At 39.3% G+C, this 113,152-nt stretch overlaps 4 protein-coding genes across 8 annotated transcripts; 2 read left to right on the top strand and 2 right to left on the bottom strand.

The window, feature by feature from the left end:
• Positions 1–228: 228 nt before the first annotated feature.
• Positions 229–19,996, bottom strand: cabp1b (calcium binding protein 1b). Of its 5 annotated transcripts, none has more exons than XM_088070976.1 (8): positions 19,187–19,996; positions 7,292–7,459; positions 6,386–6,416; positions 5,566–5,709; positions 4,791–4,900; positions 4,170–4,244; positions 3,959–4,031; positions 229–1,741 (listed from the first exon to the last, which is right to left on the bottom strand). In XM_088070976.1, the coding sequence occupies exons 1-8, from the start codon at positions 19,844–19,846 to the stop codon at positions 1,716–1,718; spliced, it is 1,287 nt and encodes a 428-aa protein (XP_087927102.1). In that variant the 5' UTR covers positions 19,847–19,996; the 3' UTR covers positions 229–1,715. The 5 variants fall into 5 exon arrangements, with proteins under 5 accessions (XP_087927102.1, XP_087927105.1, XP_087927104.1 ...); XM_088070979.1 differs by having other exon boundaries at positions 7,288–7,459; positions 19,187–19,324; XM_088070978.1 differs by lacking the exon at positions 19,187–19,996 and adding an exon at positions 11,056–11,594 and having other exon boundaries at positions 7,288–7,459.
• A 13,124-nt stretch (positions 19,997–33,120) lies between these two features.
• Positions 33,121–44,102, top strand: ggt5b (gamma-glutamyltransferase 5b). The gene is given in 12 exon segments (XM_088070775.1): positions 33,121–33,459; positions 36,230–36,357; positions 36,440–36,535; positions 37,686–37,881; positions 38,622–38,782; positions 38,926–39,072; positions 39,215–39,360; positions 41,292–41,470; positions 41,574–41,665; positions 41,771–41,880; positions 41,969–42,079; positions 42,308–44,102. Coding segments are annotated over 12 exon segments (1,698 nt in total). The 5' UTR covers positions 33,121–33,274; the 3' UTR covers positions 42,455–44,102.
• Positions 44,103–45,745: 1,643 nt separating this feature from the next.
• Positions 45,746–61,301, bottom strand: ggt1b (gamma-glutamyltransferase 1b). The gene is made up of 13 exons (XM_042509330.2): positions 61,068–61,301; positions 57,390–57,594; positions 57,031–57,164; positions 56,833–56,922; positions 56,368–56,560; positions 56,123–56,283; positions 54,334–54,483; positions 52,692–52,828; positions 51,680–51,867; positions 51,463–51,590; positions 50,398–50,510; positions 50,138–50,251; positions 45,746–48,898 (listed from the first exon to the last, which is right to left on the bottom strand). Exons 2-13 carry the CDS (start codon positions 57,554–57,556, stop codon positions 48,752–48,754), a joined length of 1,722 nt encoding a protein of 573 aa, XP_042365264.1. The 5' UTR covers positions 57,557–57,594; positions 61,068–61,301; the 3' UTR covers positions 45,746–48,751.
• Positions 61,302–67,531: 6,230 nt separating this feature from the next.
• lrrc75bb (leucine rich repeat containing 75Bb) lies at positions 67,532–104,283 on the top strand. Its single transcript, XM_042509860.2, has 4 exons — positions 67,532–68,060; positions 76,623–76,751; positions 82,052–82,164; positions 101,191–104,283. The coding sequence occupies exons 1-4, from the start codon at positions 67,770–67,772 to the stop codon at positions 101,792–101,794; spliced, it is 1,137 nt and encodes a 378-aa protein (XP_042365794.1). The 5' UTR covers positions 67,532–67,769; the 3' UTR covers positions 101,795–104,283.
• Positions 104,284–113,152: the final 8,869 nt, after the last annotated feature.

Genomic DNA, 113,152 nt, shown 5'->3' with positions numbered 1-113,152 from the left:
TTTTTTAAGAACAGAGAATTCTCTGTGGCATAAGCCCTACTTTAAAAAATATTAACCTTGAAATTTTGAGGATTTGGTTGACATTTTAGAGACCAACCTTTGTTTTTCTTCCGAAATGTCCCCACAGGCAAAGACAGGAGTACCCACAAAGTGACTGTCTGGATAGATTCATGTCCTGACAACACTGAGACAACACACACTTTTTTTTACAGATATTCATTTGTGTGCTCAAGTTCCAATAAAAACCTTTATTTTTATATATTCTGCTACAAATGTCAGTTGTTTCTTGCATGCATAGTTTCACACAGTTAAGACAAGAAGTAAAATCACAAAGTAAGATTTCCCTTTGGAAGAATATCTTGACCTTTTAGCATGCATATACTGAGCCCCCACGTCCATCCATGAACAGTCGACCAGTAACTTAGCTGCCCCAGGAAGTTTAATGGGCATCTCAAACAGCCATGTTGAAAACATAATCCAATGGATCATATTTCTAAAACACAAGGCAAACACTTACTACACTGACTCAAATAATATTTTTGTAAACTCTCTTTGGCTTTTTTTTCCCATAGAGGAGCTGCTTCCTTACAAATACAGAAAACGACGAGGATGAATAAACTGGTATTAGAGCTTATTCTAGGGGCAGTTTATGGATGATTGATTGTTCAATTCATCTTGAGGTATTGAAGTTAAACATGTAAATGTTGCACCGAAGTAAAATCACCTCAGAACTCACAAAACCCCAATAAACATTTATCGAAGCTCTTTGATAAAAAATTAAAGCATTAAAAGAATCTCTCTTTCATGTGTACGCTCCGTTGATCACCTATCACTTTGATGACTTGTGTGTATTCATGCAAAGTAATATTCAGAGATAATAAAACATACATGTAATTAAAAAAAAAAAGGCTTATTGCAGTATTCAAGATTTGCAACTCACTGTAAGGAAAATTCCTTCAATGTTGTTTGCAGTTGAAGGAGTCTTATGCACGCTGTAGATAACATATATATCACAGTAAGACAGGCATAATGTTATTTTAAGTCAGCAGATCAGTGCTACATTACACATAATTACAAAACAAATACCGGTTTGCCTTATCCACGGTTTAACAAGAGCCTTAAGGGACGTTATAAACTTACATTAGAGGGTGGAGGGAAACAGTACAGTACACAAACACACAGCTTTGACAGGATCACATTGAATAATTTTATATTGCCATATTATAATTGTGCTTAAGCTGTCCTCAGCTTTAGAGGAATATACTGTTTGGGTGTTTGCTGTCATTGAGATTGTGTCTTCTTCAATGCTACAGTTATTAACATAGTGTTTGAGCAAACTAACTCAAACTTAATCAACAGCCTCATCAGCATTAGAAATGTTATTGACTTGTTATTGTGAATTCTACTGTTAAGGAAAATATGCTTTTTCAAAAAATATACTTTGTAAAAGTCAGAAATGCAGCTGTTGGTTTTGTTTACGCTCTAAGAAACAGCAGCAGCATATAATCAACAGTGTTGCTCCCGGCTGTCGTCGGCAGCCTTTGTGCTTCAGCGTGGCAGTTTCAGGGCAGGGTTGATATGTTTTTGTTTTCTTGTTCATTGACAGTTCAGAAGTTCAAAATCCATCTGTACTCTGTGCCGGTCTCTCTCGTCTTCCTCCCATAGCAACAGAGCATCCATGCCATTTCTTAACATGTCGACTCTCTGTCAGGAGCTCATCGAGACATCATCCGCACAAACTCTGGTAATTAAGAAAAGGATAGATTGTTTTGCAGTTAAAAACTATATTTAGTGAAATATACAATGCTGCATAAGTGAGCACAACTGTTTCTTTGAATGAATGGAATGGCTCGAATGGATATTTCGTCGTGTGATTTGCAGGTTTGTACCTCTGCTTTTGAGGTTTTGGTGGGTTGTAAAGATGCAAGATGGAGCACCTACTGAACCTGCTGTTCTTGCTGAGCAGCGGCAATATCTCAGACATGTAGTAGCCTGTTTGTCTGTCATGTGTTCTGCTCCTAGTTTTTCAATGTCAAATACCCACAAATTACTAGGCTGATAGTGAAATGCAGGCCTCAGAGTGGAAACGCAATGTAACACATGGAGTGTGAAGTGTTGTGAAGTGGTTCCTGGACAGGTTTAGGCAACAAAACTTCTTGGTCAGGATATAGAAAAAAAATATTTTGGGTAAAAATAAGTATGTTTATTACGTGATGTAACATAAATGAATCATGTGAGTGATGTCAGTGCATGACATTACATTAAAACAACACTGACTGGTTTCAAACTAAACACAAACTGTGGTCTTCTGGCTGAAAGTCCTGTTTTGTTTGGCTGCCCCATATGGACTCTCTCGCTCAGTTCCTCTCAGAGTCAAGCCAGGTGCGTCTTTTAAATGTGCTTAAAGCTGTCTTTTGTGTCAATATTGTATGCAAAGGGGCATGACAAAGCAGTGACATATGATGCCCTGGGAATGAGAGCGAATGGACAAAATAATGTGTAATGTAAAAAAAGCGGTCACTCATAGTGACAAAACTAAAGGGAATCATCACTCGACTCCACAGTTACTCTCCACTACTGAGCATTTTAGTATCTTTTAACTCATTGTTTTGGTTTTACAGCTTGTAACTTTTAACTGTTTTGGTTCTCTCTTACTGTTTTTATGGTATCATTTTTATTTCAGTAAAAAAATCTCCCACTATACTCTGCCTAGCACCAAACAGCAGACAGACATGGTTAGCAACGAGCTGTTGTACATAGTGTAGCATTTAGCAGCTAAAGAGTCAGATATTTCCCTATAAGGAGTTAGATGGAGAGCAAAAACTGAGTTGTGTAAAATGAGTCAGGTGCACATAAACAAAACCAAAATCAAAATCACAAATCTGCATGACAGAATGCTATTAAGTATGTTTTAATGCAAGAAAATTAAACATTTGTATCTTTTTTTCCTCACTGTATTGCTTAGTAAAATTAAATCCAATTATAGATCCAAACAGAATTCCTGTGTTATGCATTAATTTATACACACTTTTTAACAGTGGACAAGACTTGGTCCTTTTCTGCCACACATCACATCTCAAAAATCACAATAATTATGATCACAATGATCTGCATGAGTTCTAGGAATCCAAGGGTACACTTTCTTTTTTGGTCTTGTGAGATCAAATGTTGCTTGGACATCATTGGTGATGGATTGAATGTAAAATGCAGGAAAAAGTGAAATTATGTTGAAGTATTAAGCTACTGAAAACAGCAGCCCTTTCTGATATTTTCATCGCTGACAGCCTGTTTGCATCTTTTTCTCTGTGGGTTATCTGTGAGGTGCCATAATCCTGTGGGGAGATTATCTGATAGACAGACCTACAGCCTTCATCTCCTCCTCACTGAAATATCAGCACACATGTTGGGATTTTACTCTAAGAGAAGGCAATGACCAACTTGCAACTTAACAACACATGGCAAAAAAAATCAGTAAGAAATTTGTCAGAAACTTTGCAAGAAAATGGTCAGAAAATAGGTAAAAAAAGAAGAGAAGAAGAGAAGACATACAAAAATGCAATCCAAGGAAGGGCTAAAATGTATTTTAACATAAGTCTGAAATAAAAATTGTAGTGATTTTAAATATTAAATATATTTTACTACAAATTTTAAGGTCATTTTCTTGTCTCATAGGACATTTCTTGTTGGTCATTGCCTTTTTCCCATGTTTTTTTTTCCAATAAATCAAACTAAATTGCTCAGATTTTAAGGGGTTACATTGCTTGTGACAGGTGTCTGAGGACAGCCCAAGAAAACTGATGTCGATCCAGGTTTCAAAGGTTTAGAGAGACAAAATGATGGCAATAGAAAGACACCAGTAGACACAGGTGTAGTGTGCGCATGTTTGACTGCCAGCCTCTGCACACAGTGAAATGCTGTATGAATTGCATAGTGTTGAACACTGCATGAGATTCTTTACCTTCAAAGTCTACATGCCCGTCTCCGTTAAGGTCGATGTCTCGTAGGATGTCCTCCAGGTCTCTGTGTCCAACCTGAAAAAGTCAGGATGTGGGGAAGGTGTGAATGTCCTCAGCACAGTCTCAGACAAGATGCAAGACAAGTAAACAGATTAGATTCAGACAGACACCATGATTGACGTAGAGCTACAGAGAGGGGGACAGACTCTGTACCTGCTGTCCTAAAAGTTTTTTCATTGCTTCTCTAAGTTCCGCTGTGCTGATCTGGCCGTCACCGTTTGTGTCAAACTGAGGAAAAGACACAAATAAACAAAAGACAATGAGAACAGAATCATAAAATTCTATAAGAATATCTCTTTTTTTCCCGTTTTCTTCCATATATCCCTCTCAGCATCACTAAATTACCAAAACACTGGCTGACTCAATATTTTTGCCTCTTTTATCTGACCTAAAGTCTCTTGGTTTGTTTTTCCAATGGTGTGTGTGTTTCTGTAATTTCTGTAATTTCTGCATTTCTGTAATTTCCTATATTCTCTCTTTAAGGTGTCGGTGTCACTCGAAGATAACCTTTACACCAGTTGTTCCCAACTGATGGGTTGTGGTACAAAAGTAGGTCATGGATCCATTCTGAATGGATCACAAGTGACTTATGAACATCTCAAGTTTGTAAAAAAAACTTTATTTTGAAGTATAGACCTTACCAATATGTTTCATTTCACTGTGTTGTAAACTGATGACTAAGGAGTAATCTGGACTGATGGCTGGACCAGTTGGGAACCACTGCTCTACGCAATGCTGTCAACTCGCCGGGTTTGCAATTTTGTCTCTCCTCACCTCCTTGAATGCATCTCTCAGCTCTTTCACCCCAATCATGTCTGCAGTTTCGGCCAGAAGTTTGGGCCCCATGAGTTCAACAAAGTCCTCAAAGTCAACATGTCCTCCCACTGTTGGACAGATTGAAAAGAGGAACCTGGGTTAAACTTCAGGGACAAAAATGACAAGACTTACTGCTTTATTTCTTCTATTTAAAGGTCCAGTGTGTAGGATTTAGGGAGATATTTTGGCATAAATGGTATTTATTATTCATAATTGTATTTTCATTAGTTTATAAATATAAGAATGATTGGGTTTTAGAGTGAGTCATTTTCAGCTACATACGGAGCAATTCCTCCTCCACAGAGTCCAACATGTTTTTAACAGTAGCCCAGAATGGACATACCAAAGACTGGCTCTTGATACAGCAATTTGTGTATTCAGGTTTTTGCGTTGATCTCTGTAGTTAACAGCCTCTGTCCATTTACCCAAACAGCATCAGAAAAACAAAATACTCTATTCAGTGTTTTTACCAGTTTATATCATTAGGTTGTTTTGGAGAGGAGGAGCCCACTGCAGATACTTTAGCTACTGGTAAAAACCTCCTGAACAATGGACACTTAAGGAATCTTAAATTCTCATGACTAGATGCCACTAAATCCTACACACTGCTCCTTTAAAGTGGCTGAATAATACTGAACTCAAACATTCTGCAGTGATGATAAATAAGCATTTGAAATAGGAAAAATCATGCATAGGCATGCCCGCATATACACACACAGACAGTTTTACTTACAATTCATGTTGATCTGCTGGCTCAGTTCTATCAGCTCCATCTCTGTTGGCATATAGCCCATAGTTCTCATGCAGTTCCCCAAGTCTTTACAGCCAATGAACCCATCTTTGTCTTTGTCGAACTCCTTGAATGCCTCACGCAGCTCTGAAAACGAAAGAGACAGGGTTCAAATGTCAGAAACATATTTGAAAATTTTGTGAAAATTTTGCTGCACTGTAAAATCTGACAAGTTGATTTACAAAAAAAATCTAGAAAACCAATCACCTTAAAAAATGTAAGTAAATATGTGTATTAATCTTAATTTGTTTACTTTATTGCTAATGGTTAAGCTATTTTAATAAATATAGTTATATTTAACTGGTTTTGTAAAGTTGTTTCAACTTAAAAATGACAAGTTTAATTAAATAAATCTTTCCAAGCTTTAGCAACTTAAGTAAACTGTTTACTGTGCTATGTATCAATATTCTGCCCATTGCATACCAGTCAATAATATGTGTATATTCTTAAACATATTGAGAAAACAGAACTCAAAGATCTCCTAACTACATAATTGGCAAAATCCTCTTTGTCATGTTCAAGTTAAGGCAGACTAACTTGGTTTACTGAAGTTCCAAACACAACGCAGAACAAAGCCATTTTACTTCTTAAGTAAATACAACAAAATTTCAAGTAAACCTAACAATTAAAGAGTAAGCATAAACTAGGATTTATAGTATTATTTAATTTCATTTTCAAGGCAAGTGGTTTCTAAGATTACTTTCAGTAAGATCAACTTGTCAGATTTTACAGTGAGTCTTTATTTCTCTGAAATGTGACATACCATCCATTTCTTCGGGCCTCAGCTCTCGGTCCTGTGAAGGATCACAGCGCAAAGTTAGGATCCAAACAGTGCTATTTTTAAAAACTATGCCAAAACGCAGCACAATATGATGCTGTTAAAAAAATAAGAAACTGCAGGTATATGTGCCGCAGAGTGCCAAGAGTCTGCAGGTTTCCTTCCAGACAGACAGGAAGAGATTATTGCCTGCTGAAGAAATCATGCAGACTCTTGGCACTCTGTGACACCCTGATGAAAAATAATGAATTAGGTGTTGGGATGAACATAAAATAGACAAGATAAAGATGAGGATGCAGAAAAAAATAAGAAAGATGCAAAATCATAACAGTTCCTTTATTTTTTGGACTATTGGATTAAAATGACTCAATCTGAACCCCTGCATCCATTATGAACAGCCATGGAAGAGCCTGTCATCAGAGCAGTCAGTAAAACAGCGGCCGTTTACACCGAGGATTTCAGCAGCACTGTTTTCTTTAATAATAAGACCCTGACTCATGTTGTCACTGCTGCAAACACACGAAGATAGATAAAAGTCATGTAGGGAGCATTTCTGCCATCACAACAACCCGGCTTTAATAATCCTCCGACCTGCTTAAAATGTCCACCAGTGTTTATGAGTAATGCAGCCTCATGCATAAACAACCAGACACACGCACACCCTTTCATTCAGCATTTTAGTTATTAAGAGGACTTGAAGACTAAAAAAGATCTCATATTCTAAAAATACCATCTTCTCGTTTCCATCACGCTCATTTCCATGCTGTAAGTGCTGACGTTCCAATGAGAGGTGATCAATACACACATTCATCACATGTTTTGTTATTTGGCATACACTGTGTTGCTAAACTCTCGGCATGCATGCACATGTTATTGTCTGGACTTACGTACAGCCTGCCGGCTCTCAGCGAAGCCCTTGCGTAGAAAGATGCACGCAGGCCCCAGTACATTGTGCATGTTGGCTCCGTTCTGGGCCAGGGCCACTAGCGGCTCAAGATAGGCCCCCCCAGAGCCCCCCTCCTCACAGGACTGCACTGCTTTGTAGTTCTTCTTTTGGTCCTGGACCATGGGGCATGGGGGCAGAGGCAAAGACAGGGGTAGAGACCGTGACTCAGATTGTCGCAGCATGGAGTCAACAAGGAGTCAACACGGAGGTGGGATGGAGGGTGTGACAGACATATGTCTGTCAGTCATAGAGAGGTGTGGAGTCAGGGCAGTCATGATGGAGGAGAGCACCTCAGTCAGAGGGAAAAGGTTGTAATTTGTCATGACAAGAGCAACCGATGCCATTCATGAATCTGTCCTGCAGGTCACAACTCTGCACAACAAAACACTACCAAGCCTCTGTATCATGTATTAATGTCAAAAGTGGAGTCTAATGCGCAGAAAAAAAAGATGCGCCCAAGCCTGGCATAAGTGCTCTTTAAAGTCTGGATAAAGCAGAAATAAAAATGCGTTCTAAGTTTGTCCCATCTCAGAAAAGTTTGTTTTAAACCCCCAATCCTAATTTTAAGGATTTAAAAAATCATTAGGACTGTCAGACAATTAATTTTAGAAATCACAGTTAATCACAGAATTTCCATAGTTTATTGTGATTAATCACATTTTTTAAATCATGTTTTCAATTCCTTTATTTTGCATTTAAAACCTGTTTTGAAGTCCATATTGACAAGTTGAAGCAATTCTTTCTTGATCAGAAATCCTATGACTGCAAAAACGTGCATGGGAGTAGCACAAAGCCGACGTATCTTTAAAGGGGAGACTCGTGGATACACATACAACCCATTTTCATTCAGATATCTTGAAGTCAGAGGTCGAGGGACCCCTGTGAGAATGGCCATGCCATTTTCCATCCTCGAAATTTAGCCTAACTTTGGAGCATCATTTAGCCCCCTTCCTGACAAGCTAGCATGACATGTTGGGTACCTGGATTCCTTAAGTCTTCTACTTTCAGATGATATCAGTATCATCACTGTAGTTTTAAAACTCAGCCCAGTACAGCCTCTTAAAGACAGGAACATCGGTTGTCGGCTGTATATGAACTTCAGTCACATCGCGATTAATGCATTTACGCTGACAGCCATAAAAATTATGTTTTAAAATGTTAAAAAAACATAAGCAGTATTCTCTGAGGAGCTGAAACGAAGACATACTCTCAATCAGCAGCTAATAGCAGCTAACATTAGCATAGCATACACACCGAAAGCACTGAGCAGTGGTCTATCCGCAATTTAGTGCTATGTAGTTCCCAGTCTTTTCACGTTTTCAACAAACATTTCCTGACATAATGATAGAAATCTCTGATTTTACTTTACCCAGACTTTAATCTTTTTTTTTTCTTTTTTACAGTCTTCAATTCTCTTTCCTTAAGGGATAATAACAGTAGGCTATATTAAAAAAAAAGTTCTCCTAGTTTTGCACTACTGACCATCCTCTCTTAAAAGTATGATAACATTTACTCACCAAAGTCATTGTAGAGATAGGGGGAAAACAACAACATCCCTACAATAACACTTTTTAAAGAAAGCCCAAGATTAGCTGTACTTATTCGGAAGAGAACATTGAGGTAAAGAGTAAAATATTAACCAAACTGTATGTTGTAACTTAATTTGCAGACCAATCCATCTGTTGTAGCAATGTTGCCGTGGTCCAAAATCTTAACACTGATATTGGGTACAACATTATAATAACTGATAGCAACAATGGCCAAGCTACAATAATAGGACGCAAGTTGAAAAATGCAGAAAAATCATCTAAGACAAAACTTGTCGAAAGTAAGAAACAGCAGAGTCCACATGAGTACACATCTGACAGCATCATGACTCCAAGTAATAACACAGTCTAAATGTGTTAGTAGTAATAGTGGTAGTACAGCATCTGCTGGGTAGGAGTTTAAAGGGTTGATGACACAGTGAATCATGCTGGGATAATAAGACTTTTTTGTGCATATTACAAAATAACTATGTTGTCCAGAAGACGAGGCTAAAGTTTAGCCAGCCATTCCATTATAATCACCCATTAGCCAACCATCCAAGGGGCAAAACAGCAGTCATCCCAATTACAGACAGCTACAGGTTAATTAAAAATGGGCAATCGCTGCCTGCTACTGAACAAAAATAACTTTGTCTAAATAAATTCAAATGCGGTCCAACCATTGCTGAGTAATATTTAAATTAGAGGAGCTAGCAGCCTAATCTGATGCTAAAAACGAGCCTATCAGAAAAAGGACTCTGATTTCTACTGCACATTTTTATCATGCAAAAGCAGTTACATCTCCTCTCACTCATAAAACACAATAATGTCGGTCAAGTCCTCAATTACCGCCATGTAATATCCAACTCAGTGGAGGAAGATCCAGATAAAAGCGAGTGGATTCACTGTCACAGCGAATTACCAAGGGACTGTTTTTGCTGCTGCTTTTAATCTCTCAGACACGAACGACTCCTCGTCTCCAGCTGCTTTTTACAGTAAGACATCTACATGCATATGCCATGAATAATATATACGCATACATAAACTACAAGCAAATATACAGGGTATTATATTCTCTACAAATGACCTTCACACTCCATCTGTTACCATGCTCGTCCTAATGCTAGTTCATGCATTCCTACAGTCTCCACTGCAGGAACGGATGCCCACTGGGTAATCTGACCAAGTGATGCATGGAGCAGGGCTGTCTGTGGGTATATCGTGCCAGAAAAGTACTATGAAGCCACGCGCTCACAGTTATATAACTAAACAGAAAGAAAAAAAGAAAAGTCAAGCAAGAAGTTCTCCAGCACTCTAACCCATTTTGCACAGATGGCATCAACAGTTGCATGTCATATTGTGCTTCCTCAAGGATGTGCAGCTGCTGATATGAAGGAAAAATCTATTTGTGGGGTCGTCTGCCTGCTACACTGAGAGTCTATTCAAGCTGACACGAAGAGGACAGCAGATGTAAGAGATGTATTGTACAAGCAAAGGTTATCTTCTTGAGCTTTTACAAAAACGCTCCTGAGTGTTCTTCATCCGTTGCGCACTTATGTTGTCATCTAAAAAGCCTCTACACCAGAGCTAAAAGAATCAGATACAGCTCAGAGAGCACACCTGTTCGCAACATTTCCACTGACTGGTCCCGCAGGTGCAGGTTCAACAGGGTAGAAATCCTCTGCTGGCTGGTAAGGTGGCATCACTGTGTTTGACTGACTCTAATGTTCGGTGACATGATCCAAATTCAACGACTTCACCTCAGCCAACAGGTTGAGCACAAGCAGCACCAACCAGCTCCTCTGACCTCTTGTCTAAAAGGCGAAAATGGGTTTCTAGGGAATGCAGCATGCACTATTGAGCACCGATGGAACTTGTAAACAGAAAGATGCAAATGTCACATTAGATTACAGTAGCGCCGTGCTAAGCTCAATTCATAAAGTACATGCAGAATTAGTTTTAAAGGAAGTCAGCGAAGTCTGAATCAATGCTATAAGCTCCTGAAACTACACAAGCTTTATTCTCCCAACATAAAACACAGGGAAACAGTTCAAGACAGCCTGTTAGTGAATAGCCAGTCAGACAGTACAGGGTCCAGTCACTAGCCTTTGGTCAGGTCGGGGTCACACCATGAGACAAACATGCAGGGGGATTCAAGGAGACCACAGCAGAGCGGACCTTACCTTCTTGGTGAAAATTTTAAGCGACTTTACAGAGTTGCCCATTGCAAAGAAAAATCCTCCTTGCTTTATGTTTTCTCTCTAACTGTGTGTGTATTAGTGTGGCTGTATGTGAGTGTATGCATGTGTGTTTGCATATGTTTCTGGGCATGCATGGGAATAGGAGTGATTAGAAAGGGAAAGAGGGTTCAGTGGGTCACTGGCTAACGTAAGAGGACATTTGGGAAAAAAGGCAGGGAGAGGAGCAAAAATATCATGAGGAGGTAGAGGAGGGAGAGGACAAAGGAGTGTACGGACAGGGAGGACCTAGAGGCAAGGACGCTGGGAGGTATGAGGGGAGGGACACTGAGACAAAGGAGGAAATATGTAAACAAGGACGAAGGACAGATCAGAACAACACAAAGATAAGCGAGGGAGAGGGAGCATGCATGTGATCAGAGCGAGATGCAAGTGCTAGGAGTAGAAAAAGCAAGATTGCTTATTCATTCCATCCTCTCTCCTACAGTGTCTTTCCTCCCTCCCTCCCCTCCTCTCTCTCTCTCTCTCTCTCTCTGTCCGTCTGTCTGTCTCTTGCTCTTTTCCCCCTGCTCTCTCCCCTACTCTCGCTCACTCCACAGTTTTAAACCATCTATGCGAATGTGACAGAAGAAGCTCGTTCGGACAAGCATATTACCTTCCCCTGAGCAAGACGCTGGAGACACTAATCCAAACATGCACACAGACACACACGCACACACACACAAACACACACTCGATTAAACACACATGGATGTGGGGCTATAGAGCTAAAAATATAACACACGCTCTCTCTTCACCCCCTACTCTCCCACATTTCTCCCCACTCTTCCCTCACCATCCAACCATCGCTCTCTCTCTCTCTCTCTCTCACACACACACTCACACACACACACACACACACACAGGAGCATCACAATGTCATGTTAGCTTGAAGGGCACAGATTCAGATCAAAGCCAAAATATGCACACACAAAAAATGACACAATGATTGTGAGCCACCACAGATGCAAACCAACATGTGCAAATGCAAACACACAGTCAGGCAAACAAATGATCCCTGTATCAGCCTCGCTCTCTCTCTCCCTCTCTCTCTCTTACACACACACACACACACACACACACACACACACAAGTAATCTTGCCGTAAGTGTATTTAGCTGGTAATATCTTCTGAATTCAGTCCATTTTCTTGCAATTTTTACATTGTAGTATTTTGACTTTCACTTCAAGGGTCAGTTCACCCCAAAATCAAAAATACACACCTTTCCTTTTACCTGTAATGCCATTTATCAATCTTAATTATTTCTGTGCAAGTTGTCAAGTGTTGGAGATATTGGCAGTAGAGATGTCTGCCTTCTCTAAAATATATTAGTGGATTTAGATGGCACTCAGCTTGTGGTGCCCAAAAAGGGGGAAAAACTCAACAGCAATGTCTCTTTCCATCATGATCCAGGTACTCAAACTAGACCCATCGTCTGTATCACCACGCAGAATGAAGCGTGCATCTACTCATTATTGAGTGGCTAGAGCTTGTGACCATGCATGATGTAAACATTAATGGCGTCTACTTTGTTCTGAACTGTAATGTCAGCTTGCTCAGTTGTGCTAAGTCAGCTAGCAGTAGATACACGCTAGTTCCATCCACTGAGTTTCATTATAGGCTGTTTTCATGCACTGTTTACATTTCTTTATTTTCTACATAATTAATGCACCAAAATCTAGACATGTCTCACACAACACTGAGCTGTTAATTCATGCAGACACCAAACCACATATTTTAGAAGACAGCCATCAAGTGACATATGGGTTAATGGGAGTAAAGAAAGAAGCGGTCCTGAGCAGTCCTGTTTGGAGGCAGGTTGGGGTGGGAAGGGGGGAGAGTGGAGTCATAAAATACAGGACACCCCAGAAGACTGGTGTTCAGAACCATGTGAAATTTTAATGAACTCTGAGTCATTCTGAAGCATGTTGTCACAGTATTTCTTTTACTAAACCTAACAACACTAACTTTACTTGCCTGAACCTCACCTCTGTAACTTAACGTTAACTGTGTAACTTTATATTGAGGACCTAACGTCATTTGTGGGGTGCTTATTTATGGGACGTCATACAAACAATTGTAGGAGGATATATTGCTCTAAAATTCAACCAAAACAATCCAGATTGGCAAACAGCACTATTCAGTGGCCATCAAGGTCAAAACACTACAACACTTCAGAAAACACTTCAGCATTTCAGAAAACACTTCAGCATTTCAGAAAACACTTCAGCATTTGGTGAGACTCAAACCAGAACAGGTAGGTACCACCGGAAGTACTTCATCTTCTGGTGGTTTCCGACTGTTTTGAGTCTCACCATTTTGTGAAATTTGAATAGTGTTTTGGGAAATGTTTTGTTTTGTGAAAAGTTATTTGTTTTCTGAAATGCTGTTTTGTTTTAGGAAATGCTGTTTTGTTTTGGGAAATGCTGTATCATTTTGTGAAATGTTGTGGTGTTTCGGGAAATGTTGAAGTGTTTTTGGAAATGTTGCAGTTCTTTTCCGAAATGGTGAATTGTTTTCTGAAATGTTGCAGTGTTTTAGGAAATGTTGAAGTGTTTTTGGCAATGTTATTGTGTTTTCTGAAATGTAGTGTTTTGACCCTTAGGGCCACTGTAACAAGTGTATTTTTGATTAGGGGTGAACTGTCCTTTTAAACTCCATGCTTTGCATAATATCTTCTATTCTCAGTGTGTGTGCGCTGGAGGCCAAAAATTGCTACATCACGCTTATGTAAGTTGCATATTGAACTGGCTTCCAAACAAATTGTGATGACACCAATTCATGCTGGTACTCGTCTTAAGTTTAACAAAGAGAAACTTTGTCCCTCAAGGAGATGCATTTCAAAACAGCCTTTTAGTGTAACACTCTGCACACACATCATTCTGCAAAGTGAAGGTCAAACATCCAAGAGGACTAACAATAAGCACAACTGATGCTGATCTGAGTGCTTTGCCCACCACTGTCCGAATCCACAAACCACAGCACACAGTATGAAATCCTCATTGCAGGTTTTTACCATCAGCATTCACTCCTGAGGTAACTTCAGCAACCGTTGCAACCCTGATAAACATCCTTATTTCCCTCTGCTGTTCGACCTTGCCTATTCTCTGCTATTTCAATAAACACATTCACGCCGAAGTCGCTTCAGATCTCGCTCCCATTCAATATCTCTGCGGCTCCTCTGTGTTGTTTTGCGGATGATTCACCCAGCCTCTCACCGGAGGCTCATTGTGAACTTCAGAACACATCAGACGTCAGACACAGGAGCCGTCAGCTCTCATAATGTCAGACCATACATAGTGTGCACGGGCATGAGATCCATTTCTCCCATCTCTCTCTCTGTTCGGCTGTATCCTTCTCCCTCAATCCTTCTCACTCACACACAATTTACTTTACATAACTACATATACACGTCATACCGACAACTTTACACCAACATCTGGAGAAAATTCATCTGAATATCTACAGTTTTCCAAGAATCATATACAGATGTACAATGATTTTTGCAAAATATCCACAATGCAAAGACATCTATATGCATGTACTAGACATGAAGCCCATTCCAAGAGTAAATATGACTAACTTATTTTGCTTTTTCATTGAGGTCAAATATAATCCTGTTTCATCCACAGCCATCAAGTGAGTTCAATGAGCTGAAAGATGTAGGACAGGGAGGAAAGGGTTGATGTTATATCAAGCACTCATGCGTTTATCATCAACCTTAAGATCATTCTTTTGCTATTATAAGGCAAAATTCTGATTTATTTGCAAAGTGGAATTAAATGTAGTCACGTCAATGGTTTCTCAAAAGCTACTAAGTTTAAATCACAGTATTTTCTGATGCAACGATAAAGGGATAAAGAGGGTGACCATGAGATTTTTCTGTGCGTGTCTGTTTGTCGTCATCAAAGGACATCTAGGGCGGTGGAAAAACATACAATGCACACTTGCGTCATCTTGTGCTTGGGCTGAGACGTCACAGTTTTATCCTGCGGTTAATTAATCCATTCAAATCAGGAAGGCTAAATTCGCTGAGCAGATTATTCTGGTTTTTTGGTTTCATTCTGGTGTTATTTCTCATGTTCAGTTAGTCAGGTTTAATGTTTAGTGCGTCAGCAGGACACAAAATATTGACATATTTTATTTTAGTCAATTAAATCTCTGTTGTTTCTCCTCTGACTCATTTATCCCGTCCTGTGTCCCTCACCGGATTTCTCCTCTCAGCCTCAGGTCTGCAGTAATATTTAGCATCACACGCATGTGCTTAAAATTGCAGCACGTGCAGTTGTGCACACAGCCTTTTTACATTTCACCGCCTAATCCTCATCTCAAAAAAGGGATTTAACCAAAGAGTGAATTTTCTACCTCCTTCTCTGCCAGCACAGATATAAAAATATCCCTCTGCATCTAAAAATAGCCTGTTATACTCTAGACGTACTGGAGGCATATGCTGTGGTGAATGCGATCATCTCTTGCATTTCCACACAGCTCTTTTTCCTTATTCTACTAATTTTTGCCTTTTGTTGTAATTCATTTCTTTTCACTCCCTCTCAGACATAGTCAAGGTCAGTGTGACCCCAGCAGAAAAAAGGGGGAGATTTCGTAAGAGTGAAGACGAAGAGGAAAGGCAGACAGGAAGTGTCAGAATGGGAGCAGGAAAACCAAGTGAGGATGTGAAGGGCTAATCTACGCTGTAAGACCTTTCCTCACATTGTCTCCGTCGCTGTCAGGTGGGAGCAGGGAAGTGAGAGTTGATGAGCCTTTTGTCTTATATAACAATCATCAGGTCTGCCAGCACTTTCAAATTTATCCTCTGTCCTCCTCCAACTCCTGATTTATCTGATTGTCTCGCTTCCTTCACTTTCTTCTCCTGCCCTTTCACTTCTCCTGTCTCACTGATGTGACACACAGTTAATCTCTCGCTCACACACTCTCTGAGTTCAGAGCCATTAGTGCAAGCAGTGCGCGCTCCCTCTGCTGGTTAATACGCAGACTCTTTTATCTAAATTTGAAAAGAAAACCATCTCTGCAATAATAAGTCTCTCAGGGGCAGATAACAGATGTCTTTAAATAAGAGGTCTGTGACGCATTAGATTCCCAGTGAGGGTTTTTTAGAGCAAGGTCACTAAAGGTGACAAAAGCTGAGGGATGTGGTGATTATTAGATAATCATAAAATAGAAACTGAAATTCTGCGAGGACAAAATGCTCTGTCCTTGATCAACTTGTCTGGCACAACCTGGATACTTTAAGTCCTTGAAACCTGGATTGACATCCAGTTCCTTGTACTGCATTAAGATGCCTTTCACAAGCTTACATTGTCTTGCTTTGTTTGTTTTTTTTGTTTTTTTTAAACTTTTCTCCTTTTGCCTATTTTAAGGTATTTTTTCTTGTGTCTTTTTTTTCTGGCTAATTTTTGCACCTTGTTAAGTTGTTCTTTGCCTTCTCTTCTTATTTAAACATATACATTTTCACATTAAATATATATTTTACCAAACAAATCATTGTATCATGACATATCTGTATCCATCAGGCTGCAAAACACATTAACACATCTCACATTTGTCCTTAGTCTAACCCCCACACTAGCCTTTTTTGCAATCATGATTCATCTTATGAATATGAAAGCGTGGATTATAAATTGGTAGCTCAGAGAAACATGACAGCACATGCCGGAAACTTGCTCTTTTATTCTCAAATTTGCCCTGTCAGGAAGCATGTTTGCCAAAAGAGCTGATTTTTTTTTTAACCAAGACAACAACAAAAAAACACTCTGCCCTCCTCCAGTCTCTCGTAATCAGGTCTTGATGGTCTATTTTTAGCTTCCTTCACTGGCAGAGTTCTGTTGGGATTGTATGCAGATCTTGATGTTACGTAAGAAAATGTGAAATGGAAGACTTTGCAGTGTGTAATATCTCACCCTGCATTCAGTGTTGTGCTGCCACAGCTATTCAAGAAGCATTAAAGGCATGTGCGGTCACTTGAATGAAATAGCTTGGGTAAGATACTGAGAAGGTGCAAAAAAAAAATGCCTCTACCATCATTTTTTTTCAGTCTCACACATACATTTTTCATCCTTTCACACTGATGTGCACCGGCGTCAGCTCAGAAATCGTCTTTGACTATTGACAGATGATGACTTCACAGTGACAACACAGAAAACAAACTTGTCCTCTTTAAAAAACGTGATGATTTAGTCACAATATAAACATTGATCATCGCTGAGTGGCTGAACTTTTTGATGTGATGTTTTTAATGTAAGCTGATATCTGAGTAATCCTGATATTTGTTCTAATTCCTCTCCACAAAACACATCCAGAGCTGCAACATTTGCCACAATAGCTATTCAAATATAAATCAACACCATAAAAATGCTCACTGTTGCCAAAAAAACTCTATGAATTTCATGTGAAATACATAAGAGATTATTTATATGACAAAACATCTGCTATTTCCACACACGTCAGCAGCTCCAGAGACTTTTTTATAGCACACCGCTGCATGGATTTTGCCTCACTGGAACCCCTAAGACTGATTGAAGCTCTGGCCTGGATTGAGAGGAGTTATTTCTGGAACACATTAGTGTTCGGGGAGGTAATTGTCTCCTCTTGAGCTTTTTATCATCAACGCAGAGAAAAGGATTTCAATGAAACAAGAAAAGAAGGGAACAGACAGCTTGCTATGCTGTACAACTGCACAATGTGTTGAAGTCACAGGAGAAGAAGTGTAGCAAATGTATTAGTAGGTGAATGGGTGATGCAGGGAAGAAGAGATACACCCTTTATTTGCTGTTGATGCATAGAAAAACTCACCTCAGTGTGTATCAGCATACTTACCTATGTGTGCGTGTGTGCATGTGTGAGTGACAAGCTCTCATCATTGACAAGTTTTCCACACAGCGGGAAAGTTGATCCCCTTGCTGTTGCTCAGGTGACAGGCACAATGAAAGCGGCTGTATTCATATTGGGATGCATGACAGACTACAGCCCCCCCTATCATCAAACTGATGGATACCAGATACATAGAGGGGCCAGATTTGGACTGAATGTGTGCATCCATTTTTTATCTGCTCAATTTTATCTCCTCGGGTGACTGGAGGGCACCTGCATTTCACCCATGAACCTCCACCTGCTGTCGACCAATTGGCTCTGCAGCTGGGATACGCTTAGTGTAAGCATTCACAGCTAAATGTGGCAATAAAGAAGCAGAATATCAAACTTTTGCTTTGTTTAAAATTTAGACATGATGTTATCTTATGTTATACTGAAATTAGAGTAAAGATTAGATAATGCACTGGGTTATTTTTGTCCTGTGGATTTACACCCTTATTGGTGGACTTTTTAAAATTGCTTTCTTATTTCCAAATGCTTTTTTCACCACCTATGGCTCCAACTGCTCCCCCAGCTGTCCGCGGAGGTAGATCTCTTTTTAGGGTTGCAATGGTATGAGATTTTCATGGTACAATAATTGTCTCAGGAAATACTGTTGTTTTATAGTATTACATAATTATTATTATAATCAGTCAGAATGACCCATAAAGGAATGAAAACAGAAGGGTCAGTTTTGGTTGATCATATATTATATAACTACAATTTAGACTTAAAACCATTTTTTTTCAATGGAAGTATGTGTTAAAAGTCTCCCTTTTCACAATAACTGAAGTAAAAGTGAGATTTTCCGTTGCATTTTTTCAAAACTGCAAATGCACAAATGTACAGGATATAGGATAATCATCAACTTTCATATGGAATACCTTAAAACCAGTATTTCACTGCAACCCTATCTCTCTTCGAATTGTCTTTTCCAATATTCCTAAAAGTTTTGCCCTGTGTTATCAAAAAGCAAATTGAAATATTTTTACAGGAAATACTGAAAACTGCATTTGATTTCAAATTTAGTTATATTTATATTGCAATTTTCTTTCAACTCCCACCAAGTGGTCTGAATCTAGATTCTCACAAGACAAAACTCTGCTTTAGACAGCGCTGTTTAAATCGTCTTTTTGTTCCATTTCAACAAACAAACTTACATGTGAACAACTGTTTCAAAAGTTTAATGACCTCTCCATGCCCCCTTACCTGCCCAAACACTGACTTCACTATGGGATGCAGACTAGAGTCATATTCAGACGCGGTTGCGCTCAGTCTTTTGGATGTGCGGCTGGATGCGGGCTTGACAGGTGCGCTGGTCGCAAGTGGGTCGGAGCTGAGGCTGGAGGAGGACCCGGTGATGACTCTTTCTCTGGGCTCGAAGAAGAAAGCCGCATCGTCCGGTTGTTTTGGATAAGACGGGGTTGGAGAGGTCCTCCTGTCCTGCTGGGCGCCGCTCTGGTGATGCCCTGCAGGAGGCGGCTCGCCTCGAGAGGAGTCGTGGTGATGATGAGAGTGTTTGGACCTAGTGGACTTGCTGCGCTCTTTCTGATGCCGACTCGTCCTGTGTCTCACATCCTCCTGAGCGTAACCGTCATCCGGGACGCTCGCCTGCCGGTGAGAGTGGCTCTTCTGCACGCGGTGATCACCTCGAGAGTCTGCATGTCTTGGTTGACAGAGAGGTCTCCGCGCGCTCGTCTCGCAGTCCTCGGGCCAGTGTGCATCATCGCTGCCTCCGGTGGGATGATGGTGAGCGCGGTGGCTCCGGTGATCGCGTGGACCGCTACTCGGGTGCGCGGACCTGCGGTTGAGCCCCGAGGATCTGAGCAGAGAAGTAGTGGAGTCGCTTTTAGGGAGAGAGGAGCTCATCGTGTCGCTTGACAGGCAGAGTGAGAGCTGCTGGAGGCTGGAGGTCGAGTAAAGGAAAAGAAGGCAGTCCTCCGCCACGTGCAGGTGTTCAGCATCAGCCAGTTGGTCTCTCTAATAATCCACATCCACGCGCTCGACCATCACTGCTCACTCCGCAGGGGTTAACTTGGAGCAGCAGCCACCTGATCGAGCATTTGCAGTGGGAGTGAAGTGCAGCCTGATCTGCCAGCCCGGCGCTCCGTCTGACGCTTCACGGGGGGCTCCGCTAACTTTGGATGACAGCACTGTGTTGCGCTGCCGCGTGTCTGTCACACGCAATCCACGCGCAAAGTTCATTAAGACTCACGTCACTGCTGATCGCAAAATGAGAGTCTTCTTTAACGTCCCATTTTCTTTTGCCACGGCCGAAGCCCCCTATGAGAGTTTCTGTTACTAAAGAAAAAACACCCTTTAACATTTCACAAGTACCAGTGGACAAATGATGTCAGACAGATTCACCAAAAAGTCAACAAGTGGCTGCGATGAGATTCATGCTAGTGGACAGAGGTCTTTTTTTAAGAAAGTAGGCTTGTGTCCCAGAGCCGTATTTCTGCAACCTCCAGGGGGGATCCGGGGGGGATTTCCTCCCAGAGAGGTTTCCAGATACTAAATAGCTAAACTTATCATTTTAGAGCATTTTGAAACAAACATTTCTGTTATCAGAAATTTGAATACTCCTGATCTGAGTGAACGCAGTTTCGAGAAAAACAATTGTCTAAACCAGTATTTTAATTCAATGTTCCAGTGGACCTTTATCAGGCAAATAAAGGTAATTAACATTACATTTAAATAATGATTTTTGCAAGTAAGACGGTATGCGGGAGTTTTTCTGTACGTTGTGTTCTGCTTGATGCTTTTATTATTATCGCAGGAAAAGTAGAAACGCTGACTTTTTCATGACATATTGCAATACAATCATCCAATTTGTGCAATATTGCAGCTTGGTCAGTGCTATTCATGCCTACATACGACGCATTAGGCATCCTGTTGACATTGTGTGTTTTCAAAAAAAAACCAAAAACATTTCTGTTTTCACAGGAAATGTCCTGCTCCTTAGGTGTGCACAATCTTTTTAAAAATGAACTTACAACACCAGTAACACATCTCGTTTACTTCCTTGTGCATGACTGTGGAATGAAAAAAAAAAAAAAACGCCCCAGGGTTTGGCTCAACCTTCATATGGGAAGCAAACAGCTGGCTCCCTGATGAAAGTCCGAGGTTTGTTTGACAAGTCACGCTCGCCCTACAGGGACTTTCCAACTCCTTATATGAAGTTCTTACTGGCAGTGTTTCAAACTGACACCATCCAGTGGCGTATCATACTTCTGCGAGTACTGTTTGGAGGCATTATAAACAGATGCATCCAGCTGCCTTTTTCAAAAAGGGGCTTTCGGTATTGGTGTCTGAAGTCGAAATTACTAACCAAGAGGTGGTATCTGAAGAGTTGTAGATGAGAATGACTGCATATTATACTATGACATTTTTAGTGACTTATTTTTAGAAAATATTATACTTATACTTTTTAGGACCTTTTTAGGACATACTAACACTTTTTAATACACCTGAAAGTCATGAAATAGAGACAGCACAGTGTTTTTACCCACAGCAGCTGAGCGACAGCTTCTGCTGGGGTACTGAAACACTTGCACAAACCACTCACAGCATGGTTGCTTTTTTTCTTTTCTTTTTTCTTGATATTTTTTTAATCATGTATTGCTGGGAACATTTTGAACATATCTGAATTTCAGGTAATAGTATGTATTAAAATTACTGCCAAGCTGTGTCCTAATTGTAGTGTAACTATATGTTAAAGACTCATAGACTCACATCAAGGTCACAATAATAAAGAAAAACATTAAAAAGGATTACAAAAAAATGATGACAAAGTGAAGTCATTTTACAAACTTCAGCTGTTTTGAGCTATAAATAGTAACATAACCTTTTTAGAATTAACACAGAGGCGGCACTTATTCATTAGTCAGCACGGGGATAAACAAACAACTGCAATGTGACATACTAAACAGAACTATAGGCTATAAGACAAGAACATTGTAAAATAAAACAAGATTATTTTATCACGCCCTGCTAAATGTTGGGAAAAAATACTGTGTCCATGTTGGACATTAACATTTTTTTTGCAGTAAATGACTTGTTAGAAATAAAAAAATAAAAATAAAAACTCACAATTTATCAGATCATCTATTCTCTTATATTCAAACAAATTCCCTTTTTTTCAGCCACGGTTGTCTAATCTTCATATACACAAATATCTCACTGTGATGGGTACATTTGATATATATTTATTATTATTATTACACTGTTTAAAATGCATAAATTAAAATAACTGACAAATAGCATTTCAATTAAATTGTATTTATATGAGTTCATATGACAATTAAGTTAATTAAATTGAACTGAATTGCATTTTTACTCCAAACCTATGGGGTCCAAACCTATGGAAAAAATGTTTCTTGTTTCGTTAAAATTAAATTACAAACATAATAAACTTAGCAAATAAAACCTCTGTTTATTTTCTTTTAAAAGCTTTCAATATTTTTGACAATACTTTATATATCTCTGAATATAATATATAATATAATAATATTGAATTTTTGATCATAACTCAAATTAAAATTCAATTTTCTTTTCAACTTTTGTGAGTCACAAATATTTTTATTTTGTGCACACAATGTTGTTGCATAATATGGGTATAATATTGGTGCCAATGTGTGAACATAGCGGAATATTTTACTGTTGGTTACTCAAAATAGAAACAGCAATATTCAAAAGGGGAAAAAAATGCACTGAAAATAAAAGCGTGACAATCCATCAGCTTCACCCCATCTGCACACCTACGGTCATAATTCTCACAGCAGATGTCCGGGGATGCAGGGCAAAAGTGTGTAATGATGTTAATACACGGAGCCAATTAGACACTGCAGCTCTCACGAACTGTGTTTCATAGTGCAAAGCTGAGAAATGAGCAGATTTTTGCCCTCCTCTCTCTGGGGAATTTTTGTTCTCTGACATCTGTGTCTCTGTCTCCTCTGCTCCAGGGAGACAAATATCTTCACTCCATCGCTCCCGTCCTCCCCCCTCTTCAGCATGCTTGCTTTAACTCCTCTTCTACCTTTTTATCCTCTGCATCTCATCCAGTGCAAGCAAGTGTCACCAATGCTGAACCATTGTTACTCTGCACCATCACAATCAGGTGCAGTTACACTCTGCATACTATCAACATCTCCTCCTCATCTGAGATAATCGGTGGAAATTCTGATGTTTTGGTCTTGAATTAAGACGTGAATTTTGTTTATTATCATTTTATCTTTTTCTATCTGTATGACTTTCTCTTTATTTGTCCTTCCATCCCTCACTTGCTCTCTCCCCTTTTGCAGACACTGGGATGCAGCAGGGGACGCACAAGCCTCAGGGTGCAATATGGCCCATTTCATGTCCACAGAGATGGCGAGAGTAAAAAAACAACGGTGTAGTAATCAACAAAATAAACACCTATGTTAAAAAGACCAAACACAGAGAAAAAAATTAATAAAAGAAATAACTAAAAAAGACAGCACTGCTCGTTGCTCAAAAAATCTGACCAAAAATCAAGTTACGTGTTGTTTTTTTTACTCTTTAGGGGGCCATGTCACATTCTATTTTTGCACTTATCCCCCAATCCACCCCAACATCACCCGCTCCAACTCTCAGGGTCAGATGGCCAAACAAACTTTCATGGCGAGTGCTGTGATGCACACAGCTGCTGCTTTGCACTCACACAACACAAGTGTTAGGAATATTCTGTAATATTTTGTCAAGTCTTTGATTAAATAAAACTAGAATTACCACCTAATGGTTGCATACATCCGTGAACCAGTAAAGTTTTCATACATGTCTGTCCAGACTCATATGTAGCCATGACAGTTGATAATGCTTCAATTAGGCAATGAAAGATGCTACAAAAAAGCTATATATTCTGAAACATGGAAGCTTCACACACATCTTCAACCCGGCAGCACAGCAGATCTGTACAATCAGCACAGTTTCAAGGTGGACACCCAAGATTAGTGTCATCAATTCAATATCTGAACAAATGACTCCATTTCTGTGAGCGTTATGAAGTTGAATAATATCCAGAAAAGTGTTTTTGCAGAACATTATGATGTCACAGTGACCTTTGACCTTTTGAATTTAAAATGTCATCACTTCATCATCTTGTTCTAGTGGACATTTGTGTTTTTGTCATGATTAGGATTAGGATTTTGAAATGTCTGTGAGGTCACAGTGATAAACTTGACATTTGACCACGAAATTCGAACAAGTTCATCCTTGAATCCAAGTGGATGTTTCTGCTAAATTTGAAGGCATTTTGTCACTTGAGATATTGCTCTCAAAAGACTTAAACAAACGAGGACACAGTGACCTCTGACCACCAAATTCTAATCTCTTCATTATTAAATCCAAGTGGACATTTATGCCAAATTTGAAGAAATTCCCTCAAGACATTCTTGAGATATCATTGAAAACATAATGCCTCCAACCACGTCTGTTTCCAGCATGGAAGCAAAAGAAGTATGAAGACACAGAGAAACATATAGGGTCAAACTTTTCTTGCAGTAATTTTTGGAAACCTTTCAAAAACCTGAGTTATATTCTCAGAGAAAGGACACAAACAAATATATTAACTTGGCTTTTTAAGTGGGAGCGATATTAACATGGATTAAATGAGGATATATCATATGTTCTTTGACAAATAAACCCCCAAATTAGTAAAACTGAATTATGTACATTTTTGTGGCAATTTATATTTAATGCCAATAAGGCACATTTAAGGTAGAAATGCAAACAAAGCCAACTTTTACGCCCTGGACTGTTCTCGTTACAGTGACACAGGACCGTTTTTTCTTTTAATCCTTAAGAGATCCTTCTCGCTGACTCTCACTGTGTCTCTGATCACACCTTGCATCCCTATTAACCCCGTCCCCTGGTGCAGTTTGGTGTCACTGAAAGATTAATCAGCGGGGTGAATAATTAACCACATAGCAGCTTGGGGCTTACAAGGTGAAGAAAGAGCCCCCTCATCTGAAACATCAAAACATTTTGCCCACTCATCTAATGAGCACTTTCTGTAGGATGTAATGTCAACACTACAATAACACATTCAGGATCACATGGAAGCAGGGCGAACCTGATACCTTGACAAAGTTCAGATGAAAGCCCTGCTGTCATCAACAGACTGATATGATAATTAACTGCACACTCCAATGAACCAAAGCACAACTCATTATCATAATAATCAAATATTTATTCATAAGGACAGTCAGTTGCTCTTAATCTTAACTCTCTAACCTCTTCAAAGTTTACATTTCTGTGATCAATAATGTCTCACAGCTATGCAATGTCGCTCCTAGACCATAATGTGACAGATGCTTAAACTATCCAAAGTAAAGCACCAAACTTTATTAATGTATAATGGAAATAATTATAACAATGCAAATTCATGATGGGTTTACCTCACTTTACACAAAACTTCATAGTGATTCTGTCCAGTTAAGTATTTCTGTCCTGATTCTCACGAAATTTAAAAAGTGGCCTGAAATATGGGGATAAAAATAAAACACCAATAAAAAAAATAGCACTAAGATTAAAGGAACAGTTCAACCTAAAATCAAAATACAAATTTTCCCCTGTAGTACTATTTATCAGTCTAGATTATTTAGGTGTGAGTTGCTGAATGATGAAGGTATCAGCTGTAGAGATTTCTGCCTTCTCAAATATAATGGAACTAGATGACACACTGCTTGTGGTGTTTTGAAAAACTCAACAGCAATATTTCTTTCCACAGACCATGACTCAGTTACTTGAAATATTCTGCAGGCCTTTTTATGAGCAGTTTCATATAGGAACTTCTTTCTTTCTATTAAACCACACCTGCAAACCATATCACTGTGCAGAAGGAGGTGTGCATCTACTCATGGACAAGAGGCATGAATGGCATCCTCCTCATCTGAGCTGCAATGTTAGCTCAGTGTTGCTAAAGATGCAAGCTTCTCTCTCTGCACTGATATGCCAAAAAAACACCCGATGGCAAACTCGGCTCATATACATGTAATCAGAACTACATCACTTTGGAAATATTAGTATATTTATAAAAAAGTACAAAAATAATGCATCCATGGTTTTTCAAAAGTATAAAATGGCAACATTTTCTTCTGGCTATACTGGGCTATTTAAAGATGAAAATAACTTATTTATAAACTTATTTTGGAAGATTTAGCATTGGTCGCAGGGTTGAAATGTAATAATAGTTGCCAAACTGGTTTGAAATTTTGAAGTAAATAAAACACTTGATAGCTAGCTGGGCAAGTTGGACTAACAAAACGTCAAAAACAAAGCAGCCATATTCTTGAAAAGACTCTCTGAATGAGTGGGTATAAGGACCTGATGACGTGTTAAAGTGCTTATTTCCAATCAGCCACAGCTGTAGGAGGGAGGTATTAATTCCTTTGAGCTTAAACTGCTTAATTTCCACCCACTCCAATAATGGTTTCATCACCGTAAATGGAGGGCTGTTGCAGGTTCAGTCAGTGTTGCTGTTACCAGACACAGCAGGTGTGTTTCACTTTGAATGTGGAGAGTAAACGAGTGAAATAAAGACTATGGTAACTTAGAACTGAATTTTTCCTCATGAAGAACAAATATGCTAAATACAGCTGTTATTGAGGTAATTTCAAAGAGTCTGCTATATTTATGTTAAGACCCCTAATATATTCACATCAGGAAAAAATATGCATAAAAAAATATTCATTTGTAAAGAGTAACAAATTGTGGAATAACATTTCTGCTTTGCATGAAACGTATGTAGTTCATAATATTACTCATATTAATTTTAGTCTGTTTTCTTTAGCGTTTGTTGTAAATGTGCTGCTAAAAAACATAGCTGCCTAAATGTACTGCACTAAAGTGAAAAGAGAGTGTTTTTGAAATGATGCATTATCTATGAAATCAGTATCAGTATCATCTATACTCCAAATTATCTTAAATGTACTCGTAATTATCTTATATTTACCCGGCTGCTCTACTCCAACTCTTCAGTGTGACTCATCCTGATGAAAATTGTTTTGGAACTAGTTATGCCTCAGAGAGAGATAAAAAAAGGTCACTCATCTGTCCATCAGCTTCAGAGTGTATTGTAATGATTGTTAGCAATTATATAATCCAAACTTCTTGTTAACAAAGACAAGACAAGTGAGTGTTTTGGATCGTGTATCCTGAAAAATTTAAAAGGTCACAGACTGCAAAAAGAAGGAAAAATGCAAGTGACTGGAAGACTTAGAGCCAAAAAGGTGCAGTGCACACAGGATGGTGGATGTGAGTGAATAGGGGATGGCATGGGTGGGTGGGGGGTGATTTGACGCTGGGAGGGTAGAATAATAACTATGCACTATTTATAGGAACGCAATGACCTACAGTGGCATCGTTGCAAAATATGCTCCTGCACCATCTCTGTGTGCTGCTCAGCCGTGAAGATATTAAGGATGACACATTATTGTATTTTATTGAAATAAATTGGCTTCATAATTGAAAATAAAGTAAATGATACACCTCCTGGTGATTACAATAAATACCTTTAGGCATTCATTCATAAAAAGAATAGGTCATGTGGCTGTGACATTAAACTAATGCAACAACAATTAACATCTAACAACATATAACATGTATGTGTTTTCTGGCTAGCTTTTCTATTTGCAGGTGTGATCATAAAGGTCATTAGTTACTCTGTGTAACTTTGTGTGTACAAATTCTACACAGATGCACAGATGCAATACACTTGAGCAGCAGACTATTATCTCTGTCAGTTAATACACGGTAAAATGTGTCAAAACATCATTGAGTATTTCTGTGGAACTCCAGTACTGAATTTTGTCCCTTGATTTGTCTCAAGGAAAATGGTATCAAAATGAAGTTGCGTGTGATTGTAACCCTGCATTCATGTTATTGGAAAAATCTGAAAAATTAGTTCCTGATGAGAAAAATTAACATGAACATTCCCTCAAGTCAGGAAAACTTAGGAACATGCCGAAAATTTTGGTACATGACTTGCCGACGTCACTCAAATCAGGGCGGACAGAAGTAAATATCGAGTTTATAGTAAGAACTTTTTTCAGTTCACATACTGCATATCATCATTACCATATCATTAACAACATCGTCTGCAGCATCGTTGTTGTTTCCACATTAAAGCTGAACATGTCAAAGTCAGAGGAACGACTTTCTGCCTCAGAGAATGGGACCATCTGAGGGTCACGTGAAATCAACATTAGAGTGCAGGCAGGTCTAAAGGGTCACCAGGTGGGCACCCTTGAGTTGGGGCCCACAACAGCAAGACGGCTGTGGTGTAGACACACCATGTCAAGCTAGCAAGAATGCTGCTAAACCCACCAAGCAACAGCTAGATAGTCACCCTCAGCTATCCCGTTTCAGCAAGCAAAACATCACACACTCCGATGTCAGACAGAGTAGCATGCCCACTGAGCCACACATGAGCCCAAACAACCTGTGATCTAGCATTGCAAGTATCATGTCATACCAAGGAGCATGCTGCCTGAGTCACTGTATGACAAAACAATGCTCTAAAGCTCCCTCACCTCTGCAGTCAACAAAGCTAACACTTCTGTTTTACACCATTAACCAACAACATGCAGCTAGATATTGATCAAAGAGCAGTCAGACTGTCTACCTGTAGATGACTAGCAGCATGCTGCTGAATCCACCAAACAAATCAGGCCAGACGCTTCAGCTACAACATTCCAGCAAGCAACACATCTTACGCCACTGTCTTAGCATTACAATAAGTTTTGGACTTACCGATCTTTGCTCCGGTGACTTTGCTTTCTTCTAACTCACAGCCACTGACTGGATTTGGCAGCAGTGTCAGTCATGTTGTTCACTGCCAGCTTTAAGCTCTGCCCTCTCATTCCCAAGGAAATACACATCTGCAAACTATGTCAGCTATTGAAACAATTTTTCTTTCAGTGCTTTCTGTCAAATAAAGTAAATAAGTAAAATAAATAAAATAAAATGTAATAAAAAAATGGTTTGGGCTCAAATTGAAACATTTTGCCAGGAGCCCTAAGGCTAAAGACTAGGACAGAACTCCAATTCAACTTTTGATATTGCCACAGGGATGTTTCAACTAAGATGCCCTTCTTCAGTGAGTATCTGGCAATGTCACAAAAACATACACAGCTGGGGTTAATTTTAGATGATCAGTATAACAAGTAGATCTCAGCAGGGGGAGCCAAAACCTTTCCTAGCACAGAATCTCATGGAGTGGAGTAATGTAAGAAATAATGAGAAAACAACACAAAAAGAAAAACCCTGTAAAACATCCACCACTGGACAGACCTTAGGTGTCCAACTTCTGCTCCAAATGCTTAATACTGAATGTTTTTAGGTCATTTTTATCCACCCCCCTTTTGGGTTTTACTTCCTCCCAGCTGAGGATGTTGGCGGGGTGCTGCTATATCACCGGACTCGAACAGCAACTTATTTTGCATTTTGCACATAAAAATCATCTGGTAAACTAGATAAAGGTGGCAGTTTCCTGCTGAAAATGTACACCCCCCCCCCCTTGTTGACGTTTTAACCAGCCATAGGCAGCACTGGACAGAAAGCAGTATCAGCAGGCTCTCCCTCAGCATTGAAATGTTATCTTACAAAATGTATGTATCATTCAATTGCACCATAAAGACAAATTTGAAACCAGTGGTGTTGTTAAGCATTGGCGTTCAAGGCTTCAGCCTCAAATGTTTTATTAATGGCCCTGGACATCTAAAATAGGCCTAGAAATATATTCTGTTCATGCATTAAAGCCCTGAAAAAAGGTGGAGCTCATTTAAGTGTTTTGTGTACTGCTGGGTAGTTCTACGATAAAAATCATCATTTAGAAATTGATTAGAATTTGTATTATTATTCTGAGTCTTCAAAGAGACTAATACGAATATAGAGCAGTAAAAAGTACAATATTTCTCTCTGAGATGTGGAGGAGTGTAAGTATGAAGTAGCATAAATTGAAAATACTCAATTGCAAGTATGCTACCTAAAAATCCTTTAATGATAGCAGTTGCAAAGTGTTCTGTTTCTACTGAATACTAATCACTAACAACTACTAATATATCTAACACCCCAATTCAAAATTAATCTGGAGAGTAAAAAACTGTTTAATGGATAAATAAGATGCCAAAGTGCATAAAAAATCATCAGATCCTAGAAATGCCCCAGTCTGAAACACGCTGCATATAGTTGTGTCTGGCCAGTTACTATACATATGCTGCTATGTAATCTGCATTTTAGATAGGGATGAAGATAAAAATCAAAATTTAACAATTTATTCTAGAAAAAAAACTACTTAAAATCCTGCTAAGTGTTGGTGTTAATATTGGTTAGTTAAAACAATTCATTTTTAATTAAGATTTGATTCAGTATCATGAGAAGCAATGGCAAAACAGCTGACTGTCACTGCACTGGACTCTTATGGTTCCTAAGGATTGTGCCCCAGCTGAGGGTCAGCACCCTGGACAGCGACAGTCAATGCCACCTGTGCCACAGCACATTCAGCACCTCGGTCAGCAACTGCCACTGAGGACTACCAGGGACAGTCAAGCAGAGCTTCATGTAGAGGCCGTCAGGATCTGTCAGGGCCTGTAAGTTTGCATCTTGCCTGCTGCTTGTGCTCTGCTGGAGATAACATTATTGCATCTGTTCAATCCATCCAGAATGAATTTAGGAACCACATAATTTAGGAACTAAGTGAAGAGACTTCCAGCACAAAAAGTGATACATCAAGGCAAATCAAGATATAGCAGCACCTATACCAGATCATTCAATTGCAAAGTGGTATTTACCATTCCTCTAAAAAGGCTAACCATGTGTGATCATGTGCAATTAGCTCATGGATTATCAGATCTGCTTTTGTACATCCTAGCTGGCAGATCTGGCAGTCTCCCTGTTGCATGCCCAGTCTTGTTGCGTGTTGCTGCATTCACCTACAGGGCTGAAATTCAATGTGTTTGGGTGGAGCTTTGTGGTGTTATTGTTAACTTTACTGAATCAACTTTCACCTGAAGTTAAAATGAGTCAAGTTGGAGATAGATTGTATGAAGTGTTTGGAGCTGTGTTTTGCTCAAGGGAGCAGTGTTCCTAGTATGGGCTTGTGCTACTGTACACAGCTTAAGGGTAGACTGGCCATCTGGAGATTTTGGGGATTGTCAATATGTGCTGCAATATCAAAACCACACAGACATTTTATTCTGTGTGGTATCCCCTGAGTAGTCTGGGGGGTCATTTGAGCACAGGTGAGTGAGAGGTTACAAGTATGTATCAGCTGTACAATAATGTGAACTTTTACATCATGTTATGGCTATCCATCCCATGATTTTTGAGATATTTCAGTCTGGACCAAAGTGGCGGACCAACCAAAACTTAACCCCCCAAACTAAGATCAACGAACTAGTGGCAATAAAGAATAACTGTTGTTTCACCTCACATTGTCTATGTCTTAGCCAAAAAGTTGCACTTGGACTACAGCCAATGGCCAATCAGCACATTCATTCTGTGCCTGTGTGACAAGAAACAACTCTCTGCACCAGCATGGGTGGTCGTCTGTATTCGTCATTCAAAAAAGGAAACCAAAACACAGAGGGTTCAAGACACTAGTTAGCCAGTTAGCACATTAACAACACAACCTGATGTTGAAAGGACAAAGGATATTTATCATGTGGTAGTGAGAAATCACACAAACATTTATGACCCATTTCTGTTAAATTGGGTAAAAAAATTATATGATATAACAAGTTTGTTTTCATCTCTCACTTTCTTGGCGTTCCTCATTTCTAAAGCACTGAGCTGGACTGCCAATCACAGTGATTTCATTTACTGGCATGCTCGGCTGGTTCTGGGGCTGATTCAATATGATCACTTGGCCAAAAAAAACAGGGGACAAAAGGCCAACTAGTCCCAATGGAGCAGGACAAACAACAAAAACAAGGGCGGCAAACTCTCACCAACAGCCTGACATTGACATAAGGCACACCAAAGGAGATGGTAATTGACTTCAGAAGAACCAAGAAGAAAATCCAACACACCCTCACATACATGGAAAAGCAGTGAAACAGGCCCAGCTCTCACAGAAAGTGCTGTTACATTTCTACAGAAGCATCATCAAGAGCATCCTGACTAACTGCTCCACTGTGCTGTATTTCAGCTGCAACCTCTGAGTTAAAAGACCTGCACCGTGTGGTGAAGGCAGCCCAGCACATTGTTAGGATGGAGTTCTCAGACCTGGACTCTATCTATCATCTGACTGAGAAAAGCAGCTAGCAGCATTATCAAGGACACCACACACTTCCTGTTTTAACACCGGCCCTCTTGCAAACAGCTCAAGACAATCAAATCCCACACCAATAGACCGAAGAGAAGCTTTTTCCCCACACATATCTGCACGGTACAAATAACACAACTTGAAACTGGACCTCAGAACTGTGTCTGCTATCACCAAACATAACAGATTACAGGAACACAAACACACACACACACACGCACACGCACACACACACACACACACACACACACACACACACACACACACACACACACACACACACACACACACACACACACAGATGAGCCTAGCAAACATTTGCCAGAATATGATGAGAACAAAGATCTTCTATCTCCTTCAGTGCAGGGGCATAGGTTTCTTTTCAACATACATGAAACAGGGATTTGTTGGTTACTGGGGGAAGATTTTGTGCATCAAATACTTAATTTACTTATTTTTTAAGTTTTTTACACAGTCCTTTCTGTATCAATTTATGGTGTTAATGTCTTAAATTTGTTAAAATAAATGTCCTCTGCTACTTTGAAATATTGAGGGAGGACGTGTCATACCCCCCCAAATATTACACCTATGATTCAGTGTGATAAAATGGTAGAGAAGGGGATTAGGGGAAATGGAGCTGCTGGAGAAGAAAGACAAAAGGTTGCAAACTCTGCCAAGTTTTCTGGAATTGATAAAACACTGAAATCATTTACGACATTTCAGATTATCATTAAACTTCTGGGAATTAGCGTGGAGTCATGGATATTCCCCCAGTTCTGGAGGGTGGCAGTGGGATATTAAAAACAGACTTGCTCGCTGTGGTCATTGTGGTAGTGATGCTCTATCTCCGTCCCTCTGCTCCCCACTTTCACTTCAACACAGTAGACACAGAGAGTTGATATAGGGAGGGGTAAACCCACCTTCGGGGCTAGGCAGTGTTCATATGCGCGCGCCGAGCGGCAGCAGCAACAGTTTCCCTGCAACACAAAGTTTTCTGCACAGCAGTTTAAATGGCTCATAAAAGAAAGCCGTGGATGGTGTGCTGCTTCATCTTGGCTGGTTTACTTTGCGCGGTTGCTGTCGTCTGTTTGTGCATCGTCTGGCTCGTGGACAGTGGTGTCCACAAGTGTCCAAGCGGGAGCTTTACGCACGCGGCTGTGTCTGCAGACTCGCAACGGTGCTCGGAGATCGGCAGGTAAGTCACTTTCTGCACACTTTTTCCTCAGTCTAAAGAAATCAGCGCTGAATTTGACCTGTTTAGCTCGACACACTTTATCTAAAACTTTCACATTAGAGCTTGAATTATGTTTTTTTTTTCTTTTTGGGGGGAATTTGGAGGCGAATAAAGTTGTGGTAGAATTACAGTCCTCCTATCATATACTTCTTTATTCACAGAGATGACTTTACTTTAAAGCTCTGTGTGCTATCAGGCTGCACCTCCCCCTGCTCTGTGGCTGAGATAAAAAGCTGAACTGAGCAATGGGATAAGCAGTTTAAGAGATTTGATAGGCTCTGTTTGAAGAATAGAGATAATGCCTGCAGAACTGTGTGCAGACAGGCCCTGATTCTCTTCACTTCTTGTTGATTTATTTCAAAACTACCCTTGCTGGATGTGACTGTAAGAAAGAAACAGGTTTCCAAACCCTCACACTGATGTTAATCTATCTGATATGGAGGCAATAGATTTATTTGATGCATTTATTTGTTCAGCGGTGAGCCACAACGGGGACTTCATTAATCTGTCATCATAGTAACTCCAAGTATAGAAAAAAAGGTGATGTGTTTTTTTTTCCAACACTGGAATGTGCATGAAAGACTTCCTGCTTTTGTGTTCAGTTGCAGAGTTGTTTTGGGGGTTTTTTCTGTGCACATATTCATTTCCCAGTTCACAGCAGAGACAATGCATATGAGCTCCACGAATGATGCATTGGAAACACATTCATCTAATGAGAAAAACTTTCAAGGACAGACTTTTTCCCTATTGAACTGTATCATCTCCATCACACATTCTTCAAAATTTTGGAAGCTAAAGTCTGATACCAGTCTGATAATATATATATATAAGATAAGATAAGATAAGATAAGATAAGATAAGATAAGATAAGATAAGATAAGATAATTTTATTTATCCTTGCAGCAGTTGCAGTCTAAAGTATGAAAGACTCTCTGATCTACAGTTTTTCCAAAGTCACTTTCAATTCTAAGCCAGTGGTTCCCAACTGGTAACATGGGGTCCAGATTTCTCCTTATTCATTACACTGTCAAATCTGGCAACTTAATCTTACTTGAAAAAAAAAATCAGGAAACGGGTTGCCTTGGAAAAAGTTAGTAAATATTTCTTTTAATATTAAGTTATGTTAGTTTATCTAAATGTTACATTTACGTAAAATTTTGTTGTATTTCCGTAATTTTGTAAAGTTGTTGCAATTTAAAAATGACAAGTAAAAGTATTCTGTTCTTTCTAACCATGAGCATCTTTAGTAAATCAAGTTAATCTGACTCAGTTTGGGTATGACATACAAGATTTAATTAAGACTAGTGACTAATGATGAAGTCAGGAGATCTGCAAGTTCTGTTTTTTTAACATATTTAAAAAGACACAAATATGACTGACTAGTTTGCAACCAGCAGAATGCTCAAATATATAGCACAGTGAACTTTTACTGAAGTTGCTAAAACTTAGAAAGATTAAGTTAATGCCACTTCACTTCATCTTCATAAAATTAAGCAAATAAAATTAAATTTTATGTTAACAATTTCATATAAAGTAAACACAACATTACGGTTTTCTAGATTTTTTTTTTACAGTAAAAATCAATTTATCAGTTTCACAGTGGAGTTCAAGGTCCACACATTAGATCCACTTCAATTTCATTTCACAAAAAATGTATGTAAACAACACGTGGGCTTAGAACCCACCCAAGAAATAAAACATACTCCAAGAATAAACAGAGATAGCACTTCAAAATAAAAGCTCTTTGCCAAAACTCACCGTACTTCAAAATACAGTGTGGTTTTATACAAACTTGACACATTCATGAGTCACTTTGCAGTTCCTCAGAGTGGACCCACTTTTGGACTGCCACCCACCAGTTGGGAACCATTGCTCTACTCTAGCTCCTGTTCCAGATATGGAGGGAAAAAATGCAGTAAATCACAGCAAATACAGGTTAGATCACCAAATTAACATTGCTAATCCATTATACACAAAATATTCAATCTGTCTTTCTGTAGACAGTAAATTATTTTTTTTTAAAAAAATCAGTTTATGTTGATTTAAAGACATAAACCAGTATCAACTAATTGTTCATGAGACTCCTCAGGTTACACTCTTCCGATTAGATTTGAGTCCATCATTCTATCTCCTGAGATATTTTCCTCTGTCAAACCTTTCAAACTTCAAGGCCCGAGTCGGCCTGACCATGACAGAGCCCAAACATTCCCAACACTGCTTTCTCCTGTCGCTGAGTGAACACATCTGACCCCATGCCAACCTCTTGGTGAAAGGACCCATTCAGAGCTCTGGGAGACGATTCAGACTAAATCTTACAAGCTCCGGTGTGTTGTTTAATTAAGTTGGATGAGCCTTATTAAACAAATGAGTTGCCATTTTTATGACAGTTTAGTATAGCCAAGTTAAAAAATAAAAAAGCACCACCATGGCCAGCATCTTCCTGGCATTTTGCCCAAGGCTTACCTCACGCATCAAAACATGGTTTAAACTTGCCTCTTGGCAGCACTCTGGTACTCTGACACCCTGAAACACTGAACCCCGAGGTCTGCAGTGATGCATGCAAACATAAAAAATGTGCCTGTGTGTGTGTGTGCGTGTGCGTGTGTGTGTGTGTGTGTGTGTGTGTGTGTGGGTGGGCAAATATGCAGCAAGGAGTCAGAGTTAGTGACTGACTGTGTGTTCACACATTTCCCATAAACCTTATGAACATGACCGGGAATGTGTTTTCCAGGAACATCCTCAAGCAGGGAGGCTCAGCAGTAGATGGCGCCATTGCAGCTCTTCTCTGCACATCTGTGGTCAATCCTCAGAGTATGGGCATCGGAGGAGGCTCTTTCTTTACCATAAGAGATAGAACAGGTGGGTATTCTCATTCATTTGTGCGACTTCATATGGTAATGATTGATTAGCCTGGTTAATCTGATTGTTGATCTCTTCCCAGGCAAAGTTAAAGTCTACAACTTCAGAGAGACCGCCCCGCTACATGTCAATCGTAACCTGTTAAATTACTGTCCCAAATTTTTTGGACAGATCACAGGTAGGCAGATCTGAGAAAGTCTCAGTGGAGACTAAGTGCTAAGGTTAGAAGGTGCTTTATAGTATAAAACATTTTACAAATGTAATTACATTTGTTGATCTGAGGCATGGATGGATTACTGAACAGGCATAATCTCACCCATCTGACACGTACCAACCAGGAAAAGCCATAAAAAGACCACAAAGAGATGCAAAGGAACAGCGAAGAGATATAAAATAACCAAACAAGGGGCAAAACGACCACAAGGAGACACAAAATGACAACTAAGTTGCAAAATGACCAAAAGAGACACAAAATTACCCTAAAGAGACACAAAATTGCCACATTAAGACACAAAATTGCCTCAGAGAACCAAAGGGCTATAAAACAACAGAACACAACCCCAAGAAGACATAAAATGGCTAAAAGATACATCAAATTACTTCAAAGAGATACAAAACAACCGCAAGAAGCCACAAAATGACAAAAAAGCAACACAAAAGACCAAAAGGAGACACAAAATTACCTCAATAATACAAAAAGATATCCAAAGAGGCCCAAACGACTACAAAACGACACAAAATAACCAGATCAAGGATCAAGGATCAAGGATGTCTTTATGTCTATATTTATGCCTGAGGGGCAATTTGCTTCACAACTAGCAGTAGCAACACACAATCTCACAGACCACAGCAATAACTAAAAAACACGGTACAAAAATAAACAATTATCACAAACAAATATCACATGGAACTATTCAGCAGGCTAATGGCAGTTGGAACAAAAGAGCTTTTCAGCCTATTAGTCCTGCATGAAGGAAGGGCGTATTTGGGCCAGACGAGAGCAACAAGGACTCCCTAAAAAGGGGGTGGTTAGATTCATCCAGGATTGCCTGGGCCTTTTTCAGATTCCCGAGTTTGAATAATTACCTCAAAGAGACACTTAACAACCACAGGGAGACACTAACCACACGTGGTGGGCCCTTCACATATCTGTGCCCAGGGGACCATTGTCTCATAATCCTCCCATGCCCGGAAATAGCCAAAAACACAGTCTCTGGTGAATTGCTCCCTTTTCCTTTCCATGTACATTCAGTTTACCTATAGTTTTGATCATTGGTTTCCATCATTTGTTTAAAGCAGCTTCACTGTTTCCCACTTGTACTTTACAGGCAGCCAGTGGATCGGCGTTCCTGGAGAGTTGCGGGGCTATGAGGCAGTTCACCGAGAGTATGGCAAGCTGCCTTGGGCCAAGCTGTTCGAGCCAACAATTAAACTGGCCAGGGAGGGCATCCCTATGCCAGTGTTTCTGGGAAAGCTTTTGAAGTACAAAATGGTGAAAGATCACGTGGAAAACTCATCTCTCTGGTATGGCACCTCACCAACTGCTTGTGACTGAGAGGTATTAAAGGTCTCAAAAAAGGATCACTGTTGGCAAAAATTTTGCGTCAAGAATATCTACTTTTGAGCAATAATAAATTGAGGGCACTGATAAAGTAGCACTGGAGTCTTTTCTCGTGTGTCACTACAGAGGTCCTTGAGCAAAGGGCTGGTTTAACTGTTTTCATGCTTATTTTACATAACCCCTGGGTTAACAATTGACTCGGAGTATTAAACTTTCAGGTTTTCATGTTGTGTAACAGTTTCACCCAGCTGACATGCTCGTTTGAACACTTTTTCGGATTAGTGAAAATGATTGTTTTACTTTAATAGCCGAAGGGTGCGCACTATTAACAGTTCAGGGGTAGGGGTTTACTGACCCAGAGATTAAAGCACCTCCTTTCAGAAATGTTTGAGTGAAATGTTGCTCTTCCACAAATGCACTATTTTAAAAGCTGGGAGTTAAGTGTGTTGAGAAAAGCCTCGAGGCCTGTGTTTGCTTCTTGTCTGCCTCTGCAAAAGTTTATATACAGAAACAAATTTCTGCAGGACATTTGATTGAACATGAAAGAAGCATGTCGTATATTATAATTTGCATGAAACTATCACTCTTTGTTAACAAAGTAACCCAAAGAGGTTACAGTTCCCACAAGTGATAACGTGCAGCATGAGCATCTCTCAGCGTATTGTGTTCTAACATGTTTTCTTACATGAATGCTCTTTTTCAGTGAAGTGTTGTGCTACAAGAACAAAACTGTCCTGGGCACAGGAGCCACCCTAAAGTTTTCTAAACTAGCTGAAACTATGGAAACAATTGCAAAGCAAGGGGCCGATGCCTTCTACACTGGCGAGATTGGACATGACTTAATCAAAGACATAAAAGCTGCAGGTTGGTGCAATTTCAGCATATTGTGCAAGCTTAAAGTATATGTCTGATTAGAAACTTGTATGCAGTGTAAAAAAGAAAAAGTAGAAAAGTGAGGGGAATTAAAGATTCACAAGTTGTTGATATATCCCTCGTGTTTCTCTTAGGTGGCACTTTAAAAATGGAAGATCTGAAGGCCTTCAAGGTGCAGGTGGGCGAAGCGTGGACAGTCAATTTGGGAAATACAAAGATGCACATCCCTCCACCACCTTCCGGGGGCCCCCTGCTTGCTTTCATTCTCAGTCTGATGAAAGGTTTAATATAACATAACCCTTAAAGTGACCTACTGCAGCAGCTGAACTAAATTCCAGCATATTTGGCCTTCACTCTAAGTTGTGAATTCACAGTAGAGCATAATAGGTTAAAGTTGGCTGCTGTTGTTTTTTTTCCCCGCAGGGTTCTCCCTGACTCCACACTCCCTGGATGGTGACCAGAAAATTCAGACGTACCATCGTTACATAGAGGCACTTAAATTCGCTAATGGACAAAGGGGAAGTGTTTGTGATCCTAAATTTGATGACATAAAGGTTAGAATCTAAGATGTTTTTTTCATTATTGTTTATAATATAAATATATAAAATATTCTAAAAGGAAAACAAGTTCAAAAGGCCAAGAGAGTATCTCACTGAATAATAGCTGTTAAAGTTGTACTAAACATATTAATATTAAAAAATTAGATAAGCTTTTCTCAGTAACGAACCTGCAAAGCAACAAAGTGCAGATTTCTGCCAGGTGGTGAGAGCTAGTGGAAGTGGAGTGGTAGATATATTTTGGAGCTGATGAGGGCATGAGGGACAGGTGAGTGATGATTAGCAAGTGGTGTGAACACACTGATGGGAGCAGGCAGTGGGAGTGGCAGGGTATGAAATGACAGCAGAGTTAGAACATAACACACAAACAAACCAAGTCAGTAAATGAATAATGAAGTGTAACTGCAATCCATGACAAGCAGACATGTTTCAGAAGCTAAGAAAAATATGTGCTACAGCCCTGTGCACGAAGCTGTTTTCTAAATCTGGCTCCTGGATAAGCTGAATTGATTTAAATCAAGTTGTCCTTTCAGCTTCCTTACAATCAAGATGGCAGCAAAGATTATACCTTTGGGAGTGAAATATCTCCTATCATGTTGTTCTGTGATGGTGGTGATCCTGTCAGAGTCAGGCTGTTGAAATATCAGTTCTGCCAACCAAACACACAACAAGACACTTATGTCATGTCAAAGACAACCCTGGTTGCTATCAACACTCTTCTAGGGCTCCCAGGATTTAGCTGCCTGTACACAAATTACCAGAGAGTGAGTATCCAGCTGCCAGGCTAAAGATGAGGGATGTGGGTCTACCTGTTGCCCGGCGCTGAGCCGTCCTCCGTCTCTCGGTCAGCTTGCTCTCCATGATCCAACATAGTCTCAGTTCAGCACGCCACTGAGAGTTTATTTGTGGACAACATAGAAAACACCTGGACAATAATGGAAAACAAAAAACTAAACTAACAAAACTTTATGGTGAAAGGAGGAAACTCCACAGTCTTTCTTCCTCACAACACTCAGAAAACATCTCTTCTGAACCACAGCTCCACATCTGCTCTGAATCATTACTTAATTACTTCTGCCCGACCCCTTTCAGACTCACACCTCTCTAACTGTAGGTGAGCCTGTCCCACCAGGACAGTGTGCTGTGACACTGGTAACGGTCTAAATTCACTGCTTAAAACTTACTAGCTGGTCTGGATGGCTGGGGCAAACCACCACCTCCATTGCCAACATGGACAAGCATATTTTTGATGCTGTCAGCTGTAAAAGGGTCTGTTATATCCAGTGGTGGAATGTACCCAAGTACATCTACTCAAGTACTGCACTTACGTTTAAATTTGAGGTAGTTTTTTCTTACTTGACTAGTTTCTTTCCATGCCACTTTGTACTTTTGCTCCACAATGTCTCAGAGGGAAATATTGTAGTTTTTACGTCACTGCATCACTGCATACAAGAGTTATTAAATATGATGTTTTGTTATAAACTAAATAACCAAATAATTCATACAAGTACAGCTGAAATGAACAGTTAATCAATTGGCTGGCAACTATTTTGATAAACTTTTTTTTTCTGAGATTTTGGGGTGTTTTGTTTTGATTATTTCCTAATAATTTCGGGGGGTAAGGTTATGTTTTCTCTGTTTTTTATTGATGGACTTTGTTTTTTTTTTTTTTTTGTTTGTGTCTATTTTCTTTCAGATAAATGTTTTTTGTTTTTTTATAATTTAAAATACATTTTCTGTGTGATTTTTATTATTATTATTTCTCTTTGTTGGATACTTAAACTTTTTATACTGTGAGTACTTTTTCCTGATTATACTTACTTACCTTTTCTTACTTTTACTATTTTTACAGTGTGGCATTAGTACTTCTACTTAATTAAAGGAACTGGATACTTCTTCCTCCACTGCTTATATCCATTTTTCTCATCATGCCCTTTTTTCAGATTTTGATCGATCCCTCCTTCACTGACCGCATCAGGGACATGATTTCTTCAGATGGCACCTATGACAAATCCTACTACAACAATCTTAAGCCCTCCAATGACCACATTGGGACTACACATGTGTCCGTCCTGGATGAAGACGGACTGGCTGTCTCTGCCACCAGCACCATAAACCATTTGTGAGCAGGATGCCTCTTCAAGCAGAATACTTATGTATTTACTTGGAATTATATCAAATATACTGTGATATAATATTTATCAGTCTGCTGTTTTATTTTACAGTTTCGGAGGAGGCATTTACTCTCCACGAACAGGCATCATCCTCAACAACGAGCTGTCTGATTTCTGTGGCAGAGCAGACAACGTGACGGCAGGTGAAGCACAGACACAAACATGCACTTTCAACCTCAGACAACTGAATTAAAGTCATTACTTAAAGTCTCTTTTCCGTCTGATATGGGGTGTAACTGTGGTCACAGGTGAACAGCCTCCTTCCTCTATGACCCCGGTGATACTAGAGACAAAGTCTGGAGGACTCCTTGTGATCGGTGGATCAGGAGGAAGCCAAATCATAACAGCAGTAGCTTTGGTAACTTCATTGAACTCTTTTTGCATATTCTTTGTCGTTTGTCGCTTCCTTATTTGTTTTCTTACATGATTCCCTTTTATTCTTGCAGTCTATAATAAATCGCCTGTGGCTTGGGATGAATCTGACAGAAGCCATTGCTGCGCCTATACTGTTAGTTGACTCCAATAACACTGTGAAATTTGAGCGTGGTTTTGACAAGGTGAGAAACTCGTGTTCTCGTCTTCACTGTCCATTAATGACTTTCAAATTCACTAGACTGTGATCGTCTATCTAATGAATAACATTTCTATTTATGTTAATGAGTTCTGACAGAGATTACCAGGGCGTAATCTGACTACGTCCGCTTCAATTTACCTGTAATCACATTTGAAATCTGAAGTGGGAAGGACAAGTGGTATTAATTTGTGTGTGCTCTGTGTGCCCTCAGGCTGTTATAAATGGCCTCACAGCTCTTGGACACAAATCTAAGGACTGGATATACTTCTTCAATGTAGTCAATGCTGTTGAAAAGGAAAATGGATGCATCGTGGCTGTATCGGACAACAGGAAGATGGGGGTGTCAGCTGGATACTGACCATAGAGACCATGAGGAAGCATCACGTTCCCAACAAAATCTGCCCAAAAGACTGACTGAACCCTCAGCCTTAAGCACAATGAATGTGCCAACAACAAAATGTGAGGGGCTCACAATCTTTTCTAATAAGCAACATAATCAATCAAGACATTCCTAGACTTTAAGGCCCAGTGTTTGGGGTTAAAGGGCAACTATTGAAAGAAATGGTAAACTATGTTTTCATTGTAATCACCTAAAATTAAGTAAGAAGAATCATTGTGTTTTCATTACCTTAGAATAAGCTGTTTATATCTCCATACGAAGTTGGTTCTCCTCCATGGGGTTCTACAGTGGCCTAGGACAGACAAAACACACTGACTCCAGAAAGAACCGTAAATGTTTAGCTACCGTAGTTCATTTACACATTTGGCAGTAAGGAGATGTTTCAGTTCTACAACTTCAGCACTTGATGCTAGCATATTGGGTCTTTTTTCTGTTTTGGTTAGACAATACTGAACTCACTATAATCATTGCGGAGAACTGGAAACGTGTAACTCTGCTCAAAAGAGGTCAAATTTAGCAAGAAACACACGTGTTCTGATTATGGGATTATCTTAATCTCTTTATTTGGAGGCGAACTGAGAGTAGACATTTCTGTCCAAAGTTAGAACAAATTTTGCTTATTCTTTGTCATGTTTTGACTTTTTGTTAATGTGCAGCATTTCAACTTTTAAGTGCACCAAAGAAGTAGATGATAATCTCACTTTGCACAAGAAAACTGTGTGCATGTGCAACTATGGCAAGTGCATAGGGTCATTACAAAAATGGAGTTTACTAGGGACCATAACCAATATTTGGCTAACATTCACCCCAATTATTAGATAATTAGAAAAGTAAATTTGAGTAACCTAAAGAACTTAACAATGTTGTGCTGTTCCCAGATCTCAGCAATTAACTTGGTAGTTGTGACCAAAATAAAATAAAATAAAACATATGAAAATAAGACCCAAGTTGTGATAATAAACCAGACTCCTCCTGTGCGCTGACTGAACTGTTCCATATATGTACATTTGAAACCAGCCAGTCGTCTCGCACACGCACACACTCTTTTATCATATAATTTAAATTATGTAGATTAACACACAGTAGAAGCACCATGAGGCTACCAAGAGCTGCTTTCATGTGCTGTAGTATTACACACTCCTGACCAAAGTGTATTTTTGCAACAGCGAGCCATAAATCTAATCTGCGGCAGTTCAGCAAAACAAAATAAACCGCTGTGTCATGAATGTTTTATTTTTCTGACTGAACTTCTGTGAAAGAATTGCATTGTAAATGAGCCATGTGACCCTTTTAAAGTGAAATCCTGACTGACATGTGAGTTAAAGGCCCAAATTGGGCACTTTTACTGTGACCTTATAGATTTTACTGTATGTTAAACAACCCTGAGCATGCTGTTATCTTTATTTAAAGATTAAGAAATGCTGTTGAATTTCATATAAAAAAAATAATTCACAATGAACACAATTTTCTTAAAAAATGTAAGTGTATTTTCACACCATTAACATGTGATTTTGTATTTTCTGTTTAAATATGTCAAAAACGTTTTGTAAAATTATTACACATTTTTACAACAACACACAATAAAACCCAAAAGTCCAAGCAAAAATGAGTCTCTGTTCTTTAATTGACGTACTTTTCAACTACAGTATTTCTTGAGCTCATACCAGCTCATATATTTGTTCAACCCAAAAACCTTTAATATTTTTTTTCACTGTAAACTTCAGCTCTTTAAACATTTATCCTTTGTTGTTAGTATAGTACGATCAGCAATAATCTGCCTCATGTTTTCCTGTTTGCCTTGTTTCAGAGCAGCACTTTTGCACTGAGACAAAGGAAGCAGTAATGAGATACATTTCAGTAGAGAGACTTATGAATTAGTAATGATTTCTTAAGTGGATTCTGCTCCGTTTTCCTTTGAGGCACTGGCTGTGAGTTATGAGAACATGCAAATTTCAGTCTGTGTGAAGCACCGCTGTCTTTGTTGTATGACAAACGAGTTAATCTGGCTAAGTTGTGACTTCATAGCTCCTATGATATGACCGCCTTTGTGTGAATAACGGCAATTTAAAGCATCATTTTACACTTTGCAGAAAAAGTCTTTCACTCAAAGCAGAAGCAGTAAAATAATCCAGTGATGACTCTGACTTCTACTGTTAGCACATTTTTTTGCCACAAAGTCCCCTGATGAAGTAGAATCGCGTTAGTTATCTGACGTCATTATAGATGCATTCTGTGCCTGTTCGTCATAGTTTGTAATTGTCATAATACCGTGCAATGCGGTGGGTCACATTAAAACCACATTTACATTGATATACATATTTTTTTAATGCCTGAAGGGTGAGTAAATTGTCTTAGTTGCATAACTCTGGAGTTCATTATAACTTTGTGGAAGTGAGATTGTGTTTAATTGGGCCTTAAAGGAAAATTCTAATGTGACTCGCTCATTTCTGCATTCATCGTCTCCTTGAAGATAACTGTAGCCACACCAGGTAATGCAGCTGAAAATACTTTGATATTTTTTACAGGGTGCCCTTATAGGCTACTGAGCTGAGGCGCATATCATGTAATTTTGATGTACCTTATTTAAATCTGGCTGGGGACATTTGTTGTATGTCCCCCTTTTCTCCAAACATTTTCTGTCACTCTCTGCTAGCTGTCAATAAACATAAACAGTACATCATACTGACAAATTTTAAATTTGGCCAATAAATTTGATTCATCACTAGATATGAAGTCAGCAAACAAAATATGCAAATCTAGCTTAAAATTGTAATCATATTAAGAACATTTGCAAAGTCAGAGACACTTGCATCAAGATATTTACCTTAGTAGATATTTATTATTCTTATTCTTATCCTTATCATTATTAGCCTCAGCCATGCTTTATGCTAAATTCTAATATGGCAAACGTTAACATGCTAATATGCTAAACAAACAACAACAACAAAAAAAAAAAACATTATCCCTTCTTAGCTTCTACATTGTCTTTGTCAGCATTTTAGCCAGCTAACAGTAGCATTTACCTCAAAGCACAGAGCTATATAGTACATACAGTACCATCTCACAGAGGTGATAATATGGCTGTAAACTTCCAGACGCTTGTTAACCATTAGCGCAGACATCCCACAACTGTCAATCAAAACACAGATAAGACAAGACAACCAATAACTGATACGTTTCTGACAGCTAATCATTTCAATTATTAATGTCAATATTATCACAACAAACAAAAGACTTTTATACAGCAAGTGTGTTTCTAATAATTACATTTTATTCATTTCAAGTGTTTATGGAGTAAATAAACTACTAATAGAACTTCAATTTGATAAAAGCAATAAAAACTTTGATATCAGAAATTTCCAAATAATACATTTTAAATAAATATGTATCTTGTTAATGTTAAACCACTTAGTATTACAACACAAAATCTATTAAATATGAACCAGTCATCTGTACCAAAAAGTTGATAAAGGCAGGATCATTTTACACATTTAAGTTATTATGTAACACATTTACATTCCAGCTGAGAAAAGACGAGCTCTGAATCCCGGCGGTGACAGTGAGCAGAAACAGCTGTAATGTTGTTTTTGGATCATTGCAGGCCATTGCACTCTGGGTTGTGGGGAATTTCTGTAAGTCATTTAGTGAGACTGATTGTCCCCAGAGTGTTACAAGTCCTTTATTTTAACAACAGCTAATGCCTGCTCTCCCTCTGCTTGTGTCACTTCAAATAAACAGTCCTGGTGAAATATTAATAAGAAAACTAATGAGTTTTAAAAGGGACAGTTCACCCCCAAATCAAAAATAAATACTTCTTAGTGCCATTTTTTTAAATCTACACTTTTTGGATCAAGTTGCAGAGTGTTGGAGATATCAGCCTTCTATCTGATATAATGGAAGTTGATGGCATTCGGTCTGTAGTGCTCAAAGCACAAAAAAAATACATTTGACAGCAATATCTCCTACCAGAGATTGTGACCTGGTTACTCCAAATAATCCACAGAGGCGAAAGTTATGGAAAAGTTTTCCAAAAGTCATAGAATTATGTTGTATGTAATAAGTTGCTGCAATAGTCTCCATGGATAACATTACAAGCGATGTAGCATATTGGCAAATTTATTTTTTGAAGTTGTCGACATGACATCGCTCTAATATGCTTTGATTTGTGACATTTGTTCATGTACGTTTCTTCATTTCATGTTCTTTCTCTGCATAGCTGAATTCAACTAAAACACAAGACATTTGTGCACCAGAAAAGGATAAGCACTCAATGAGGATCATAGGGTCACTGATCAGCAATTATGACTTAAATATGAATGCCAGAGAGCAGTGAAGACTAACACATCTTTGGGGTCATCAGGTGGGAACCTCCTTCCATCAGTGTTTCACCTATTTGGTCCCACAACACCTCCAGGAGGCTAGGCAGTGAACTTTAGCATCCCAAAGCCACTCCTCTAGTGCTAACCCTCACTGCTCCTATACAGCCCAAACAGCCCTGCCACCTTCAACAGACCCAGGCTGCGTTTATGCGAGCTCCAGGTAGTGGCAGTACCACCTGGCTATCACAGATACAACGCTAAGCAAAACTACTACAAAGCTCTCACAGATGCAAGCTAAAGTACTATAAAGCTATCACAGTTACAAGGCTAAGCTACACTATAACATGGCTATCACAGATACAAGGCTAAGGCTAAGCTAAGCTAGCCATGCTAGCTAGGCTAGTTATCACATGGCTATCACAGCCTACAGACAGATACCACAGGCTAACAAAGATACAAAGCTAACTAAGCTAAGCTAACACATGGCTATCCCCCAGGAGGCTAAACTGAGCTAACTGAACTAGCTAGGCTGGCTATCACATGGCTATCACAGCCCAAACAGCAATACCACCTTCAACAGACCCAGGCTCTATTTATGCAGACTCCAGGTAGTGACTGTGCTGATGCTACCTTTCCTAGCACATGCATCACAATTGCCAATATACTACAACTTACATACAAGACTCAAGCTAAGGGAAATAAGGGTGAATTGGATCAACCAACACACTTACTTGGATGGCAGCATGGTCTCACACAAAGAAACTCAAACAGGCCATTCCCACTCTTAAATACCCTCACACTTCCTGGATTTTCTCCTGAGAGGACTGATTGGTGGATCTCTCCACCTGATCTCAAGGAGTTGTCCGTTCAGTGGATCCCCCTGCTGGAAATTACAATTATGGGTAAGAAAAAAATAATGAGTCTTTTAAAGTCATGGAAAAATTTGAAATTTTGTCCTGAATATTTCTTCTGTGCAGTGATACAGTTGCTGGATATAGTTCGGTAGAAAGAAAATAGCTCCTGAAACGCGCCATTGAGTTTTTCAAATACATTTTTCGGGCATTTTGGAGCAACACAAGCCGAGTGCCATCTAGTTCCATTATAAAATAAAGTGAAGGCAGACATTTCTACAGCCAATATCTCCAACACTTAACAACGCACATCAAAAGAATCCAGACTGATAAATAGCACTACAAACAAGAACAAAAATAATTGCTTTTATTTCGGGGTGTACTGTTGCTGCTGCTTATTTAAAAGGTCAGACGTTAACGATTACTGTAGACATCACATATATTTTTAAAGAACAACAGGAAACAGCTTTACACTACTAATGATTTACAAAGTGCTTCATAAATAGGGGAATTGTACACATGTGACTGACAGTGTGAAAAAAACACTGAGTGTAAAGCTGTCTTTGAAACAACATCTAATGTCTTCTACTTACATGAAATGATAGGTCTTTCTCACAGCAGACATTTTGACTTGTCTCAGTGGGAAAAGCACCGGTGTTACTAACGACACTAACGATGGCTCTGTTCTCGTCAGGTGCTGCAGTAAGAGTGAGAATGCAGAAATCAAAGCAGCTAAATTGAACTCAGCCATCATGCATTTTATTATCCACACCTGTGTTGTTCCTGCTGTGACATGCCAAAATGTCCCCTGTGAAAAAGGACTACGATGGGACATAGATGCATTGGACATAAGTCTCAATATTAAGAATTCATTTCAGACTGAGGCACATTGTTTTTAAGGTCATGACAAACAATAAGTCAATGTTCTGTTATCTGAGTAGCATGCTATGAAGCACATGAACTTTATTCTAACTTCATTGTTGCCGACGGTGGCTCTTTATTAAGTCTCTAATCTCTCAGCTCGTACCACAGGTGTCAAGGTTCACACGGCTGCAGTCTGCATAATCACAGGTGTGTTTATGACCTCAATACCCAGCTGCGTACGCCCACTTGCGAGGATCTGACTTAGCGTGGAGTCCGTCATCATAGCGAACCACCGCCTGCACCACAGCTCCTGTCGATTTGAGGAACTCTGTCTCATGGTTCTTTGATGCCAAACCATCCAGGATGTTCTGGAAGCAGGAGCATACAGTATATTAAGACATCCTGAATAGGTGCAACATGTTGTTTATGTCACACAGCAGGGATCAAACACCCTGTGTTTGCTTCGGAAAGTTTATATCTGCATGTTGGTGTGTTCACCATTTTGATGAAGAGGAGTGACACCAATTGAAAGGTTCAGTGTGTAGGATTAAGGGGGATATATTGGCAGAAATTGAATATAATATAATCAGTATGTTTGCCTAAGTGTATAATCACCTGAAAATAAGATGTTGTGTTTTCATTACCTTATACTGAGCCTTTTATATCCACAGAGGGAGTGGGTCCTCATCTATAGAGATCTGCATGTTTCACTGCCATGTTTTTACAGAAGCCCAGAATTAACCAACCAACCTGTTCATGTTTGCCAATATAATCAGCAGCCTCCCGAGGACATTTTTTTTTATGTTAAACTGCTTTATTGAGTATCTTTGCTGTTATAACCCTCTGAAACTGAAGCAAACTGGCTCGATTTCTTTTTTAAAAAAATTAGAAAGACATCAGTAGAAAGTAAAAGGAATTTACAAAATTAAGAAAAATAAGTAGATGATCTGGGAAAAGTTCTTAAACAGTTCTAATAAATCTCTAACCTTATAGAGAAACTAAGAAAATTATATATATATATTCTTTTTTCCCTAGACTTTTTCCCCACCTTTTTAGTACTACTAATTTCTTGCTATTTGTGGAACATTTCTTACAAAGTTGCTTATTGCCTTTTCTTCCATATTTAAGAAACAAAAGTGCACCAATTTGCTCAGGATTAAAGGGTTAAAAACTAGTGAAAGGCATCTGAAACCAGCACTAGAAAAGTTATGATGCTCCACGTTTCAAAGGGTTAAATCACTTATTCCATGAGAAAACAATGAAGTTGTTGAAGATGTGCTGCCCATCACACAACTCAGCAGCAACAGCAGCAAATGAGTTTATATCCCAGTGAAAATGTCAAATCAAAGGTTTGTTCTCCAGTTTCTGTTTTGCTATTTTCAACCACATATTAGATTATTGCCACACCAGCACATAGTTTCCTCCCTGTAACATCAGCAAATCCCTGCAGCTAGACAAAATGAACAGGGTCCCAGGTGCGAGACATGACTGAGGTATGAGGGCTCAGTGTTAGCTGGGCATTCAGTTGAAGGATCGTCTCCCAACACACCAGACCACCCTGCCATTAGTCACATATATCAGTATTGTTTGCTGTTGGTGACACTCACTTTGTCAAAGTCAGGCTCAGCCACGGTGGTGTTGGGGCTCAGCTGGTTGTGGAGTCTTGGATCTGACACGGCTTTGTTCAGATCGTAACCGAAGAACAGTGCATTCAGAATCACCTACACAGAGGATACATTTCAGCCAATGCTGACTTAACAGCCAAGGAGTAATTAAATACTATGATAAGATATACTTTATTAATTTATATGCTACTTTAAATGTTTACAACAGCTGTATCAACCTCTGACTGCAGCTTGTATCTTACCTGAGCAATAGAAGTAGTAATTTTCGTTCCTCCTGAGCCTCCGACCACCATCTTGACTCTGTTGTTTTTGTCAAAGAGGATGGTTGGACACATTGACGACATCGGCCTTTTTCCTTTTAACAGAATTCGAAAGTTGTTTAAGTAAAGAAGTTTTAAATGAAACAAGTGCATGAATTTTGCACCAATAGAAATAGATCTTTTTTAATTGCCTCACAGCAATGAATCAAACAGCCTTGTCTCACTCTCGGGGTGTCAAAATGTGCCGCTTGGGCTGTTTAACATCTGGATGAGACGCACTGGGCTTTCCAGCAACTCCAATGTAAACCCTGCTGTGTCACTAATTGAAACAGAGAGGAATGGACATAGCTTAAAGAGTGTGAAAATCCACTCAGTGTGGGTGGTGGATTGGTACAACAAACACCGGACTTTGACCCAGTAGACCAGTGTTTGAGACCAACAAATAACATTGGTTGTGGTGTTTGTGCCACACACAGCTGGATGTTCTTTTAGTAACATCCAAGATCTTTTCTGAACCTTGACGAGGTAGTTTTGTTGCCTAAACCTCACCCTGTCTTTTCGCCAACTGCGTAGGTCAAGATGCGACACAAAAGGCTGCCTGCAGCGACATTAACATTGTGGCAATTTATGTTCAGTAGGGATAAAATCAAAGTATATGTTTAGCCATTTGTGTGTACAGTAGATACTTAAAGACCCGTCAACACAAGTATAGTGTACATTAAAGTTGTGATAAATCACTTTTGTTTGACATTCCATTGTTTTTTCTTCCCGTTGATCACTTAAAAAAATTTACATTAAATCTATCTTGACTCAATAAAAGATTAAATTGTCCAAATGGGGTCTGAATCCCCCCTGTATTTTTAGTGTTAATGTACAAAAATCATTATTCAGAAGCCAAAAACATAATAATTAGTGTCAGGCAGGGCAGGTTGACTTCTGCATGACCTTCAATCAGCCTACTGTTTAATTCTCGTGTTTTTGAGAACCCTTATGTGGGTTTCAATGAATGTGTGTGTGTGTGTGTGTGTGTGTGTGTGTTAATCTAACCTGGTCTGATGAAATTGTTGGGTGAAGGAGGCACTCCAAAGCTGTTAACGATGAGCGGAGAGCTGAAGTCATCCATCTCATTGTTGAGAAGTATCCCTGTTGATCTTGACATGACTTTGGAGCCCAAACTGCAGGAGAACAACAACCAATATAAACTGGGACTTACAGGCACCAGGCACATTAATGTGAATCAGTAAAAAAATCAGATGGGTCATACAATCGGTTGATGGTGCTGGTGGCGGCTACGGCGCTTCCATCTTCTGCTACAACAGAGAGATGTGCTGTGCCGTGGTTCTCAGGAAGGTAAAACTCTGGCTCGTAGTAGTTCATGTGATGTGTGGTTTCATCTGTGATCTTTTTGCGGAGGTCATCGGCATATAAACTCGAAGTCATATTCACGATCAGCTTTGAAAGAGAAAGTGGGATGTGAATTTAATTATTATGCCAAATACTCAGGGAAAGTATTGTCTGGTGTTGTTTTTAATAAAGTATTGATTCATATTCAGGCGAATTTTACAATTGTTCCTACTAATCTAAAACAGGCAAAGTCCTGCATGCTTTTAATTATGTCTTAAATCACTCATGATGTGATAAATTAGCACAGATTCACTGGTTCCTACTAAACTAAATGTGATCATTTGGATATTTTCTCTTAAAGTCACTCATTTTACTATAGAGGGGGGAATACATTTCTCTTTACCACAAACCATTCTATGAATTTATATGCTATATACTATATACTTTGCAAAAGCAAATATGTTTTGGGAGACACATGAGATGGTTAATATTGAATCTGCCAAGTTGGAAAATGTTAATACTGTATTTAATTTGACTCCTTTTATGGTTTGGTTGTTTTTAGGCACTAACAGTACTTGATTAAGGTTAAGTAAAGTAGTCAACATTGTTTTAATAATAAGGTAGGATTAAATTAAAGTTTTTACTTCTTCCTACTCCTTTTCGAGCATGATAATGATGATAGATGCAACTTGTCTTATTTTATTTATTTACTTATATAAAAAAATGTTTCTTTCTTTTTTGTATTTTGAGTATTACATTTTTCACTGCTGACATCAATCAGTCAATCAATCAAGCATTGAGCATGTTTTCCCTGCTTACATTAGAAGCTGCTGTTGTCTCTGGATAATTAGCACAACAATTTTGTGGTTCACCAGAAACTAAAACCAGCCTGTGAACTGTTTAATTGTGTAAAGCAGAGACCATGAACTTACATCTGTGATGTTTAGATATGCTGGATCTCCAAGTAAGGTCCTCTTTGCATAAGCAAAGCGGAAGGCCTCCACGATGCGATGGTAGGCTGTGATCTTCTTCTCTGTGTTTGCCATATTGTCTGAGTTGAAGTTGTATCCTGTAGAAAGTACAAGTATGATCAGTTACTCCATTTAAACCACAGCTTCACTCATCTGTCTTAATTCAGATGGCTGTTCAGGTAGGAAAGGAAACAAGTGAAATGCACTTGACCCGACCCATTCATGTATTTTTATTTAGTCTAAAAGCTGCCGTGACCAGACCACGGGTATTAGCTGAGCTGACAGCCACAGGGGGACACGGGAGGAGAAGCTGAGGGAACCAGAGAGTTTTTGGTTTGATGGGTTTCAGCTGTCAGACAGAGGCAGAAGTCACGGTAAATCAGCAGGATGAAAGTTTTGGGCAGTCACTGAAATGTGTGCGTGAAGCCTCCACCACCCAACTGTGTCCAATTAGAGGTAAATTGGTAAGATTAGTGTTAGCGTGTGAGGCAGGGGGCCGCAGTGAGTGGGTGGCCAGTCAGAGGAAAGGAAAGGTTCAGAGAGATTAATTACTTTAGAAGGAAGTTTCTCGTTTAATCCTCAGAGGCACACACTGTCACTGTACTGAAAAGTAGCAGAGAGGAAGTGTCTCTAACATGGACAGTTTCTGCAACGAACGGCCAACATAGGAGAAAGTTCAAGCAGAAAGTGCACACATGATTTATGATTATATGATGATAGACTGAGGAAGGAATGATTTGATGAGCAACATGTTCGTGAACTTCGTGACTGATCAGACTCCTCAGAGCCTCTCAGGTGTGAGGAAACAGACAGCAATTATGTTCCAATCTTCATAATTTCAGTCAAATGAAAGACCTCCTGTCAGAGTTACAGAGTCGTTCCCTCGGTGGATTTAACTTCATTCTCTTAATCGGAGGAAGTTCAATGTAAACCTGATATTGTCACAGTAGCTTATTGTGTTATGTCATTCTAAGGCACCGTCTATCAGTGTTACTGTATCAACAATGTTCATGTTTATAAGTAAACTTTAGGTACTTTTTAAAAGAATCGGATAGAACCAGGCAAGCTGTTTTTCTTTGTTTGTAGACTTAATGTTAAACTTAGTCAGCTGGCTGCTGTGCGTAGCTTCATACAGACAGGTGAGTAATGTCAATATCCTCATCAAACTCATCAGAAAATGTTTGACTCTTCCTTTTTCAATGTAATCATCTTGTATTTTATATTCAGCCATTAAACTACAGCATCACAATTACATATAGCCCTATAACAACGCCACGCATCTTCTGCCTTTGGTTCTCTCAAAGAAGTCGTACATCATATGTGTCACATTTTTCATAGTATATAATGTTATAGGCCTGTAATATATGACATGTTATAGTAGTGCATGCTAGTACTTTATAAAACATGGGCCCAGAAAGTAGTTCATGATATTCTTAGCTAACCTTAAGCCAACAAACCATTTTTATTCTAAGAGTAGATTTGCTGCAATGTGGATCAACATGCTGCTCACATTGGAGTCTCACAGAGTGACTGGCGAAGTGAAGGCAGCTCACACTGAAGCACTCCCACTCGGGATGTTTTTGGACAAAGCATCAAGGCTTACCATTCAAGATGTTTAATATCAGTGAGAGCACAGGGCCGCTAGCGGGGGCATTGGGAACAGCCATGGTGTACTCCCCCACGTTCACCCTTAAAGGGTTCTCATCCAAGACAGGCACATAATCCTTCAGATCCTCCATTGTGATGATACCGCCTAAACACGGATTGACACACACTGTGAATGCACACTTGGACAGAGCTGGAAATACAAATCCACCTTAACATGGAAATTAGCTGTGCAGAGAGAGGTGGATGTTAGGATATTTTTGTTATATGTCCTTAAGTCTTTTCAGCAAATGACTTTTAGCGATAACAGAAATGGTAATGATGATGATAATGTCATTGAATGTGTGAGACTAATGTGCATCATGGCTACAGAAACATAATCTAATCTGCAGAACGAGCTGTTTGGATTGTAAACTAAGGCATAAAGGTCAATAAATTCTGCAACTTTTTCACCATAAATAACAAAAGTGTTAACTTGCCTTTACAATTATTTAAAGTTGTTTTTTTTACCTAACAAAGAAAGGAAGCTTTTCTATAAACAATCTTACATAGACCATTTGGTAGAGTCATAGAATGCCATCAACTTTTAATATGATGAAAACAAAATTAAAACTAGACTGTTCCACAGTGGGATCACACCAACGCCAAATCGGTGTGTATGGTGCAATGAAGAACATGACATGAGAGAAGTGAGTTTGGTGAAAAAGATGAACTGGGCCGTATTAATCGACACATTCTCACTTCCAACATGCAAATGCAGCGCTCGGTGAGTGGCCCTGTGGGTCAAACTAAGATGCTCTGGTACCCCTCCAGCATCGGTTTTAAACACATAGGGATGGTGCATCAATAACACTCCTTACATGTGTTTTGTCTTTTCAAAATAAACTTTTGTTTTCACAGAATATGTACATTTTTCACTTATTAAATGTTTGTGAAACAAACACTATGGTTTGGCTTAAAATTAATATGTCTCTTACTAACATGATGTAACATCACATGACATACTGTATGTCCCCAGTGTAGTATGCTATACATTCACACACTTTGTTATTTTGATTTCACACAGGAAATAAACAGGGGTCTCCTGGTTGTTTGGCCCATCCACCTCCCCTCCTGCCCTTCTTATATGGACTTTCTCGCTCTATATACTACTGCAGTTGCTCGGCCACTCTACCAACTGAGCTGCTTAGCATCCCAGTAGCTCAGCTGGTAGAGCAGGTGTCTGTATCAAATTAAGGAAAAAATCCCCCCAAAAAATCTTAAGAAAATATTCTGCCGCTTGGTGTTTCTCAGACCGCTGCTAAAGGGTTCCTCAGTGCATCTGAAGTCAAGGGCCACTGACCAAGAACTGTTATTTGATTTATTTTATATGCCCCAGATTGTGCTTTATCAGATGGGAATGAGTGATTGCAACAGATACAGTTATCCTTGACTTCAAACCAATGTGGGTCAGGGACATAAAATGGATGGACAATGGCTGCTTCCCTATTTCCTCTACCTCTATATTCATACCTCTTGCTCTGACCACATCTATCTTTGAACTCAACTTTCATTGTAATCCCAACCACACATCTGCAAATTTTCATTACTTCAGCTTGCACAGTTATGTCGTTATTGCATTAACAAACTCTATTCACAGACAGACTGACGAAGTAAGGCAATGCACTCAAAACTGAATCTGTGGTAGTTTCTTGGTGTCTATAGGAAAACATTTTGCCATGATGACACACACAGTCTCACAAGGTGAAAACAGTACTAGCCAAATTGTAAACGCTGATAAATCTTACCTGCTGCCTGAATATCAGTCACAAGGTTCTGGGCCAGTGATCCCTCATAGAAAGCATCAGGACCCAATTCCGCTATTTTCCGATAGGTTTCTCCAAGCTTTGTAAACTTGATGGTGTCATTTTCTTTTAGGACGTCACCATTTTCTCCACAAAACACTTCACTGAAATAGAGGGAAAAAATCACTTAAGATGGTAATGAAACATGTTTTGAGTGAGTTTCATGAACTTAGGTCAAAGGCTCTCACCATAGAGCTTGATCTCTGATGATTGTTTCCTTGTGGCTGGACAGAGCAGAGGCAAGCGCCCTGCCCAGAGGAAAGCCGTTTTCTGCAAGATGAATGCTCGGCTGGAACAAGTCCTTCCAAGGAAGTTTGCCATGTCGTCTGTGGGCCAACTCATAACCTCGAATCTCCCCAGGTACAGCAATAGACAACCCTCCTACCAACCATGGAAGCCAAGAAAACAAGCCTCATAAGTTATTTTCACATTATTTTAAGGCATTGGTACACATACTACAGTGTGATTTGACTTCTAAGTCCCAAACTATTGCTGTTTTTTTATTCCTGAGTTGAGAGTTTATTGAGCTGTCTGAGAATTTCCACTCTCTCTTATGTTTGTCTCTATCACAAGGTCATCCTCTTTCATAATAATGTTAACGTACAGTTTCCGTCAGCTCATTTCCATGTCTGATAGCGCTGGTTAAACATTACCTTTCTGGGATAAATCTGTACTGTTCCCGAACATGTTCTCTGTTGCATTGCCTGGTGCTGTCTCCCTGGCATCAATAGTTTCAACCTTCCCTGTGTGCAAATCAGGAGATGCATTTAGGATCCAGATAAGCAAGAGGTTGTATTAGTAAATTGCATAGACAACAGAAGGCTTTGTGGCAGTGATGTGTGTGATATTACCAGTTGTGGCGTTGTAGATTGTGAAGAAAAGTCCTCCCCCGATGCCCATACTGTGAGCGTTCATAAGTCCAACACACAGTAAAGCAGCTATCGAGGCATCAACTGCAGACCCCCCCTTTACCATGAGTATGTCTCTGTGGTCAAATTAATTAAAACACACACAGGGAGGGAAGGGATGGAGGATTTGTTTTTACACTTAAGATCTCAAGACCCCTTATTGGCAAAGAATACAGTAGGTTCTCAGGGATTTGCAAGGATATGTGCACACAATGGTCATGCCACTATATTTATGCATGCATGAGTCTGTTTGCAGCATAGCTGTCTGTCCAGAAAGTATGATTCAGTGTTTAAGCTCTCACCTGCCGACCTCTGAACACGGCCCAGCATCTGCTGCCACAGCAGCCTTCAAGTATACCCGCTCACTTGGTGGCTTCCTTTTTCCGACGCCAAAGAAGACGCCCACGAATGTGCCGACAGATGCCAACAGCAGCACTGTCAAAGCCACAAATATTGTCTTCTTTGCCATCTTGATAGCGTGGAAACAATAAATGCCTTATTTAATGCCTGTAAAGAGAAAAAGAAAATTGTGTACATGTATATTCATGTATATTTAAATGTATGGAAAATACAGCCGTAAAGAGCTGCACTTTGTAAAATCTAAAACAAACTGAAATTACGCATAAAAAACAGATCACAGAAATATCAGCGAACTCAAGCTATTGCACTGGATGGGTGGACCTTTTTGGAAGCCATAAGGACACAGGACAAAATTAAAATAATGCACTGCAGGAATTCAATGATGCCACCAGCAGCAACATGCCCAAGCAACAGGATGGAATTTTTTATAGTAGCTGCTGATTTTAATCAACTCAACTTTCAACTCCAAGATGTAGCAGGATCAAGGACAAAAGTAATTTTGTGTTTTTAAACTACCTTCTACCTTCTAGATAAGTATCCAGAAAATTGAAGGTATATGATATCCCAAACCTATAATTAAGACTTATGTATTGAAATACAAATGACTCAAAACTGTTATATACACCATTAACTCCAGTTCAAATGAGAGAATGACTGTATAAAAACAGTAGTACACAAAACCTACAGTTTATTTATACCATGATTAGCTTAAAACAATATGTCAGTTTTGTGTCATATTTTCAGATCTTTGTGAGATTCACGGTGGCTTTATCTGTATTTACAAATTAAAACCTGGAAACGTTCGTTCAAACAGCATCAAAACACACTGATGAGATTTGTTTGCAGAAACATTATTGTCTTAAAAGTCACAATGAAGACATTACTCTATACATTATTATTTCCACTGTCATATTGGATGTCTGACCAGCGATTTAGAAAAAAAAAAAACAGATTCCAAGCAGGACTGAAGTTTAACATCAGCTTATTACCAGAGAGTTGCATGTGTGTCTTCTGTTGCAGCATGTGCCAACAGGTCAATAATGTTAAATGTCAGTAAGTGAGTAACTTCAATGGTCAACAGTCCAAGTGCGTCAGAAGTTATTTGGGTACTCATTGGCTCAAACGCAGTCACGGCTCACTGGTTGTCTTTACTGCAAAAGAGAATGACGACTGAAATGACTGTGACCCTGTACCTATGAAGCCTTAATGCCACCTCTTTTTGAATGTACGTCATTAATTTTAGTTTTTAGAGGGACTCACTTTAGTCAAAAAGTGCATTCCACCAATTTGGCACTGCACCCCCAAAACACTGTTCGATTATTCATGATGAACAGTTTACAGAAAAGGATCAAAACTGAAGGAGAGGAACCACAGATATCACCTTTTTTATTCCATGCAGACCATATCAGAACCTGGCACCTATATTACCCAAAATGCAACTCCACAGCTGAAAGGTCAATAAGAGATTCAGGTGTGTGAAACTAGTAGCAGATTTATATGTCCATTATAAAATCTGATCAGTCTTTATATCTCATCCTAATTATCAAATAAAATGTGTTGATCTGTACACTTGTAACCTGTAATTAATATTTATTTTTTACCGCATTCACCTGTTTTCCTGATCAAAAAATAGCCTCTAACCATTTTCTTACTTGTAGTCTTTAGCCTCAACCAACTCTGTAACCCAGGTGACCCCACTTGAGGCAATCAATCAATTAATTTTATCTGATTTTGTGCAGTAGTACTCCCCAAGTAATAATAAACTAGAAAATATGCACAAATATGATACTCATAGTGTTCATCATGATGTTTGTTCTAAGTAGTGCACTGTTATTTCACTAAAAACAAAGGTTGATGGATTGATTTAAAGACAATTCAAGCCCAGTCAAAATCACGTCCATTTAAACACCAAGCTGCCAAACTTCAATGCAAGGATTTAGCACCAAATAGCACCACAATAGCTCTGTGATTTATCCACAGTAAACAAGACTTAAAGTAGAGTTAAGTTTTAACAACTGTTGCACAAAGGTTACCTGTGGGCAATAGGTCGAATTACATGGATTTACACTGCATGACTTCTATAAGGCTGAAGAGGAAACACTACAGCAAGAAGTTCAGTATCTGCTTCTTCACATCAAAAATCATACTGAGTTTTCTTTTTAAATGTCAGCGTCAAAAAAAAAAAATCAAAATAATGTTCACATAAAAGCTGAATGAATGGAGGTTTATAAAATATTTTACCACTCTGTCAAGCAGAATTTACAGTTAACTGACCTACTGCCAGTCAAATAAATTCCTTTGCAGGGCTCAATAAAAAAGGATTGCCCAGGGCAAGTAAAATGACACAGTAAAATCTAGTAAATGGAAAAAAAAAGTGGTCAAAAGTCAGTGGTAAAAAAAAAAAAGAAAAGAAAAAGAAAACATGTTTTTTTTTTTAATCAGCCCATTATTTCCAATTGTTATTTCCAACCCTGTCCAATTGTTCAGAGTTAGTGTAATTCAGTTCTTATGGACTTTGGTTACTCTTAGGTGTTTTGTAGGCTGTAAATTTTACTGTATGATACACACACACTTTTTTTTAAACTTTAGACAACATGTTATTAAACACGTGTTTTAAATACAATTATCTTAGTGTTTGGGCCTCTGTTCTCAGGCTTCAGGTAACTTATCAGGGTATCTCATCTCACATATCTCCGTTGTGTCTGATGAACTGTAGTTGTATTTTTAACCATTTTGTAAATAAACTGAAGTGGTCTGAAGTGAGCCATCTCGCTTCCTTCTCATCTCTTTTGAGAGTTGCACATGGACGTAGGCGCAGATTTTAGTGGGAACGCATGGGGCAAGCCCCCCCTCAATATACATTAATATATACAATATACAATAACATATGCATTTGCTTCCCCTCAATTAAAGCATCAAAGCAGCAGAGGACATTTATTTTGACAAAATGTGAGGTATTTATAATATAAATCAATACCAAAAAGGTTCAAATTGGTACATAAAAATCACCAGAATGCAGGAAATTAAGTGTTGATGCTCAAAATTTTCTTGTGGAGGATCCCCAGACCTGCCATTATAGCATATGAGCTGAAGCACAAACCGCATTTCAGTTATCCTGGAAACAGAGATTTAGCTCTGCTGGGAAATAAACCTCTAAATAGTTGTGTTAATGTTGTATGAATCATGCACTGAGGAGGCTTGTATGTCTGAGATGATGTGACTGTGAGGTAGTGTATCCTCCCGGCTGTGCTTCCAGCAGCCAATAAGACAAATAAAGAAAAAGTCGAGAGTATTTTAGCTTAAAAATTCCCCCCATTTACTCCAAACCCTAAAGCCTACTGTCACGCAGATTCTTTGGTCTGTCAGAGGAAAGAAGCCAGATTACGTAAGAGGCACGTGAATTGATTTAGTTCCACAGTATTAGAGCTAATGTTGAGTGTTACAATACACACACCATTTATATAAATTATTGCCTTCTTTCACATCTTAAAGTACAAAGTAACCTCAGCAATTAAAACATAAAAGGGCATTTATTAGGTAAAACAGTGGAGCAATTTGAATTGAATCCTGGATGTTTGAGATAAACCTTCCCAGACATGTAAAACAATTTTCTATCTTACCTTGATTTCTCTGGGGGCCCTCTGCAACAGGCTGCTGACTGTGTGCGTCTGCCCCGATCTGCAGCAGTTGATAGGTAATAGACTTTCTAAGGTGCTCAATATGTAACTATCACCAAGTCATTAAACTTTAACCAACCCCGCCATAAAACACCTATCTAGAGGGAGAAAAAAACGCAGACGGACACAGAAGAAACAACTTGAGAAACGTTCAAGTTATCACTTGAATAATTAGTCATCTGTGTTCAATCTTCATAACTTTCTAAAATACCACAGAGCAATTGCATGACCCTGAAACTGAGAGGAAGCAACAGTTGACTGGATGAATAGTTCTTTATCTGCAGAGGTACTCATCTGCAAGACAGATTAACAGTAGTTTGCTGGTGGTTCATTTGAAATAGATGACATATGACTCTAGGCAGGCAACACTTTCACAGAATGATAAACCTGTTCTGATGCAAAGGAGCTCTAGAAAAAATATTGTTTTGTTTTTTTTCATGAAGACCCACAAAAACTTTGATATTTAAGTTTTAAATAAAGTGCCTCCTCACCAGGAAAATGAAGGCTTTCAGGGCTGCGAGGGAGAAGATCACATCTGCCATGAGGGGAGGAGAGAACTGCAGGGGGACACTGTGAAGGGGAGCCGAGCTGGATGAGAGGGGTCAGTTAAATAAGCAGTCAGACTAATAGGTGGAGGCGAACAGGGACAGATGACTCTCAACTTTGACATGGGGGCGCCAGGAATTGCTAGCCCAAGTTAGCAAAGAAAACCTACTAATTAATGTCCCCTTTAAATTAACCCTCTAAGGTTTTGCTTAAATTCCCAGTCTGCACTGCTTCTGTGAAGCTCCACCAATAAAATGGCTAAGAAAGAAAATGAGAGAGAAAAAAAACAAAGTGTTCAAAAATCTAATTTGTTTAAGCTCCAGGTGGCCTGAAGGCACTTAGTGAGGTGCGCACATGCAATCTGAGAAAAAGCCCAGACAGCTGGCCTTGAATTTGATTCCCAGTTAAACAGTTCCCAAGTAAACAAAATGACCTGGCCCAGCATTAGCCTAAGCTTGGCACACTGAAAGAAATAAGTCGGGCCGCGTCTGTTTGCACAGTTCAGTATGAATGATGTGTCGTACACTTTTGAACTCAAAATCAAACTTCTCAGATGCGTACTCGTAAGATCTTTGATCAAAGACCTACGTTGGTTTGCAAAGTAACTGAAGGAAGCCACATTTGAGCGACAGTAAAATAGCTCCTCATAGGGGCCGGCCCTTTTTCACACACCAATCAAAACAGACATTGCATTCACTCTCACTGATTTTTAACCATTCCCTAAAATCATCTGATTGCCATCCCATAAAAACATGTTTGTTCAGTAAACAGAATTTTAGATGTCCTTGTTCCAGGATGAAGCCAGGGTAAAACAACCTGTTACACTGACCAAAAATGTGTCATTATAGCTGAGTCGTACACAAGTTAAAACAAGAACTAAAATATAGAGTAGTGTGTGCGAAAATATGTAACTAATAATGACAAAGGTATACATTTCCACCACAATGCCACAGAATCAAGCCAAATAAAATGGTCTGATTCCCTCTGCATAAGTTGCCATCACTGGGTCGATGTTAAAAAATGACCTGGCTCAGCACTGGCCCAAGCTCGGCTTGCCGGAAGAAGTAACTGAGTCACATCCAATTGCCCAAATTAGCTGAAAATGGGCATGAGTGGCGCACCAGAATTGGGCTACATGGCAGTTGTTTTTTTGCTACAACATATTCTGCTGTTGCAAAACCAGGCATTTAATGTGAATTATTGCATAGTTTTATCTTTCAGTATACAAAAACATGGTATTAGCGCTATCCAATGAGTCCCCATGAACACATTCTATTTTTTTCAATTATTTGGTCCCTGCATTGGACATTCAGTTACAGCTGTCAAAACACCAACACTTAATGTTTGTGTTTTCACAGCTGAAGCCCATCAGCCGTACCAAATATCCAGTTAGTTACATAGCTCCAGTTCAAACAGATACTTGTATAAGGACATGGTAAGTAAGAAAATATTGCACTTATCTGGACACCTGGGCATGTGGGCACTGTTTTATTAAAATGACAAGTCACTAGCTAATTTTCTTGGACTCCATCTTCTATTTCATAGGACAGGGATGCATGTCTACGAGCAGGACAATACAGCTTTATACTCAGCCTCCACTTGCCCACAAACAATGACAAAAGTTTGGTTTATTACAAAAGGAAAAAAGATTTCAAAATAGAATTTAGTGTCTATAATGTATGTGCATATGATATTTAGTAATGTAAAGCCTCACATTGAACTGAACATTTGTGCTTTTGACTATATCTGCTAAACCAGCAGCTGCTCTATGCAGTATTTTCGTGATGTCTTTGGTGAACGCAAAACAAAACACATCCGCTGTTTTTTCACTCTTTTGTTTTCATGCAAAAAAAAAAAGTCGTCTGCTTCCACTGACAAAGCAGCTTTATGTTATGTGCTGCCATGCTTGTCTTTCTTCTTCTACATCATTTTGTGTATTTTGTGTCTATTTTCTTCTCTTGTAAATACAATAAGTTTGGGTATATAAAGAATGCATGTCATAGCCTGATAATAAATGACACATCTGTGCTGTGGTGGTACTCTGACAATCAACAGGCTGTAAATCAATTCTTGTGCTGCTGGAGGCACGTAAGCCAAACGAGTGAAACACCTCAGCAGAGATGAATGAGTTTTACTTTTGTCCCGACACTCTGGAGGACCATCTCACCCCACCACCATGGAGAGTGAGAGACAAAGTCCATCAGCTACTGTCACATGTTTCACCTTGAATTTAAATGGCTGTAAACTCATAAACCAGAGTGGCGTCCCTCATGCAGAGAGAAGCAGAACAGAGGGAGAATGAGCAGCCCAGGAGGTTATACTAAATATCACAAAACTTTCCTTTTTCACCATCCTGAATATCTGTTCCTGGAGTTTCCTGCTGGATTTCATTCCTGATCTCCTCCATCCCAGAGGTCAGTGCACCTGCTTGGAGGCAAAAGGGAAAGATAAAAAGGTCAGGTGTGTAGTGTACGACGGCAGCTCACAGAGAGATGCTTTAACCCTTTGAAACCTGGATCGAAAACAGTTTTCTTATGCTGCAGATGCCTTTCACAGGCATTTAACCCTTCAAAACCTGAGCAAAGTGGTTTGATTTCTTTCAGAAACATGAGGGAAAAGGCAATTTGGCAAAAAATGTCCCACATTTTGTCGACTAAAATGTGCATTAAATGTGTTGATTTATCTACAGTTTAGCTGCAGCTGTCTGTGTGTTACCACTTTGTTATAAAATGGTCTCATCAGCCCTTCAATGAGGATGGTCATTTTTTGTTATTGTTTAGTCTTTTCAGTCTAATCCTATTTATGTTAACATAGTTCAAAGTTCTGTTTAGCTGACATCTTTTATGCATGCCAACAACTTTGTTAGGCATTTGGGGTACATAAATCCTCTTATTGAAAATCCACTTGTGCTAGTCAGTTCAGCCCTTCTTAAGAAATGATCAAACCTGCCCTTAAGGTGTGTGACAGAGGTCAGGGCTCCGTACAACCCAAAAAGACAGATAGTACTTCGGTATAATTGGCACATCAGGACCTCATCAACTCCAAGAGTGGAGTGGGCAGTGAAATCCTGAAATCCAGAGAAAGCCAGTGAGAGCAATTAGACTTTGGTATCAGCATGATGGGGATGCACCAGGTGCTGCTAGATGACTGTTGCTCTGTTGTCCTACACAGACTTCACTGTTGTTTCCTTGGATTTGCATTTTGGCTGCGAGGTGAAATATTTTATTGCACTGATTCTCACCGGGGGTTGTATGGTGATGTAAGATCTTACTATATATTGATCGATCTCTTTTATTTTCGTGTCATGCACACAATGTGCCAAACCCTCATGGGTTTATAAGACACCAAAACAGTTGCAGCAGTCAAATAATTTGTTACATTTCATTTCATTACAAAGATTAAGGGTCATTTTACAGCTCGGTATTTAACAAAATACTCTGTCTTCTTTCCCAAGCTTGAGCAAGGAAATTTGTAACAAAAACATATGTATATCCACTGTTACATACACAGGGCTGATAGTAGGTTAGGTTTTGAAATCTTGGTCACTAAATCTTCTCTTATTATTACTGACCAGACACTATTTCACATGATGCTTGTTCAAAATGATGCATCCAGGTCAATGGCAGTGAATGCAGTGTAAAAGTTGCAGTAGGAAGTGATACAATCATGTCATGTCACTGTGTAAATTATCTTACTTTAACCCCCCTGTTGTAAAAGTTTTTTTCCCCCTAGAGCAACTTCTCACAGAGCCTTCCTCTCAGTCTCTGTTTCATGGTTAATTGTGCAAATCAAGATGATAAATGTGAAATAATGCAGGTCATGAAGTGAACAGCTGGCTCCTGGGTGAAAGTCTGGAGTATGATGGACCCGTCCATTTGCCCTCTCATCTGTCCTGTTTGAACTGCCTTGCTCTTTATATTATGGTAGTTCCCTCCACCCAGCACGTAACATAGCATCTTGAGAGGAGCCTTGGTGCATCCGTGTCTGACAACGCAGCAGTTGGGTTGTTGCCCACTGTCTCTAAAACTGATGCACCTGCCGTGTATCCGATCGCTGCGAGAGGTGACTCCTTGCATCGGTGTCTAACATCAACTAACAAAATTACAATTTTCTGAATTTTCCGTTTCTAGTTCTTCCTGTATGTCGTCCACCATGTCTGTCTACTCTAAAGTCACATTTAGTGAGAGATTTATGAGATTTTTGGTTTTGAGAGTTGGGACTCTGGTTGTTTGTGAATAGAATCTGTTTGTGCTATGGTGTTTTGGTCAAATAATTTCTTTCCACACACTGTAGGAACAAAACTGTTCAATTTAAAATGACATGTCATTATATGTGAGTGCTCTCGCATTTTCTTCATCTGTGAAAATTTGAAAGTCTTTTATTGTGGGGCAGTCTTAGGTGGTGTGTTCTGCTTCACCTGTAGCCCCACCCAGCAGTGAATTCACTGTGCACTAACACACCCTGAAGTACAGTTATCGCTGTAGAAGTTACAGAAGTTAAACCCTCAGAGGTCCACCACTGGTTTGCTGCTCTTTCAAGATGTATCACCACCAATCCATTTGTTTTGAATTGTTAAAGCCCCTCTACTACTTAAACTTACAGGTCATGTTTCTCAGTAGCTGATTAAATCTACCAGCACATCAGTCTGGGATTGATCAATATTGTTCCTTATTTAATGGACACCCAAAAGTTTAGCTCATGCAGTCTGCATAGCTGATGGATGCACTTTAGTTAGAGACTGTTTTGCAATTTAAACTCAAGAGTTTTAGTGTTATTACTCAGCATCAGCAGACTGCCAAATGACTTCTTACCACAGGCTGGTCAGGAAGTATTGTCCACTGTCCCCCAGAGCCTCAAAAAATTAGCAACAAGATTACGGGGGAAATAATTCTACACTGAACAAGTTTGTGAATATCTTAATTGCACAAATTCTTCACATCCATCAACTGAGCCACCGGCGGCACCATTAATGCATTATAGATCATTGACTGCATATTGCAATCCTGGAAAAATCAATACAGATACCTTGTATAATGTAATGCAATCCAGTGCAACACCCAGCCATGGAATAAATATTACTGTTGTAAATATGGATGAATTACTTAATGGGCCTACCAGGAACAGGCTATAGTGTCAGAGGGCCCCCTGGCCTTCAGCGGTAAAATGTCACTTAAATTAACAGGTACAGACCAAGAAGAGACTCAAAATGACAGCAACGACACACAAACAGACCACAACGCGATGCAGAGGAACTGCAAAGAGACACAAAATAACTACAAAAAAAGACACAAAATGGCTAAAAAATAGGGTTGGACTGGTCAGGGAAAGCTTGCATTGGGTGTTGAATTTGCTAGACACTAAAAACAACCACAAAGATACACAAAATAATGATCAGAGAGAGAAACAAAATGACAACTGTACAAAGAGACACAAAACAGCCACAAGGAAACACAAAATAGCTACATGACAACAACAAAGAGATGCAAAACAACACAAGTGTTCATAGATATCTCTTTTTTCTGCTTTGCAATCATAATTTCTGCCTTTAATAATTGTTCATTTATACAAAAACCAGACTAATCTAATCTATCTGTCTATCTATCTATCTTTCTATCCATCCATCCATCCATCCCATTTCCAGGATTACGAAATTGTTACATAAGACCCTACAGTATAATAACAGAGGATTAAACTCCACTTTGTCTGATTGACTCAGAGTACACATAAACAACCTGTTCGTTATGATGTGGAGGTCCAGTCAGAAAACTAAGCTCAGTACTAAGCTCAGTTTCCGCCGTGACTCGCGCTCTTGGGCTGTGCGGAGAATCGCGATCTGATTGGCTGAGGAGCGCACCAGCTCTGAGTAAAGCAAAGGATGCCAGAGTGCTCAGGCACCAGTGCATGAACGGATGCGAGCAGGGGGACGACGGCGAGACCGGCCACACGTTGTTATCATGATTATAACGATGCTGCTGCTTTACAGTTCACAGTGAAACTTTGAGACTCTATTTCACTGAGGCTGGAGCAAGTTAAGTGTGATGTTTTGGCTGCATGTTGTAAAATCCCTCTCACCACCATCGATACATCCTCTCATGAGTGATGGGCTCTAAGTTGACCAGACAGAGAAGTCTCGATTTTGACTCTAAATTGTCCAAGAGGAGACGCCAGAGGAATGACACCCCGGGAGAGAGCGAGAGAAGTGGCGGCAGAGGCGGCGGGGACTTCTTGTTTACCTCCTTGATGCTCAAGTCCGACAAGCTCCCGGGGATGCTGCGGAAAACCAACCACAGCCCATATGTGAGGCGGGTTGCCTGGATCCGGGAAATCCAGAGGCTTCTCCGGGAGCAGAAGATGGAGCAAGCAGCCGAAGTGCTTAAACTGCTGAGAAAGGTAAAGAGCTGGCATTGCATTGGAGCATGAATGTGCCGAGTTTTTGTGTCTGTACTTTGTCTTGTTATTAAAATAAGGAACGTGGTTTCATGAACTGGTTTATGAGCACGTGGGCAACAAAGTTTGCTTTCATTCATGAGCTTAAAGGTATGTTTTATCTGCAAGCCATAGCTATGAACTGTTGATTTTTATATTTATTTAGATACAAGTGTTTGTGATGCAGCTGCTTGAAAATTTATATAACACAAAAGCAGTTTATTTACTTGCTGTGCACTTCTTTAAGCCATTTGATAACAGAGCAATTTGGTTTGACTTCTTTCAAAAACATGGATGGGCAACTTAACAGGACATGGCCCAAAGTTAGCTAGGAATTAGTTAAAAGTTACAAGAAAATGGCCTGAAAAAATGAAAGAAAAGGCAAGTAAAAATAAACAACGCAAACAAGAAAATTACCCCCCCCAAAATTCTTGAAAATTGGAGAAAAAAAATCCTAAATTTTTTCTGTAATATATTTTTTAAAATATATAATTATTCTAATGATAATATATATTTTCTGGACATTTTCCCCTATTTAAAAAAAATACATTTCTAATAAAAATAAAGTTTTCAGGTAATTTTCTTTTCACCTTTTACTAATTTCTCACAATTTTGGGGTACTTTTCTGACCATGTTGCTCATTGTCTTTTCGACATGTTTACGAAAGAAATCAAACCAATTTGCTAAGGGTTTAAAGGGTTATAATGCTTGTGAAAGGTGTCTAAATGCATCACAAGAAAAGGTTCAAAAGGGTTAATAAATTTGACATATATTACCTATGTTGTGCACAGAGCTATGGTACATGGCAGGGGTGCAATGGTATGAGATTTTCACAGCGGATAACCATAATGTGAAAATCATTTCACAGATACAGCATTACACACTTATTATTATTTTAAACAGTTACAATGAGCCTCAGAGAAATGAAAACAGAGGGGATTTTTGGTTTAGTAAATGCTTTATTGTAGCCTTACTGAAAGATGAAGACATTTTCTTTGGAAGTTTGTGTAAAAAGTCCATGTTTTCTGGACCCATCAGTAGATTTGGTTTGCAGTATCAAGTGCAAGACATCCATTGAGACAGCACAGACAACATGCAGGATAAGACATGACACAAATACAAAAGATTAAACAATTAAAATACCCCCGGTACTGGGGGTAATCAAAATGTTAAATATATAATAAATACCAATAAAAACAAAACCAAACTCTAAAATAAAAGCAATCTAAAAACTATGAATAAATAAATCATAAATACAGGCACCAAAAAAAGCTCCAAAAAAAGCAAAAGTAATAAAAAGTTTGACCATCGAGGTAAGACAATTTGCATGCACAGGTGAGATTCTTGACATTGTATATATATTGTTTTTAATACTGTAGATAAGCAAATGGTATGATAACCATTGATTTTAATACCACATTAAACAGTTTCAAGTCATTCCGCCGTAACCCTAACACAAAGGTATGTTGGTAAGTATGTGACTGCCATATGTATTTAGCAAAAGCCCTTGTAGATTTCATCTGACACAGAAAATCCAGCATTTATGAGGAACGAATATTTGCAGGTGTCATTGTGTTAATATCTCTTTTTAAAGTTAAAGTCATTTAATCATCTACTTTTTGCAAGTTTTTTAGTGAATGCTTGCCTGTGCTCTGTTGTCTCATTTTAATATTCCTGAAAAAAAAAGAAGCACTTACAAGGAGACGCTGGTTTAAATCAACAACCACCTGTTTAGTCTGAAAGGGAACTGCTACGGAGCCAGCCAGTTCATGTTCTGAATATTCAATCAGCTCCAAAAAACACAGAACAGACAGTGTATTATTTGTAGGAAGCCTTGGCTGCTTTCATGTTTTATGTGACAAACTTTGCGATCATAATCGAATGACGAGCATTTTTTTCTAACAAATCACATATTAGCCTATAGCCTCTTGATAACAAGGTCTGTTTCAGGGTTAATGCAAAAGAAAATATTGAGTACAACATAAATAATCTATTTTTTGCCACTGTTTACTGTTTCCTTTGTACAGGATGTTTGAAATTTACATAAGAGAGAATTTTAAATACATAAATCCACATAAGAAGAAGCACAAACTCAGCTGATACTCTAATGTGGTATTGTTGAACAGTTCTAATCTGTCCCCTGTTGCGTAGCTTTGTGCAAACAAATCTTTGTTGTCAGCTCCATAGCACCAACATTTGGTATGTTTATTTCTTGTATTTAAAGGTGCAGTCAACGCTTCTAATTCATTACACTTTTTGTCAAATTCAAAGATTGTCTCCTCATTCTCTGCTAGCTGTCTGTTCTATGTGTGTGCTGACACAAAATCTGGTGTTTGTACACATTCCTGGCTCCATAAATGGTAAACAAACAAAGTGGCTCAGGCTGAGCCAATCAAAAGTATTCCAGCCATTTAACAATAGCAAGCGTTTTTGCTCATACACAGGAGAAGAAAAAGGCAACCCAATCGCCAGAAAAACTTGGCATTGCTTCTGCAAACCTCAGATAAGTTACACTTGTGCATTATTGTGTAGCTGATACGTTAAAACTTCACATTTCTCAACAACACGGTTGTGAAAGTGTGGTTAGGTTTAGGCACAAAAATCACTGGGTTATGAGTAGGAAAAGATCACGTCATGGCTTAAAACACCCACATTTGGTGGCACAAAAGCCTCTGGAAAAGCAGGGACAGCAGGGTGTGAAAACGGCCAGGCTTAGTGGCTGACATGCTTCTGGGAAATGCTATAGTGTGTCATAAAAAAGCATCCAGGTTCATTGCTCAAATGCCCCCGGGAAACGTCGAAATGTGCCATAGAAAACACTCAGGTTTGGTTGCTCAAACACAGTTGGGAAACACTGCAATGTGAACAACTAAGTTCAGCGACACAAACATCGCTGGAAAACTCCACCTTGTGTTGGTAAAAAACACCTAGTTTTGATGGCTCAAACAACACTGGGAAACACCACAGTGTGCCATTAAAAACACACAGGTTTGGTTGCTCAAACACAGGTGGGAAACACCACAATGTGTTGGAAAAAACAAAACAAAAAGAAAACAACATCCATATCTGGCGGCTCTAACGCCACTGGGAAACGCTGTGAAGAGTCACAAAAAACATCCAGGTCTGATATTTGTTGGTCTGGAACATTAGTCTGCAGCTTAGCAGCCATGCAGAGATATCCAACATCCACCATCCCCTCCACAAGCCGCTAACAAAATCAGCTCATATATTATGTGACTTTAGAAACTGTAACGATATGCATGAAATGTTCAAATGTAACATATTCGTGGTTTGCAAAAATGTGAAAATGTGAACATTTTCTTGTGGTGACTTGGCTGGGAAAGGGCCATGGATGTATAAAGAGAAAGGCAATCTGGCGCATGCCAACATGCTGAACCCCACAGCTCAAACAATCTTCCACTAAAATCGCTGACTCCACCTTTAAGTTTTATCTGTTGCACTTTACTGTGTAACACCTTCCCTGTTCTAATCCTCACTTTCTGAAGATTTATCCAAACTAGAGCGGAGAAGAAAAAAGAAATAGTTTTTGAGCTCAGCTTGAGCTTTCCGCTGCCTTCTGGTAGCTGTGTGTTGATCAAAGGAGAACATTTTTGAAGTTCAGACAAAAGCAGTTCTGATCAAGAGGGCCCCCCTGTCATGCAAACTCCCTGCCCATCTGTACGGTGCCGTAGAATAAATTACACAGATGTGTGCAGATTAAAGCAGAAAACAATCCTGAGGAGAAGCGACGGGTGTGTGAGAAGTCTGTAGGTATCTCTTCTGCTATGCATAGAATCCATTACCGGAGCATATAGGGTAAATTTAAACTTCATTGCAAAGAATTATATTCATATTTGTATGAAGCAGGAGGGATATGACTCATGCATATCTTCCAAAGACTTCAGTGTGTCTGTTTGTGTTTGTTTTGCAGTCCTGCAGTCAGTCATATCTTGTCGAAAAAAGATTTCAAAGATCAACATGTACATTTGTTGGTCGTGAGCAGGGGCAGCTTTCTCCATAGCTCGGCATTTAAACTGCTCACGAAGCACGAATGCGCTCTCCATCGCTCACCGAGGTGAAGTCAGAGTGCTGTTGTATGTCGTTGGGGCTGAAGCCAAGTGTCTGACTAACAATACTTCAAGACGGAAAGAAAAAAAAAAAGCTGGCGGTAGATCTCCTGGTGTTGTTCTCCAGCAGCAGAGCAGTTTTCCCTCTCAGAGACGGATACATTTGGAGATAATCACCTTGAGATGATGGATGCTGGAGCATGTTTCTTTCACATATAGGGAGCCATTACAAAGAGAAACCAAAAAACACCGGAGCCCACGCTCTATCTCCATCACTGATCTGCCTTCTGGGCCATTAAGTTAATTAGTTTGGGATCTTCTACATATTCATTAGTAAACAAAGAATCAGCAAATACTCATATCAATTATGCTCTACAGCGCGCACACTGAGTAACCAATGTGCAACGATGGAGAAGACACTAATTAAGGTGTTCTCTGTAGTGTGTGAAGAGTCCGAGGTTAGCTGTCACAACGCACATTTTTAATTTATTTATTTTATTCAACTTTGAATGCATCAAAATAAAGCTGCTCAGATTGTGGTGTCTGTGATTGTATCATTATTCAGCCAATAAGACGTAATTAAGGTAGAAATACCTGTTTTGTCTGGTCTAGGGTTACAGTTAGGGTTTTTAATCATATCATAATATTTATCACTTCTCTCATGCTGCACTTTCTGCCTGCCTCTCTGTATGCTATAAAGTAAAAACAAAATGCCCCAAAAATGAATAAATACATAAAAGTTTGACACAGAACCATGTTAAGGGAGTATTTCCGCATTTTCGGGAAACAAATTTATTAGTTTTCATGCCAGAGTTAGATGAAAAGATTAATACCACTCTCATGTTTACACAATAGATCTGAAGCTATCGGCCTGTTAACTGAGCCCAGAGCAAAGACTGCACCACAGGAAGGGTGCTAAGCTTTGAAGTCAAATTTCATAGTGGCCATACATTTTTTTTAACGTCAAAACCCTTATGAAATGATTAATTTTACCATCAGATTTGACCCATTTGGTTTGATAACATTTGGAAAGTCTAAAAGCCGTACAATAAAATGACTTTATCACCATTCAAGTTAGCGGAGGCCTAAACCGGAAGAAGCCGGCTCGACTGGCAGAAGTGTGTTTGTTCTGTGGGCCCAATGATGTGGAGTGCCTGTATCAAGTTCTCTTAATACATCCACGGTGACACCAGGACACCAAGAAGTTGTTTTCACAGGTTATTTTTTTATGTAGATTGAAGAATCACTTTGTAACAAACAGTCATTTACATTGTTGGTAAATCTGCCAGCTATCTTCTCAATTAAAAGATTACTTGTTTGGTCGATAAAATGTCTGAAAACGGTGAAAAATGTTGATTCATGTTCCCCAAAGCCAAAGATGAAGTCCTCACATGTCTTTATAGTTTGTCATAGAGGAGTAGAGAAACCAGAAAGTATTCACATTTAAGAAGGAATCACAACAATTTTTACTTTGTTTTCCTAAAAGTCTTTTCTCGATTAATCGATTAATCCTAGCAGCTACTGAACAAAAAAAATATAACGTGTTAATTAGCCGTTTCCACCCTGTTTTCAGTCTTAGTGCTAAGCTAACCTTCTCCTGGCTGGAGCGTCATACCTGCCTTAAAGACAGACAAGGTATGAATCTTCCTCTCGTCTCAGCAAGAAAGCAAATAAACACATTTCCTAAAATGTCAAACTATTTCTTTATCTGAGATGAGCTGCTGGTACGCCTCTTGCAAACTGAGATCATTTGAAAAAGGTCACGCTTTTGGCACTTGGCTCATGTGGCCTGAAGCTACAGCATAAATATCATAAAAACTTGGAGAAAATGAATGAACTAGAGATTCACTTTATAGGCAGTGCGTATAAGTAATGCGTATAAAGTTCCCCATTTGAGGGGCGGATTGCTAATATGACTGTAGCACTATAAGCAACATGCTCTGTCAAGTGCAGTAAACTCACAGTGTTCATGTTAGTGTGTAAAGGAGGAAAGTATTCCTTATATGTCGTGTCACATTTCACTAAGCTGAGAGTCTGACCTCGTCCTATTTGTCAGATTTCCTTACCAAAGCACAGTTGCTGCTGGCCAAGCATTTGTGTCTGTGAATCTTCAGCTTTTCAGTACTTTTTAACGTCACAACAATTCTGAATTTATACCCGGGATTTTGTTATCCTCAGCCCAAGAAAAACTTAAGTAAACCAAACTGGACACCTGACAGCTGTGACATGTTTCTTCCACTGCAGCAGAAGACTGTGGGACTGGATTTGTCACACAGCGCAATATATTTAATTGGATTCTAATGAACTGCGTGTGTGGGATGATGTTCTGCGCTTCGGAGCTTGTCGCTTTAATTCAGACTTTTTTGTGACGAGGCAGACGTCAGATTAGATATGCAGCTTTCAGGAGGACATTTGTAGTGGGATCTGAGGGGCATGTACGCAGGCATCCTGTCAGTGACAAATAGGAAAACATTTCATGCTTTTATGATTAGAAATCAGTCAAATTAATCCACAGGATCAAATCTCTGTGTCTATTTAAAAATCTGTTTCGTTTTAGTCGTGAATCCCCCTCATATCTGATGCTGCTCTACGTAGTTAACAAGCGTCATCATAAAATAATCTCCAAATTCCTCTGTGTCTCCATTTATGGACACATGTGGTACCCTCCATCGGTGCTAAATGAGGTTTATTGAAGGGGGAGCTGGTCGGGAGGATAGTCCAGCGTCAGGGAATCCCACAGAGCTTGGCTGTAATAAATCAATTCAAAAGCTGGAGGAGGAGAAAATGCTGATGGGAGTTTTCCTCTTTGCTTCCACTGTGCCCCTAAGTGTTGGGCTGTCAGAGCGTATACAGCATGTTTTACACAGCTTCAACCTCCAGCCTGCTGTTTGAAAAGCTTTTCAGTACATGTACAGCTGACAGTATGTATTCTTCAGCCCCACAGCTTCTGTTTGTACAGTTTTAGGAGGACGATGGTCTGGTGAAGCATGTTTGTTAGTCAACAGCAGCCGATATGTCACTGATATGACAGCATGTATGAGAAGAATAAATCATCTTTCAGCTGTTGTTATGTATTTGAAGAGAAATGCAGCTTTATACTTAAAACAGAATTCCTTTGACTTTCTTTGCTCGTACTCCTAACCTTTCATCCTCTGCTCATTTCGTTTCATCTGCTCAGTTTCACGTCTTTCCTGCTGTTTGTTTGTTTTGTTTTTTTCCCTGAATTTGTTTGTGTGGGTGTTGGTATCTTCCCCGAAAAGGCAGGGGATGCTGCATGCTGGTGAGGCTCAAACGCTGGCTGTTAATGACACGTCAGCACTCCAGGCATTACCTGAAGATGAAACATATTTACATTGTCAGTGCAAATAAAAACTGCCAGATGATGATAAAAGCATCATCAACAAGCGGTTATGTGTCCTGGTTCCTGGTTAGGGATGGGACGATACATGATTGTATCGCAGATCACGATAAAAAACACTCACAACAAGCTGATTGTAGTGAATTATCAGGATAATCGGAAATTTGCGACTGCAAGGCAACCATGGGTGGATCATGAGACAAAAAGCCCATGGGCACAGGTAAACAAGAAGACCCACCACCTCTCCTACAAAGGAGCAAGACACACAGACCTTGAGGCAGTTATTACTCTTTTTTAAAAAAAAATTATTGTTTTGAGCTCTTCATTTAATACTGCCACTTTGTCATTGGAGTCAGAAACCAATCTAAGAAATATATAAATAAATAAATAAATAAAAATATTAGTTTCTTAACAAAACTTAAGGCAAATTAATTTGATTTTAAGAGTTTTAAGCATATTTTGATGTTATAATGTATGTAATAAATCAGCCGTAATGAATGTGACATAAAAAATGTTCAAATCATACAATGCCTATTCCTTGTTCCACTGAGCACATCACATTTTACTTAAAAATGCTGACGATTGAAGGTTAAAAGCAGAAGTGCATTGAAGTGGAATCTAAAAGTATTTTTCTCGGACAGTTAGGAGTTGTGTTTTGTGAAAAATGACAAGTGAAAACTGCAAATGAGATCATAGGAACCAGAAGGAGTATTATTCTCTTCACTTGAGTATAACTGTAATATTTAAAGAAAGGCAACCCCACTTTTATCTTGGCTTACTTCAACTTTACTCCCAACATCCTTAACACCCACACACACATATATATACACGCAGACACCCTCCCACCCCTAATCAGCTGCACTGGGTGTTAACACACGACTCCGATAGCAAAACCTTATCAGCTCGCAGCGTGATAAGAGGGCAAGATGAAAGGGGTTGATGAGCAAAGCTCATAAACATGGACAATCTATTTTCATTAAACCATCCATGAAATGTCACGAGAATATTAAATGAAGCGCGGCTCAGATGTGGCTGTTTTAATCTAATGAATTTAGTTAAAGAGTTAACTGAAACACTTTCCTCTCTTTTCTTCTCTCTCAGGATCTGGGACTCCAAGGAACGTCGCTCAACGACATTTTGTACAAGAACGCAGCTTTTCTCAACCTAGTGGACCCCATCTCTCATGAGCTGCTGCTTGGCCTCGCCCGAGACCTGCAGTGTCCAAAACGGGTGAGAATCCTGAGTAATCCAGTATGTTTTAACTGTTCATGAGCTATGAAAACAGTTGCTGAAGACTTCAAATTAACCTTTTCACACATGGACCATCAGCAGTTTTCTTGTGCTGCATTCAGTAGTATTTAAACCTCTGAAGCCCAAGAACATTGATTTGATTTCTTTAAAAAAAACACAGGAAAACAAAACAAAACAAAAAAACATAATGAGCAACTTGGCAAGAAATGTCCAGCAAACTGAAAAAAATGATGGTTAAAGAAAACTATATTTTTGATTCTTTGAATTAAATATTTGAAATGTATTACAGGAAAAAAAGAAAAGGTCATTTTCTTGTTCTTTCTTTCTTTCTTTGCTTATTTTCAGGTAATTGTCTTGTACTAATTTCTTGCTAATTTTTGGGACATTTCTTGTTAAATTGCTTTTCGCATGTTATAAGAAATCAAGCCAGTTTGCTCAGGTTTCAGAGAGTTAATTAACAGACAAGTGTAAACAGAGTAGAGGCAAGCTACAATATGTCCGTATTTATTAGCCAAGCCTGAGTGCATGTGTCAAATTTGTTGTCATGCTTTTGTGACAACAGTGAACTGTTGGTGTGATTTGCACAAACACGACTACAGAAGCATGGAAAGAAGCAAAGGAAATTATACTTGAGGTGTTTAGCCATTAGCATAATGGATCACTAAGCACGTCTTGGTGTGTTTAAAATGAGTTCAATATAAGGTGACATATTAACTTTTATTACGTAGGGATCCTGTACACTATTCACTGATTCTGCATAAGTCGTGATTTACAAGGGAAATGTGAGCAGCGCAGCACATTTTAAGTCAAGTGGAGTTTTATGTATACAGCCCCGAATCACAAATTTGCTCAGAGGGTTTTACAATGTGTAGAACATTTGATATCCTTGATCCTTAGACCCTCAATTTAGATAAGAACAAGCTCTACAAACAGTGTTAAAGGAGGAAAAAAGGGAGAAACTACAAAAGGAACAACCGAGAAGAGATCACAGTTGATGTCAAATATGCAGACAGAAATAACATCAGAAAAATATAGTTTGGAGAAACAGAATGAAAAAAATCATCCGTAAAACTACATGAGTCAATGAAGATAAATGATGAATTTTGTCCCAAAACTCTTTAAAAAACTGGACTCTACTCATTTCTATCAATCATGTCTGATAAACAGAAACAAAAAGTTAGCATTGATGGTATTTTCTTGATAAAGATTACATTGATAGAGATTTCCAAGAATATCAAGAGCAACGTCAGAATTCATTTTCTAAAACTATTTCAACTGATTTCATTATTATTTTTTCCATTATTGCTTGAAAATAAATTTGTAAATTTAACCCTTTAAAACCCGGATGGACATCAGTTTTCTTGTTCAGCATTCAGACACCTTTTGCAAGTATTTTTGAAACTTTATATGGGATTTCTTTCAAAAACATGGGAAAAAAGTAATCAGCAGCTTGGTATAAAAAAATTTCAAATAAAAAATCACAATAGATCACAATGCTTTTTGGGAATTAGAAACAAGGACACAAGTAACTTATGGCATGTTCACTGACAAAGATAGATGGATGGATTTACACAGAGTTCTTGCTACGGTGCTGCTACAAAGTCTCTTCTTTACCCAACCTTTGCATTTTTACACAGAAGCAAACAAAAGGGACAACATGCAACTCCAGTGTTTGATTATAGATAGCATGCCGGCGTCGTGGAGGCAAAAGAGGTGTGACATTGAACACAACAGCATCTCCATTTAGTGTTTCATATAACATGTGTAGGCAGCATTCTTAAACAACGACAGTGGCACTGCACAGAAATAGCCATAACCAAATAACCAAATTATTAACTTCTCCGTTTACATCTATACAGAACTGCGAGGCGGCATAACGGCTTGATATTCCTGCCTCTAAAAGGCACTGCCTTGGTTATGGTTATTTCTATGTAGTGCTATTGTCGTTGTCTAGAAAGTGCTGCCTTCGCATATGTTTTCCATTAAATTGGATATAGCCCCTTTCCGGCCTAATACCATGTCTTCCCCTAGTCTTGTTTCATTTTCGAGTCTGCATGTGGAAAAGCTGCACTTGGAGGATAATCTGGAGGTGGAAATGAGAACTACCTCTCAGTCTCAGCTACAAAGGGCCCACCTGCATGCTGCAGGGTGGGGAGGCAGGGTGGAGGTGAATAACAGCGCCAAAGGGAGGCACTGGGTCAGGGTTTGGCTCTGCAGTGGCACCATGTGGTCTGTCCTCCCTGCTGCTCATGTGCTCTTTCAACACATTGACTTGCAGCTGTGCTTCTGGACCTGCAGGTGTATGAGAGTACCTGCTTAGATTGCTTCATGTCGGAAAGCGTGAGCAGGTGCCCAGTGGTCATCATGCTGAGGTCAACAGGGCCGGAGGCCATGGTCAATGGCATTGAGGCTTGTGGGCCAGCATGGCTTTGGCAGAGTACTTTGAGGACTCTGGCAGGTGGCAGGTGGCCAGTGGGATCAAACTGGAGTCCGCTGAGTGCTGTGAAGTCTGCTGTGTCCCAGGATAAAAACAGCTCTTTGTGAGGGATAGTATGAAAATTATTTAAGAGGAAAGGTGGTCAGTAAAGGTGAAGTTTATTATAATTTTTCTTTTGGCTGAAGGTGAATTTTTTCCATCCCAACTTTATATCTTATTTCAGCCTTTCCTTGCAATATAGTCAATAGTCACACCAGAGGAAAATGTTGGTGTTTTACATTTCTGTAAATCATTTTCATACATATCATAGCAATAAAATAGAAGGTCTGGAGGTCCTTCCCCAGGAAATTTTGAGAATCAAATACTTCACTTTCTGCATTATGCTGATTTTTTTATGGACCAATATAATGGAATATAATGCAGTGAGGTTCTCAGGCACCTGTGTTGCTTTCAAATAATTATTCCTCTGTAGATCAACTTATTTATTGTTATCTCTTAGTTACTTAGTGGCACATCCATCTTTTTCAGTCATTTTAGAAACTGGAGGCCTTATTTTATTTTCTCTTATTGTGCAAACTCATTGCTCATTTTTTAGTTATTACTTATTGTTAATACCTATTTTAACAAATTATATATTTTTTAAAGTGATGGTGATAAAATCAATTATTTCAAAAAGTGGTGGGGACATCTCCAGTCTAAATGACACCTATGGTCTAAATATAGAGAGTTAGTTACAATGTTAGTTACAATCAAAAATTAAAAACAAAACCTTAATCTGTCTGTCTGCGTGTTTGAAGTTCACATTTCTGTGGTCAGTTTAATAAAGAGTTAGATATACTATAAATCATGATTTATCCAGACTGGGACTCAGCTCATCCACTTGTAGCACAGCAAATCCAAGATATTAAAATTCAAATTACATTTCAAACTCTGATATGAGGGTGAAGACATTACAGAAGCTGCTCAGAGTGGCTGTAAAACACAGACCCAGCAGCCATTACAGTTATCTCTGAGTCTGCACTTATCTCTTTTGGGAAAAGATGGGTTGCCTTAAGATAAAGCCGCTGTAGTCCAGTTTTTACTTACTGAGTCCAGATGATAATCACCTGTGAGAAACTCTAATCTTATCGCAGTTTGCTTCGGCGGGGAAAGCCCAGAAGGACAGGAGGGAAAGTGAGGAGCTGGCAGCGTTCTCTTGACTGGCTGGCGACCCGTGGCAGGATACTGTGTCAGACGTGACGGGGATGTAGAGAGGCAGAGTGCTGGATTTAAGGCCTGGCAGCTGCCTCTTTGCCCAGTATTTTCCAGCACACTGAGATTTATTTATATTATATATTCAAGGACATATTTAGAGCTGAAGGATGCATCATCTATGAATGCTTTGAAGCTCATGGTCATCAGTTTCAGACAGCTCATTTAATGTATGTTATGATGCGTGATTAACGTCTAATAAAGCTTATAGAATTCAGTGACTGTGCTGATCCTTCCAGTACACAGATTCACATTTTCTAGGAGTGCTGTGCAAATCAGTATGCACAGCTATAATGTCGTGTTCAGTCATCCAAGTGGCTGAAACAGTAGCATTGAATGTTCTCAAGTATGAGGCATGTTTGTTTGTCGCCCATGAAAAGAAGTGGCAGTGGGAATGGTTAATCGCCTTAAGGTAAATTGCCCCTGTCTTTTTTTCCCTCTCGCCACATTGCCTCTTTCTTGTTGTCGTGTTGTACCATTAATTAGATTTACCCTGCTCAGCACAACCCATTCCATTTAAAGTCTCTGACGGAGGTGGGAGAGAGAAAAGAGGAGGCAGAGAGGGGAGGGGGAGGAGAGACACGGAGCAAGAGGGGAGGCGAAAGGGAAAATAAATGAATGTTTCTATGTAGAAAGTGTTTGAAGCAGCTGTATTCAAAGGACAAGAAAGAAACACTTTGTGACTGTGTGTGAGGAAGGAAAGCAAGATCAGATGTCCAGCATTTATAAATTACTTTTACTTCGTAGATATCTATCAGCTCCTTTTCTACATATACCGTAACTATACCGGACTGTAAAACAGTGGGACCCTGGGCACAGATATGCAAAAGGGCCCTCCACATACAAGAATTGTGTTCATACACAATTTTTGTGTGTCTTTGAGGTCATTTTGTGTCTCTTGGTTGTCATTTTGTATCTATTTAAGGTCATTTATGTCTGTTTTGTCTCTTTAAGGTCACTTTTTGTCTCTTTTTGTCTCTTTTATAGAGAGTAGAGAGAGTAATTTTCTGTCTTTTTTATGGTTGGATAGTGTCTCTTTGAGGTCATTTTTTGTCTTTTTGTGGTCATCTCTTTTTGGTGATTTTTACTTTTTTGGTCATGTGCTGTTTCTTTGTAGTCATTTTGTATCTCTTTGTAGTTGATTTGTGACTCTTTGTGGTCATTTTCTGTGCATTTGTGATCATTTTGTGCCTCTTTGTGCTCATTTTGTGTCTTTGAGGTCATTTTTGTCATTTTTTTTATCATTTTGTGTCTATTTGTGGTCATTTTGTGTCTCTTTGTGGTCATTTTGTTTCTTTTTGGTCATTTTGTGTCTTTTTGTGTTGGTTGCTCTGGGTCTGGTTGTTGTTGTTTTGCCCCCTTTTCTAGTTATTTTGTGTCTTTTTGGAGTAGAGAATTTGACATTTTGCAGATGAAGGCCCCTCTGCCTATGACATTTTGGGCCCCTGGGCCTGTGCGCAGTAGGCCCACTAAGTAATCCATCCATGACATATGGTTTTTGTGTTTATTCCTGAATGACCAGTGTTTTGACTTGTCGTAAGAGCTACATTTATATTCGTTGTCCATCGTTCGTCCTTTGCATGTGTTACAGGAGACTGACTCGTTCAAGTCCACCAACAAAATCTGCCGCCAGCTGATTTATCACCTGACCCCTCACTCCAAGTGGACAAGACAGAGTGTGCCCAGGAGGAAGTCTCAGGCCTGGTGAGTGTGTCCTCTTTGCTGCCGCCACACGCTGTGCCATCATTCTGACGATGGACAGTCCCTGCCACAGTAAACACATTCATCTCCATAATCATCAGTGCAAGTCATAAATCTCTGCAGAGTATCTTGAACAAAGAGTAAATAGAAGTCTTCCAGTTTGTTGGAAGATTTTCTTCCACTATGTCAAGGTTACATCTGTGATAGTCTGTTAATTAGGGCTGAAGTTTTTTGTCGTGATGTTAAAACAATTCCTTCCAGGGAACATATCACTCTTTAATTCTTGCCACAAATGAAAACTGATTTAAAAACAGAACTGTGTATTTAATCATAAAATGCAATTTATTCTCATTTTTTGATGTTACTCCCTCATAAATGTTTGATTTAGTGGTAATCAAACAATTCATCACTAATGTGCAGTATCTCTGAGGTGGAGAACATCACGATGTTAACCATACAGAATATTTTATCCACTGTTTTTCAGCAATTTGTGTTTTTAATGGAGAGTTTGAGCATCTTTATTGCTGAGCAGATGTTGTTGCTGCAGTGGCAGCAGTTTGCATAATTACATCACTTGTTGAACTGTATACATAGTTTACATTTACAGGTTGTGCTCTCAATTTTGTGATTTTATCTTATACATATTTTACCACACAAATGAAATGTAAACTGTAATTTTTTGTAACTTGAATCAGAGGAAACTCCTGCAGATTAGACGCTGATCCAGTTTCATAACATTGATTTAAATCTATGACAGTTGTATGGAAATATTGATGAAAACTGGAGAGAGCACTATTGTTTCAGCACCTACAGTAAACTTAGTATCTGTATTCACAGGGCAGCAGTCTGAGAAACAGAAGCAGATTTTAATTTGTGACTAGGCTAGAAACACATTAGTCCGAGCCAAATTTAGCCACACTCTCATTTGTTAAAGGTAAAATGAATCCGTCCATGTCCGTGACAATTAAAAAAAAAAAAACAAAACAAAACAAATGAAAGGTGACTGTGATTGATTAGAATGTGGAATTAATTTGTGATGTATTATGGATGCGCTTCTCTTTTTGTCATGTCAAACAATTAACAAAAATATAAACGCAACAGTTTTGTTATTGCTCCTGTTTTTCATGAGCTGAAATAAAAGATGTAAGACTTTTTGTATGCACACAAAAGGCTCAGTTCTCTCAAATGTTGTTCAGGAATGTGTGTGTTTAAATCTTTGTTATCGAGCAATTTTCCAACATAATCAATAATCCATCCACCTAACAGGTGTGGCATATCAAGATGCTGATTCAAAAGTACTGCAAGCAATGAAGAACCACTTGAAAATGTGCAGTTTTATCACACAATGCAACACATGTTGCACGTTTTGAGGGAGCATGCAACTTGTGACTGCAGGACTGTCAAGGGGCTGTTGCCCATGAACTGAGTTGATTATTTTTACAGTGCTACAATAAGCTGTCTTTAATGTGTTTCTGAGAATTTGGCAGAACATCCAACCAGCAAGAAGGTTTAAGACCAGCCAGTAAAATGTGCATCCTTGAGGTGGGGGTGTGTTATAAATCCCTTACTAATTCTTTTTCTTTTAGTAGGTACTGCAGCTACCCTTACAAAGTATTCACTGTTGCATGCAGTATGCACACAGTTGGGACTCTATAACACTTCGCCCTGAACTTTAACCCTCTTTCTATTATATATATCCATTACCATAGAGATAAAACAAATCACCCTTTGCCAAGCTCACCAGAGATGAAGATCAACCCAATGAGCTCTGCTGCTACTTAACAGTGTTTGACATTTAAGTTTTACCTGCACACATTGTGGACTAGCCTCTTAAATGCATTTCTCTAACACTGTTATCATAGTTGATAATCTCTATGATTATTTTGTTCACTTAAAAAATTCATATTCATAATATTACCATTCGACTGGTCATCAGTCACTTTAATGCTATCATTGCGGCTTCTGTCAGCTGTCAATAAGCTGTCAAGATGTGATGTATATGCTGCTGTGCGGAGGATTGTTGGTAAGAATGGCCAGAAAAGCATGCTGGCTTGCATACTGCAAAATCCAACTGGATGCAATAGAACATCCTTGAATTTTTGGCGTAATTTTGGAATATATAAAATCTTATTTGCCATGCTATATAGTATGGTAGTATGGAAATAGAAACACACAGATGGTTTCTGACAGTCTGTGCAGAAACTCTTTGGTTGGCTGGACAGCTGATTCAACCAATTGTTTCATCAGCTGTCCAGCTGGCTGGGCTCAGACCATCTTGTAGGGGGTGAATCTTAGGAGGTCCTAGTCTGCTGGTTTGATGCTGGTTGGATGTACTGCCAAAGTCTCAAAACTGACATTAAAGATGGCTTATGGAAGTGAAATGGAAATGCAATTTAGGAGCAAGAGTTCTGATGGACAATCCTGCAAGCAGCATGCCAAAAAAATCTGTGGCATCGTGTTGTGATAAAACTGCACAGAGTGGCCTTTTATTGTGACCAGCCTAAGACACACAGGTGCAGTAACATTGTTTAACCAGCATCTCAATATGCCATACCTGTAAGGTAGATTATGGATTAGGTTGTGGCCTAAATGGCCTTTTGGGTGCACAGAGTGTTGAGTTTAATGTTAGATTTTAATAACCCAGTTTTTTTAAAAAAATCTACAAATCTCAAAGAATGATTTGAAGCAAAAAAAAAGAACGAATAAAAAACTGGGATGAGGTTTGTGACTGAAAAGTCTGAGTCAGATTTAAACTCAGACCAACTGCCACCAAACTGCAGGCCGTCAGAGATCAGATACTAATTGTATAAGCTGGAGTGAAAAACAGAAAGAGCAATACAAAGAAACTCAGTGTAAACAAATAATGCTCTCAAACTCAAATTAAGTAACAGGTACATTTGTGGAGAGGTTATGAAAAGAAAAAAAGCATCTCTAATGATCATCATGAGGCTCCCTCTCCCCGAGCAATTAACCCAGATTGAAAGATTTTTTTGACAGCTCGAGTTAACTTCCCGCCCCTGTCTCTTGGTTGCAGTATTTCGAAATAACGCTCAACAGAACAACAAGGCAGCCTCTCCCAGCGTGCTCATTAGCAAGCTCTGTCTCCCTCACAGCCTCGTCTGCAAACATCCAGGCAGTTACTGTAGGTCTCAAACCAGACTGTTTCCTTTCTCTGTGAATATGACGCCCACTAAAACCAGAAGAAATTAATGTCTTTGGATCAAATGAAGCATTAAGACACAGTTAGCATGGTTTCAAATGCTTTTCTGTTATTGATCTGTTCATTAGAGCTCATTCTCTATTTCCCTCTCCTCAGCATGTCTCCTCCTCCCTCACCTTCCTGCTCTCTCCCTTTTCCTACCCTCAGCCCCTGCATTTCTCCTCTCTTAAAATCCCCTTCCTTGCATTGATTTTCCTCCTCTCCTCTTTTCCTGTGGGATTTTTCTCTCCTTCTTGTGAGAGTCCATTTTGTTCAACAGTTGCCACACAGAGCGGTTCTGCAGTTTGAGCTAAGGCTCTGGGGAAACGCTTTGTCAGACCGAGAGAGAAAAAGGGGAGGGGGCAGAATCACTGCAAGGTTGCCGATTAGAAGTCACGCATTTCCCTCTTTCTTCCCGCCTCACCTCCAATCGATCGTGAAAGTGATCTCTTCATATTTAGGGATGAAAAAGCATTAGCTATCACATAACCTATATTGCATTCTTACATTCTTATTTTCTTCAAGTGATATTGAAAAGTCGATTAGATCAGTCTGGAAATGTGCTCTCCAACCGGGGCTCAAATTGAATTGTTTTCATGGAATTTGTGCAATTGGGTGCAAATCTTGAAGAGATAACACATAAATCATGATTCTGACTTTATTACTCCAGCCCACTTTGCTTTTATGACACTGTAACTGCAGAGCAAGTGTGTCACACTTTATATATTATCAAGGCAATTTCATTTTTTCCTCTGCAGCTGCATGTGCCAGCTTTCTGAGAAGCACAGTATTGCTGAGTCCCAAGAGGAGTTCTTAATGTTATTGTAATTGGTATTGAATTTCAGATTAATCAAGCTCATATTTTTTTATGATGCTAAAATTGCCCTTCCAGCACATTTTGAAGAGATTGGACTCCGATTGCAGATGCTATTTCATTGCTTGTCTTTACTGCGAGGCAGCAATTGATGTGCGGCTCTTACAGCAGCTATTACAGACATCTTCAGTACATTTAAAGAAATTACTGTGGTTCAAGAAGACGACTGAAGCCTTGTATTTAGTGTTAAGCTTTGTAGAGTGAAGACACTCCAAGTCTTGCAGAAAATCTAAGCGCATCTGCATTTTTTTTTCTTTATTTGAGTCAGCATAGAATTTAAGTGCCAATATTCAGTCATGCAGGTCATGAGGACTGATGGTAAGGATGAAAGGAGACAGCTGTTTGGGCAGGTGTAATTAACCGTGGGTGAGCTTTGATAGACAGTCTGAGTCTTGATATTTGACCAAGACCTCACACTGTTCAGACTAAAGTGCCTTTCCTCTCACAGCTCACACTGCAAAGGCTATCTTGAAGTTTTTTCTCTGCTTTTATTTTTCTGCATAAAAAGCTTTATAGTCATTGAAACAGGGCTGCTGGAGTAGTGACAAACAGTATTTTGCCAGCTTGTTTCTGTTACGTGACCGAAAAACAAATAGTCTGCATGCATATCTGCAAACCTTAAGATCTTACCATGAAATAACAAACACTTCCCGCACATAACAAACTGGGGCTAAACAGTCACTGCTTTGCTGATCTTACCGTCAATAACAACATCTGGCAACATTTAACATCATTTTTATGTTGCACAAACATGGTGAAATACTACAGCAATAATGACCAAGAAGTTGAAACTCTTGACCTTATCTCTGCACAATTTCATCATGTGTTATCTTTAACATTTTCATTATGCAAACAGTGATAAACAAAACCGTTACGAAACCAGGATTATGAGAAAGACTGAGCCAAAGAGGGGTTCTGCTGAACTCCAGCTTGACTTCTCATCAGATCTCAAACCATGTCTTAGCACGACAAAGACACTCCTGTGTTCTACCTTTCCATCAGCAGTGACAGCAACACGTTGACCCACGCCATAGACTTCTAAAGGCATCAGTGCGCTTCAAGCATGCAGGTCAGGTTGTCAAACTGCACCTGAAACATCCACCACCTGGCTGCTAGCAAGAAGCCAACACAAGGAAACAACTACAGCCAAACCCTCCAACAAAGGACAACTGGACAGCACTTATCGATTAAATAAATCGTCTGGAGAAAATTACACTTTACACTCCTCACCAAATGCTACCACTATTTGTGTTTGCAGCTGAGTACAGCGCCATAATTCTTTATGACAACAAAATATTTGAAACATCTATAAACACTTTTGCCTTTAAGAGACACCTCGCCTCAAAATGAAAAATACGAAATTTCACTCTTACTTGAATCCTGCGGTTTCTGGCTTGCCCTAGTAACTAGCCCCAAACATGTTGGTTTTTTTTCACACACTGTATGCTATATCTCTGAACACACTATTTCACATTTAAATCCGAAGAGGCCAGTGCAGTTATGTTTATACTCCTTCCAAAATTTGGAAAGGTCTTTAAAATGTCTCCTGTCTCAACTATCAAAATACACTCTTCGCTTGGCTCTTAAAATACTCTCCTCAGCCTGTGGCTCATCCAGATCTTTGCAGTCTTACTTGTCCTCAGCCTCCCAAATTCCTCCTTCATCATATCATCCTCTGCTACCTCCAGTGGCTCCTGTGGCTGCTCAGATTTTCAAATTACATGATGCTGACAATTAGAGGCCGCTACAGTAGCCACAGCTCAGCACCCACAGGCTGCTGCCTATCCTGCACACCAACGTGTGACCTGCATCATGATGCTTACAAGCTGACCTCTTTCTCCTGTTGGAACATCCATCCCACTTCACCAAGATAACCACCTTTTTCCTGCCTTTGCTCATAGGCTACAAAACTAAATTCCTCAAGTGGCACCTCACGTCATCCTCTCACTTCCTAATCATGCCCTTGCAGGCATTACCCAGTGAATACCCATGCAGGCATCATGCCTATGACTATATTTGGTTGAGCAGTGAAAGTTTTTGGGACGTACTAGCCAGGATGCCTATGACCACTTTTTTAACTGCATTTTACAAGATTTAACAACTGTATTTTTACTCCGGATCCCTAGACGGCTTTTCAGCGGCTAATCACCGGAGAAGTGCTCACTGCGATTCTCTCTCCAGTTTCTCCCGGCTCTGCTCAGACTAATTTGCTCTAATCTTTGCAGAAATCCCCTCTACCTCTCTTCCTCGCTGTTATTTTGAGCCCTTCTCCCTTACATGATCCTTGCAGAGCCACAGCAATATTGTCAAAGCACTACACCTTCCACCTTTGCAGCCCTCAATATTGTCATGACCTGTGAATTTATACTTATACTGCTGTCCAGTTCCCCCCAGGCCATGTCAACATTAATGAAATTCTATTTTTGAAAATCTATTTTTATTTCAAAACAAGCTGGCATATTAACCCTTAACAATTTTATCTAAGGTGTGTTTGTGTGACCATATATTTTCTCTAGAGTGCTGCAATTTCATACATGATTAAAGAATAATCTGGGTAATCTGGTGTAGCAAGCAGACATCCAGGCCAAGACTTCCTCTTCCATGCACTGGTCATTTTGGCTAAACTCCAAAAGCAGATATATGCATATGAATGAAGATATATTGTTAAATTTCTAATATAAGCTAAATTGGCGTCAGATGATAGCTGGGTTTTGGACAGCAAAAAAAAAACAAAATGCATCCTATACCAAAATGTTGTCCTGTTGCCTACAGGTTCTGCATACATATGCAGATATCTGCTGTTGAGATTACGATAATAACACATACAATTAAATGGAGGTGAAACTTCTTAACATTTCTGACTTGCATGACAAACCAGCAACACTTACTGAGCCCTAAAACAAAATATCATGTGTGGAGCAAGTGGACCCAAACTGCAAGCAACAGCAACTCCTTTAAACCTGTCTTTATTGAAGGTGTGTGCAGGAAAAATGCAAACTGAGGATCACACAAGAAAAACCAAGGCTTCAACAAAGACTGAACTAGACACTTAAATGAAAACTAGTCTGATGAGGGGATGAAGTGCAGCTGGAGAAAAGGGTGGAGAAGCTCAGAAGAATGAGGTGATTTAGAACAAACAATGAGCTGATTAGGTTGAAAAATCTCAGGAGGCAAGGAGGGACTAACTAGGCTGATGCAGGGCAGGTGTGCTGATGAGCAGATGAGGGAGAGGGAGGACAGAAACACAGGATGGGAAGAACATAGTAAACAGAAACCCCAAAACACAGTCTTCTTGATAATAAACCGACTGACAGACTAAACAAAGACACAAACAATTTTTTTTTTTTACTGTATGTTGTAATTCCTCGCAGTCTTGTTGTGAATATTTACCTTCCTGTCCTCTTTTGACCATAACTGTTATTGTACGCACATTATCGTGTGTAACATTGATATTTTCTTTTTTTTCTTCCTTTTCTTAACTAATAGCCTAACTAGGGACAGGAGCAGCATCTAAAATCTCTATACATGAAACATCAGTTACTACAGCCTGTTTGTAAAAGGTGGAAGTTGTTAATTTGCATTGTCCCTCCCTATCAAATAAACTATATAAATAAATATATAAATTAGTCTATTACTTTCACAGAATCCAGTCTTTTCAAGTCTGAAGGCACTAGGACGCAGACTGTGACACAAAGATGGCAAATCTGTTGTCTCAGATTACATACTGTGCGATGCCATTTGTTAGAGCCACTTGATCAGGTATTTTATACTTGGTAAAAATGTTTGTTTTGGTATACGACATGTGATATGGCTTCTGGTTTAGTTTGGGTTTGCATAATGGTTTCTAAATTTTTGAATGGTGAATTATAGTAGGCATGTTTGTATTTGCATTACTTATTATAGTATTTCTGTTAGATTGCAGGCTAAGATGTGTTCCACAGCTGTGGTGCCGTGGCGCAGTTTAGTGCACATGACAAACGAGGATGACGTGCTTGGAAACGACGAGAAGTCTATTTAGGTGTGGATCAAAATAGGTTTTTGACTGTGCTTTATTGTGGAGGGACATTTTTACCTCTTTTACATGAAGTCTGTAGCAGACCAGACGAAATGTAATAATGGAAAGACCTTGCCAGCCAACTGTACTTATTGTTTCGTGCTAACTAGCAAATATTAACATACTAACATGCAGAGCTAAGATGTTAAACATGGTTACCATTACACCTGCTAAATAACATGTTAGCTTTGGAAGTGTGAGCACGTTTGAATTCAGCACCCAGGAAAAGTTTAAAGCCATCTTTACACAGTGGCCATAAGTGGAATTACACCACCTAGGTCCATTGCATTATGCCATGCAGCATTTGAATTACTTGTTTTACTGTCGGGATTTGATCCGTTTGGTACCAAAAAAATCTGAAAGTCTAAAAGAGCTGCAAGATTAAATTATGTTATTCCCAACTAAGTTAGTGGCCGCGCTCAGCCTCCATTACTCTCTGGTGCACTTGCTCTATGGGCCTCATAATGAGGATGATCCAGTTAATTTTATACTGTGGAAATAGAGCTCTTTAGGCTTCATGCACCACTGAGCAACTTTCATAGGAATTAATGTGTTAGCCATAAAATATGACCTGAGAGGCATCAAAAAGTAAAATGCACAAAACACCTTGAGCCAGAGTACCACTTAGTATATTCTTATCTTGAGGTAATTCCCCCATAATACTACTACTACTACTACTATAATAATGATAATAATAATAATAATTATTATTATTATTATTATTATTATTATTATTATTATTATTATTATTATTATTATTATTATTATTATTATTATTATTATTATTATTATTATTATTATTATAAACTGTCACCTATAATCTCGGTAAACCCAGTCCTATCTGTAAAAATGAACCAGATTATTCTTCTTCATTGCATTGTTTTATCCGTACACTAAGCCATGTGTCATTTGGCTTTGACACGTGTATGACCTATTTCTGGAGCCAAGTCACCCCCCCGAGGTGTGCACTGGAAGGCTGAACAGGCTCTGAATCAGCAGGCCTGACCTCTGACTAGCACCCAAGGTCGACTCCTAAGGCGAGGGCAAAAATCTGACAACACTGGAAAAGAACATTTGAAAAACTTAAATTTGACTTTTTCAAGTACACAAACACAGATGTCTTGTTTTTGAAAGGTTTTGCTTTCTCTGCTCATATTTCCATTCAGAGATGAAGTGTTCCACTTGACTGCGCACTGCACTCGGTCTGCTCAATCTGCTTTCTAGTTGACCTCCACTTTTAATAGAGCCTTAAAGATCCAGCCACCATCCTCGCCCATGAATAATTGAAGGCTTCCCGCAGTACAGATGGAGATCCTGGAGGAGGAGGGGGGAGGAGGAAGAGATGCTCAGTATCCAATCCATCGCACCAATCTTCGGGGCACTGGGGCCATAATAAGATAATGAGAATGATTAGATGTCTTGAACGGTAAACACGAGGTTGGAGGTGTTTTTAATTTAACAGATTTTTTTTTTTTAAACTTGAGGATTTAAATAACAGAATTCCGAGACTTAATTGTTTTTTATCCAGGGATTGAACCTATCTTAACCCCTCATTGATTGCATTTTAACTGTAAATCTGAGATAAGGCTGCAGCTGCTCAAGAATAACAGAAACAAGGATTGTTATGCTTCAGATGATCTGCGGGTCTCGTTCTTTAAGGCTGATACAGATCACTCCCCGATGATCAAGCCCCTCGGTCTGTGTTCGGAGCCCTGCATTTTAATGCCTATTTCATAACTGTGCCTTGACATACTATAGCAGACACAGGCGTACTCCTCCATGCCATACAGTTATGTAATGCAAACTGTTTTCTGTGTTCTGTCGCAGTATTCTTTTCTCCTAAGCATCCAGTTTGTCACATCGAATCAAGTCATGGATGAATTTATAGCTCAGCTGTAGAGTACATTTTGCATTTTACACGCTGCACAGTTGCATTATGGTACATTCTGTACCGAGAGGTTTTATAATCATTGGCACTGCAAATATGCTTTTATCTTTGGTCAGAAGTCACATATTATTAAAGGTGATCCATGTCACATCCACGCTGGGATGTTTGTGGTGCAGATTTAAGGGAAGCTGGATTTACACATGAAATTATGACATTTTCCTCCTTTTCTTTTCTTTGCAGTATACATCATACATCCCAGTAGCCAGAGGAAAATGTTGGCATTGTACATTTCTGCAAACTATGGATATGTTACATGTTTTTGTTTCATAGATATCATATAAACATTTCTAAAGAGAGGTAGTAAATGAGCTCACTTTGTCATCAGGTGGTAGAGGGGATAGTGGTTGCTGTGACTCTGCAGCCACAGACCACTGCAGAGAAATGTTTGACACCAAAAAACAACAAAACTGGTTGCTTTTTGCAAGTCATCACTGCATTTCCAGCAGTCTGTTAGCCACCAAATGTGGGTATTATTTATTTTTAGCAACCTCTTCCTGTGTTTCCACCGGGGGATAATGCTACCAGAAGTGATTGTTTTTCACCAATATATCACTGTGTTTCTGCCGGGATAGTGCCACGAGAAGCAGTTGGTTTTTACCCAAAGTTCACTGCATTTACAGCAGGATTTTACCATCAGCACTGGGTATTTTAAGCCAATTCATGATCTTTTCCTAACCATAACTGAGTGGTTTTTGTGCCTAAACCCAACCACCACATGTTAACCACAGTGTTGATACATAAAGTTTCAACGTATCTGTTACATCATAATGTACAAAGTTATCCTTGGCTTTTAGAACTGTACTTCGTTTGTTACATGAAATCATGTGTTCCCTCTTTCCTTGCTCTCCCTCTCTCTATTTGTATGGAAAAAAGTCACTCCTGTTTGTGCTTTTTGACACGTTTTCCACAATCATGTCTGAAGAGCTCATGAGGGTTGTATGATGGAGTAGCGGAAAGCTGAGTAAGATTCGACAGACCCTTGAGTCCTTTTCTGTTCTTCTCTGCACTAATTAAAACTCCACCTTTACACCTGTTCAAGAGACTGACGAGAATAATGGTGCCATGTCTTCCAGGATTTGACTCAGCTGTTTGTAAATTGGGTATTTGGCCCATGTTTTTAATGACTTTTCAAGGGCATGTGAGCCGTTCCCATCACTGCTGTCAGTTGACTTTGTGTTGGCATCAAGATTTCCCCGAAACTTCGAATTCATAGTTTCAAAGAACCATGTGACTGATCTGAGATGTCAAAACACTGCACAGCCCGGAGCTGCTGCACTGATGACACACAATAGAGAGAGCCTTTATCAGCCCATCCGCTAAATGTTTCACTGAAATTTAATCCAAATCCAAATGAGCTTTGGAGCTATATTTTCCTCCACAGTAAATGTGCCATTATCCCCATGAAACTGGAAGACACTGGATGGTGTAGGCAATCACCACTTTCATGTTTCCCAGCACATTTTCTGCAGAACCATAATATCAGTGTGACAGTCATATAGTTGAGGCAAATTTAACCACTTTTTTTTGCTTGCAGTGACTGTACTGGATTCTCATTAACATGGGTCGAGCTGCACCAAGCACATATGTGATGCTGAAACCGAGTTGAGTGAAACAATGTTCAGCATTGTATCCCCGATCACAGGCCTGAAGGAACATTCAAATAACGCACAAGCACAGAAATAAATGAGCAATTCTTTACAAGCTTACTTCTCAAGGATGAGTTTTTACATTAGAACCTCGTAGACTCTCCCACGGCTGAGCCAGACTACCCCGCATGTATTATACAGATGCCTGGAGGCAAAACAGCTTAGATCGATCGGAAGAATAAACAGGTCAAGACCAAAGCGTTGATGAAGCAGACATTGATCTGACCAATCCCACGGGTCTGTGGAACAGCATTCACATCCAATGTTTCTCAAGTGCTTTTATTTCATTCCCCTGAAATAAGTCAAGTGGCTCTCTGCATGCTCAGCGGAAAGTAAATCTGAATTTGTATTACAAAGTTTGTGCTCTCAGCTGAGATACTATTGGATATATCTCTGATCTGATCAGTAACACACTGACATTTGCCAGATCTTTGCAGTTTTAACATAAGCGCCACAGATTCTGCAACTGGATTAACTGGTTGTTTATATCCTTCTCTACCATTATCTTTACAAAATACATTTTTATGCCAAGCTTACTAGCCACTGGTGCTACCTTCATATTTTACATACATCTTTATGCACAGCTAAGTTAAGCACCAACAATTCAGCCAACATGATGTCAGACTGAACAGCAGGGTTATCCCAACCAATAAGAAACTTGGCTGCAGCAATTCTTACTTTTTTGTGCAAGCCTGAGCAAAAATAAAGCAACACCGAAAAAAAGACACAAGACGACACAGTGAAGCTTACCTGTAGCCTGCAGCTGTACTTTTTGAGTGGAAGACGCACAGTCCTGATAGTCAACATTAGCTTGTCAACTTGTGGAAACAACCCAAAAAGTCAATTGTGTATAGTTTTACTCTTCAACAACTTTATCCTCAACTCCATAAATCCACAAGGAAACTGTATATTAGCTGGTGTTAGTTCTTTTTTTTAAAAAATATGTTTTTTTTTCATAGTCCAATTGTGTGGATATTCGTTAGAATTAAAGGTTCACTGATCTTTAAAAGGGTGTATTAGGTTATAGCCTTAGTGTACTATAATTATGTAAGTGACATAAAATGGGCTCAAAATGACAACAATATCATTTATCACAACAATTTTCTGGAGAAATGTATTGCACAACAAAAGTTACCTTGCCAGACCTACATTACATACATACATACATATATTAGAGTAGATGTTCTCGTTTAACTCTTGTCAAGAAAGAGAATAAAAATCGTTTTCCAAATTCCTTCAACTTGCTTTAGATTTGGTAATTGGTTTATTACTCTCATTGGTTTATCACTCTTCTCATTAAATCAATACCACATTATCTAACTCATGACTGCGGCCGTACAGCAGTGCTGAAAAAGAGCTCAAATGCTTGGAGGGAAAACAAGGTCAAACTGTTTAATATATTTATTTTATCAATCCAGCCTTATAACACACCCCACCCATTGTTACATTAAATCCCATGTTAAATGAACATGAGGAAAAAAAAATGGCCTCTAACACTCCCCCCTGTCTCTTGATGTATTATTGATTCATGAGAGTAAATGAAGGGGAACATGTATCTTATGTGGGTGGATGGATTACAAGTTTCTCCTGCCATTTCCTTTTAACTCTCGCCAGGGTGGCAGAATTTTGAAGGGTTGTACGATTTCTCTTTTTTAACCTTCACCTCTTCGGCCCTCTATCTCTTTGAGGTTAAGTGTAGAGGGAGTGTTGTTTGGTTGCACTGAAGCGGAAATTATCATTCAACTAACGTTGATGATGCGCACTTTTGTAAGATCAGGAGAGAGAACTAGACAGAGTGGAGACCAACCTGACACTGAGTGGCACCAGACATGAGTTAGAAAATGAGTAAATACAGAAATCAATGGACATGCCGTGACCTTTAATAGAGAAGCTTTGGTCTTGTGTGGTGATGTATAGCACAAAAGGATAAAGATGAAGCAATACAATAATAATACAAAGAAGATCTTTTATTGCCAGCACTTTAATACGGAAATGCGAGTTTGTTATAGCGTTCTTTTCAGCCCAGTTACCAGAGAAAAATGTTGGCATTATACATTTTTGTAAATCAAGAATGTATATTTACACATTTACAACACGCTATATTGACAGCCCTAGTTATTAAGTAACATTTTGATTTTAATTTCAAGTTGAAGTACCAAATAATTATAGATAGCCCACTGCAGAGTAGCTACCTTGTGGTAAAACGTTTTAGATGTGTTACCTTCAGTAGGCTCAGATGTGTTTTGTGGCTTGAAAGATTTTTCAGGGTTTTTTTGACCAAGAATGAGTCTTTAATAATAAAGGTTGCCGACCATTGGTCTATATGGCATCCTGTATACAATATTCTACTGTTTCATGTAGTAAATATTGGGGGGAAAATAACCGTTTCAACAGCTGCAGTTCAAACATTCAGAAGTAAGGGTTGTACATTGTACTGTATATTTCAAAATAGATTTTTTCTCTTGCCTTGGAAAGAGACCGCTGGAGCAGAAGTGTTTAGTGTGCAGTTAGTGCAGTTAGTGCAGTAGTCGTTGGGCAGCTGTGGCTGTCTGAGTAAATCTCTGTATCAACACTGGCAGCCTGCAAGATAGATCAAGCCACTATGGGTTTGTTATCCAGTATGAACTCATTCCACTGCACTTTAAACATAGATTGAATCACTGAATCTTCAGCACCTTATCTCAAAACACTGTTTCATTAAAATTATTCATTAAAAAACACATTCTCTGGTTTTGTTCTGACCTTTTCTGGAAGCTCGGCCGCTCTGCCTGCACTCTGTTTCAACATCACAAACCCCAGATGTTTTATTTCCTACCTCTGGGGTTTACATAACTATAGAACAGCAAGGACCCTTGTTCAGTGCGTAAAAGTTAACAACATCCCTGAGGAAAGACATGCTATGAAAAGCAATTAGACAGTCTGTCTGAACCCACATTTAAGCAGCCAATAGTTTGACATACGAGAGTCTGCTCCTATTAGATTCCTGCACTGTTGTATCAGTCGCTCCTGAGGATGTCAATAAATGGATTTCCCTCAGATGTTTGATTTTAAATGAGTCCCGATGCAGGGGACGCTCTTGTTGCGCATCATGTTTATGCGGGTACACTATCCTTTGAAGTTGTTTGTGTCAGAGCTGGTCCAAGAGGATATGCACCACTGCCTACGAGCATGGCAGCCACATCAGAGGGAGCAAGATGAGACATTTTGTTGTTTATGTTGTTATCATTTGTGGGTGATGGACTACACTGTACACTGTGGCTTCAGAAATGCTAGCTGTGCCCCTGTGCCTGCGGCCAGCCGAGCAGCCTGTGGGTGGATCTGTGCCATCGGAGCCGGGAGGCAGAGGATTTGGAATGAAGTCTGAAGTCGTCTTTACTCTGTCTCATTAAAAGCACATTAGAGCCCACCCTCCCCCTGCACCACCCACTCAGCTACAGTGCAGCCTGACTTTCTCTCATGGAACAGCTCCTCCTACACAAACAGGCACACAGGTGAGAGGGGAGCGCTCCAGCTCAAGGAGGAAAAACCTTCCTATAAATAAGTCCAAGAGAACAAAAGTCGATACCCATAATCAGTTTCATTACAGTAAAGTGCAGAAGCTGCACAGCAGTACAGTAAACCCTCTGAAGTCACAGGAGCGGCCGAGTGTGCCAAGAAGCTACAGATGCAGTCAGACTTTTCTGGCATTTTTAGATGCTACAGTCAAAGTCAATAATGTTTGAGTGCTGAAACACTTACTCAATGGGTACATTAGTTGAATCGACATAAACTTAATCAACATCAATTTGATCATCAATGAATCACTGAAGGAACTGGCTCTAGTCTTTGTGGTGTGTTCAAGAGCAACTCTTTGGCCAAAGACACAACAGTCAGCCTTGATGTTGGGTTGGTTTGTCTGGACCTTACGTTTTGGTACAACCAGTTACAACCAGTACAACCCTCAAAGGGCTGATTGCAAAGCTGTAGACTCTAAGTCTTGTTGAATCATTACCACCAAAATTACATCTACTTGTGACTCATCAGTACAGGTTTCAATTCCCCTTAAACAGTTGTCTGACTGTTTAAGGGGCCTGAAGATGCAAAATGATCCCATAATTCAAAGGCAAAAAGCAGACACTACAAAAAGACAGAAACAAAAGCATAATTTTGTGCAGTAGAAATACTTTTCCTGCTTTCCTATCTCAATAATCCTCTTTGACCCTTCAAATACAACATGGGAACCATTGGGATAAACGATTAAATCACTGGGCTAACAGATGAATTGATAATGAAAACAATCATTATTTGCAGCCTTCTAAAGTTTAATAAATAGTTGAGGGAAACACATTCAGTAAGCATTTTTACAAGATAAATACTCTTGACATCTTAATCCATAAAGAATTAGAGACCCAGATGACTGAGAATTTTAATAAAGTTACAACTACAGTAAGTCAGTCAAGAAAAAGAAAAGCGAAAGAGTAAGTACAGGTGCTTCAGCAGATCAAATATAGAGCAAGAAAGACAGTGAGATTATAAGAGAGAAAAGAAAGTAGGCCAAGAAATAGAAAGAGCAAGAAAGTGAGAGGCAGTGAGCAAGAGTGAGGATATGAAGGAGGGAGAGATGAATTATTGCCTACTCCTGGAATCAATAATCTTGCGAATCACAACTGCAGTGTGCTACAGATCTTTTTTTCTCCCTCAACCCAGCAGAAAGGGTGACAGATGTAAAGAACACAGCCTGCCGATTTTTAAGGCTCCCAGACAGACCAGAGAGCGGAGAGAGATGCAGGGATAATCCTCGCCGTGCCTGAGGAGGCAGAGGGACGAGCAAGGCAAACAGGACTAAGACAAAGAGAGGATAAACCTCGGGCCAGTTGAATAGAACAACTTTCTCCTGTTTGTCTGATTTTTTAAACAAAGTCTCCCACGCTTCCACCTTATTGTACTTTGTTTGGCAGATGTCTTTCCTCTGAGTTTAAATGCCAGTAAAAACTAAAGGAGTCTAAAGCACTGCAGCTCTCTCTTAAAGGCCGCCCACACCAAGAACCAAAACTATTAAAATAACTATTAATATATTGTTTTTACATTGTGCTTACTCAAGTGGATGGTAGAGTCCACACTACAACAATAACACAATATCGTTGGGATCACTTTTAGAGCACTTGGACGAGTGATAGAAACACTTAGAGCTAATCAAAGCCATCTGAATTTACATGGCGACACATTGCTTGGCGTCACTGTTTACAAAACTTTATTGCTCTTTAGTGTGGATGCTCACATCGCCATTGTTCTTGGGGTGAACGGGCCTTTACTTTCAAGTGCTATCGTGACATACATGCAGCCTCCTTATAGCTCTCCTATGCATATTTAACCACACTCGGGTATAGGGAGAACATTTTGTTTCAGATTGCAGTGTGCCATCAGAGGCAGTGAGGAATACAGTGATCCAAACTGACAAGTGTGGTGGTTACAGTCGTATTTTTCCCACCTCATACCTGTTGTCTGAAGTCATTTGGACTGAAATAGATTATCACTTGTCTTTATCTCTCTTGTTTCTCATCCATTTTTGTCCCTTTATAGTGTCCATCTATCATGTGCCTTTTTATCCTCCTGTTAGAAGGAATTTATCACATCCTGACAAATGTTCAAGGAAAAGTTCAACATTTTGGGAAAACCACCTTTACTTCCTTACTGAGCTTTATATGAAAAGCACGATACAACTCTTGTGTGTACAAGAAATATATAAAGTTACCCGCTAACAGCTGACTGACTTAGCTTAGCATAAATACTGCAAGCACAGTGAAACAGCCTGCCTCTGTCCAAATTGATAAAACCCAGCTACTCTTATTAACTCTTATTAACACACTACATCTTGTTGTTATTTTACAGCTATTACTTGGCCAACACCCTTCTTATATTTAATGGGAACCTAAGCAAATCACTTCAAGTGATGTCAGTATTGGCCTCAAGCGATGTCACTAGCATAGGTTGGGCCTGGCCACTAAAGAAAATGAAAAAAAATCGAGTTTACCAAGTGCATGTAGCCCTCACCTCATCTCTGCTTGCAATGTGTCCTCATACAACAGTTCGTATGATATCTAATAAATTAGCACCTACAGTTAGGGCTTGCAATGAAAAGAAAAATGGTTGGGCATCGCTACATGACTTACATAATGTTAGATTACCTAGATTACATTTAGCAAAGAATATTTTTTTGGTGTCCTCCCGTTATGTGCTTAAGGGAAAGTTACGTAGGTTAGGTTTAGGACAACAAATCATGGTGACGATGTACCTTAAAATAACACAAAGTTCACTTAGTTTAACATAAGGCATGAGGACCATCTCATGGGAGAAAGTCCTGTGTTTGTTTGACCGATCTACCACCTCAACCTGCCTCCTTACGCTTACTTTCATTCTTTTTTCTATTTTGCTCTTTGTGGGAAAAAAAGCTAATATCTGAGGTTGTGCTGCACTGATTTTGATTTTTTAAATCATGAGTCTGATGATGTTACAAGAGTCAGTACTGACTGGCCGCAATATTGGAGAATGGGATAACACCAAGAGTGCTCAAGTTTTTTTTTCTAGATTTGCTGATGAGCTCAAGTGGTTTATTGAGGTGTCACCCAAGATATTTCAGACACTTTACTATGATTTTTTTTTTTTGAATCCAAGATGTGTCTCTCTCCTGAATCCCTGTTTTACAAAATGACACTTGCCCTGGGTTTAAACTAAAACCACAGCTCAAAACAAGGTGACACATCTGTTACTAATTGGCCCCAACATTTTTTTTTTTTTGCCTTGTTGACTCTGTTTTCCAGTCTTTCATTATTTATTTATTTATATATTTATATATTTGATCGTTGTTGCATACTTAAAGACTTAGAGACCTGGCTTTGAGATGGCTTTACAAGAAAGAAGTGACACACAGAACTGAAAACAGCTGGTGCTTCTCAGCGGATGACATTCAGCCCAGGAGACAGAATGTGTTGCTTTGGGGAACTCGAGAGCGAGACGCATTTAAATGCAAATTCTCTTCTTTGCATTATTGATTGCTACACTCTGCACACTCCACTGGTGGATACTGTTTTCTTTTTTGCGAACTTTGCAGATCCCCTGTAGTAGTAAGACGGTGTGGCACCCCATTACAGAGCCCTTTAAATCAGTAACTCCAGTATCATGAAGTAAAAATCATCTGTCTCTACACACTTGGAAACATTGGAAAACTAACTGCCACCTTTAAAACTGTCTACAACAAATGGCCACTTTGTGCCTCAGAGATCCAACATGTAACAAAGTGATACAACTTTGTTTTTCTCTTCTTTCAAACAGTCTGAAGACCACCCTGAAGAAGAAGCTTTCCGGTGATGTCGTCAACCTGTCAGGCATCCCGCTGTCTGGCCGAGACGTCCACCGTGTTGCCTTCTACCTCCAGAGCAGCAGTGACGCGGTGTCGGCTGTGGACCTGAGCTTCACCGAGCTGCAGGACGAGAGCTTACGGCTGCTGCTGCCACACCTCAGCTGCCTGCCGAAACTGACCATACTCGCCGTCAATGGCAACCGCCTGACAATGGCGATCCTAAAAGACCTGACGGATGCAGTGAAGGATCCTAAGAGGTTCCCCAGCCTGGCCTGGGTCGACCTGGGCAACAATGTGGATATCTTCACTGTGCCGCAGCCGCTGCTCGTGGCCCTGCGGCGCCGCTTCGGTTTGCGCAGCAGCCTCCCCACCATTTATGAGTACAGGGAGGCGCAGACATTCAGTGGCTACAACCCAAACATGGAGACGTCTGTAGAGGAGCCCAGTCTCTATGAGGAGGGAGATGGAGAGGAAGATGATAAAGAGGAGGAGGAGGACAGGCTGGAGCTTCAGGCCTGGGGCTTTGGAGAAGAAAATATGTCAAAAAATGTGCCAGTGCACTTCTGTGGGAGGTGATTGCCCAGAGCTGCTCTCTTTTAGACTGGCTGCCCCTCATATCTCTCAGTATCACCTCGCCCGAAGACTAGCCTCCTGTGTTAGCAGCTGCCATTGTGGCAGATGCTTCCAATGACCCACGTGTTTCTGAAAATAACTTAAAAATAAGTACCTGTGTTGTGTGTCCCTCTGGATGCTCTGACTGCTGAAGCTCAGCCGTGTGATGCAGGCAGCTCTGTGGTTGTACAGACGCTCAGAATTTATTTATGGATCGATTTGACCTTCACTTATTCAGGAGAAGTTCAGCTGAACATGTTTGCTGTTTCTCAGTGAACGTTTTGTGCTCTCACACCTTGAAGCTCTCCATTATTTACCGCTGTCCATGTGAGCAGCTAGGGGTTAAGTGCCTTGCGCAAGGGCACCTCAACAGTAGCGGCTGAGGAAGAGGGGAGTGTTACTAAGTTACATTTCCCGAGTACATTTACCCAGCCTCTCTCTGACAGCTTCACCCTGCTGCCCCATTGTGTGAAAAGTCTGAAGTAGTAACTAAATATCCAATTTAAAAGATAGTTTCCAACTGATATTTTTTGCTATGACATGACAACTCAACTACAATGAGATTTATTCAGGAATTATTTTTAAAACAAATGGCAAGTTACTCAAAGTAGATAAAGCATACTGAGGTAAGCATAGGTTTTTTTTTTTGGAACCTAACCACGTGCTTTTGTTGATGTGCAGCAATGGTTACGTCAACAGCAGATGTAGGATGATACCTAGCACGTAATATGTGGACATGGATGTCCACTGCCAAAGTGGCAATATGTGACAACTTGGCATCAAGTCGTTGGGATGTGCTGAATTATCTGAATTATAAGGTTTCTTCTCCTCCAACAAACAGACCAGGTGATTAAAACCGTAAGAAACACTAGATAAAACAGTTTCACGTTACAAATCAGTGTCTCTCCAATGCTGTTTAGCTAATAGGTCAGCACCTGATAATCTGAGCTCACCTTTTTTCTCTGGTGACTTAAGATCCAAACGTTCAGGAGGTTTTTACTGGAAGGCAAATTGTCCACAGAGATCTCCTCCTCTTCAAAACAAACAAACAAACGAGGTGATTTAAAACGGTGAAAATACTGAATAGAGCAGTTTCATTTTGGCTACGAAATGTATGTTCGACTCACAACTCAACTGCACTGAGATAATGTTGACATCAAATATTCCTTTAGCTTTTTTTTAGGGGGGGGGGGGTTCTGTTGGGACACATTATTTATTCAGGTTGTTATTTTTAAATAAAAGGCAAGTTACAGTAAGTAAATGAAGCATACTGAATCCATTTAATTTAAATTTCTAGAGCTGATGCTCCATTAAGTGTTGGCGTACCGATGCTGCAGCTGTGTGGGGACAAACATTGGCCTGATACACACATGCAGGCATGCACACAACACACACCGTATTTGGGCATGAGCTGCCGATGAACTGATTACTGCCTCTATCAGGTCTCGTTAGGCCCCTGTAGTCACAGATGGTGAGCAGAGGATCTTTTTTTTTCCCCAGCAAATAGGACTAGCCCCAGATAATTTCATCCACTGGTGGTTTGTGAGTGATTCTATTTATGAATTAGACCAGAAGCAAAGAAAAAAGATGCCCACTCTGTTTTTAAAGGCGTACACAGACAATGAAGCGATTACAAACTGCTTTTATCTTTTCCTCTGTGCTGCTACAGCGTGTACAGAAATCTTTGTTGCGGCATGAGTAAAAAGCAACAGTTTCTTTTTGACTAGTCTTTTTTCTTAGATGTGTAGTTCTCATCTTTCTGTATTGTTTTTAAAAACTGGGCATGACTGTTTACTGAAGCGCAATGTCAGTTCCCAGAGACAGAGAGCATGTTTACATGTACATTATTGTTCCAATCAATTTGAGATCATTTTTCGGTTAACATTTCCGCATGTGAACACAACTGCCCACACTATATCCTGCCTACAGATGTTAACGTGTCTGTTCTCCTTCCATGCTATTATTCAGGAAACTGTTTATTTGTGTTTACAGGGATATTAATGAACAGGATGCTTGGTTTAGTGTGTGTGTGTGTATGTGTGCGTGTGTGTGTGTGTGTATGTGTATGTGTGTGTGTGTCTATGTAAGAACATAATTAGAGTGTGCGCAAGTGTGCATGGGTGTGTTGTGGACATGCAGAGTAAATTACTACCTTTGATCGTAGAAATGAAATGTTTACTCATTTGCACTTTAAGGACGAATCCGTCCCTGAATGCACAAGCTTTGTTTTCATGGGTTGTTGTTGATATAAAAACAACTCACTGAGTCACCCACATCCTGAAATAAATGTTTTATCTCAACTTCTTCATTTGGTTGAATTTCATACAAATCACTGTCACGATAAAAATCAGTTGTGAATTTACTAAATTTGCTGGTTTGGCCCATTAAATCATAGCTCGCTTTTTAAGTAAAAGTGATGTTTGCCGTTGCTGTTGCTTCAAAATAAACATGATTTGAATAATATTTGCCTGTTGTGGAGTTTTTGTAATTGGCAAGTCTTAAGTGATTAATCCTTATTAGTTATGTTCTGGTCCTTGCATAACCAAAATGAAAGCTGTGTCCTCCTACTGAGCACAAAGTAAACAAGTTTTCAGTAGGTGTTGGCCTCCGCCACGTATTGTCCATATTTATGGACAGGATCTCAAAGTGCACCTGGGGCGAGAAAAGTGTCCCCAGAATTGTGTCTCTCCTTTTTGCAGACGATGTGGTTCTTTTGGCTCAATCACACCATGACCTTCAGCATGCACTGGTTTGCAGCTGAGTGTGAAGCAGCCGGGAAGAGCATCTGCTCCTCCAAGTCTAAGGCCATGGTGCTCTGCCAGAAAATGGTGGATTCCCCCCTCATGGTTGGGACGTTGCTGTCATAAGCAAGGGAGTTTAAGTACCTCAGGGTCTTGTTCTTGAGTGAAGATAAAATAGAGCATGAGATGGAGGGTCAGTTTGGTGCTGCATCTGCAGCAATGCGGGCACTGCACTTGACTGTCGTGGTGAAGAAAAAACTGCACCGGGAGAGTCCCAACTTACTGGTCCATCTACGTCCCAACTCTCACTTATGGTCACAAGCTTTGGTTAAGGACCAAAAAAATAAGATCGCAGATACAAGTGACCAAAAATAGTTTCCTTTGTAGGGTGGCTGGGCTCAGAGGGAGCTCTGAGTAGAGCCGCTGCTCCTTTGGTGATTCGGGCATCTGATGAGGACACCTGCAGTGAAAATAATCACATGTGGAAAATTTGGAAATGTGTTAACATTTGAGTCTGCACTGGTGTGACAGTGGAGTTTAACCCTTGCCTGGGTCAGTCCTGAGGAGGAAAAGTAGGAGGATAAAAATTGTAAATCTGGACTTCTGTGATAAAAAAAACTCTCTATAATTTCCCTCCTAACTGTCAGATATTATGATAGAGATTTGTGGGTGTAACAATATTCTGAAATATTTTAGAGTATTTACATAAACAAAGAAAGTTGGGATTTGATGTCACCTTTTCTATTGATAAAGACCTCCATCACACATAGTTTAGATAATATATAAAGCCCTGAAAGTTAATAATTGCATTCGTTCTCCAGGGACGTATTAGAGACGGTCTGATGACTCTGGGGTTTTTCAGCAGCTGGTTTCCATGTCAGCATTTTAATAGTGTGTGGTTGAGAAGGGAGCCCTGTATGGACCTGTCAGGGGCAGAATAACATCAACATCCTGCTGACTTGTCGCTGCTCTGCTTGCACGGCATTTTCATGTTCAAAGGGAGAGAGTCTGGGACCATCCATCTTCGATCCCTGGTCGTCCCTCTAAAAGAAGTGAAGGAGTATCGGATAACAGAAGATCCTGTTCTGGGTTGTAGCCGACATTTAAACGCCCTGCAGACATTCGAGTGCTTCATGTCTGAACAGTTTTTCAGATGTAAACAGTGTGTTATGTACAGCACAGGGGAGTAACAACACATATTTACCACTGTAATATAATTAGAGTAACTGCAGCTTTGGGGTACCACAATCTACAGCCTCCAAAATGACCATAAAGTTTAACACCTCATTAAAAACAGAAGTTCTTGACCTTAGACACAAAGGTTGAGAAAGCTGATTTACCACGTGGTCCATTTAGTAACTGTCTAACTACTATTTTGTTCTCCTACAAATTATAGCACAGTATTCTCCAATGGGGTAAGGCCACAACATTAGACTTTCCAGTGTCCGTTCTGTAATCTTAAATAGTTTCCATGTTTACCTCAAAATAAATGCCTCACATATCACGCATTCACTTGTTATTTTTTTACTCCAGGACATCTTTGGCATAAATTACTTTTAGATAGGTCCTTGTGGGCTCATTTGATGTCTATGTGAGCTTCACACAACTGTGTAACGCTCTCCAGTGTGTGTATCGTTTTTGAAGAATTCAATCTATTTGTCACCTTTCGAAGATACATCACTTTAAGCATTTAAAAGCCTGACAGAAATATCAATGTTATTGTTGGGCTTGTTTTTTTTTTCCAGGCTGAAACCACTTGGGTTATTATTTTCAAGACACGCTTCCTCATCCGTCTGGAAACTTCAATGACAATTGATAGGTAATGTTTGTCCTTCCAAATAATGACGATAGATGATTGTAACAATTTTTATGCCCCCAGTAATAACTTACTGCATTTTATTGATCATAAAACAATTGTTTGTAATATTGCCAACAAGGGCATGTTATGAGTTCAGACAAGCAATACGCCTGAGGGAATATGACACAACTTTACAAACAAAATACTGTGATCACGAGTGAAACACTGGGGGTTATCATCAAATAAAAGTATGTTCAGTTTCATCAGTCATTAACTCTGATGCATTTTATAAAGAAAAATTGCATTCAGATTTTGTGATTTTTTTACACTACAATTTCAAAACAAGTTAATTGTAATTTTCATTACTTAAGCCCCCAGAAAGGGTCTCCTCACACCCTGATTGGCCCAAAATGCACACAGCTGCTCTCAGTTCTTAATTGGGAGTCAGTCCCCATACCCTGCACAACAGGTGAGCTCAATAACCCCCCGATCAACTCAGGGAAATACAATAAAATAAATATAATAAATTACAGAAATGACATACAGATGAAATTAATTTAAAAAGGGGGAAAAAAAACAAAAAGAAAGCACCAGAAAAAATAAAAAATAAAAATAAATTTTAAAATAAAAAATAAATAAATAAATAAATATTTTTTTTTTTTCTACCCAGCTGGATCATCTCAAAGTGTCTGCACAGATTTTCAAAAAAAGGGTACGCTCTTTGTTTACAAGACCAACAGTTCAGCCAAGTCATTATTTCTCTGACCTGGTTATTCTTAGACATGGGATGTATGCAGTCAGAGGCCACAGGTTAGCACACAGAGTGATGTAGGAGGCAGAAGGAATGTTTTCATTCATTTGCCCCTCTGTTTCTTCCTTCCTGTGGTTTGACCGCGGCACAAGCTGTCTAACAACATCTTCTTTTAAATGACAGGAGCTCAGCCAGCATCACATAAGACTGTGATGCTGGGTTGCCATGCTTCGTAGCAGTGGTGGAAAAGGTAAGCAGATCATTTAGTGAAGTGCAAATACCAATACCACAGTGAAAAATACACTGGAGCAAGTTTTAATTACTTTATATTCAGTTGGTAGTTTAGTCTAGTGGTTCCAAAGTTAGGGGTCGGATCCCTGTAAAGGGTCGCAAGATAAATCTGAGAGGTTGTGAGATGATTAACGGGAGAGGCAAGGAGAAAAACAAAGTTTGTGATTAATTGACCTTAAAGTTGTATAACTGAAACCATCTGAGAAGTTTAGAATTTAAATCTCTTTCTGTTGGGACTGCTAAAAACTAACATTTGAAATGTGACAAGGGGTGCCACCCACATGCTGCTTTTTATTTTTATTTTTTATTTTCCTGTAAATGGTCACTGCTTAAGTGGCTGTAAACTACTAGCTGAATTTTTAACAATGCATTGTATTTTGCAAGTTTATAATGTGTTTTTCATTTGTTTGTTGGTTGGTTAGTTGGTTGGTTTTTATGTAAAACCACAATCAGAAAAGTAACCAATTGTGCCTGTAAAATAAACAAGAGTATATTTATCCTCTAGATCACTCATTCCCAGCCATAGAGTCTTAACCCTCATTAGGGGTCACTGAATCTTAATGGGGTGTCCCAAAAAAAATCTCAGATGGACTCTGCAGCCTTGTTGCAATTAAAACAACCCCCCCCACACACACACACACACACACACACACAAATCATACAAACAGAGAACAGTATAAAGAGGTTCTTAAAAATGTGAGGGATATTCATCTTTGAGATGCAGAAATAATCTGCATCTAATTCTTCCAAATGGCTCATTTTATACAAACTCCATGTTGTTATTGCATTAACTATTTTAGCTAGTTGTACAGTTTATGGGTTGTGTCGCACTGGTATTGCTATGCATTGCATATAATATGATACAATATACAAATATTTTGGCACATTGTTTAACGTCTATAGAGACAAAATGAGCAGCAGCTCTTCTTCAAGGCATACATGCTCCATCTAGTGGTACTGGTCGGCAGCACAGAGAAGCACCGGATGTGGGCTCTGTGTGGGGCCTGTCAGTACAAGAAGAGGCTGAGTTTTTCTGAACTGAAATTAAATCCCTCTGTGCTGACTAAATATCTCTTGCCCCAGCTGGAGCACAGAAGAGGACATCTGATAACTATTTGCTGAGAGTTTGCAGGGGTGTGTTGGGGGGAGTGGGGGTTTGCATAAAGTGAACACATCAGAGATTGTGTGGAGTAATGAAGAGTTTCACCATGAGCCAAATGAATTTACGTAGGAGTAACATTGAAAGGAAGATAATTAAGCTCAGAAACACAAGTTTACAATTTTTTGTTTGACTGCAGCAGACGTGTGTGTGCTTGTGTGAGACTTCTTTGTTTGTATATGGGTGTGTGTGTGTGTGTGTGTGTGTGTGTGTGTGTGTGTGTGTGTGGGAAAGAGAGGGGGGATGTGAGGTGAATGGTGGCGTTCATTCAAATCTCTGTTGTTTCACAATCCCAGAGAAAAATGTATGTTGGACTCTCTTCCAGAGGCGCCAATAATCCTCACAGAGAGTTCCAATTTGTCATCTGGTTCCCATGCAAACCTTTAGCTGTTAAGTCATCTGACCGTAAGCGGTACAAAGGATCCAAAATTATTCCAAAGAAGGTGTTACAGGTCTTAGTTTTGCTTTCCTATTTGTTGTAGCAGTCCCCCAGGAAAACTTTTCCAATAAATATGTGAATTTTTAACTACATGTTCACCTTTGTCAGAAAGTGCATAACTTGAAGCAGAGTGGATGAATCGTACTCCAGCTGAGTTATACAATAGGGTGAACATGGGAGGCAGCTATGAGAACAAAGCACAGATGTTAATGGGAGACAATGTGGGAAGAAAATGAATATTCAAGAGTGTGCGTTCACTCAATGAGCCGAAGAATCTCAGGCGTGTGGAGCTGAGACGCCTCGATGGTCCATTAATCAGAAAACGAATCAATAACAACTTTGATAATTAAGTGTCTAAATAACTGATGAAGCAAAACTGCCAAAATTTGTGTGACTTCTCAAATGTTACTGCACATACACTGAGAATGGACTCTTTCCTAACGAAGAATAAGGAGCAGATGCAATTTTAAGACTTTTTAACACCAAAAAAATGAAAAACGTGAAGGCTGTCTAGCTGGATTTCTCTGCGTGTGCTGTGTTTTCTCACTCCAGGGCAGCAGACTCTGTTGACTGCAGTCAGTGGCATGGGACACACCTGGGCCCGGTGTGCCCAGGTGTGTCCCATGCCACTGATTGCAGCCCTACAGCACATCCCCTCTCACTACACTACAGACTCTACAGAAAATTGTGTAACTAGTTGTGACATTTTTATAACTTTTTTTTAAAAATATGACTTAAAGAGACAGTTGACCCCAAAATTAAAAGTACATATTCTTCCTCTTACCTGTGGTGCTTTGTATTAAGCACTTTTATTGTGGTGTTTTCAGACACCTTTCAGTAGTAAAGTATTTAAACTTTCGAACCCTGAGCAAATTGGTGTGATTTTTTTCAAAAGTACTGGAAAAAAAAGCAATGAGCAACTTGGTTAGAAATGTTCCACAAATTCAATGAATTAGTGAAAAATGTCCATGAAAAAAGAAAAAATCTAGTGAAAACTGTATTTATAATTATCATAATAACATATTCAAAATATTTTACAGAATTATTTTAATTTTAAGCATTTTTCCAGGTCATTGCCTTGTATGTTTGTCATTTGTTGCTCACTGCCTTCTTTCCAGGATTTTTTTTGATTGAATCAAGCCAATTTGCAGGTCTCAAAGGGTTAATCAAGACTGTAGATGAGTGTTAGAGATATCGAGAGTAAAGACATCTCCCTGCCTTCCAGTATAATGGAATTAGATGGCACTCAGCTTGTGGTGCTCAAAAATAATTTTAAAAAAACAGCTTGTTGTAGACTACAAGGTTTTGTTTCCTAAACCTAAGCTGATAGTTCTGGAGCAGAACTGCAACTGTTTCATGATTTTAAAGACTTGTTTAAGCCAGCAACTTTTAAATTATTAAAAGTTGCTGGTATTAAAAGGTATTAAATTTTGTTTTGGGGACAGTTAAATTGCTTTGGACGCAAGTGGAGCCAGTGTGGGTTAGTAGCTAGCTCAGCGTACTAGGAGAGCGAGCAGTAGGTGCTCAAACAAGGTCTGAGGATTACCTTGAGTAACCAGGTCATGATTGCTGGAAAAAGACATTGTTAGTGAGTTTGTCATATGTGTCTTTTTAGCACTTTGAGCATCAAAAGCCAAGTGCCATATAGTTCCATTATGTTGCAGTGAAGGCGCAGATCTCTACAGCTGATATCTCCAACACTTGTCAACTCACACCAAAACAATATAGGCTGATAGATAGCACTTTAGGGGAGGGGAAGCATATGTACTTTTGATTTGCGGTTAACTGTCCCTTTAAACATGTATTTCATCAGCTCCTTAATAAGTTAATTTTTCAAAATAGAAAAAAAGAAGCTTTTAAAAAACTAAAACACATGCAATGCAATCTACAAGAAGATTTGATTTTTCTGAGAAGTCTGAGAGGAAACTGACACACTCTCTGCTTAGCTGAATTAAAGCAAACAAATGTGCAGGAAGAATGAAGGAGCAGGAGTTGACACAAACAAAACTCCCACACTTGCTGTGGGTCAAGACTGGACAGGAAACTGGAGACTGAGAAGAGACAGCAGCATGACCAGTGGTGTTTTTTCTATTTAGTTGGACAGATTTCCATCTTCACTGTTTAAATCTGAGTAAGCCTGATAAAATGATTATTTATTTTTATGATTTGGCAGTTTTCTTCTTCTTCTTCTTCTTCTTCTTCTTCTTCTTCTTCTTCTTCTTCTTCTTCTTCTTCTTCTTCTTTTTCTTCTTCTTCTTCTATTGAATATGGATATGCAGCTTCAGAGTAAGTATCAAATAGCCAAAAACCACATCCTTGCAGCCAATGTACAATGGCTGGGGAAAACAGATTGATCATTCTGTCATAAAGGGTGTCATTCTTAAAATTTGGTCGAATTGAAGTAAAGGGGTCAAGTTAAAGGGATTTCATGGTGTCAAAATTTTAATTTATCAAAATGAGCAGCAAGGTATCGTTTGAGAAACAGTGTCCCAGTTACTACAGATTATCCGCTGACAGTTTTCATTGCATCTACTTTCTACTGAAGACATAAAAACTGTTGGCAGTGAGCTCCGTGGATTATCCAGAGAAATGGGGACACTTAAAATAAGATGTTGATGTTTTGAAATGTTTTGATGCTGTTAGCACCACAAACATAATTTCATTTGCCTTCACTGTATTTGGGTAGAGAAAGAAATGTCAGACATGGATTCATCAAAAACTGCTCAAATAAAAGCAAAGTATCTGCACTGCTCAACACCATCAGCGTTCTTGTGCTGTGTTCAGATGCCTTTCACAAGCTATTTGACCCTTTGAATCCAGAGTAAATGGTTTGATTTCTTTTGAAAGCATGGAGGAAAAGGTATGAAAATGTAAGACAAATTGCACGAAATTAGTAAATTACACAAAAACGCAAATAACATGGCGGACTCCATGGACCAGGATCCTCGCCTTATGGCCCATTTTGAGGTTACAAAAACATGACAATGGTTATTTTGTCGTGATTTTACACTAAACAAAATATACTTATTCATTTCTGCCAATACATCCCCCTAAATCCTACACACACTGTACCTCGAAATGGAGACAATTTCCAGCCTACAAGTAGTGTTAAAACAAATAAAGACACATTGCCATTTGGGTGAACATCTACGTTGACACGACTAGTATTTTGTCTGCAAGTTTCAAATGTTAGAAAGAGTTTGCACACTTCCACAGGCTAAACACAACTTTGATGTTTTGAACACTGTGGCAGAATATTCAGGCCAAATCTAAAGCTCTAAAGTGTGTCACTTGTGGCCCGGGGGCCTCCACAGATCTTTTAATGTGGTTGTGTGAAATAAAATCAACATAGTAGGGTCACTGTTTAATGTACCGGAAATGGCAGAGAATTTAAAGAGACTTGGGATGCAGCATAATACTGTATTTGCATCATTACTATTCCTCAGATTGACAAGTTAAATGCACTTTTTGGTTTCCTGCTCCTGTGCTGCAACAGCTGCATAAATTGTGTGAGTGATTTCAGCTGAATTATAAAGTAAGAACATAATGAGCAGCATGAGCAGCCTTCCTACCCGCAGCTCAGTTATGTCTAAATGATAGTAATGCTGTGGCGGCGCTATCTGCCGCCCCCTGCGGGCTCACACTGGTACTGGCCGTGTAACAAACCCCCTCTAATCTCCTTACTGCAGGCAGCAGCTTTGTGCGCGCGCACGCACACGCGCACAATCACAGGCATGTACACACAGGCTAAATATGGCCGTAAATTAGATTGCAGACGCTTTTACTTTTGGTACAAAACAAACAGAAATAACACAGCATGAGTTGATGCAGTGGATAATCATAGGTCTTGCATCCTGGGATTGATGTAAATTATGGAATGACATGAGAAGTAGATAAATAAAAATGAGCAGGAAATAAATATACATGACTATGAAATATATTCATGAATGAATAAATAATTATATCTCTCTCTCTCTATATATATATATATATATATATATATATACTCTATATAATCCATCTATTATACATATACAGTATATATATTTATGTAAAATGTGTTTTTGCCATCATAATCTTGTTTATTTCCCTTTCTTAATAATGTATCATTCCATGGTAAAGAGCATAAAAAAATTATATCTC

This window comes from Plectropomus leopardus, chromosome 20, assembly GCF_026936395.1.
Source record: "Plectropomus leopardus strain MGB_pleo_1.0 chromosome 20, ASM2693639v1, whole genome shotgun sequence".
NCBI classification, from domain to species: domain Eukaryota; kingdom Metazoa; phylum Chordata; class Actinopteri; order Perciformes; family Serranidae; genus Plectropomus; species Plectropomus leopardus.
The sequence above is the reverse complement of the archived record's forward strand: the minus strand, read 5'-3'. Positions and strand labels throughout refer to the sequence as shown.

Bases quoted from the DNA above. Each gene is read 5' to 3' on its own strand.
- cabp1b (XM_088070976.1), bottom strand. From the start codon at position 19,846: ATGAGCTCCTCTCTCCCTAAAAGCGACTCCACTACTTCTCTGCTCAGA. The intron at 4,245-4,790 runs GTGAGGAGAGAC...TCTTTTCCTCAG, and splicing joins TGAGAGATGCATTCAAGGAG to TTTGACACAAACGGTGACGG. The intron at 4,032-4,169 runs GTACAGAGTCTG...TGACTTTTTCAG, and splicing joins AAAAACTTTTAGGACAGCAG to GTTGGACACAGAGACCTGGA.
- ggt1b (XM_042509330.2), bottom strand. From the start codon at position 57,556: ATGGCAAAGAAGACAATATTTGTGGCTTTGACAGTGCTGCTGTTGGCA. The intron at 50,511-51,462 runs GTTAGATTAACA...TTCTGTTAAAAG, and splicing joins CAACAATTTCATCAGACCAG to GAAAAAGGCCGATGTCGTCA. The intron at 50,252-50,397 runs GTAAGATACAAG...TCCTCTGTGTAG, and splicing joins TTACTACTTCTATTGCTCAG to GTGATTCTGAATGCACTGTT.
- lrrc75bb (XM_042509860.2), top strand. From the start codon at position 67,770: ATGGGCTCTAAGTTGACCAGACAGAGAAGTCTCGATTTTGACTCTAAA. The intron at 68,061-76,622 runs GTAAAGAGCTGG...CTTCTCTCTCAG, and splicing joins TGCTTAAACTGCTGAGAAAG to GATCTGGGACTCCAAGGAAC. The intron at 76,752-82,051 runs GTGAGAATCCTG...CATGTGTTACAG, and splicing joins ACCTGCAGTGTCCAAAACGG to GAGACTGACTCGTTCAAGTC.